Source organism: Salvia splendens, chromosome 1 (assembly GCF_004379255.2).
Source record: "Salvia splendens isolate huo1 chromosome 1, SspV2, whole genome shotgun sequence".
Taxonomy (NCBI): Eukaryota; Viridiplantae; Streptophyta; class Magnoliopsida; order Lamiales; family Lamiaceae; genus Salvia; species Salvia splendens.
The window spans coordinates 29,506,262-29,650,440 of NC_056032.1; the positions used below are offsets into that span (position 1 = coordinate 29,506,262).

The 144,179-nt window shown below is 39.4% G+C and overlaps 8 protein-coding genes across 10 annotated transcripts in view; 3 read left to right on the plus strand and 5 right to left on the minus strand.

Annotated features, from left to right (window-relative positions):
* Positions 1-7,448: 7,448 nt before the first annotated feature.
* On the plus strand, positions 7,449-9,440 carry LOC121766337. The gene has a single exon (XM_042162640.1). It carries the CDS (start codon positions 7,449-7,451, stop codon positions 9,438-9,440), a length of 1,992 nt encoding a protein of 663 aa, XP_042018574.1.
* A 14,073-nt stretch (positions 9,441-23,513) lies between these two features.
* On the minus strand, positions 23,514-24,486 carry LOC121797856 (transcription repressor OFP1-like). Its single transcript, XM_042196615.1, has one exon. It carries the CDS (start codon positions 24,459-24,461, stop codon positions 23,721-23,723), a length of 741 nt encoding a protein of 246 aa, XP_042052549.1. The 5' UTR covers positions 24,462-24,486; the 3' UTR covers positions 23,514-23,720.
* A 28,777-nt stretch (positions 24,487-53,263) lies between these two features.
* Positions 53,264-55,831, minus strand: LOC121746802 (CBL-interacting protein kinase 2-like). 2 transcript variants are annotated; one of them, XM_042140743.1, is made up of 2 exons: positions 55,587-55,831; positions 53,264-55,112 (listed from the first exon to the last, which is right to left on the minus strand). In XM_042140743.1, exon 2 carries the CDS (start codon positions 54,837-54,839, stop codon positions 53,532-53,534), a length of 1,308 nt encoding a protein of 435 aa, XP_041996677.1. In that variant the 5' UTR covers positions 54,840-55,112; positions 55,587-55,831; the 3' UTR covers positions 53,264-53,531. The 2 variants fall into 2 exon arrangements, with proteins under 2 accessions (XP_041996677.1, XP_041996669.1); XM_042140735.1 differs by having other exon boundaries at positions 53,264-55,179.
* Positions 55,832-55,922: 91 nt separating this feature from the next.
* Positions 55,923-59,377, minus strand: LOC121746817 (prosaposin-like). Of its 2 annotated transcripts, none has more exons than XM_042140755.1 (6): positions 59,228-59,377; positions 58,397-58,470; positions 57,618-57,805; positions 57,052-57,249; positions 56,439-56,498; positions 55,923-56,260 (listed from the first exon to the last, which is right to left on the minus strand). In XM_042140755.1, exons 2-6 carry the CDS (start codon positions 58,467-58,469, stop codon positions 56,096-56,098), a joined length of 684 nt encoding a protein of 227 aa, XP_041996689.1. In that variant the 5' UTR covers position 58,470; positions 59,228-59,377; the 3' UTR covers positions 55,923-56,095. The 2 variants fall into 2 exon arrangements, with proteins under 2 accessions (XP_041996689.1, XP_041996697.1); XM_042140763.1 differs by having other exon boundaries at positions 59,286-59,367.
* Positions 59,378-74,341: 14,964 nt separating this feature from the next.
* LOC121797866 (WEB family protein At2g38370-like) lies at positions 74,342-84,511 on the minus strand. The gene is made up of 2 exons (XM_042196624.1): positions 84,239-84,511; positions 74,342-75,974 (listed from the first exon to the last, which is right to left on the minus strand). The coding sequence occupies exons 1-2, from the start codon at positions 84,368-84,370 to the stop codon at positions 74,574-74,576; spliced, it is 1,533 nt and encodes a 510-aa protein (XP_042052558.1). The 5' UTR covers positions 84,371-84,511; the 3' UTR covers positions 74,342-74,573.
* Positions 84,512-127,468: 42,957 nt separating this feature from the next.
* LOC121766423 lies at positions 127,469-128,056 on the plus strand. The gene has a single exon (XM_042162739.1). The coding sequence runs from the start codon at positions 127,469-127,471 to the stop codon at positions 128,054-128,056; it is 588 nt and encodes a 195-aa protein (XP_042018673.1).
* Positions 128,057-138,694: 10,638 nt separating this feature from the next.
* On the minus strand, positions 138,695-139,270 carry LOC121766527. Its single transcript, XM_042162818.1, has one exon. The coding sequence runs from the start codon at positions 139,268-139,270 to the stop codon at positions 138,695-138,697; it is 576 nt and encodes a 191-aa protein (XP_042018752.1).
* Positions 139,271-143,725: 4,455 nt separating this feature from the next.
* The window catches only part of LOC121766614 (probable E3 ubiquitin-protein ligase RNF217), a 1,141-nt gene continuing 687 nt past the window's right edge, over positions 143,726-144,179 (plus strand). The window contains exons 1-2 of the mRNA XM_042162919.1: positions 143,726-143,947; positions 144,143-144,179. The exon at positions 144,143-144,179 is cut by the window's right edge and continues 412 nt beyond it. Of these exons, the coding sequence (XP_042018853.1) occupies positions 143,780-143,947; positions 144,143-144,179 (205 nt within the window). The 5' untranslated portion in view covers positions 143,726-143,779. The remainder of the gene's footprint in view (positions 143,948-144,142) is intronic.

Consider the following 144,179-nt stretch of genomic DNA (forward strand, 5'->3'; position numbering starts at 1 on the left):
GCATATTATAGTGATTGAATTAATTGGTGGTTATAGAGTTTCGATCAATCAAATCTTTTCTTTCGGTAAATCCGTTAAACAAACAATTTTAACTAGACATACTTGTTGATTTAAGTGGGCATAAATTAATTGAGAAATTTGGTGAATGAACATAATTAGACAAATACACAACTACTACAAAACAACCTAATCAGTAATACAGGCTAGTTGGCTGCTTTTATTTTCCTATATGCAAATTAGCTAATTATTATTATGATCCTCATTAAAACGTCATGTATAAAATCCCACGTGCACGTTAATGGCAAAATCCAACATGAGGAATAGCGGCATGACCATCAATATAATTTCATATATTTGTGATCGTGTACACTTGTTTTTCTATGAGAGAAAAAAACACATGCTCAAGCCTGTAACTGCGTCGAGCTATTGTTCGACAACCAAAACGCCCAACAAAAAAATAATAATACACCAATTATAAAATCTAAACCAAATACGTTACCGCTAAAATCATACCTCCTCTGTCCATGAATAAAAACACGTTTTTTACTATACCCGAACGAACTTTAAGAAGTTGTTTAACTATATAAATAAATGACTGAAAAAGTTAGTGGATATTAATTTTATAATTATAAATGTATCTTTTATTGACGGAAGTCCAAAATCCATCTTTTATTTGCAAATGAAGGGAGTGTAGTTCTGTTATCTGAATGGAACCGTGACAAAAATAATGGATATTCAGTCTCATACGTGCGAAAGTGTTCTAATGTATAATGTTACACTGCATTTAGTGATTTGATGTGAATATTATCACAACCACCAAATATTTTGTAAAATAAAAGCCATGGATTTACTTGGATTTGGATTTGGATTTGGATTGACTTTATATCTTGATGGTGGTTGTAGGTCCCCTTGTTTATTTCTAAATTGATAAAAAAATGTTCTGTGGTGAGGCGATAAAACATTTTAATTAGTTGAGTTGTCGTGATCAACAACCCCACAAAAATCTATTGACACAGCCTACAAGATCTACTCACTTTCTCAACCTTGCCTTTATTTATTACTCTCTCCGTCCAATAATAGATATCACACTTTCCTTTTTAGTCTGTCCTACAAAAGATGTCCTATTTTTTTTTTTGGAAAAAGTTCTCTCTCACATCAATTACAAAATTATATTTTCTCTCACCACTTAACCCATAAAATAACATCTCATAAAATCTCGTGTCATCTCCTAAGTATGACGTCTACCATGGGACGGATGGAGTATACAGTACTACTATATATATAAAGAAATACTCCCTCCGTCCCGCACTACTTGCACTTATTTCCTTTATGGGCGTCCCAAGTTATTTACACTCTTTCTATTTTTAGTAACAATTTATACCTACAGCCGTAATTGTTGACTTTGTCTATCACTCATTCCTTAATCTCCGTGCCCAAAAGGAAAGGTGCGAGTAGTGCGGGACGGAGGGAGTATCAATTTTGAGACATAGAATATAGGCAGGCAAAGGATCAAATAAAAATCTATTTAATCTACATTAATTGAATGCAATTTTATTCTTGATGAATGTAAACCTAGATTCGATCTTACACAGTGCAAAATTTTTATTATTTTAAGTGCAGTTAATTTTCACATCATGTCTAACTTATAGTAACGCAGAAGAAATTTTTGCCTAGCCATATAAAATAACCCAGTTGTGCATATTTTGATTGTTTATTATGTGGACTAAGTACTTACTACTACTATGATTATAGTACTTGCTTCATTATATAGTAGTAGAAAAAAAAATTATTTGGCGTTCTATAATAGTAGAGTCATTTTTTAAGTAAAAAGTACTCTCTCTGTCCTGCTTAAGATGACAGGTTTTCCTTTTTAGTTTGTCCCAACTAAGTTGACACATTTCCATTTTTGGAAACTTTCTCTCTCCAATTAATACATCCAACCACTTTTCTGACTTCTATTAAAATATTCATCTTTCTTTTTTCTCTCTATTTTAATACTTACACCCACATTTTCTCTCCCCAATTAAACACTTAATCAATAACTCCTAAAATCTCATGCCGGCAAAGAAATGTGTCATCTTAGCCGGGACGGAGGGAGTAAGATATTTTCTCACTCTTACTTTTCTTTCTCTCTTATTTTATTAACTCTATTGTTTCTTCTCTTCTACTTTATTATTTTTTATTTGAACATTACACACATTTTTCTTAATCCCCGTGCCGAAAAAAAATATTTTCACTACTATGGAACGGAGGGACTAGCATTTCTATAGTGCAGATGTAGGAACCAGGATGTTGTATACCCCCTCAATTCCACAATAAGAGTCTTATTTTGTCATTTTCATTCGTCTCATAATAAGAGTCATATTTCGCTTTTACCATAAATGGTAAGTAAGTCTCACATTCTACCAACTTATTCCTTTCACATTTTTTTTATAAAACTAATATGTATAAGTGAGATCCACATTCTACTAACTTATACAATCCAATTTTTTTTTTACATTTCTTAAAATTTGCGCCAAAACCAAACAAAATTCAAATTATAGGACGAAATGCGTATATCATAGTATGAGCAATTTTATTAGAACAAGACAAGGGAAGGAAAAGGAGCAGACAAAGTAATTATACTTCCTCCGTCCCATGTTACTCACACTTTTCATTTTAAGCCGTAAATTTGAGATTGATTTTTTAGTGTAATTAAATTAGAATTTTAAGTATAATGAGACATCACTTAATAAATGGACTCTTAACTTAATCTAGTATATTAATTAAATGCATTAATTCTAACTTAAACTATAAATAGTGTAAGGAGTTTGTGACGAGCTGAAAAACAATGGTGCAAGTAACATGTGACGGATGGAGTATTTAATTAAGAGTAAACCAGAATCTACGCATTGTGTCGTGTCTGAAAAAGAAAAATCTTTAGTTTGACTACTTATAAGGTATTTTCCCTGTGACGAAACACCTTGCTCTCGCCGAAGCAAACAATATACCCATATACTTCATTTCCACCGCAACGGTTTTAATTTAATTAATTCAATCGGTAATACTCTCCCCGTCACTACTATTGACGTGGAATTCACTCTCCATTAACACACAACCCTTTATTTTTTTACCCCTTCTATTTTACTAATTAGGTGAATTATATATTAAAACTCATGTCGAACTAAATGTAAACGATTATTTTTCAAATTTATTTTTTAATATAACTATCATAGCAATATCAATCTTTGGAATCGACTACTTTCTCGACAAAATACCAAATACACGCTCCTGAAATCTTAATTGATGAAATTTCCAAATTATTCTACGTATAAAAATGAAACCAACAGACGAATCAATACTCGGATGATAGAAGTAAACTAAGCAATCAAAACCTGGAGGAACTATATAACGACCACAACCACGACGTGAAACACTATTGTTAGTCTGAAGCACTATTTATTAATTAGCACTAAACCTTCAAGTAGACCATGTGATAATATAGCTAATAACCATTATCGGAATATTGAATCACAGGGAATAACAATGCAACCTAGCAATCATACACAAGTGTCATATACTAGTTGGAAACACTGGGTTTTGGTTTAGTTTTATTAAACTAGACAAGAAAATAATTTAAATAACAATGGTTTCAATGGTTTGAATTCTAGCGAACGAAAGAAATCCCAAAAATATGATTTCACTCCTTCAGTTTATAAAATGATAACAATTGAAATATACAATCCATGACAACAAGGATACTAGATTGAATCACACAATTATTCTCAATTAATGGAGAAAGTAGATTGCATAGCTCAATATTTTCATCAAAAGCATGCAACTCCAAACCGTTCATCCAACCCTTAAAAATCCTCACTCTTATGTTTACCAATTTGAGAATATTGATTATTGTTGAATTATTTGTGGACTAATTGGTTTGGGTTGTTATATTTAATTGAGTTGGGTTATTCCAATTATATTAGATGTGAGGCCCGACCATTCTGTGTAGGCAGCTCAATTGCTTACCTCGGCCCATAACTTACCTGTCTCACCGATGGCCGCCACGTGCCCCTTCTCACTCGGATCACATACCACAATCGTTGATCTGTGGTTGTGTTTGTTGTGTGAGATATTAGAGGAGTCGTCTCCTCATCTCTCATTCATTCTATTCTAACTCTCTCTCACTCTCAGTAGAACGTTTTCTCTCTTTCTTCTCTCTACTTTCTCTCACTACTCCCATGGCAGTTACAGCCGGTCTTCTCCTCCGATCTTCAGTTTTCTTCCGATGAATCTAAGTCTTTGTGGATTCTATCGGTGAAGCTTTGGAGTTAGGTCACCCTCTCGGTTTCCTTTAGAGTTTGGTGTTGGATCTAACCTAGGGTTTGAGATCCTTCTCGTTTGGGTGTTCGGTGCGAGAGTTCTTGTGTAGAACATGGAAGATCTGTGAGTTTGGTGATGCTTGAGAGCCGTGGTTGTGAACTGGTGGTAGTCGGTGAGACTTGTGTTTCTGGCTCCTGTGTTCTATGGTTTCTCACCTTGTGACTTGTGGTTGAAGCGTGTGGGGAGGTCCTTGGCCCGGTGTAGTCGCTGTTGCGACCCGAGCCATCTTCCGTTGCTTGTGACCTTGTTTTTTCCAGTTATGTTCTGTTTTAGATCCTTAGGGATCTTGTCTCTATTACTAATTGTTTACTCAATGTGCAGGTAATCGGAAGAGATGGAATCTCAAGTCCAGTTGTATACTTGAGATTAGTCTAGGGTTTTCGATTGTAAATCTTGTACTTAGTAATCTTGTAATCTTGTTTCTCTCTTTTGTATTTGGCTTGTTCCTCTGAGATTAGTCATCTCTGATTGTTGTATATAAAAAGAGGTCCCGGTAAATAGTGAATCAATGATGGTCTGATCCCTACAATTATAATATGTGGTTCATCTCCCAATACCCCTACTAACCTTTAAATTATACACAATCACAATCACAATCATTATCACACATAATTAAACAATATAAATGATGTATTTGGATATCAATATTGAAATTTATATACACATGAAGAACTACTCTCTGTCCCCAGATTTCATACTCCCTCCGTCCACAAATAAGTGTCTCAAGTTTCTTTTTTCGCCTGTCCATAATTAAATGTCTCATTTACTTTTTTACTACTTTTGACAATGACCCTACATTCAATTAACTCATCTTACTCGTCCAGAGCCTTTGTCCTAGCGGCAAGGAGCTTAGACATTATTGTATGAGGTGTCGAGTTCGAGTCCTCTTGACATCAGTTGTAATTTTCTCCTTGCTATAGGGGTTTATTTGTAATTTCCTCCTTCATATAGGATAAATGAAGTTAATTTTAAAAAAAAACTAACTTATCTCACTCACATTTTATTTTTAAATTAATATATAAAAGTAGGACCCACACTCTACTAACTTTTTCTACTCACTTTCTATTACATTTCTTAAAACCATGCCAAGTCAACTTAGAACACTTAATCGTGGACGGAGGGAATATAATTTAGCTACTCATACACAAAGTAGTGTTGGGGTTTGCACAACATAAACTGCAAATTAAGTAAATTCATAAAAGAATCTATTTAGGTGATTATGTGGATCGATTCAATTCGTACTTATAACACATATGAATATGTAGATTACACATTTAATTCACATAATATATTAAAATTCTAAAATTAAATCCTACTTAGATGGTTATCCAACGAATCGAAGTGACTTGCTACTTCTCCACGTGTCATATCTGAATGTTAGACAACAGATCTTCAAACCTGCATCCCATACTCTAAATCAAACTTTCTTGTGGATGAAACTTGTTAGAATTGAAGAGATATCTTGAAGGAGAACACCAAAGATCTGTTAGAAATAATGTTAGAAATAAGGCAAGATTTGATTAGAGGCAATTATTGTGATTAAGGAATGAGTGAATGATAAACTCGTGGTTTAGCAAGTATTTTGGATGTTTAACGTGAACATTTCAGTGTTTTTGTAGCATACTACTTGAGTTTACATCCATTATCCACTACATAAGTGTTTTGACGAGTTTGTCGAGAGTTTGGAGCTAAAACAGGTGAAAATGACTTGAAAACGAGCTTGAAGGAAGAATCGCCTGACCGGGCGCGCTTCAATGCGCGACTTTCGTATAATAGCCATAACTCTCTCATCCGGACTCCGATGGGGGCGTGCAAGATACTCACGCGAAGCCCTTTCGAAGATGAAGACAATGCTTTTAGAGGATTCACGAGAAAACGCCCGACCGGGCGATTTTTAACGAGAAAACGTCCGACCGGGCGTTTTGGTCGCGAACTCCATAAAGTTCGCCCGACCGGGCGTTTTGGCGACTTAAAATCGCCCGGTCGGGCGATGTGTTCTGCGAGATTAAAATTGCTATTATTTCCGCCCCGGGTATAAAAGGAGACCTAGGTTTTCGACCTCAACACACCATACACGCCCCATAGCAGCTTTTGAAGGTTTGGAGAGTGGAATTGAGAGGAAAGGCGTCCCAATCCTCAACAAGATTGAAGACGAAGACGAATTTCCGTTCAATCCACCCTTGGGAGTATTTTCATTGGTTTTCATGTTTTATTCAATGACTATGGTTTATTCTTATGTTTTTGAGTTGAATATGAGTAGCTAAATCATTTGTAGAGTTTTGGTGAAGACTACAATGAATACTTGTGATTGATTCAATAGCTTTTGATTACCTATGCTCTTGTGATTATTTTGTTTCATTCTTGTGCCTTTCAATTCAATTGCCTAGCTACCAATTGGATATATTGACCTAGTTTTGAGTAATCGAGAGGTACCTAATTAGGATTGATAAAAGAATGAACAACACCTAGATAATTTGCATTCGAGAGAAGGAATTCTAGAGTGAGGACTTGAATCTTTTGAGTATAGAAGTTAATTGTGAAGTATAGAAGGAGACTTCAATATTAATAGTTAATCAACGGGTTGAGTGCACTCGAGAGGGGGCTTAGCCTAGAATAGCGATTGTCCTTCTAATCCTAGAGACTTCAACGGGTAATCAAAGTTGTTGAGTTGTTTACATTGTGGGTATTGTAGTCGGATCCAAAGCTCTACCTCGTTCTCTTATTTGAAACCTATCCTTTGTTGCGTGCTTTTTACTTGTTTATGTTTAATTGTTTTTCCAAGAATCAACCAAACCTTTGAATCGTCTAGATAGTAGTTAAAATCGGTCCGTGGTACTTGAGTTTATTCATTTTGTCTCTGTGGGATACGATACTCTTGCTTGCTTTGTGCTACACTAGCCCCGTACACTTGCGGGATTTTCTTGTGTTGAAATAAGTTGAGTCAAGTTTTTGGCACCGTTGCCGGGGACAATTTGTGTTAATTTAGCTCAATATCGTGGTAAAGATAGAGATTACTAGTTTAGACTTTATTGCTTTAATTTTTGTTTTATTTTTGAGCTCTCACATTGAGTTTTCTTGTTTCAGGTTGTATGCACACACGCTCTAGGGGTCTACCTTTAGAGCCTATCGATCTTGAGATCGAAGCATCCAACAGAAGGAGAAACGCTTTGAGAAGGCTAAATCAAAGGATCCGAGTCTCTTCTCCGGTCCAAAGACGATCACCTTCACCAGTTCAAGAATCACCGTCACCTACTCCGTCACCAGTTCACTCCCCTATTCAGTTTGAGCCACATTCTCCTATTCTGATGGAGAATGGAGACGGGAATGATGTTCCACCACCTCCTCCAACGAATGCCCAGCTTCAACAACAACTCGAAGACTTGCAGAGGCGGCTATATCAAAGGCAGAATGTGATACCTGTCCAAAACATGTATGCCTATCATGGGGTGGCAAACCCACCCGTTGGCAACAATGTTCATGCCAACACATTTGAACTCAGGAGAGGATTAATTCAGATGGCTGAAAACAATGCTTTTAGAGGCCGACCCACCGAGGATCCTAACAAGCATCTCACTAAATTCATCCAGATCTGCAACACGACGAAGATAAATGGAGTCATAGATGAACAGATCAGATTAAGGGTATTCCTTTTTTCTCTGGAGGATGATGCCAAGGATTGGTTGTACAGTATGGAGCCCGACTCCATTCGCACGTGGGAGGCCATGGTTGAGAAGTTCTTAGAAAAATACTACCCACCGAGTGAGGCATTGAAGAGGCAGTCAGAAATCATTTCGTTTGAGATGACTCCCCAAGAGAGTATCCGAGGAGCTTGGGAAAGATTCAAGGGGCTGATGAAGAGGTGCTCCAATCATGGGCTGAATCCGACACATCAAGTCCTAGCATTCTATAGGGGGTGTCTGCCTGAAGCGAAGCGCGAATTGAACTTGAGCGCAGGGGGGTCATTGCTAAAGAAGGGAGAAGCAGAGGCCATGGAGGTGATTGAGAGAGTGACCTCTAATGATGAAGGCTGGAACAACGAGAGGAGCAACATACACAGAGTAGCCTCTGCCACAGAGAGCAGCCATATGGACAGCATGTATAAGCAGATGGAGCTCCTCCATAAGAAGTTAGATCTCATGGGGATGGGACCGGCTTTGCAGGAGCAGCAAGAGGGTGTAGAGGATGTCAACTACATACACCAAGGGGGCAATAGATACTATAACAACTCCCGCCCCAATCAAGGGGGTGGAGGTTACAATCATTTTGGGAACAAGACGCATCCTAACCTATCATATGGGAACCCCAACAATGCCCTTCAACCACCACCGGGGTTCACAGTTTCTCAAGGAATGATCACTGAGCCGCAGAACAAAAGTTCAGAGGACATATTGAATGCATTCATGATTCAGTCACACAAGAACATGGAGCATATCAATCAAAGGCTAGAGAAAGTTGAGAATAATATGCATGGCATGGCAGGACATATGAAGAGCCTGGAGACGCAGATGAGTCAGATTGCCCAAGCCGTGGGACAATTACATCAATCGGGGCAATTCCCAAGCACTACAGTTCCAAATCCAAAAGACTGCAAGGCAATCTACTTAAGGAGTGGGACAAGCTATGAGAGTCCTCCTATGCCCGAGGTGGAAGCTAAAGAAGTGCCCGAAGAGAAAGAAGAAGAGGAGATTGAGGTGGAAACACCTCTTATGCAACCCGAGGTTCAACCCGAGGCAATTGTTTCCCCCACGCCGAAAGAGGTTAAAATTCCTTTTCCTCAAGTGGTGCAAAAGAAGAAGTTGGACGAGAAGCTTGTTAAGTTCCTTGAAATCTTCAAGAGAGTGCACCTCAATATTCCTCTTATTGAGGCTCTCCAACAAATGCCCGGCTACCTCAAGTTTTTGAAAGAGATTGTGTCCAAGAAGAAGAGGTTGGTTGATTATGAAACCGTAAACTTGACCGAGAATTGTAGTGCAATCATCCAAGAAAAGATGCCGGCAAAGATGAAAGATCCGGGGAGCTTTAACATTTCTTGTGTGATCGGGAATGATAGGCAAACTAAGGCCATGCCTTGTGTGACTTAGGGGCAAGCATAAATCTCATGCCTTTAAGCTTCTTCCGAAAGTTGAAATTTGGTGTCTTGAAGCCAACTACATTTACCCTTCAAATGGCGGATAAATCCGTCAAATACCCGAATGGACTCCTTGAGAATGTATTAGTAAGGGTGAATGATTTTATCTTCCCCGTGGATTTTGTTGTTTTGGACATGAAGGAGGATCCAAATGTCCCTCTCATCCTTGGAAGACCATTCCTAGCAACTGGAAAAGCTCTAATTGACGTCTCTAAGGGAGAACTCACCCTTAGGCATGGAAACAAGACGGTCATTCTCTCCTTGTTGGACAAAATGAAACGTCATGAAGTGGAAGAGTCCAAGAGAGTGGAAGAGGTGCCCTTAAAAGTTGAAGAGTGCAAGATGATACAAGCGGCACATGTGAGGGCTAGGGATGATGAGGTTGAGAATCCTTTGGAGGAAATATTTATGCATGAATGGATGTTTGAAGATGAACATGGATTTGGGGTAAAAAGCTGAAGGTTGCCAGAGTGGAAATTGGAATACCTAAAGAAGGTGTTGTTGGGGCCGATGTGAAGCCCACTTGGTGGAAGAAGCGTCTACACAAGCTCTACTTGGCCGCTAAAGCAAAGAAGGGCCCCGATGACATTATCCGAGTGAGATTGGATCATTAAGTGAAAGCTTGAAGACCGTCGGGCAAACGACGTTAAACAGTTGCGCTATGGGGGATGCAACCCCTAGTAGGTAATTTTTTTTATTTTGGTGTGTTTTTGTATGTTTTGAGTGGAACAGGAAAATAGGCGTCGATGGGCGAAAAACGGACAAAAATTGAAGAAACGGCGAAATGGACACATTGTCCAGAAAGTTCGCCCGACCGGGCGTTTTGCAAATTGCGAATCGCCCGACCGGGCGTTTGATGAAAGCGGGATTGTCCAGAAAGTTCGCCCGACCGGGCGTTTTGCAAATTGCAAATCGCCCGACCGGGCGATTTCTTCGCGTGGTTTAAAAAACGCAATCGAGGTCAGTTTTTATACTTTCAAACCCTAGCCACAATTCTCTCTCGTTCCTCTCTACTCTCTCTCGCCCCTCCACCCTCAACTCTTCCACATACACTGATTTCACACACACACCATCCTCCTAATCCATCTAATTCAAGGGTTGAACCGATTAATCGGTCGATTTACTCAAGAACAAGCAAAAAAAGGGAGAAATCCGTTTTCTATCACTCTAAGCCCGAAAGGTATGATTTTTCATTCTTCTCTTGCTTATGCTCGGTGTTTAGATGATTATTGGTGAATCGATGGTTAGAACTAGCATGTTTTTCGTTTATTTGGAGATATCTTGACTAATTGCTAGTTAGAGTATGAATTTGGTTTGAATGGTTGCCTTGAGCATGAATTGTGCAATGTCCTTCATGGGTTTGTGGTTATTGAGTTTGGGGAACTAACATGCTTTGATTTGTGATGTCTACATTGATGCAATGTTAGATAAGTGATGCATGTTGGTGGAATGTTTGAGTTAAGCTTGATTGAGGTTTATTGTTGGGGAAGAGACATTGTGTGACACAATGGGGGGTTGATCCTCGTCTTGATAAATGTACGAATGAGAAGTTCTTTTAGTATAGAGTATGTTTGGGGGAGAGTGCCTTCATTAATGCACCTTGTTGGGTTATTGTCGAATTGATCTAATACTTTCAATTTTTAGGTAGTGAACGATGGCACCCAGCCACTCTGGAGTTAATTTGAATGCCGCAGAGAAGAAGAAATGGGCCGTACTCTCACAACTACCCTACCGGGTAGCTAGATATCCATGCCCTATCACAATCCGACGGTTGGGCATTGAGCAGTGCTTCAATGAGCTATGTGAAGAAGGGCAACTAAATGGGCTCTTCATGGCACAGAAGAACCCCGCCTATCAGAGGCTTACACTGGAGTTCTTATCTACCCTTGAGGTAGTCATGAACAGGAGGGAGATAGTGTCCATCAAGTTTCGTATGAGGAATGCTGAGTACACAGTGACGATGGCACAATTCAAGGAAATCTTTGGATTTTTAGGGGAGGTGTATAGAGAGCCGTTTAGCTTCAGTCACAATGCGAATGACTTCTGAAAGGCCATCACTACCGTTGATGACAACTTCGCCGCCAACAGGGCAAAGGGTTCTCTCATTAGGAACCCAGCCTTGCGCTTACTCCAGAAGGCGTGTGTATGCTACCCCTTCGCGCGTCATGAGCATGGGAGCGTGCAGAGGGACGAGCTCTTCCTGTTATGGACTATTCTGCACAAGGAGCCTCCCTTGAATTTGGGCCACTTCATGATCAAACATCTTGAGAGGGCCTCGAAGAAGAAAACCGGCACACTCTGTGTCGGTGCGGTTGTGTCAGCTATTGCACTCCATATGGGAGTGTCGACGAGGGGCTTGGTCGCCGACATTGTTGATAACTTGATGGACTTCAGCTTTTTGAGAAGAACAAGGCTGGTCGGAGTGGACCAACGAGGGCAGATATATTTGATACAGAGGGCAGCAGATCATTACCCCCTCCCGGACACCGTCAACACCTATGTGAACGGTCCTTTCCGCAAAGAAAACTGGAAGATGAAGGCTGCGGTCCACGAACAAGCCACGGCGGCGAATCCGCGGAACTTGCAATTTAGGGATGTAAGCCCGAGATCGAGATGGGGGTCGAGCAAAATGAAGAAGAAAATGAGGAGGAAGGTGAGGAACAACCGACCCACCAAGGGGGAGATGAAGCCGGGACAAGCACTCAGAGGACACGAAGCCGACAAGAGCGAGAAGAGGAGGACTACGGCTCGATCAATGAGAGGTTGACACGGATGGAGCTGCGTCAGCAGGAATATTGGGTCCAGAATGAAGCGCGATGGAACCAGTTCGACACCAACTGGACCCAATTCACTGATTTCAACAACGCACAATGGGCCAACATCAATGCCCGATTCGATGAATTCCGTGGCCAGTGGCAGCATCCACCTCCTCCTCCGCAGTGAAGGTCCATGGGAGATCCACTCTCTTTCAAACTTATCCTAGTTTTGCTTGGAATAAGTTTGGGGGGGTGTCTAGTGGATTCCCTCTTTTATCTCTCTCTCTTTATTTGATGATACCCCGGCCTGTACCCCTATTCTTTTGATGATATTTGATGATGATATGTGGGCATGTAAATTTGAAATTTGACTTGTGATGTTTTGTTGATCTTGGATGTTGGAGTAGGTGGCCTTGTTTCCTTGTTCCACTTGTTTTTGTGCCTTTGTTTTCTTTTTAGGTTTGTTGTTCTTGTTTCCTTTGGTGTTGAATAATCTCCCTTGGGTAGGATGATAGATTTGGGAAGAAAGTTGGTGAAATTGAATGGGGAGTTGGAGACATTTGGAGATGAATTAAGTAGGTGTGTTGGATGAGTTGCCTATGATGAGAACTGACGTAAAATGTTTGTGAAAACTTGTTGATTTAGCCAAGTAACTTGTATCTCCTTCTTGTAATTTGTCTAAAGTGAATTGCTCGTTGCTTTGCCTTTTGCCGAAAAATACCATGTGAGAATTGAGCCAATATCTTTTTCTAAAAATGTGTGATTTTTCATCAACTATGTTATATGTTTCTAGAACTTGCTCGCGGTCTTCTTGAGTCTACATAGTGATTATAGGAATAGGAGAAGACATTAGGCCATCCTTCTTATCCACTTTATATATCCAAATTTATAACCTTATTCAAAATATTTTTCCCTAGCTAGCCACTTTGAGCCTTTAAAGCCTTTTCCTTTGGAGCTAAATAAAAGGGAATGTCCATACACTCTCGGTGAAATTTAGTTTATATTCTGTGAAAAGAGTTGGAGAGACAAGGTAGAAAGAAAAGTAGCGTGTTTACTAGTGAAAAGTGCATAGACATCTTTGGTTAGAATGCGACAATTGGTTGGGCAAGAAAAAAGAAAAAAAGGGGATGTACAAAAGAAAGAATTAGAAAAAATGAAGAAAAAAGAGGAAAAAAAAATCAAAGGAATCTGGGAAGTGAGAAGAAATCTTGACGAAGTCTAGAATTTACTGAGATTCGAATGGTTGGTAGGGTACTAAGTTTGATGTAGTGAATTTGATTACTTTTGCTATGATTGGGTTTAGTCACTTTTTAGCCAAATATTTTCTCACCTTACCAAAGAGCCTTACACTACAACCTTTGAAAAGACCTTTCGGATCCTAAATCTGTAGTCACAACACAGTAGAGGAGAGTCTAGACTTCGAGCAAGCTTATGGTAAGCTATACATTTTTGATTGATTTGAGAGGTCCATTTTATACACATACACTTTGAGAGTGAGAGAAAGAAGAAAAAATTTTATCACACTATATACTTCCGGTGAGGCCAAATGGACAAAGTGGAATACGTGCCAGTAGCTTGAAGCAATGTTCATTTTAGTGTACTAGTTTGCGAAGTTATTGATACATGATGATTCTGTTTTCTTTTACTGAGGCAGTGATGACAATCCAACATGCTTGCACGAGTTCACATTCTATGTTTTCTACTTCTTATTTGAGGACAAATAAGTGTTTAAGTTTGGGGGAGTTGATAAACTCGTGGTTTAGCAAGTATTTTGGATGTTTAATGTGAACATTTAAGTGTTTTTGTAGCATACTACTTGAGTTTACATCCATTATCCACTACATAAGTGTTTTGACGAGTTTGTCGAGTGTTTGGAGCTAAAACAGGTGAAAATGACTTGAAAACGAGCTTGAAGGAAGAATCGTCTGACCGGGCGCGCTTCAATGCGCGACTTTCGTATAATAGCCATAACTCTCTCATCCGGACTCCGATAGGGGCGTGCAAGATACTCACGCGAAGCCCTTTCGAAGATGAAGACAATGCTTTTAGAGGATTCCAGAGAAAACGCCCGACCGGGCGATGTTTAAGGGGAAAACGCCCGACCGGGCGTTTTGGTCACGAACTCCAGAAAGTTCGCCCGACCGGGCGTTTTGGCGACTTAAAATCGCCCGGTCGGGCGATGTGTTCTGCGAGATTGAAATTGCTATTATTTCCGCCCCGGGTATAAAAGGAGACCTAGGTTTTCGACCTCAACACACCATACACGCCCCATAGCAGCTTTTGAAGGTTTGGAGAGTGGAATTGAGAAGAAATGCGTCCCAATCCCCAACAAGATTGAAGACGAAGACGAATTTCCGTTCAATCCACCCTTGGGAGTATTTTCATTGGTTTTCATGTTTTATTCAATGACTATGGTTTATTCTTATGTTTTTGAGTTGAATATGAGTAGCTAAATCATTTGTAGAGTTTTGGTGAAGACTACAATGAATACTTGTGATTGATTCAATAGCTTTTGATTACCTATGCTCTTGTGATTATTTTGTTTCATTCTTGTGCCTTTCAATTCAATTGCCTAGCTACCAATTGGATATATTGACCTAGTTTTGAGTAATCGAGAGATACCTAATTAGGATTGATAAAAGAATGAACAACAACTAGATAATTTGCATTCGAGAGAAGGAATTCTAGAGTGAGGACTTGAATCTTTTGAGTATAGGAGTTAATTGTGAAGTATAGAAGGAGACTTCAATATTAATAGTTAATCAACGGGTTGAGTGCACTCGAGAGGGGGCTTAGCCTAGAATAGCGATTGTCCTTCTAATCCTAGAGACTTCAACGGGTAATCAAAGTTGTTGAGTTGTTTACATTGTGGGTATTGTAGTCGGATCCAAAGTTCTACCTCGTTCTCTTATTTGAAACCTATCCTTTGTTGCGTGCTTTTAACTTGTTTATGTTTAATTATTTTTTCAAGAATCAACCAAACCTTTGAATCGTCTAGATAGTAGTTAAAATCGGTCCGTGGTACTTGAGATTATACATTTTGTCTCTGTGGGATACGATACTCATGCTTGCTTTGTGCTACACTAGCCCCGTACACTTGCGGGATTTTCTTGTGTTAAAATAAGTTGAGTCAGTGAATATTTTGTATTTATTAGGAGATTTGATTATTCCTTATAGGAATAAATCATACCATGTACATTATACCCTACACCCTATTTAAAGGGAGTAATACTCAATGAAAACCTCACTCAATTCCATACAAACTTATTCATCTCCTATGCTTTCTCTCTTACTATGTTGCCTGAACCATTTAACATGGTATCAAGAGCAGGTTAGGACTCAGAATAGGTATCATCATAGTCTGTGATACTTTTCTCGGCCCTCTTGTTCTTTTCCTTTTTCGTTTCCGCACCTTGAACCTGCGCAAGTAGCGCCAATGTCAGAAGAAAATATTTTAACCGAAACCACAAATTCAGCCATGGCAGACGAGTTTGCCAGACAATTTGCCAACTTCATGCGCAATAGTTTTGCCATGAATCAACCACCAAATAACCCACCAGAAACACCCACACCATACAAAATTGATACACATGCTCTCCACATCGGAGGAAACAAATTGAATGGGGAGAATTATCTCGTGTGGGTTGTATTGGTCCTAACATCGATTAACGGCCGGTGAATGGTTTCTCACTTAACCGGAGTGCCGCCTTCCCCGCCACGAACCGACCCAGCCTTCCCGCAGTGGCAACAAGCAGATCATTGCGTGTTCACTTGGCTCATACAAAACATTGAACCACGGCTGGTCAGCCGAGTTTCAAAGCAGCCGACGGCGAAAAATATTTGGGATGCGTTGGCCGTAACATACGGGAGTGGAGGAGACAAACTTCAAATATACGACCTGCAAATAAAGGTGAATATGGTGAAACAGGGTAATCAATCACTGTAGGAAACATGGAGCACTGTACAAGATCTGTGGATGTCAATTGATGAAAAACGACCAAACCTAATGAAGTATCCGGAAGACATGGAAATTCATGATAATTTCATCCAAGAACAGAGACTTTTTCAATTTCTAATTGCAATCGACAGTAAGTATGAAACAACCAAAAGGGAAATCGTTAAGATGGAATCACTTAATTGCAATCGACAGTAAGTATGAAACAGTAAGTATGAAACAACCTCGGTTGACCATGCTTACAACCTGGTAAAGCGAGAGGAAATATGGAATCAGGTCCTCCATCCAGAAACTGGAGTCACTGCAGCCGGCATCGGAGCTAGGCTCGACGTCCGAGGAAGGCCGAACCAACCCAGCAGCAGCGGCGGCAGCTTTCGGGGCGGCGGCAATCACGGCGGTGGTGGCTGGAACCGAAGGAACGACGAAGAAGATAAGTCAAAATTGGTTTGTTCACATTGTAAGAGAAAGAGACACACCAAGGAATCTTGCATCGAATTGTTCGGATATCCAGATTGGTGGGAAGAAAAACACGGCAAAACGCCATCTACTGCACCACTGGCGGCTCACACGCCCTGGAACCGCGGCGGCCGCGCTGCTGCAGCCGTCGGAGGACAATCAGGCGAAGGGGGAAATCATCCCGCCACCACCGAGGGCAACCGAGAGGTCGCATTGACTCGAGGCGGCGATAGAGGGACAGGACATGGATCTACTCAGCCGGCGAATCTAGCCGGAGTAGCCAACTTTGTCGGAGGAACCGTCATCCATAATTGGGCAGGAGACTTGTGTGTGGAGGAAGAAGCGGCGGACACTAGGGCAAGAGGTAATTTAGGGTTTTGGGGCTTTTTTAAGGAACCCCAAACTCTTCCTAAATCATAAAATACACCCCATGCCCTAAATAAATTGCATACTAGCCCATATTATTCTGCTCAGTTAAAATTGACCCCTGAAACTCCAAATAAATCCGTAAATAGCCAAATTTTGTGCAAAAACCAATTTTAGCCATTGGAAAAACATGGTACTACATGCCATATGTCTGGGGATATAGGGAAAATGATAAATGGATATTTGACTGTGGGTTCCGATACAATAACCTATGACGCTTCATATCATACAGAAATGCAAAAGCCCTAGAAATCCCACATTCAGACTGCTAATGGAAAATTTACTGTTGTAGAGGGGGCTGGAACTGTGAAAATATCATCTGCTCTGCAATTATCAAACTGTCTCTATATCCCGTCTATGTCTCATAAATTGTTATCGATCAGCCATGTCACAAAGGAATTGAACAGTACATTACTAATGCAACCACACTTTTGTTTGTTGCAGGATATCCGAACTGGAGAGATTATTGGGAGTGGCACTGAACGTGATGGACTTTACTACGTGGATGAGATAGCTCAAAAAGGAACTGCCATGCTAACTCACGGGTCTGCTGATCGGAAAGCTTGGCTTTGGCATCGACGTCTAGGGCATCCTTCCTCGGGTTATTTAAAAATGTTGTTTCCTGATATTGTTCCTAAGCATGACATGTATTGCGAAACCTATTTCTTAGCTAAAAGTCATCGAACCTCTTATCCTTTGAATAATACTCGTGTTGAGACTTTATTTTCCTTAGTACATTCTGACGTATGGGGGCCCGCACCAATTAGTGGGGCGCAAGGATTTAGACACTACTTAGTATTTGTCGATGACTGTACACGCATGACTTGGGTATATTTTATGAAACAAAAATCTGAAATCTTTACACATTTCTCCTCCTTCTATAACCTTATACAAACCCAGTTCCAGAAAGCCATAAAAATCTTTAGGTTAGATAATGGGGGGAGAGTTCGTTAATTCTAGCATGAAACAATTCTTCCAAGAAAAAGGCCTCATACACCAAACTACATGTGCTTATACTCCTGAACAAAATGGCGTAACCGAAAGGAAAAATTGAACTCTTCTAGAAATGACCTGATCAATGCTCATCGAATCAAAAGCCCCAAAACATTTCTGGCATGAAGTTATTGCCACATCAGCCTATCTTTTAAACCGTTTACCAACCACTATCCTCAAATACCAAACCCCATTACAAGTTCTATCCACTCTAACAAAAATCCCTCCTTCCTTGACCCTAGAACCTCGTGTCTTCGGATGCTTTATTTTTGTTCATATCCCAAAATACGAGAGAACCAAATTGTCTCCATGTGTCATTAAATTGTGTGTTTGTTGGTTACGGAGTTAATCAGAAGGGGTATAGATGCTTTGACCGTAAATCCAATCGCATGTTTACCACAATGAACTGCAACTTCCTTGAAACTGAGTATTCTTTATCCACCTTAGTAGTCAGGGGGAGAGTTGTAACCAGCATGATAATACTACAGACTCACTAGGCTGGATATCAATGCCAAGCAGTCATGTGGTGGACCTAACAGAGAAGGCAGTACGCAGTACCGCTGAGCAGGTCTCTGATGTAGTGGAATCCATCGTGGAAAGTGACAATGCTTCAACTATCTCTCAGATACGGATATCCAATGTAAGTACTCATATCCCTATAGATACAGATGTTATTTCTACTGATATTGTGGTTCTAGAAGAAGCTGATAGTAGGGAAGGAGGAAGTAAGGAAGGTGATGCATCCTTAGAAGTGGAAGGAATAGATCCAGATACAGGAGCATACGTACTTCCGCCTAGATCAAACAGAGGAGCCCCACCAAAGAGATATACACCAGAGAGGATTAACAGAAGGGCACGGTATTTAGTGGCGAATCTAGTAAAAGGGCATTTATCAGAGATGACTCAAGCATTTGAGGATGCTTTGTACGAGGGAGATGAAATCCCACAATCATGGGAGGAAGCAATAAGACATAAGCACTGGAGGGAGGCTATGAAGAAGGAAATAGATGCATTGATTTGAAATGCAACATGGGAGAAATGTGTCGTACCAAGAGGAAAACAACCAGTGGGGTGTCGCTAGGTGTTTACTATCAAGAGAAGACCTGATGGCTCGATAGAGAGATATAAAGTTCACTCGCAGCAAAGAGGTATACTCAAACATATGAAGTGGATTACTCAGAAAACTTTTCTCCAGTTGCTAAGATGGATACCGTTCGCGTGCTATTATCAGTAGCAGCAAACAAAGACTGGCCTCTACATTAGTTTTGATGTCACAAATGCCTTCCTTCATGGCGAGTTAAAGAAAGAAGAAGAAGTTTACATGGAAGCACCTCCAAGATTTGCTACAGACTTCAAGATAGTAGAAGGGTGTCGCTTGAGGTAAACACTGTACGAGCTCAAACAATCCCTAAGAGTATGGTTTGGAAGATTTGCTGGAGCAATGAAAGGCTATGGGTATAAGCAGAGCAATTCGGATCATACACTGTTCCTGAATATGCGAGGAGATAAGACCACTTGTTTAATTATATACGTGGATGATATGATTATTACTGGTGATGACTCAGAGGAGATTGAAAGTCTGAAGAAAAATCTATTCCAAGAGTTTGAGATGAAAGACTTGGGAGATCTAAAATACTTTCTAGGCATTGAGGTTCTCAGATCACCAAAGAGAATTTTCCTAAGACAGAGAATATACATTCTGGACATACTGGCAGAAACAGGTCTACTAGAGTGTAAACCAGCTGACACGCCTATGGCAGTAAACCATGGATTGCAGATCAAGGATGAAGCTGAGCTGGTTGACCGAAGTCGATATCAACGGTTAGTTGGAAAACTCATTTATCTCTCACATACTAGGCCTGATATTGCGTATGCAGTTGGAATTGTGAGTCAATTTATGCTCAAGCCACAGGCAGACCATATGGAGGCAGCACTCAGGATTTGTCGGTACTTAAAGGGAACTACTGGGCATGGAGTGTTGTTCATGAAGAATGGACATCTTGAGGTTCATGGCTACACAGATGTTGATTGGGCAGGAAATCTCAATTACTGGAAGTCTACAACAGGTTATTTCACCTTTGTTGGTGGGAAATTAGTGGCTTGGAAGAGTAAAAAGCAAAAGGTGGTGGCATTATCAAGTGCAGAGGCAGAGTTTCGTGGGATTGAGAGTGGTTTGACTGAAATATTGTGGTTGAGAAGATTGATGGGAGAAATCAACTTTCCTCCCAACAAATGTCAATTGTATTGTGACAACAAAGCTGCTATAAGTATCTCAGATAATCCAGTTCAACGTGACGGGACTAAGAATGTGGAGGTAGATAGACACTTTATAAAAGAGAACATTGAAAATGGCATTGTGGAGTTTCCGTTTGTCAGGGCTGAAGATCAGCTTGCTGATATACTGACCAAAGCAGTCAATGCTAGAAGTTTTGAAGAAGTACTGTGCAAATTGAGTGTTGGAGATCCCACCATTCAATTTGAGGGAGGGTGTTAGAAATAAGGCAAAATTTGATTAGAGACAATTACTGTAATTAAGGAATGAGTGAATACTTTGTATTAATTAGGAGATTTGATTATTCCTTATAGGAATAAATCATATCATGTACATCATACCCTACACCCTATTTAAAGGGAGTAATACTTAATGAAAAACTCACTCAATTCCATACGAATTTATTCATCTCCTAAGCTTTCTCTCTTAATATGTTGCCTGAACCATTTAACAAGACCAATTACACAAGATAGTATTCTGAACAACACATTTGTAATATGTGCTACAAGCATCTCCGCGACAGAATGTCTTGTACGAACCAAAACTGACCATGATTTTCTTCATGATTAAAGCAACTGAAAAGCCCTAGTAAATTAAATACTATCTGAGAAATTAAATGTTGTAACAAGTTTGTATTTAGAAATTTCAGTAAGAAAAGTCTCCAGTCATAAACTAGTACATTTATGTATGATAACATATCGACATAGAAAGTCGGCCTTGGAAATGTGGTGAGGGCCAATTTTGCTCGAGACTGCAATACTCAATAAATAAAAAAATAATATAAAATTGATTATCACGTTTTTATAATGTGTTTGACTGACTTTAAATGGTTAAATTACTAGCGAGTAAATTTATTTGAGTTAGTATGAAAAACAATGTGGCATTCATTTTTGAAATCAATGTTTTTAATTATTCATCATTGTTACTCATTTTAACATTTTATAAAACTCAATTATTGTTACTAACTATATTAAATTTGATTAGAACATCAGCTAGAATTGTTGTTGAAAAGTAGTACTCATCGACAAAAAAATTGTTATATAACATACATTGAATGAAGAATACATTTTCAGTGGAGATAGTGACTTAGCTCATTTAAATTTGTGGGGACATAATCAATTGTAAAGTACTTGGAGAATGTATTCCGTCCAAAGATAATCTTTGGTCTAATCCTTTGTCAGAAAACTTTCTTTGTGGATTATTGTTATTATCATAACACTTTGAATAAAATTAAAAATTTTGTTATGTCTAAAAGATTTTATTTATGCAAATTTTGTGGAGTATTATATTATTATATGTAGAGAGAGAGTTAAGATTAATGTTAAAGCAAATTCTAATGCATAAATACGGATCAATTATTATCCCTAATTAGACGAAAAAATATATGAATCAAATTTTACCATAAATACATGAACTGTATGTCATTGTAGTGAAGTCTTGGTTGTACGTATCATGCTCTAAATAAACGTTTGTAATGATTCTTTCTTTATTTTAAAAAAAAACAATTACTATAAGTTTTTAAAATAAATGGTGTATGCATATTTTGGAAAGGAAAATAAAATCCATAAAAGCGCAAATTTTATCGCTTTTAGTTAATTGTTGATCATTGAATGGCCAATTTATTTGAATAAATTATACATTTTGTAAATGAAAAGCTTATGCTTAGTAATGGAATATCGTATGTACATAACTTAACCCAAACAGTTAACTTTAACGACCATTTATTTTCAAATTAAAATACATGCTATTAAAATAAGTAGTGTATGTATCGTGACCTAAATTTATTTATAATGAATCAATTATGACAAATATTTAAATAATGACTAGTCTTTGAATAATAACAAAGGTTAAATCACAATCATTAGATTTAGTGATCTAATGAATTGAAATAATGTACTTCCTATATAATTTAATTTATTGACGAACCTTTGGTAAAACACCGACAAGTTCAGTTATTTATATTTCGAATCTAACTTTTTGTGTACAAATAAACTCTCATCAACTTTATACAAAGTTGTACAATAAAGTCCAAAAAGCTTATTTAAGCAAATAATGAGTAGTTGAGCACGACAATTATTGACATTCTCGTGCTAATATTTCAACTAAAATATTGAATTTTCCACATATTATAATGGCTTTTCTCGCACTTATAAAAATTTTAGCTTTATGTGCCATAATGCTTTTTACCAAATTTAAAAGTTCAAACTAGACTTTCACTGGCTGCCCTTTTGTAGAGGTCGATGCGATGATATAAATATTAATCACAAATATATAAAAATTAAACATATTATCATGCTCAGTAATTAATAATTAAATATACAATAATTAGGAATTTTTTTATAGAATTTAAAATATAGCCTTTTATTTAAAGGATATGGTCCATTAATCCATTTTTACTTTCACTGGCTTCATCGATAATGTTTTACTAACATTTAATGTTTGCACGCGTTCTTTACTTCAAAAAATATTGATTTTATAGTTCAAAATTTAATCATATAGTTGCATAATAATTGCCGCGGAATTGCAATCCTTCACTTTCCGTTTGATAGACGTTGCTAGGGGATATTTTTCGATCGATATTTTTGAATTTGGATTACAAAGATATGTTAAAAAGTTATAATCGATCAAAATCTTATTTATGAAATAGAAATACGAAATGCCAATAATGTATTGCACAATACAAAAGTCATTTTTCCGCCTTTTGAATGGAGCAAAAACATCTTACTAATTAAACTGTATTTTATCGTAAGACAAATTCATATCCCTAGTGTATAAAATGAACCAACAAACAATGTAATTGGTCATTTCTCCTTGTTTTTTTTCCTAATAATTAATAAATTTGTTGTATAAAGGGATTTCCTAAAATGGTTGAATAAGTCTACATAAAATATTATCTGCAGTAACTAGACATGACAAAACGGGTGCCCGCATCCGATTGCAACGATTTTGGTAATAACCGATATATACCCATCCCGCCAGCCACTCGGGTAGACTAGATACCCTAGTCAGTTACTTGCACCCGGTAAGATCAGCAGGTGGTGGCGTCCGTGCGATGCGGACTCTCGACCGGAGAGGCCGATACCAAATGCTGGGGAAGGGATGTTAATTTCAACGATGTGGGAATGGAACAGGAACGGCCGAAAAAGGAACGATGTAGAATTTGATAAATTAAAAACCAAAAACCTTAAAAATTTTAACCATAGTATAACCGCATCAGGTAATTTATCTCAAACCTTCAAAATTATTTATGAATCTCAACTGTGAATATTTAGACACTGTTTAAATATTTCATTAACCTCAATTATTAATAATAATAGTTGCATAAATATGCACATAATTGAAATATGTATAATAAAATATAGAAACGGAAATAGTTTAATAAAGGCGACGATGAAGAAAGTCAAACCAAATCTGTTTGAAGACGGTGATAATAAGATGATGATATTCATCGGAATTGAGAGAGAGATAGCAAGCAAGCAATTCTTCTAAATCACTCGACGCCCTTATGTTGTTCTCCAAAATCATCTCCACCATTGATTCTTTGAAATCTCGCCGCGGATCCTTCGACACCTTCACCACCGCCAAGCTCTCCGATATGCTCGAATTCGACGACGACACGCTCCGCCGCCTCTGAGCCGCCCTGATCCGCGGCGAATTCACACGGAGCTTCATCCCCTGCGGCAGCCTCCTCGCCGGGCTGTCCTCTTTATCCGCCGCCGCCGCCGCCTCATTCTTCTTCGTGATGATTGGCGGGAGGCTGGAGCGAAGATACTGATCATCGCCCCTGCAACTGCTAAGTATGTCCGAGCCGTACTCTGTGAGGACAGAGTCTAGCTCGGACGAGGCAGAGTTTGAGCCCTGAGTCGTTGACTCAGAGGCGGAGATATGGCGGGAAGGGAGTGGCGGTGGGCGGCGGTTCCGCTTCATGCTCCGCCGCCGCCGTTGCAAATTGGGGAGTGGGGTGAGGTCTCTAGTGAAGTAGTAAGAATTTCGGTGGTCGGAATTGGTGAAATCCGGCGGTGATGATAGGTGTTTCTTGTTGGGGTTGGGTGTGCGCTTGTTGTTGAACCAGGCCTTGGGGATCATGTCCAACAATCTCAATTTGTAATTACCCATTTTTGTGATCAATTTGGGTGTGGGGAATGGGAGGGACATGTTTGCAAATAAGTTGCTAGATAAATAGAAAACCTTGTGGGTTCCACCTACAAACAAATTCAACCAAAAACCAAAAGGATCATTCTCCCTAAACTTTTATTTATTTTTGCTTCAACTACAAAATTAAATATTCTATTTGTCGATCATTAAATCTCCCATAGTAGATCAACTTAGAGTTTTTAAAAAATTATTTAACTTTATAATGAAAAAGTGAATAGTAAAAGTTAATCCATTATGAGTCCTATTTTTATACTCTCTCTGTCCCTAATAATTTGACACCATTTGAGCCGACAGAGGTTTTAAAAAATGTAATAGAAAGTGGGTTGAAAAAGTTAGTGGCATGTGAGTCCTATTTTTATATATTAGTTTTAAAATAAAATGTGAGTGAGAAAAAGTTAGTGGAATGTGGGGTTCTACTACCAAAGATGGTTAAAGCGAAAGGTGACAAATTTTTAGGGACGAACGAAAAAGGAAATAAGTGACAAATTTTCAGGGACGGAGGGAGTATATTAATTTATTCGTCTATCATTTAAATAATCATTTTGCCATTTTGGGTTATCAACGATTTTAAAAACCATTAATTTTTTTCACTTTTGGTACGCGGATATCATATTCCATTAACTTTTTTACACTCACAATCTGTTATAAAACTAATACTAAAAATAATCTTACATTCCACTTACTTTTTTAATTTACTTTTCTTTACAAAGTCAAACAATTTCTTAAAACTCCTGTTGAGTTAAAATGACATCTTAAATGGTAGACAAAGAATTATGAGTAAGTAGAATGTGATGTCCATTTACAAAAATAGTAAAAACATAAAACTAGAATATTTATTGGCGGACGAATGAAAATAGAAATATGACATTTAATGGCGGATGAAGAGAGTAGTTTCTAAACAATTAAGTTTTTACTTTTTTCTATTCTTAATAAATTCTACCTATCTAGATTCGCTAATTGAGACACAAATAATCTCGGACCCTATGACCTGTGTCAAGCCTGTCTCGACAAAGACATCACTAATGTTCATGTCCAACAATTCATTACACTACTTATCCTACAATCAATCTACCTCACACCTCTCTTTTATGTCTCACTTTCCTCTCTCTCTCTCCCTTGCGTTCGCCGCCGGTGAGAGAAGTCTTTCATCCTTTACCAATGGTATAGTTGATTTTCTACAATTTTATTGGAAATAATGGTTGGTTTTGGATATAGCAGTTGTTGATGATATTGCTTTTTCGTTGAATTTAGTAAATTAGTGATCAATTTGAGTAGAGTGGAGCTGATTCGACGAGTTTATTGAATCGACAGATTTGGAGAGGTTGGGAATATTTCTTTAATTAACTAAGTAAACATACACACAAAATTAATTAAATTAAATTAAATTAAGAAAATTTCCAAAAAAGTCATAACTTTTCATAAAAATATTGTACTCCATTTCCCACGAACATTTTCTGAGATGTTACAAAATCAAATTTTCGTATAGACAAAATCAAAGATATAATAGTAATTAGTTAATAAGTCGAGTGAACAAACATCAAACCTATGTATAGGTTTGTCACGGTCTCTAGTTTTAATTTCACAATGGACTCGGATCGAACATCTTTTATACTATCTTCATTCTTTAAAAATAGAATTTATTTCTATTTTGATTTGCCCATTAAAAATTACTCATATTAAAGTTAAACTCACAATCTACTAACACTACTTACATTACTTTTTCTCAGGTTTGGATCTTCTGTTCTGGCTCCAAGCACAGCAGAGGCTGCTGCTGCCCACAACATTTTTTTAAATAATAATATTATTATTAAAGTATTATATAAAATATTAATTTTTTAAATTTAAAATACTTACTGTGTGTAACAGCAGCCCTTATTGTGCTTGGAGCCACAACAGGGGATCCAAATCCCTTTTTCTCTTCTTCTTTTTTACTTTACCTAATTTTCTATTCATATCTCTTACTTTATCTATTTTGTATTAAAATTCGTTCCATTTTAAAAGTTTCTGTTTTTAAAGGACGGAGTTAGCAAACAATCATTTGCATTTATTATTTGAAAATGAAAATTGCGAGTAAATCCCGTTTTCTTTAGCCAATTAATGTTATTAAAATATTTACTTTTTCGGCTATTATTATATCATTCTTACTATTTCACTCCTAAAGTAAATAGAGGAATAATATAATTGGAGAATATTTTAATAGGGCCAACTAGTGCAAATAAATACCAACTAGTGCTTCGAATAATATAAGTGGCAAATATTCTAGAACTCCTCCTAGAAAAAGAATAACGCAGTATAAATTTACCACTCAATTTGTAACACTAAGCCGCGACTCATATTATGGCTATACAATGATATTAGGAAATGATTGAAATAGGAAGACATTTTTCGTTCCATTAATGATTCGAGTCATTTATATACTCCCTCCTCGTGAAGGAGTTGGCAGCGGAAGCGTACGTTCTAACGGATCACATAAAACTGATCTATTTAGCAGATTATTTAGATAAATTCTATTCGTGAAATTATCACATGTATCATGCTCATAACTTGAATTCTAAACACGTTTTAGTACAAATAATCCCTAAAACATGCGTACTACGGAGTTAGCCAATTTACCTCATTGATTCACTTAAGAATCGAAGATGGCTTGCATCTTCTCCACGTGAAGATCTTGAGAACTCGACCTCGGATCTTCTGACTGGTGTCTCGGACTGTAGACTGATATTTGTGTGGGCAAATCTCACCAGTGTACTAAGACTTAAATAATGAAGACAAAAATCTGCTCACAGAAGGAGAGCAATTTTCGATCCTCTCTCTATATGGAGGGGGACGTAAATTTGTGATGTGGAAAAAAAGTGTTAATTTTGTCTCATTTATTCTCCTATTTATATTAAATCACATATTGGGCTCAGTCAGGAATCTAAGAAAGAATTTGGACATGGCCTCACCAAATTAGTTTTCAATAATTAAATTGAACTCACAATTTAATACAAGCTTATATTGAAATATTACAAGCAGCCACTACAGAAGTAATATTGCACTGACTTTCCAAATCCGAAATTACAAGTATTCCGGGTTTCCTTTAGTGTGTTACATTCATTTTCCGCGCTTAAGATAGAAATATCCATTAATTAATCAATGACTGCTATGGACTTAATTAATTAACATATGTTAATCTCCAAGAGTGGACTTAGCAAGAAACTCTTATTTATTATTCAAAGAGTAATCAAACTCCAACTAGCTAGGTTCCGAATAATAAAACCCTGTTTCGAGCTCCTCTTGTGGATGTTATCAAACGAGACTCTCCTCGCGCACGATTCAACATAATAGCAATCCTAGCACCGCTAGATAATGATCACCACTACCCAATATACCTGGATCGTTGGGTGACGAAAAACCCGCACCTTTGGTAAATCAAAGTAGTAGATACTCAATATCGTGTCCTCAATGCTAACGTACATTGATTAAGAAATTAATTATCAAGACCTCGTCTTTCAGTAGATAGCATAAAGACTCTTCTTGCCGTTTAGATCCAATTCAGTGCTATACCACACCAACGTCATCTTATTTCAATAAGACTTAGAAATAATCAGACTGACATTGTAACCTTTCACGATAGGTAGTCTAGGTCTATCTAGGTTGTGAAATTCTTATTTTTCTTTGTTCAGAACTGACCGTGTTACCTTAAATTGGACGCGGTCCACAACCGGTCTACTAAAACAAAGACTTAGACTTTGTTACCTTCGCTTATACATTTAAATATGCAATAAACATCCATTAAATGTAAAACATAACAACATTACGACAAAAATAAACTGTTGCATTTACTTGGAAAAAAATAATTAGAGTTTTACAGTATTCAATCACTCGAAGGGTGATTTCTAGTATACAAACCTTAATAATCTCCCACTTATACTCAAAACAGCTTTCGAGTATACAAAACAGTAGTGCACACGTCTAAATTTCTCCCACTTATACTGAAAGTGAGTTGAGGCCTTGAATGAGTCGAACTCTCATCCCTTCAACGTGGTCCTCAAACGGTTTCACTGCCAATGCCTTTGTAAAAGGATCTGCCAGGTTGTTCTCTGACGCAATCTTGACCACTTGCATGTCTCCTCTCTGCACTATATCTCTGATAGTATGATACTTCCTCTCTATGTGTTTGCTCGCTTTGTGAGCTCTTGGTTCTTTCAAGTTTGCTACAGCACCAGAATTGTCACAATAAATGGTGATGCTCTTGGGCAGATTCGTAACCACACCTAAATCCATAAGGAAGTTCTTGAACCATACTGCCTCTTTTGCAGCCTCCGAAGCGGCCACATACTCGGCTTCCATGGTCGAGTCCACGATGCATTTCTGCTTCACACTCTTCCAAATTACGGCTCCACGTCCTAAGGTGAACACATATCCTGAAGTAGATTTTCTCGAGTACTGATCAGCTTGAAAGTCTGAGTCAGTATATCCTAAAGGACAAAGCTCGGCTGCTTTGTAAACTAGAGCATAGTCCTTAGGCCGTTTAAGGTACTTGAGTATGTTTTTTACGGCAGTCCAATGTCCTTGGCTCGGATTAGACTGATATGTTGCCACCATGCCAACAACAAAGCAAATATCAGGTCTCGTACAAAGCATAGCATACATGAGACTTCCAACTGCCGAAGCATATGGAATCCTTCTCATTTCTTGTATCTCAGACGGCGTTTTGGGGCACATCTCTTGAGATAAATGGATGTTGTGTCTAAAAGGTAAGAAACCTTTCTTGGCGTCCTGCATGCTAAAACGGCTAAGTACTGTGTTGATGTAAGGTTCTTGAGATAAGCACAACATCTTCTTTTCTCAATTTCGAAGAACCTTGATCCCGAGGATGTGTCCCGCGTCTCCCATATCCTTCATCTCGAACTGGTTTGACAACCAAGTTCTTACTGATGACAACATCTTTTTATTGTTTCTAATTAGAAGAATGTCATCTACATATAAACCTAAGAACACTACATTCCCTTTTTCAACCTTCTTGTACACGCAACTTTCATTTGGGTACTTTTTGAATCCAAACTTCCGAACAATTTGATCGAAACACTGGTTCCACGATCTAGATGCTTGCTTAAGGCCATAAATAGCCTTCTTAAGCTTCCAAACCATGTGTTCCTTGCCCTTTACTTTATGTCCCTCGGGTTGTTCCATGTGGATGGTCTCTTCAAGACCGCCGTTTAGAAACGCAGTCTTAACGTCCATCTGCCATACATCCCAATCCATATAAGCTATTATAGACAATAGTATCCGGATTGATTTTAGCATGGCCACTGGGGAGAAAGTCTTGTCGTAATCGACACCTTCCTTTTGGGTATACCCCTTGGCCATTAGTCTTGCCTTGAAGACTTTAACTCGTCCATCAGGTTCACGTTTACGTTTATATATCCACTTGCTCCCAATAGCAGTACAGCCGTCGGGTAAGACGGACAAATCGTAGACGTCTTTGTCTATCATAGATTGTAGTTTCGAATCCATTTCATTCACCCATTCGCAATGATCGACATCTGACAACGCCTCTGCAAATTTCCAGAGATCTAATACATTGTTGTCCGAGGAGTGATCCATGGATTCCCCCAAACCAATGTATCTTTCGGGCTCATGCGAGACCCTCCCACTGCGGCGCGGCACTACAATACTTGGAGTAGAAGTTGAAGTTTCGAGAACTGTTTGTACACTTGGTACTTGTTCTTGGTTAATGGAACTTGTGACAGAAGTTAGCTCATCAAGAGCCATTTCACTACTGGGTTTATAATTCATTACATAGTGTTCCTCTAAGAATGTCACGTAAGTGCTCACAATAACTTTATTATCTCTGAGACTATAGAATTCATAAGCTTTCATCCCTCTAGGGTACCCTATAAATAAACATACCTCCGTTCTTGATCTTAGCTTAGTTGGATCGTTTTCCAATACATGAGTCGGCAACCCCAAATCTTGAGATGTGCTAGATTGGGCTTGCGCCCAGTCCACAACTCATAAGGAGTAGTAGGTACGGATTTTGACGGTAAATTGTCTAATATATGGCTTGCAGAACGTAAGACATGTCCCCAAAACGAAGTAGGTAACCATGCATAACTCATCATCGATCGGACCATGTTTAACAAGGTCCTGTTCCTTCTTTCAGCCACGCCGTTCTGCTGGGGCGTGCCCGGCGCAGTCAGTTAGGATTCAATTTCCGACTCCGATAAGTAGTCCAAAAACTCGGCACTGAGGTATTCGCCTCCACGATCATATCGCAGGCATTTGATACTCTTTCCATGATACTTCTCCACCTGAGCCTTAAAGTCCTTGAATTTGTCAAGAGACTCTGACTTGTGGGTCATCAAATAGACATATCCAATTTTCGAGAAGTCATCAATGAATATGATGAAGTATCGAAAACCACCTCTTGCTTCAGTAGACATTGGTCCACATACATCGGAATGAATGAGCTCAAGTACTTCCTTGGCCCTATTGCCCTTAGCCTGAAAAGGCCTCTTGGTCATCTTGCCTTCTAAGCATGACTCACACTTATGAAAGGGTTCCTCCTCTAGACCTTTAATAAGATCTTGTTGAACAAGAGAATGGATCCTCCTTTCATTGGCATGACCAAATCTAAGGAGACACAAGTACGTTTCGTTCATTGAACTTGAAGGTTCCTTTCATTTCTTTGAAATTTTCGATGTTGTATTGAGTTCTGATTTGCGATTATTAAAATGTGTAGATGTGATTGTGTACAGATCATTTTTCATGATACCACGACAGATATAAGAACCATCTTTCTTAATAACGCAGTTGTCATTAAAAGAAATCGAATATCCATCAAAAACAAATTTAGAAACTGAAATTAAATTTCGTCTAAAATAAGGTATCAATAAAACATTCTTCAAAATAAAAAATCTATCACTACTAAAGCGCAAATAAACGTCTCCCACTGCAACGGCCACCACTTTCGTAGCGTCGCCCAGCTGGACTTCGATCTCACAATCATGTAGCCGTCTTGTCACCTGCATTAAGTCAGGATCAAAACAAATATGATCAGTGGCTCTTGTGTCAATAACCCAAGTGCAAGTAGACGTCGATGCCAAACATGACTCGACTACTAAAGCTTGGTGCATACCTGTAGCCTTGCCCTTTTTAAGACAGTCTGGCATCCAATGCCCCTTTTCCCCACACTTCAAACACTTCCATGTGGGCTTCTTATTTGCCCTCCTCTTCTACTTTCCTTTAGCCATCTTGGCCGCTTCTGAGTTCGGTGCCTGCCTTTTTCCTTTGCTAGGCTTAAAGCCAGAGGAACGAGGCGTCAAAGTCATCATGGCCGCCTTAGCCTGGACCATAAGGTCCTCCACCGACTGAAGCTCAGTCAATAGCTCTGCCAAGGTGTAATTCCTTTTGTTCATCTCGAAATTGAGCTTCAACTGCTGGAAGCTAGGGGGAAGACTTTGAAGGATAATAGTCACTTGGGACTGGGATCGATCGTCCCTCCCAAGACCTCAATCTGGTTGAAGTGGCCCATCATCTTGAGGAAATGGTCCCTCACTGACGTGCCTTCCTTCATTGCCTTCGACATGATACTCCGAAAGGCTTGAGACTTAGCCGTTCGATTCTAAGTACCAAACAGATTCTTGAGATTTTGCATGATCTCAGCGGCTGTTTCCATGGCAGAATACTGATGCTTGAGTACTGAAGACATAGAAGCCAACATGTAGCACTTAGCCATCTCATTCTCCTTATGCCACCGTCTGTGTGCATCTCTGACTCCTACCGCGGCATTAGCCACCGACACTGGAGGTCGCGGGGTTGTGAGTACAAAGATGTACTCATCTGCTGTAAGAATGATGTCCAAGTTTTGTTTCCATTCTATGTAATTTTGGCCCTCGAGTTTGTTTTCTTTAAGAATTGCAGAAAGAGGATTGAACGACATCTTGACGATTTGATTTGCACTGTGAAACATAGTATTTACTATTTGTCATAAACTTATGTAAGGTGTTTGATTAGATTAACCATAAAACTTTTTAAAATCTTACAACTGTAAAATTAAAATTTTGTACCCTCCAGAGGAAATCAATACGCATTAAAATCTTACAATTTTACTGGTCACAACATCGACGAATAGTCTAGAGACCACAGAGTGGCATGGCCGCCTAATGTTGCCTAAGCTAGACCACCTAATTTAGCATTACAGAGTCTCATTTCTACAACACACTCCCATAACAATGCTCGTGTGCTGCTAACAAGATCAAGCTATCTCATAAATCCTGTGCGAACTTCTGAATCTCGCAGTTTCTTAGGATTATTGTCCCCATAGAGCAGGTAGCGATAATATTGGAAACCACATTCTAGTTTATACTATTTATTTTTGAGAAGTCCGCCCTCATGAACTCGCTATTTCTTAGGATTATTATCCCCACAGAGCAAGTGTCGATAATATTAGAAAAAAGCTTCTTGAATTGCAGACCAATTGATGGAGATCATATACAAACGTTGAGTTCGTAATTATAGCTTAGATATTTTAGGTTGTGGTTTTTCTTTAATTATCCTTAGCCTTGAGGCAGTTTAAGGCTTAATTAAATTTTGTTGGTATTTAATATGCTGGATAATTAAATCTTTTAATCATCATTGGTGTATTCCGTTAGGAAAGTACTGTTCTAGAATTTAATTCTTATTCATGTCTACTATAAAATATATCTAAAATAATTAGGTTATTTACTTCTTAATAAGACATGAAAAATTAAATTCAAATTATTTCCATGTTCAAGATTAGGAAGAGAAGTTTGATTATTTAATTTATTTATACATATCTATCCTAATCAGGATTCTAGAAACATAAATTTTAGGAAACTATTAAATTATTCTTGTCCATATTGATAAGGCTAATTTCATGCATCGGTCTAGGGGTTCATTTCATGAAATTACTGGGTCTAACGCATTGAATTAAGTCAGGTATGTGAAGTTTTTCGCCAGATCCAGGAAAAGAAGATGACGCTTGCATGGTCCTAGGAAACTGGCGAAAGGGTGCACAATTGGAAGAAAATTGCTAGACGGAGGAAGCCTCGGAGTTGAAGGGTAGAATAGGGATTCTACGAAAACTCTAGAAGGCTATGTCCGCATCTATAAAAGGGAGAAGCATGCAGGCTGGAGGAACCTCTCGGGTGGAGGCCTCACTAACATCCCCTTGCTCGATTCACCTTTCCACACACTTGACTCCAAATTCGCGAGAGATTCCAGTTAGCACTTGGCTGGGGTTCACGTTTTAGCTTTCCAAGAGTGGTTCGAGGGTTGTAACACCGTCCTAGTTCAAGGGCGAAGAAACAATTTACATTTCCGTTGCTATTTACACTGATTCCGCCGAGCTTCGCTGTTCGAAGCTCAGTTTTCTTTTGTTAACCAATATTTCCTGTTTTATTCCGGATTTTTACTTTCGCTTATGTCTATTGTGTTCATTTCTGGTTTGCTGGTTGAGTTCGCTTGATGTCGAGTTGGATTGTCGGAGTTGTTTATTTTTTTGGCAGTTGGTTTCTGATTATTTGCTAATATTTTTCGTTTGGATCTGAAGAATGGTTCTGTTTTTGGATGAATCGGAGGTTGGGTTTTGCTGGAGTTTGTGATTTGTTTGCAGATTGTTCTTGATTGATTGAATTTGGCGGTGATCGGAGCAGATCTGTTAGAATCGGAGTTATGGAGTTGAGTTAGTTGATTGTTGAGTTTGGATTGCTTGGATCCGGAGTGGATTAAGCGTCCGACGTGATTCTGAGCAGGAGTGTTTAAATTTCATGCCTAGCTTACGTGTTTTCATTTCATTCCGCCTAGTTTACGTAGATCTGGTTTATTTCCGATTCGTAGCAAGTTTCCGGCATCTCAATTTCTATATTCTGATCGAATCTGGGAGTATGCTCTGTTTTCTGCATTTGCGTTTCTGAATCTTTTAGGAACTTTGCATGCGAAGCTAGCTGGAGCTGATCTGTTATCTGCAGCTTTTTACCGTACTTGCTATATTTGGAATCATGTTCCCCGCTGTTTTATTCTTTCTGCCTAGTCTCAATCAGTTAGTTATTTACTCGGTCAAGGAAGTGATTGTGTCTTTCGGATTTGATGTCTGATTCCAGTAAGTTTTTTGTGTCCTAGGTCTAGCGTTACATTTCTTGCCTAGATCTAGTGGTAGTTAAAATCTCAACCCCTTTGCGTGGCAGCAGCCGTTTGTTTCCATAGTCTCTTAGCACTACCCTGCGAATCCATCTCTGTGGGATCGACCCCACTTCCCTATACTAATTCATAGTATTCGGGTTGAGGGATTTATTTTTGAAGGGGAGTCGAGTGTGTCCAACGACAAAAACACTGTAGTTCTCTTGAGTTCCTGGACCCAATGATCCAGTGGATTTAAGGAGCGTTGTGTCTGGACCGAGCCTTGCATTAATTCTCATATGTGCACACTTGCTTACTCCTGATTCTAGTCATTCGACATTAGAGTCGAGAGGCAGGCCCAACAGGAACTTCAAATGGCGCCGTTCCCGGGGATGGATGGCGTGCTTAGTGTTAGTGTTCAGAGTCTGTGGTGTAAATAGTTTTGATTTGTTTTCTTTCTCTTTTGTTTGCAGTTTATGAGCAGAGGCTCAAGGTCTACCTACTGGAGCAACTCATCTGGGTGGAAACACGGTCAGTTTGATTGGCAAGTTAAGGATACAGTCTCTACTGTGACCACCAGATCAGGGTTCACCACGGGAGGCCCGTTTCCGAGTGAATTTACTAGCGACGAATCTTGGACGTCATCAGGACGCGAAGATCCAGAATCACCACCCGAATCAGAAACAGAGTCAGAAACAGGGGAAGAAGAGGAAGTAGTCATGGCGCAGGTGGTAGACCCAGATCCAGAAATCGGCTCTCTCACTGCCCATTTAGATGGAGAACCAGCTCAAGCTATAGTGATGAATCCACGCCAGAGGACTATCGAGATCAAGACAAACGTACTCGGCATCTTGCCGACGTTCTCTGGGCGTAGAAATGAGTGCCCGTATGAGTTCTTAAATGAATTCAGTAAGTTATGTGGTATTCAGAAGAGGCCGAATGATGCAACAGAGGAGGATTATCGCCTACGAGCGATTCCGTTTACCTTGAAGGGGGAAGCTAATACGTGGCTATTGAGGTTGCCTCCGGATTCTATCCGCACGTGGAGGGACTTCAAGTTAGAATTCTTAGATTATTTCTTCCCTTCCAACAAGACGAATGCACTTAAGAAAGAAATACTAGAGTGTAAGCAAGATTACGATGAATCGTTGAGTCAGTATTGGTCGAGATTTAAGGGGTTGTTGGATGCATGCCCGAATCACCGAATGATAGAGGCAGAGACCTACTCTCTGTTTTACGAAGGAGCAACTCCCGAGTCAAAGGACTTAATGAACTCCTCGAGTGGGGGAAATTTCACAAGAAAAAGGGGAAGTGAGGCAAGAGAGATCCTAGGGAAGTTGATTGACGCTAAGAAGGCGTACGATAACCCTAGGAATGCAGTGAAAAGAGGATCGGTGCATGCTGTGAGAGAACAAGAAGATGACAAAGTCGAAGCAAGGATTGATAGGCTCGAGAAGGCTCTTTTGAACGCGATTGAAAAGACGATTCCACTGGCTTCACAAGGGAAGGAGAAATCTCCTGGTCCAGGAGATAATCAAATGCAACAATATTACGGGACCCAGGAAGGAGATTATCAGGCCCAGGTCAATGCAATGGGAAGTTGGAATCCCGATGGGAGCTGGAATCCAGGAAGACAGAGAGATGCGCCTTGGAGAAACCATCCAAATTTCAGATGGACTGACAATGAACAGAATCAGCTGGCACCACAACAAAGTCAGCAGTTTGCACCTCAGCCCGAAAGACAAGGTAACTGGTCAGGAAGGAATCAAGAAGGGCAGGGCAACTGGATCAATCGTAACCAAGGAGACCACCCAAACTGGGGAAACAGAAATCAGAGCAATCAGGGGAACTCTTATGTACCACCACACCAAAGGAATTTTCAGAACAATTACCAGGGCCAAGGAAATCAATACAATAACTCTTCAGGCGGTCAAGGAAACGCTCGTCAGAATCAAGTGAGTGGACCAACTCTGAGTATAGGGCCAGGGCCCAGTCAGCCCCCGAAACCACCAAAAAGTATCGATGATATGGTGCACGACCTCGTCAGTTCTCAGCAACATATGCAAAACAACCTGCAATCGAACAATGACGTAGTGCACAAGCTTCAAGACGCTCAGCAAGAACAGAAAGCAGCCATGGATATGTTGGCTAAGCAACTGTCCCAAATAGCCACTTCTTTGAGTGACATGCGGGGAAACGAAGGAAAAATTCCGGCCTCAGTAAGGCCACCTGATAGAGCTAATATAAGTCAGATTACCTTGAGGTCCGGGAAAGGATATGAGGGACCGGTGGTGAGAACAAAGGAGGGGACTGATCCTAAGGAAGGCAAGAAGAAAGAGGATACAACTCCCAGACCCAGACACTTGGAGGGAGGAAGTCCCTTGGTCAAGGATGATCTTGAGGAAAAAGATTTGGAGAAACAATTGCCTAGACCGACCGAACCATTCTTCCTCGACCCAGAGCCGGAGTTGGAAGATGAGGTAGTGGGAAAAGAAACTGGAGAGTTATCAGCTGAAAGTTCTACCGGAGCAGGGAAGCGACTGAAACCTTTTCCAAGTCGGGGGGAAGCCAAGAAACAGAAGGAAGAACCGGTAGACTTCATGGACATTTTTGGGAAGTTGGAAATCAATCTGCCATTTTTACAGGCCCTGAAGATGCCAGTCTTTAGCAAGTTCATCAAGGAATTTATAGCTGGGAAGGCTAGGCCCAGTTGGAAAATTCTGATAGGCGAGAATGTCTCCGCAGTAATTCAGAAGAGGAAGATGTCTTCAAAATGCAATGACCCAGGTATGTTCACCTTACCCATCTCTATTGGTGACGTGAAAATCGAGCATGCTATGTGTGATTTAGGTGCGTCGATAAACGTGTTACCACTTTTCATATACAAGAAGTTAGTTGGGGTAGGCATGGTAGATACGAAAGTTGTGATTCAATTGGCGGATAGGTCATGCATCTGTCCTGAAGGGGTGCTTGAGAATGTGATAGTCAGAGTACATGACTTCTTGTACCCTGCTGATTTCCATGTGATTAAGATGAGTGATAATGAGTCTGCTGAGTCGGGCGGAGTACTTTTAGGGAGACCTTTCCTACGTACCGCTAAAACTATCATTGATGTTTTTGATGGAACAATTTGCCTTGATTATAATGGGGAGAAATATACATTCAGTATAGATGAGGCAATGAAGAAACCTCTTGACGTTGAAAACCTGCATGCTATAGATGTTATTAACCCTTTGGTCCAGGAATACCTTGAGACGGAATTAATGCAGGAACAGATTGAGAACTCCGAGATGAGTCATGCCATTGATAGAGAGGTAGCCAGTTGGTGTCAAGCAATGAACACAAGTGAGTTATCTGATGAGGAGTTAGCTGAAGCAATTCTGGAATTCTGTGCAAATCCGGAACTAGTTAGGTCAAGAAAGACACCGTATGTGGCGAGTGTGGAAGGTTCTGCTGGGTCGAGGAAGGGAATGACTACGGAAAAAACAGAGAAAAATCCCTTGCCCCAGGAAAAAGATGTTCCCAAGAAAGAGCTGAAAACACTTCCACCAGGCCTAAAGTATGCTTATATAGAGGAGAACGAAACTTTCCCTGTTATTATCAACAGCAGCTTGACCGAAGGACAAGAAGAGGAACTGCTGAAGGTAATCCGAAGAAACAAGAAGGCTATTGGGTGGACACTCTCTGACCTGGTAGGAATTAGTCCAGATTTGTGCATGCATCACATCCGTTTGGAGGAAGGAGCAAAAGCCTGCAGAGATCCTCAACGCAAATTGAATCCTAACATGAGGGAGGAAGTGCTGAAGGAAGTATTGAAACTACTCTCCCTAGGAATCATTTATTCCATACCAGACAGTGAATGGGTGAGTCCAGTCCATATGGTACCCAAGAAGTCAGGAATACAGGTGGTCAAGAACGACAAGAATGAATTGGTGCCCACCAGACTAGTCACTGGGTGGAGGATGTGCATCGATTATAGGAAGTTAAATGAAGCGACCAAGAAAGACCATTTCCCTCTACCTTTCATTGACCAGATGCTGGAAAGGCTGGCGGGCAAGCAATATTTCTGTTTCCTAGACGGGTATAGTGGGTATTTTCAAATCTATGTGGATCCCGAGGACCAGGAGAAGACAACTTTCACGTGTCCTTTCGGCACGTATGCTTACAGGAGGATGCCGTTTGGCCTGTGCAATGCGCCAGGCACTTTTCAGCGGTGTATGATGAGTATCTTCTCGGATCTTTTGGAGGACTGCATCGAGATTTTTATGGACGACTTCACTGTGTACGGGAATTCATTTGACTCATGTTTGGCTAGTTTGGATAGAGTATTGAGAAGGTGCCAGGAAAAACATTTGGTTTTGAACTTCGAGAAATGCCACTTTATGGTCCCTGAGGGAATTGTCCTAGGGCACGTAGTCTCGGAAAAAGGTATACAGGTAGACCAGGCAAAGAGTGAGGTGATATCAAAACTGCCTTACCCGACGAACCAGAAGGAGGTAAGAGGATTCCTAGGGCACGCAGGATTTTATAGAAGATTCATAAAGGATTTTGCGAAGATTGCTCAGCCACTCACTCATTTGCTGCACAATGATGTTGAGTTTGTTTTCAATGAGGAGTGCATAAAGGCTTTTCAACTACTGAAAGATAGACTAGTATCGGCTCCCATTATCCGAGCACCCGATTGGAGTTTGCCATTTGAAATAATGTGCGACGCGAGTGACTATGCAGTAGGGGCGGTGCTAGGTCAAAGAGTTGACGGAAAAAGTTACGTAATTTTCTATGCATCAAAAACGCTCAACCAGGCCCAGAAAAACTATGACACCACGGAGAAGGAAATGTTGGCAGTCGTGTACTCTTTTGAAAAATTCCGACCATATTTGCTTGGGTCGAGGGTGATAGTCTTCACTGATCACGCTGCAATAAAGTACTTGCTGGCGAAGAAAGAATCCAAGCCGAGATTAATCCGTTGGGTGTTGCTTTTGCAAGAATTCGATTGGGAAGTTAGAGATAAAAAGGGAACTGAAAATAAGTAGCCGATCATCTGAGCAGGATATTTCAAGGGGAGACCGAGGAAGCAATACCGGACGCATTCCCTGAGGAACATTTGTACTACGTGAAAAAAAATCCTCGACCTATCAGCTGGGAGGAGGTTATGGAGTTAACAGGTCCAGGGGATGTCGAAAAAGGGAAATGCCATCAAAACGCTGAGCCATGGTTCGCAGACCTGGCGAATTACTTAGTCACTGGAGAAGTGCCCAGTTCGCAAGTAATCTCCCGGGCCCAGAAGATGAAATTGAAGAGCGAAGCCAAGTACTATTTCTGGGATGACCCGTACTTGTGGCGAATGGGAGCCGACCAAGTAATCCGGAGGTGTATCCCGGAGTGGGACGCACTTCCGCAATGGGACGCACTTCCGCAACCGGACTATTGAAGCTCTGATGAGAAAATATGGTGTCCACCACAGACTGTCTATACCTTATCATCCTCAATCCAACGGCCAGGCGAAAATATCCAACAGAGAAATAAAGGCGATACTGGAAAAGACGGTTAATCCGTCCAGGAAAGACTGGAGTAAGAGGCTTGGAGACGCACTATGGGCTTACCGGATGGCATACAAGACGCCTATTGGGATGTCACCATATAGGCTTGTGTTCGGCAATATGTGTCACTTGCCCGTGGGAGTAGAACACCGAGCATATTGGGCGGTCAAGGAGATAAACATGAGACCCGAATCCTGCGAGGAAGAGAGGAAATTGCAGCTGCAGGAGTTGGAGGAGCTAAGGCTGGAGTCATATGAATCGGCGATGTGGTACAAAGAGAAAACGAGACTCTGGCATGACAAGAACCTCCGGGTCAAGGAATTGCAAGTCGGGCAGAAGGTTCTTCTATTCCAATCCCGGCTCAAGCTAATGCCTGGTAAGTTAAAGTCCAAATGGATTGGGCCATACACTGTTGTGAGTCTGCGTGCAAATGGAGCTGTAGAAATCCAGGGAAGTTCTTCAAACTCTACTCCTTTTCTTGTTAACGGTCATAGGGTAAAGGTATTTAGGGATAGCTCGGAGATGTGTGTAGTGGATGAAATGCCACTACGCGCACTCCATGATATCGCCTAATAGATCTGGGAAGTGAGTGTTCTTAGAAATTTCCTAGGTCCAGCATCCAAGAAGTTTTAGCATGACCTGACCTAGGGAATCTTGGGAACACTTGAACATAAATTGTAAATATTCAATCGCCTTCTTTAAATCAAGAAAAACCCAAACAAATCAGAAAAAAATAATCTTCCAAAAATATTTTCGAAATACCAGACTCCTTAAGGAATGTTTTTGATACTGTCATACCCTAGACCCGGGGAGTCTGGCGTTTCAATTTTTAGTTTAATGTTTTTCTCTAAGTGTGATTTTGCAGAAGGAATTCACAAGGGTAAGGAGTTGTGGAGTAAAAATTTTGGAGGGAGTTGGCACCGGTTCGGATTTCAAAAGGCACTTTATGGGGAGGCGTACGGTCGCAAGCGTCATCACCTGCAACCGCCTGCCAAAACGTCCTCTCTCATGCCTACACTATAATCGTTTTGCCTTTTTATTTCTCGTTTACCTATTCTCTCTCCAATATTCACTAACACAAAAATCCCCAATTTCCTCTCCCCTTTTACTCTCTCTAACCCTAATTTGCTAATTCCGCCCCAAATTCTTTACAAAAATTCCCCAAAACAACATCTATGGAAAACAAACAAGGAACCGGAAGCACCTCAGGGTCCGCCGACTCTGGGGCGGCGGCGTTTATGGCCGAGCTATTCTAGAAATTTGGGGGTGCGGAGAAGGCGATGGAGGCATTCGCCATGTTTGCAACCGCAATGGGTAAATCCGTACAAGCTGCTCCGTCTTCTAGTGTACCACAACCGGAGACCATCTCAGAACCCGTCGCCGAACCTGAAACCGTTCAAGAAGCCATCGCCATTCCGGAACCCACTGCCGTACCAGAGGAGACAGTTGCTTCGGAGACCACCACACAACCGGAGGACATTCAAGAATCCACGACCCCTAGCCCGGAACCAACCACCGCAGGGAATCGTGAAGACGACTCAGATTTGGTCACAGGGTTGGAATTGTTGGCTATGTGCGAACCAAGATTAGACTCTGCAACTGAGGGGGAAACCCCTGTTTTGGAAGAATCTGTGGGGGGGGGAAGCCCCTATAGTTGGTGAAGGTGGGGGCGACGAGGCCCTAAATTCTGAACAAAATGTGGATGGGGATACCCCTGAGAAACCGGTGGGTGCTGAGGCCCACGTCGGAGAAGGATTTGAGGGGGTAGAGACCCCTGTTTACATCTCGGGGGCAACCCCATTGTTGTCCAAGGAGGGAGAAGCCCTCGATTCTGAAATTAGCCAGGAACCCGCTGACGCCGGGGTGAAGTTGATTGTGGATCTGACCGAGATCCCAGAGGAGACCGACTCGCCGGTCAACCCCAGAGATGCTAGGAGGCGGGCTCGCCGGAGCCTCATTGATGAGATTGATGAAACTGTGGAGCCGACGGAGGAAGAATTGCTGGGTCCAGAGACCGCAGCTTCTGAACAGGTGAACTCTCCCAGACCTGGCAGGGGGGAGAGTTATGAGGAGAAACGTCGCCAAGCGGCTGAGAAGAAAAGGAAGGGGAAACAAATTGCTCCTTCCTCGACCAAGAAGGCGAGAGGGAACTCTACTGAATCCACACTTCCGCCGGCAGCTAAGGTGCCATATGCCGCAGAAACCGAGAGCCCTTCTGAGTCCAGCAACTCGGAAGAGGAACAAGAAGAGGAATTCAACTTTGAGCCAACCGAAGTGTGGATAACAAACAGCTTGCTAGATGAAATGAGGACGTTTGACGACCCAAAGCGCACGGCCATTTATAAGGAGAAGAGTACTGAGGGGAAGGTCGCTAAGTCCGGAAAGATGTGTAGCTCATCGGAGCTCAAAACGATTGCTTGCAACGATGAATTCCGGACTTATATCGACGCAATAGGCTTCGATTGGTTGCTCAAGCACAGTACTACCGAGGTTCCGATTGACCTGGCCCGAGAATTCTTTTCCACCTTCCGATTTAAGTCCACTACCGATTTGGATGCCGACTCCATTCATTTCAGACTTTTCAGTGAGGAACATATGATGAGCATCCGGGAATGGACCTTGCGGATGGGTTTGCAGACGCGAACGGAGGACGATGAAGGCCTGTGGAGCGAGAGGATGATTGGTCCCCCGAAAATGACGCCGGGATTCAAAGCGCAAAGCGCATGGGAGTTCTTGACTCACCCGAGGGTGGGTCAGTTTAAAACAAGCTTTTCGAAGGCACACCACATCGAAAATAGGGTCCTGAGGTTTGCCCAGACTTTTATTAGTTACAATTTAATGGGCACAGCCAACAACGCTCTGACTACCGCCGATCTGTACTTCACATGGTGCATGGCTACGGGGGTAAGAGTTCACTTGGGCTACTGGATAGCCCAAGCCTGCCATCAAGTGACTGCAAATCCTTCCCGGCACCTATACACGTGCCACTTGCTCGGAGCTTATCTGCAGAGGAATGTGATCATGAAGATCCATAAGGCATGCCGAGAGGTAAAGACGTGTTCGCCCCCTGAGGTTTTTAACATGGATTATTTTTTCAATAAAGGGTTGCTGATCGCACGCGGAAGGGAAGTATCCTTTTACGAGGTTGGGCAGTCAGAGACTCAGGTGAAACAGGAATCCGATGTGGTGGGAGTGAAGAATACTACTGGTTTGGAAGCAGGAGCCAGGATAGAAGTAGAGGAAGTGCGAAAGGAGGTTGGTTGGATGAGGTCAGAAATGAAGATGGTTCGGAATGAAATTGTGTCCCTGCGGGGTAAAGGGAAGGATAGTAGTGAGGCTGAGAAAGTGAGGAAGGAAGTCGCCGGAGTACGAACGGAGATGGAAGAAATAAGAGTAGAAGTTCGGAAGGTTAGGGAGGAAATGGTGACCCTCAAGGGGCGCATGTCTGATCTTGTGGCGACATCAACCAGATGTACTGAAAAGATGACGGAAGGTGTTGAGTTGATGATGGCAATGACAAAGTGGCTTAGAGCAAGGTTCCCAGAGACACCGAAGGAACTTCCGAAGCCTAGCGGCGATTCTACAACGCCAGGTCAAGGAAGTCTGACTGCGCAGAAGCCACCGCATGCCCCGAGGCCCCAGACTACTCCATCTCCCTCTCGGCCCGTGATATTGAAGACAGTCGTACCCCGCCCGACAGAAGAACGACAAGAGTACCGGAGTTGCCAGCCAGAAAGAAAGCTAAGGTGACCCACCAGACAGCGCCACCAAAGTCTGGCCCTCGCGGGGGCCAGACCCCGAATTGAACCCCCCACGGAGCCAAGTAACCCTTATTTTTTTTTTTCCGTTTTGTTTGTGTTCTTATATGCCAGCATGCTCTGTAATTGTACATATGTGTTGCCTTTCTTACACTTAGCCCAACTTTTGGTCTAAGTGTGAGAAGGGGGTGTTTTGTTTTTTTTTGCATGCCTTAGTTTGTTTATTGCGCATTCTCCCACTTAGCTCGATGCTCGGTCTAAGTGTGAGAAGTTTTGCTCTGTATTTGTGTTAGTACTTCCCTTTTCCCCCCTTCACTACGATGGCTTGGGGACAAGCTTGAGTGAAGCGGGAGGGGGGGAGTAAGTATCGTTTTTGTGTCTTAGGATGTGTGCTTCGCATGAGCTAGCTAGATAATAAGGCAAGATCCCCTTAGTAAGAGTGATTGAAGAGAGAAAGCAGATCAACTTTGACACTTTCTTCCTTAATAAGCCGAATGCGATCTGAATGAAGTTAGGACGATGGAAAACGCCTTAGATAACCTAGCTGTACAGCCCTACTATAAAGAGAGTTATAAGCCTAAACACTTTTAGAGCTAACATGAAACAATGGGCTATCACTTGATGCTTAGGGAGTAGAGTATGAAGGAGAAAAAAAATCGGTTAAGGAGGAATAAGCTGGACGAAGTCCAGGGAAAAAAAAAGGAGGAATAAGCTGGACGAAGTCCAGGGGAAAGGGGTTGTAATACAGAAAAAAAAATCGTAGCCTGGCCCAGGGAAATTCATAGGAAAGGAGGAAGAATAGGGAGAAAACTCTCATAACCCGACGCATCAGTGGTATAACTCTAACTTTGGAGCGTTTTTGATCCTAACATCCCTGGTGAGGAATGAGTGATCGAGCGAACCTAACATATGGGAAATCAATAGGCTATCTTGACTAACTGACAGACCGTTTAGGCAGACGAAGGAAGGGGGAAGATTTGAAGACTGTAATCGATCAGATTGAACTTAAACTTGTGGGGATAGTAGCTTAAAAATTCGAAACTAGTTCATGCTTGTTTGTTTTGTTGTGTTTCTGTTCTTTGTGTTATTTTCTTTTCTAAGTCCGTAGTTTCTTAGGTCTAGGAGTTTGTTTTGTTTTCATTTTTTAAAAAGTTTTACTTGGTAACCATGCATTGAAATTCGCCTTATTCCTATTTTCTTGTCTTTCATACTTGAGGACAAGCATGGTTTAAGTGTGAGCAGTTTGATAAGGCTAATTTCATGCATCGGTCTAGGGGTTCATTTCATGAAATTACTGGGTCTAACGCATTGAATTAAGTCAGGTATGTGAAGTTTTTCGCCAGATCCAGGAAAAGAAGAGGACGCTTGCATGGTCCTAGGAAACTGGCGAAAGGGTGAACAATTGGAAGAAAATTGCTAGACGGAGGAAGCCTCGGAGTTGAAGGGTAGAATAGGGATTTCTACGAAAACTCTAGAAGGCTATGTCCGCATCTATAAAAGGGAGAAGCATGCAGGCTGGAGGAACCTCTCGGGTGGAGGCCTCACTAACAGCCCCTTGCTCGATTCACCTTTCCACACACTTGACTTCAAATTCGCGAGAGATTCCAGTTAGCACTTGGCTGGGGTTCACGTTTTAGCTTTCCAAGAGTGGTTCGAGGGTTGTAACACCGTCCTAGTTCAAGGGCGAAGAAACAATTTACATTTCCGTTGCTATTTACACTGATTCTGCCGAGCTTCGCTGTTCGAAGCTCGGTTTTCTTTTGTTAACCAATATTTCCTGTTTTATTCCGGATTTTTACTTTCGCTTATGTCTATTGTGTTCATTTCTAGTTTGCTGGTTGAGTTCGCTTGATGTCGAGTTGGATTGTCGGAGTTGTTTATTTTTTTGGCAGTTGGTTTCTGATTATTTGCTGATATTTTTCGTTTGGATCTGAAGAATGGTTCTGTTTTTGGATGAATCGGAGGTTGGGTTTTGCTGGAGTTTGTGATTTGTTTGTAGATTGTTCTTGATTGATTGAATTGGCGGTGATCGGAGCAGATCTGTTAGAATCGGAGTTATAGAGTTGAGTTAGTTGATTGTTGAGTTTGGATTGCTTGGATCCGGAGTGGATTAAGCGTCCGACGTGATTCTGAGCAGGAGTGTTTAAATTTCATGCCTAGCTTACGTGTTTTCATTTCATTCCGCCTAGTTTACGTAGATCTGGTTTATTTCCAATTCGTAGCAAGTTTCCGGCATCTCAATTTCTATATTCTGATCGAATCTGGGAGTATGCTCTGTTTTCTGCATTTGCGTTTCTGAATCTGTTAGGAACTTTGCATGCGAAGCTAGCTGGAGCTGATCTGTTATCTGCAGCTTTTTACCGTAATTGCTATATTTGGAATCATGTTCCCCGCTGTTTTATTCTTTCTGCCTAGTCTCAATCAGTTAGTTATTTACTCGGTCAAGGAAGTGATTGTGTCTTTCGGATTTGATGTCTGATTCCAGTAAGTTTTCTGTGTCCTAGGTCTAGCGTTACATTTCTTGCCTAGATCTAGTGGTAGTTAAAATCTCAACCCCTTTGCGTGGCAGCAGCCGTTTGTTTCCATAGTCTCTTAGCACTACCCTGCGAATCCATCTCTGTGGGATCGACCCCACTTCCCTATACTAATTCATAGTATTCGGGTTGAGGGATTTATTTTTGAAGGAGAGTTGAGTGTGTCCAACGACAAAAACACTGTAGTTCTCTTGAGTTCCTGGACCCAGTGATCCAGTGGATTTAAGGAGCGTTGTGTCTGGACCGAGCCTTGCATTAATTCTCATATGAGCACACTTGCTTACTCCTGAGTCTAGTCATTCGACATTAGAGTCGAGAGGCAGGCCCAACAGGAACTTCACATATCATCTAGGAATAAAATAATATTATTTATTTCTATAGATATAGATAATAATAAAAATATTCCTAAAATCTAGGTAAATCTTCCCAAAAGATTTTATTTCCATTAAATAATAATATTTTAATGATATCTTTTAATTAAAAAATTAAATAATCATTAAAATAATCTTTCATTGTTATCTCATCGCTCGAGGTTCGCACGAACGATGAATGACGAAAATCCGAGGAGTTCGTCGCCGAATCACGACGCGTCGACCATGACCACGTCTCGACCAGCCGCACGCGCACACGGCGCTGCTGCTCTTGGTCACGCAATCTCGACGGGTGGCGTGTCTGTTCGGCCAGCCCGTCGCCTCCGTCTCGTCGTCTCGGCACGTCCGGTGACGCGGTTTCTCGGCCAACGGCTTGCACGTCGGTGTTGCTGCTCTCGGCCAATGATCGTTGCCCGTCTCGGCATACCGAGACCCGAAGCTCCCACTGTCTCGGCCAACTGAGCGCACAAAGGTGCGTCGCTCTCAGCCACCGCCTGGAGCCTTGTCTCGGCTGTCCTTCCTCTTATGGTTTGGGGTGGTGTCTCGCGATGTCTCGGTGGTTCTCGGACGAACCACCACGCCGCGCCATCCCGTCGCGTCGATCCTGGTCCAGGCGCCACCTAGGGTTTGGTCTCGGTTGGCGGCGCGCACGAGCCCTTGATTGTCTGCGTGTCGCCCCGTGACCATGAACCCTTGGCTCCCACTCAATCGACAACCCTATTCCCGATTGCGCGTGGCGCGATCCGTCTCAGTGCGAACGCCGACGGATCGCACGTCTCGTACGATATAAAATTCAAGTTATTTGATTCGATTGTTCTTAAGTTCATCATGCATAATATTAAACAAAAACCAACAAGAACATGCTCGTAATCAAATAACACATGCATACATGAATTTCGCGAAATTTAAATCCAAATAATTAGTGCCCAAACCTGGCTCTGATACCAATTGAAGGGGTTGGCAGCGGAAGCGTGCGTTCTAACGGATCACATAAAACTGATCTATTTAGCAGATTATTTATATAAATTTTATTCGCGCAATTATCACATGTATCATGCTCATAACTTGAATTCTAAACACGTTTTAGTACAAATAATCCCTAAAACATGCGTACTACGGAGTTAGCCAATTTACCTGGTTGATTCACTTAAGAATCGAAGATGGCTTGCGTCTTCTCCACGTGAAGATCTTGAGAACTCGACCTCGGATCTTCTGACTGGTGTCCCGGACTGTAGACTGATATTTGTGTGGGCAAATCTCACCAGTGTACTAGGACTTAAATAATGAAGACAGAAATCTGCTCACGGAAGGAGAGCAATTTTCGATCCTCTCTCTATATGGAGGGGGACGAAAATTTGTGATGTGGAAAAAAAAGTGTTAATTATGTCTCCTTTATTCTCCTATTTATATGAAGTCACATATTGGGCTCAGTCAGGGATTTAAGGAAGAATTTGGACATGGCCTCACCAATTAGCTTTTCACTAATTAAATTGAACCCACAATTTAATAAAGCTTATGTTGGAATATTACAAGCAGCCACTACAGAAGTAATATTGCACTGCCTTTCCAAATCCAAAATTACAAGTATTCTGGGTTTCCTTTTAGTGTGTTACATTCATTTCCCGCGCTTAAGATAGAAACATCCATTAATTAATCAATGTCTGCTATGGACTTAATTAATTAACATATTTTAATCTCCAAGAGTGGACTTAGCAAGAAACTCTTATTTATTATTCATAGAGTAATCAAACTCCAACTAGCTAGGTTCCGAATAATAAAACCCTGTTTCGAGCTCCTCTTGTGGATGTTATCAAACGAGACTCTCCTCGCGCACGATTCAACATAATAGCAATCCTAGCACCGCTAGATAATGATCACCACTACACAATATATCTGGATCGTTGTGTGACGAAAAAACCGCACCTTTGGTAAGTCAAAGTAGTAGATACTCAATATCGTATGCTCAATGCTAACATACATTGATTAAGAAATTAATTATCAAGACCTCATCTTTCAGTAGATAGCATAAAGACTCGTCTTGCCGTTTAGATCAAATTCAGTGCTATATCACACCAACGTCATCTTATTTCAATAAGGCTTAGAAATAATCGGACTGACATTGCAACCTTTCACGATAGGTAGTCTAGACCTATCTAGGTTGTGAAATTCTTATTTTTCTTTATTCAGAACTGACTGTGTTACCTTAAATTGGACGCGGTCCACAACCGGTCTACTAAAACAAAGACTTAGACTTAGTTACGTTCGCTTATACATTTAAATATGCAATAAACATCCATTAAATGTAAAACATAACAATATTATGGCAAAAAATAATCTGTTGCATTTACTTGGAAAATAATAATTAGAGTTTTATAGTATTTAATCACTCGAAAGGTGATTTCTAGTATACAAACCCTAACACCTGGAACATATAAATAGTTTCATTTTATCATTTTTAAATATTCATAAAAAATAGTTTCATTTCTAAAAATAAAAAATTTTCCTCTCATATTTTACCCATTTTGTCTTCTCTCTTTCATCCATAAAAAATAGTCTCATTTTGCAACTTTTACATGTCCATAAAAAATAGTCTCATTTCTAAAAATGAAAAAATTTCCTCTCATATTTTACCCACTTTTTCTTCTCTCTCTTACTTTGTCTATTTTTTCTCCTTCTTTCTCAATTTACCAATATCTCATAAAAACCTGTGTCGTTCACAAATGAGACTATTTTTTGGGGATGAGAGGAGTATGTGTGATAATATAAGTATATAAATATAACTTAATTGGGAAAACGTTTGTCCTTCAACCTATACCAATTGAAAATTTTATATGATGTCTATGATTGTGTGCGTATTGTAATTAAGAAAATCAATTATTGGAGAATATTTCTTATAACACTTTGAAATAATAAGTCTAAACCTAACCAAAATCATGCAAAAAAAAAGCGAGGGTTATTTTCATCTAAAAAAATGATGGAATGAAAGATGGCAGGCATAACAAAAGCATGTAAAATCAGGGTGTGTCCATTTGCTGAATAATGGAAATATATGGGCACAGACATACACGCAAATTGGTTGTCGAATTAATTATTCCCTTCGAAAAAACCTCTTTTAGGAAAGACAATTTATTGCGACATTTTTCATCTGCAAAAACATAATATTGCATGGCCTTGCTTTTCATGGCAAGCTAGTTCTGAAACTAGCTAGGTGGCTTTATTAATTTTCATAGCATTTTTTGCGTCAGCTTTTCGACTACTTTACCAAATGGATCTAAGAATTTTTCCTTTTCTTAGCTATGTTTTATCAATGATTTTTTTTTCAGTGGTCCTGAAAATCGTGTCGTTAGTGTATGTTGGATATGGCGTAAGAAAAGAGGATGGCAACCAAATTGATTACCAAATTATTGTTATTGTAATTAAGTTCATATTCCACTTGTTATGGAATAATGTAAAGGGGATTAATGGGAATTAGTGTTCGTCTTGCTTGCCAATTACAGTTATTTTTTGAGCAACGCCAATATGTTTGTGTTCTAATTAGGGTAAATAATCTACTCCCTCCGTCCACGATTACAAGTCGACATCAGATACGACACGGATTTTAATAAATGTAGTAGAAATTGGATGGAAAAACGTCAGTTGACAAACACAGATTTTGCATGCTTTTAAGACCTAGATTTGGTTCGTTTTAAATGTCAATCATGCAAATTATGTTCTTATATTGCATGTTACATTTTTACACACAAAAATGTACAAAGGCCAAGGTGCAGCAGCCTCAATTCAAGCCGGTTTTTCCGGCATTGTTGAAGTCCATTCAGTAATTAATTGTTATCATTCTCTTCATCCCCGAAAGAGCTTCGCGTGGATACCTTGAAAGTCTTAGTCGGTGTTCTGTGGAGAAAGTTATAATCATTCTATGAACATTGTGCAGTGTAGTCAAAGATGACGGGAATGAATTTAGGCGGAAATTCAAGGAAAGAGATTATTGCATTGTGAAGCCAAATCTCTCCTATTATTTGGAGGACTCGAAAATAATATCTTTCCTAATACTTGGAGAACAATTTTTACCATGTCTAAACATTTTTCTAGGCTATGAATACCCATAACCTAATTCATTATAACATCTATCCCAAAGCCTCCAATCCTTTTCCCGCTACACCTTCTTCCATTTCGTATTCTACACATAATTCATCCATCTTCAATTGGAGCTGAGCTCTGCAGATCCATGCAAGAAAAGACTGAAGATTGAAGATTCAAGCTTGGGTTTTATCAATTTCTTTCATGTCTCGTACTTTTATTTATTATTTTTACTACTTGCCTATGAGTAGCTAAACATATTTTGTGGAATTTTTGGTGAAGATGTTCAATTGATTTTCCTTGTTGGCTCTTGTAGTTATTTGATTTATCTTTGCACCTTCTATATTCAATTAATTAGCTATCTCTTGAATACATGTTAGAGTTGATTAGAGTACTCGGGAGACGAAATAATTGACTTGGAAAAGGGATAATTTACACTTTAATTCAATAGAACTCGGAGAGTTGAGGTTTCACGTGAGGTCCACATTAGAATGAAGTGTATTATTGAATTGTATGGTCCACATTTAGAATGAAGTGCATAGTTAGTATTGGTTTAAAAGTTTCCATAATTGGTCTAATATTAGTAGAGGATCCAAAAGGGTAAAATTAATCTATTTTTTTATGGAGGTAATATTAATTTTATAATGAAATGAAATGAGAGTGGGATAAAGTTAGTGGAATGTGTGGTCCATTACCAAAATTAGTAGTAAAAACAAATGAGACATTTATTGGTGTACGAACGAAAATAGCAAAATGGAATGTTTATTGATAAATGATGGGAGTAGTATTTATTAAAAATTTGTCGACATTGTATTATTGATGAATGATGGGGGGAAGAAGTGGAAATAGTATTATTGAATTGTATGGTCCACATTTAGAATAAAGTGCATAGTTAGTATTGGTTTAAAAGTTTTTATAATTGGTCTAATATTAGTAGAAGATCCAAAAGGGTAAAATTAATCTATTTTTTTTGGATGGAGGTAGTATTAATTTTATAATGAAATGAAATGTGAGTGGGATAAAGTTAGTGGAATGTGTGGTCCATTACCAAAATTAGTACTAGTAAAAAAGAAATGAGACATTTATTGGTGTACGGATGAAAATAGCAAAATGGAACGTTTATTAATGAATGATGGGAGTAGTATTTATTCAAAATTTGTCGATTTTTCCAAATATATCTCAACTTTTCTCATATCAATTTATTCCAACACGTTTCCACCATTGTAACAATGGAAGAGCGTTTGAAATCTAAAATGATTGTGAAGCTCATTATGGGCGTATAGGATAACCCAAATATAGAGTTTCAAAAGTTTTTCTCTTTCGCTTTGAATGATTGAATTGATATACATTGAAAAGGTTCAAAAATAAATAGTCATCGATTTTAAATTTTAATAATTCTTATATTTTTGGGAAAAAGGCATCAAAGAGTGGGATATGTAGTATTTATGATCAATATATAATTGTGTATTGTTGATGACATGTAGTGTATGGTTGCATTTGCATATTGTGATAGACTACAATGAGTATCTTGGTATGGAAATGGCCTCAAAAGGAATGATTGCACTAACATTCATACATTGATTTGGAACTCCATTTAATAAAACAACACAGCTCTTCCCATCTCTTTTCGCATTAATGTCTCCCCACAAAAATAAATAATTAACTTCATCACAAATACCTTGATTCATGAGAAAAACAAAATAAGAGTACGAATGAATTTGTAATAGACGATCACTAATCTGCCCTAAAAAATCGGACAAAATTTTATGAAATTAAGATTTGTCCTTGACCTTAAGAGCATTCAGAAGAGGAGAGAGAGGGGGGAATTAGTCTTGTGTTATATATTGTCTCATATTCCAATTTTGCACTATTTATTGTTTTATTGTAAAATTGAATAGTATGAGACAATATATAACACACGATTGCTTCATTAAATTTTTTAGTAGACAATTCTTTTTTTGGTTTCCTATAATATGTCTAAGATAATTTTACTAAAATTTTAAATCGATAAGATTAAATTTACATTGATAAGATTATTCAAATATGATAGTTATTAGACTTTATCTCACCATTTACCTCTCCCCTCCAAGTGATAGAGGTAAATTGAGAAAAATTGATTTCTTCAAAAAGGTAAATATATCTTTTTAAAAAGTAATGGATTCTAAGGGAAGAAGGTTAATTGAAAAGATATACGAAAATAACTAGGAAGTTTGTGTGAAGAAGAGATAAAGATCTCTTTTAAATTTAAAAAGGTATAATACCTTGTTGGAGAAACTCTTAGGAGATAACAATGAGACATCAAACCGGGATATTTATTTCGAAAAGTTGAATATAACAATTAAGAGGACTCATAGCCTAAGGTTTGAAAGATGTAAATAAGTAAGCGAAATAATTAACTAACTTGTACATAATAATACATCCTGTTGTGAAGAGTGAAATTACCATTGTACATATTTTCCTTCTTTTCTAAACAAGGGAGATTTTAATTTTAGCTCCATTGTGAGATAAGAAGTAGTACTGATATAATAAGAAAATTAACATAAAGGCAAACGCCTAACAAAATTCAAATCTTGCCAAGAAAATAGAGCACATAATAATATCTAAATTACAATCCATAAAATCTAATTTATCATGTCAGAAACTGAGTTTCCTCTGTCTGTTGCTCCCCTTGCAATGTCCAAACAATATCCTTCAAACATGGCCTTATCACCTTCTTCACCAGCTTCTCATACTCCAACGTATCTCCGTTCGCCTTCTTCATCTCGACTAAATGGAAATCCGGGCCGACCTCAAAGATCCCCGCATCGATGGACACCACCCCTTTTCTCCCCTCCCTTAATCCATCGAATCTAAGACGCCCTCCATCCTTCTTCGTCACCTTCATCTTCACGCGCGTGGCCACTTCCTCTAGCTTCGAGATGATGGCTTTGGCGGTCTTGTTGGACGTGAACTTGATTTCCTTTTTCGGCTCACTGCCCTTGAACAAGCCAGAGAGGTCAAAGCCAGCTGAGAGGGAGATTATCTCGAACGCATTCAGATTCGTTGGCTTTGATGGCTCAGCCTTCGTGTCTGTATCAAGAATCGGTTCTCTCGTGCTGATGCATCCGCTTCTTGAGAATTTTGATTTGAGACCTCTACGAAACCAAGAATTCTCCATAATCTTGGATATGGAGATCCTAGTGTTCGGATTCGGATCCAAGATCTTGCAAATCAGATTGCGCGCATCGGGTGTCACCCAGTTCGGACACTTGAACACCGCCTTGCCTATTTTCCGGTACATTTCCATCAAGTTCGAGTCATGGAACGGAAGGTGACCCGATAACAACACATACAAGATCACACCACAAGACCAGATGTCTGCCTTTGCCCCATCATATCTTCGTCCGCTGATCACCTCAGGCGAAACATAGGCAGGCGTTCCACACGTTGTGTGAAGCAATCCGTCTTGCTGCTTCGATTCTGCTATTGCACTCAATCCAAAGTCAGAGATTTTCAAGTTACCCTGCTCATCCAGCAGTAGGTTCTCGGGTTTGAGATCCCGGTGGTAAACGCCCCTGCTATGGCAGAAATCAACAGCCGTGATCAGCTGCTGGAAGACGTTCCTCGCAGCATCCTCCCTCATCTTCCCCTTCGCCACCTTATGGAAAAGCTCACCTCCTCTAGCAAACTCCATCACGAAATAGATCTTCGCCTTGGTGGCCATAACCTCGTAAAGCTGCACCATATTCGGATGCCTAACGCGTTTCATCACAGAAATCTCTCGCTCGATCTGTTCCATCATCCCAACCTTCACAGACTTCTCCTTGTCAATCACTTTAATCGCCACACTCTCTTCGTTCTTGATATCTCTCGCGTGGTAGACCTTCGCAAAGGTACCTTGCCCGAGCAACTTCCCAAACTCGTACCTTTGCATCAATACACCCCCTTTACTATCCATTCTTATAACACTAGCTTACCAACTAACTCAGCCGTACGAACGAAACTTCAAGAAAGCAAAAACTCCACCGTCTTCACGAACATCATCATACGAGCCAGTCTGCTTCCACGAATACCTAACCAGTGTCGTCTTCTCACTGGTGGAACGAGGACTTAACTGTCCAATCTCATCGAAGACAAAGACGGGCAGCTCGGATCGAGCTTCGACCTGATCAAAGTTGGATAGAGACCTTATAGCCAGAAAGCACATCTTTCTGCATTCCCTGGTCTCTGTCTTGAACAACACAATACAAATTTCAAGGTTTCAAAACCCTAGATACGAATTAATTTGGGCGTTTAACCTGAAAACAAACCCAAAATTTATGAAAAAATTGATCTTTCCATCAAAATTGGAGATTCTAGATCAAAACTCCCAGTTGAGGTTTACAATTGGTGAAAAACATAAAAACCATTTCGTGGAATTATGATTAATTTTCACCAAGCTATAAAAGATTCAACAAGATCAAATTTTTTTCACAAATTGCATACAATCTAACAAAATCATCTACATTTCAACAAATAAAAGCTTTTACCCCTAAAAAAGGCTCTAATTGCATCCAATTCTCGGCTAACAATAATGCAAGGTTCCTAAATTACATCAAACATACAAAAAGGGAAATCACAAACAATGATTGGATCTGATTAACAGTACTAAAAAATAGGAGGCATGCATATAACAGAAATGGAATGAATCTGCATATTTAGGTACCTTTTTCAATTGGAAAATCAGTCTGAAAAGAGACGTAGGGCTATCGAATTCAAGAAAGAGGTTTGTTGTTTGGTTTTGAGTGTGTGCGTGTGCTTTTCTGAAGCTGGGATTAATATAGTAAGTGCAAAATTGCTAATCATCAATGAGCTGTTAATTAAAGGAAAATAATCTATCCTACGAAATTAGAGGGGAGTCATTACTCATTAATGGTTGGAATATTTTTAATCATACATGGGAATAAATTTAACGAATTTGTTTTTGAAACATCTTTATTTTTATACTCTCCATTCCTTAGATAACATGAATTTTAATATATAAAGCAATTATCTCCAGAAGTGCCAAAGCAATTATACTTTTATAAATTGTGAGAGAAAATACAGTTTGAAGATGACAGAATGTGTGATATGATTTACAACATAGCAGAGTTCCGTTTAGTATGCACAATATAAACGGACGATTTTCTTACAGCATTGAAACAGATTTTTGCAAACTGGCGAAAACCGGGTAATCTAAGATGATGCGTGCGTGGATGCCTCCGTACCCAGTGATACTTCCTCAGTGACCACTGCAGCTGAATCACAGGCATGTAGTATGGTGCATAGATCACTCGTTTCCAGGAACTGCTCGGCATTGATGAGGATAACAGGCGCATACTCGAAAACTAACTTCTTGCACTGCAAAAAATGCACATGACCAAATCCATAAAATTTTGGGTAAGGTAATATTCGGTCCACATAATGCCAAATGGCAAGGCATTTTGCACGAGCTACTTGTGAACGGTGTTTGCTTGAGATTATTTAACATCTTAGATCATGACTATGTGGTATTTTACAGATGAGTAGTAAGTAGTACCTTTTTGGCATTTTTCCCGATAGAGTCACACGCCTTCAGAAGCATCTCAAGTATTTCCAACTGAAAGAAATAAACATAATCAGCTCATATAATTAAGGAAGGTCGTCGCGGGACAAATAGAGCCAAGTATGGCAGCGTGGGGAGTAGAAATAACTAGTTAGATGCATGTACTGTCTAATATTCAATTGCAAGAAGTCGGGAGCTTACCCTTGGGGTCCAGCGGTAGTTTGGCATGTTGATGAATATGTTTTTCATTTGAATGCAGATCATGAAAGGAGAAATATATCATTTTTCTTCTACTAATAGAAATTGTTCAAGTGAAACATATAATAAGTGGTAGTATTTGAGATTTATCTTGATCGATAGGAAGCAATCTCGTCACAACTAAGGAAACTATAAAAAAGAATGCAAAGAACGATTTCAACCTAACAAATTCCAATAGTATCTGCGCTTTCAAGAAATTGGACCTCAATCCAAGTAGACAACTAGCATATGGAACCAAAACGTGAAGGAAATATATTTTGGATTACATGCATGCAAGCACCGGTGATCAGCAGTATAGAAGTGAGTTATATTCCGTGTAAGATATGTTGGTGCAATTTCCAAAATCTACCTCAGTGTCTGGATCTTTCAACTTCAGTAAAGCCTCTGCAACAACAGTATGGCATAGATCACATTTATCTTTAGGGAGTTCTTGAGACTTGGAAATGCGGTCTTCACAAAGATTAACCTTTCGGCAGAAATCTTTGGCGTTTAAAGAGGAAACCTCTAAGAAAAACAGAGGTGCGTAATAGTCCACCAAAACAATGCACTGCAAGAATGACCACACATACTGTGATTATATAGATATACAAGAAAAAACAATAATATATATTATGCTCAAGAACTAGCTGCTGCAGAAACTTAATTATAAGACAAAGAGAGGTCCTAATATTTTTGAAGTAGCCATCCCATAATATTAATCTAATGGGCCTTAATTTGCAGACAAACACTATTAGAACAGTCTACTATCCATTTTCATTACCACAATGCTAATTTATTTGATGTTTCCAATAGCTGGATAAAGAAACTCGTGCATAGCACTACATTAGATAGGTTATTGAGAGGGTAGAAAATTCAACAAAATAGTCACAACTTTCTATTTCAGCAGGCAGCCATGCTTAACATATTTTCCAGTACCTGCTGCTTGAAGGAAGGTATCTTTGAGCAGGATTTGTGAAGAATAGTGATAATCTCTGCTTGGGTTTTATTTTGTGTAAGGTAATTAAGAGCATCAGAAGCAAATTCTTCACACAATTCACAAAAATCTTCATTCTTGGTAACTTCTTGCACATAGAGAGCATCTGTCCTGTCATTTGATTGTAGAACTGCCAACAGAGGACCAGCATTATTATTTGCCAGAATCTATTTCTAAAAATCCTAAAAAATATGACACCTTATCTTCAGAAAATTACTAACAGAGTAGAAATTAAATGAATCAGGCATTGAATGGGAAACAGATGTTCTCCGTACATAAACTTTATCAATAAGGAAACTTGTTTTGGGAGAATGATTCTAGCAGCCAACAACTTTCCAAGGTCAAACCTTGCTAGTGTGGTTTACAACAATAAAGGCATTGAATCATTGAATGTCAAGACAAATTTTATCACAAGCCCTCTTGAAAGACCAGGAGGACGTCTCACATGTCCAAAAGATGGGAGAAAAACACAACCTCTTTTCGATAGTTTTAGAGTTTCTACAAGGTGGAGCTTACTTTTTTAGTTTTTAGGTGCGCCAAAGATTCAAAGTAAGATGGGGAAGCATAAAAAACTAAAAATTAAATCTACTTGTCTCATTAAATTGAGCTCACAAATACAATACGGCAAGACCATCTCTTCAATTTACACCAGCTGCTAAATAAACCAAGTACTTGATATAACCAAGTTTAACAATATCAATGTTCTCACCAACTTAATTACCTGTCAGGTCTCTAGCATTACAGCACCAGCAGCTGCTGAGCACGGCTAGAAGTAATAGTACCCTTCTGTCCATACTGCAAAAACAATAATTGTTCACCCAAATTATGAAAGACAAATGGAAAAAAGGGATACAATATCATAACTAGCACTAAATTGCCAGCATAATATTGGAGGAAAATCAAGACAAGTAAAACTTATGACTGAGAATTCATCAAAGGATCGAATTAAACAAAATTTGGGAATCTTTAGTTTCTAGACAACAATCTCTTAAGATGTTTCCTTCACTAAAACCAATCTTTTCTGCAAAACTTGGATTAATCCCAAAAGCACTAATTTTTTAGGTAGTGGTTAGCAACTGACATTAGAAGTATTGCTTTAGCTACTAATCTCTTGGTCCAAATAGTTTTGAAATTTCGTTACATTTGAAGTCAATCTAAAAATCAGCTTTGACCTTATGAACTGAACTGACACAACATATGCTCCAAAATCAGCGTTGACCTTCAATAATTCGTCTCAAATCGTGATAACAAATAAATTGACCAATAATTGTTCAATCAGCAGCAGTAACAAACACAGCAGATTTTATGTTTTTCACTAATTTCAAAATTTTGGCATTGACCTAGAGACACAAAGACAATTCGCAGGTGATTCAAGCTGAGGCTAGTTCGATCAGCTCGGTCGAAGCAAAATCGCCAACCAGATCAGAAAAGGTATCGGAAATCATATTCAACGTGAATCACATAATCCAGTCGTACTACACCAAAACAATTCAAAATTCACTTGCACAAAACGAAATTAATCGGAAACAGAATCACGAAATATCAGCCATACCTTATATGCGAATTACAAGGGATGCTACGCAAAGTCAGAGAGAGAGAGAGAGCTGCACCTGAATCTGAATGTATCTCTTCAAGCAACGGATTTTAAATACAGAATTTTTAGATTGAATTAAACCCTTCACTTTCCGTCTACCCCAAACCGCAATTATGCTCTCTACCGGTTTTGACGAATCATATTCCGCCACGTATGCATTGATTTAATTGGTTCTTGATAATATATGAAATATAATATGAAGATATAATGATTTTTATTGGTAAAATATCGGGAAAATGAACAATATTAGTGGCGTGTATGACCGGTACAATCATACTACGTGTTCGTGAACAAATTTTTGCCTTTATCCAAACTCCAAAAATGGAATTATTTGAATGCGTTGCATTTTTTTTGTATTTTACGAAACAAAGATTGACTACATAATGTTGTTTTCCAAACTTTCTGTAGAAATCATGGTGTACAATATACCCGATCAATAGATTTTGACCAAATAATAAAAATGATGAGACATTTAATTTTGTGAAATTAAATGATATAGCGTCGATCTACATTTTACGTAGATAAATGTGGTATATTCACTTTCTCAAATCCGATTTCCGGTGAGTGAGAAATAGTGGATTAAAGTTGGGCATAATTAGCTTTTAATTAAAGCTTGGAGTTTGAGCTTAAGAAATAATTAACTAGTGTTAATTATCCCACATAGGAGAAGTGACACATCTTTTAATGTGTTTAAATTAAGTGACTTTATGTTACTTAATAATTATAGTGGACCAAGATGGGTGAAAGAGCTCACACGCGCGCGCCGCCGCCGCCGCCCGCGGGCCCAGGCCCGATCCCGATCTCGATCTTGGCAATTGGTCTTTGGGTGGTCTTTGGGGGTCTGTACCCATAGTAATCTTTTTAGACCACCGCTGAGTCAGCAATCCAAGTGTCTTGACACCTCGTCAAGCGTGGCACAGTCAGAGCTGCCACGTGAGAAATCCACACGCTCCACACGCGAAAGGCACACTCCTGCCACACGCTTGTAACCGCCGACGGTTACGAATCTGCCATGATAAGCCGTCATGGCTTGGTTGACCCTGCATGGTGGCTTGGCCTATAAATAGGCTAGTCATTCCACTGCATTTCACACACTGAAAATCACAAGCATACTTCCTCTCTCTGCATAGTTTTCGAAGCTATGCCCTCTTCCTCTTCCAGTTCGCCGGAGCTCGTTCCAACTGCGGTGTTGCAACGAATGAGACGTAGCCGTTTCATCTTTCGGGATGACACGCCAAAACCGAGAACACTACCGGGGCGTATCTCGGCTTGCGGAAAGAGGCATTCCTCGACTCGGCTAAGTTCTTCTTTACAGTTTCGAATTCCCATTGTAATTTTCGTTTCTGTTTTTCTTTTCTCTTCTCTCGGGTTGTATTACGCCCGGTTAGTGTTGTTTTTTATAGATATATCTCCAACAATCGCAAGACGAGATATACACTACAGAAGACCTTAGACTTTCAGAAAATGAATTAAAAACTTTCGAAACTTAAACCTCTGCTGGAAATGTCGACCAACGTCAACAGCACCTCTGCCACCACTCCGGCCACTGCCGCATCTCGCAATGCATCCACCATCTCCATGATGCCGACCCCTGGCTTCCCAGCCGCCTCATCAACTGTCCCATGGGTTTGGGACAACCCTTTTGGGGCGTCTACTGGTTCCACCTTTTGTGGTTCGGTTGGTTCCACTTTTAGTGATTCCTTCGGATCCTTTAATGGATCGAGTGTTGGTGCCTTCGGGCTCAATACTAGTGTTGGATCTTTCGGGATCAACACGAATGTGGGGGGCACTATGCCCAACACCAATGTGGGGGCACTATGCCCAACACGAACTTGGGGGGTTCTATGCCCAACCCAACTGTTCGCTCCTACGGGGGCAACGGGATAGGCTCCTTCCATGGGGTCAATCCGGCACCAATGGCACCAAGAATGATGCCACCCACCGAGAAGCCGCCAAAGTTTGGAGGTTCGGACTTCAAGAGGTGGCACCAAAAGATGTTGTTCTACTTGACAACATTGGGCGTCGTGAACTTCCTCACAGAAGAAGAGCCGCCCGCGCCAAGTGACCAAGAGACGAACATCGAGGTCATGGCCCACTATGATTCATGGCACAGAGGAGATTACCTTTGTAAAAACTTTATTCTAAATGCTTTAGATGATAGTTTATACAATGTATACTTAGTTGTAAACACCTCTAGGCAAGTGTGGGAAAACCTAGAGAGAAAGTACCGTAGTGATAATGCGGGAAACAAAAAGTTTGTAATAGCTAAGTTCCTTGACTACAAAATGATCGATACAAGACCAGTCATGGAACAAGTTCAGGAGTTCCAAATGATTATCCATGAACTTGCTGTCGAAGGAATGGCGTTGCCCGACAACTTTACAACGGGCACGACCATTGAGAAGCTTCCACCTAGCTGGATGGCGGGATCGGAAACGCGCGGATTAAGATTGGATCAAGTTATATGGAGGATAACTGAATCGGTTGGACCAGTTAGCAAATTGTCGTTGCTACTTAATCGAATCAATCCTCGAACCGAAACGCGCCAAAGATAATATTTATAACTCCCGATTTCGCACTATTTTAACAGTAAAGCGGCAAGTTCGGGGTCGATCCCACAGAGAAGTTGGTGTGTCTAGTGTGTGAGTAGTGAACAGGGGGTTGGCTGCTGCCACGCTTTAACTTGGGAGTTTTAACTACGGTTTTTATCTAGGCAGAATTCAAACTAGCTAGCTTGATCAACGGAAATTTAAACACTGGGTCAAGTAAATTGCAGGTAATAACAGAAAAGTGAATGCGCGATTCAAAAGAGAGAATAACTTCGATTAAACTAAGATACGATTACAGCGTGAAAATAAACTAAGCTAACACTTCGAAAATAAAGAAAGCGGAAACTGAGAAGAATCTCAGCGGGAAACTTAAGTTATGCCGACAGAAATGGTTATTCTGCAGCGCTCCCTTCGGTCGCCCTTTTAACTACGCTATCTAAGCTAAACTAGAGATCTGAACTAAACTAAGCTAAGAGAGCCGAACTAAGCTAAACTAAGCTAGAGAGCTGAACTAAGCTAAACTAGGCGGAAAGTAAAGTCTTGGATACTTTCTTGTGTTGGCGCAGCCTCTATTTATAAGCTCGATTCGGCCTCCAGCTGGATAACGATCTTGACAGGGAATATTCACTCATGCAGAGGATGAGCGACTCATTGATTGCTACGTGCTCTTTCTTCTAGAATAACAACGCTTTTGGATAACAAATTTCTGATCGGTTCGTCCTGGCGTCTTCATAAGCTAGCATGTGTCCCCTTCTAGAACGTCGTCCTGGGTAACAGAATGGTGCGCCACATCCAGCTCATTTCCTCACGTTTTCCTTCTAGAAACCAGCGGTCCCCACTTTAACTGCTTGACCTCGCCCCTTGATCAACTCCCCCGATTTTTGGCCTTTTTCGCCTTTTGTACGTGCTTGATCAGTTCGGCCTTGCTGCCTTGGACAAGTAGCATTTCTGCACATTTTAACACTTGTTTGCGCGATAAACCGATCAAGTAGTATATGTTTTACCCCCAAAACCGATGCATGAAATGAGCCTTATCAAACTGCTCACACTTAAAACATACTTGTCCTCAAGTATAAAGAGAATGAAAAAGAAAAAGAAAAAGATAAGGCAAATTTCAGGCATGGTTTACTTATTTCACAAGCAAAAGAAAGAAGAACAAGAACTAAAAACACGTATTCACATGTATGCATTGGACCGAATAATTTTCCAACAATCATACCTGAGGTCGAGGTCATACCATTAACCAGTAGCTTATGTTTTTTGCTTTTACGCTTCTGCTTGATCAAGGAGTCAGCTTGTCAAGATTGCTCAATTTAAAAACCACTGTTGGATTCACTCAGTCACTCATTTCTCACCAGAGATGTTAGGACTGTTCACTCGGTGTTGCTACAAATTTAATACTTTGAATCGGACTGCACAAGATAGTTCCTTAAGGTCTTTGTTTCGGGTTGTAACAGGGCTCAGGGGTAGTAACTTGTTATGGTAGGGTCCTAGGGGTTCTAAGTTTAAAAGAAAAAATCACATAAGTCAAAAAGCCAAAGATTTGACTAAACTTGCTGGATCAAATTTGGGGTGTTTATTTCTTCTTCCACTTGATGCTCCTTCTCGGTCAATGTTGACCCTTAGCCTTATAACTTTCGGCTTTATTTTATTTTTTTCCTGGGTCAGGTTGCAACTATTTCCTGCCCCTTTCTTTTCTTAAACCTTTTCTCAATTTTTTAATATGATCAACCTGATTGTCTAACTTGATCGATCCGGCTACCTTTTAATTTTTTTTATTCTATTGCTACCCCCTTTTGTTCCCCTTGATAAATTTCATCTCCTTGACCCTCTTCCCTCATGTGATACGAAAATTTTTGGTTTTAAGGTTTCAAAGAATGGGTAAGAGTGTATGGGCACAAAGTGGCTAACTAAGGGGTGCCTTTAGTAATGAGGCAGGTTCGTGGAACGAAGGAAGAAAAACGGCTCAACTGGTTAAATCCTAATTTCCTCCAGTCTCATGGTTAGTCCTCACTACTTGTGCAATTTTCATCTCAATATTAAAAGTTAGCCTCTCGTAATTTTTCTTTTGTAAAGAGTAGTAGAAAGTGTTCTACTTTTGGCTTATAACTCACATATAGAGAGGCTTCACAGTTGGTTTAGAAATTGAGCGATTCCATCATACTTGCGTCATTCAAATTGATCAAGTTTTTGCAATTAAGTTTTACATGTGAGCGTACTGAATCCTTTCTCTAACTCTTCCACGAAGTAATCAAGTCTTTCATTTATCCGATTTCATGCATATTTACTATCTTATTGCTATCTAAAATTTGTTATTTTTGAAAAATTTTAGCATGTATGAATTTTCTGTAACTAACCCGTCCCCCATCCCCACTGCATATGAGCTCGTCCTCGAGGGACTGGATGCAGTGGAAAGAAGGGTTAGGTACAGGCAATTTGCACAAAAACAAACAAGGGAAACTTCTCACACTTAGACCAAGCATTAGGCTAAGTATGAGGCGGTGCCAATAATCAAAACATGCTAAGAAACACAAAACACTTAAGCAAAACTAAAAACAATTTTCCATAAACTTCTCACACTTAGTCTCGACTTAGAACTAAGTGTGAGAGTGGAGTCAAAACGCAATTTGCACAAAGAAACATAGTTGAGAGTGATACTGTTGCCTTTGGATGGTTGGATCAGGGGATGTTGCACGCCTTCCTTATTGCCTCCATGGTTCTTACGTTTATTGGAGCTCCTCCTCTTTGGAATTTTTATTCTTTTTCTCCTTGGGAGGGGAAGACTTACGCTGGCGGCGTTAGTGGACTTTCACACCTTGATTGGTATGGTGGTCCTTCTTCGGAGGAGGAAGAACACTTCCTTCCTCTGCTTTAATTTGGCTGCCTCCCACAGTCTTGCTTGCTTCTGCGGCTGGCATGGTCCCTCGGTCTACTTGTCTCTTCTCATCCACCTGCTGCCTTGAACCCTTAGCTTCAAGAAGGAGTTGGTTCAGAGTCTGGTGATGCGTTCTTTTCGGGATGGAGTAAACCTCTATAGTCAAAGAAAGGTTACATTTTGTCTCCTTCCGTTGCCATAGGGGATTACTAGGAAGAGGCACCCCTTTGTGAAGGTGCATAAGGTCCTTGCCACTGGGTAGTGACTTGGTGTTCTGAGCAAGCATACCCTCCGTCGGTGGCGGCGTCAAACGAATAAGTTGCTAAAGGGAATGGGTTTGAAATCCACAAATTAAAGAATTGTCATAGTGGTAACCCAACCATGAAGACTGGAGATCCCAAGAACTTGGTTCAAAGGGACAACTAAGCTATGAGAGTTCATGAGAAACACTCAACTATATCTATTCCCTAGAGAGCAATAGAGTGTTGGAGAACTTGCCTAGTGGTAAAGGCTAAGTCTATGACTTTTAATGGTTCTTAAGGATCTCAAAGAGATGGAGTTCTCAAATAGACCAAGTATGGCAAGGTACTTGACTAAGAGCCACCTATGTAAGTGCGAAGTGTGGTTGCTTCATAATACCCACTTCTGAATCCAAAGTGGTGTCCAAGACCGCAATGGACACAAAACGTGAGAACGGATGAGGTTGAGGTGTTTAAGCGTTAACACCATTGTTTCGGTGCACGCCGTGGGGGATTAGTTCAAAGCATCGCGCTACTAAGCCGCCTGTGTATCCGATGATGTCGACTATGGAGGGTTCAAAGCCAACAACTACCTATCCTTATGCTTATATACCTCTCGAGGGTTGAGCTTGTGTCTGCATGCATATGCATTTGGCTATTTCCACTCATGTGGGGGGTTGTAGAAATCATGGTGTACAATATGCCCGGTCAATGGATTATGACCAAATAATAAAAATGAAGAGACATTTAATTTTGTGAAATTAAATGATATAGCGTCGATCTACATTTTTTGTAGATAAATGTAATATATTCACTTTCTCAAATCTGATTTCCGGTGAGTGAGAAATAGTGGATTAAAGTTAGGCATAATTAGCTTTTAATTAAAGCTTGGAGTTTGAGTTTAAGGAATAATTAACTAGTGTTAATTATCCCACATAGGAGAAGTGACACATCTTTTAATGTGTTTAAATTAAGTGACTTTATGTTACTTAATAATTATAGTGGACCAAGATGGGTGAAAGAGCCCACACGCGGGCGGGCGGCGGATGAAAGAGCCCACACGCGCACACGCGCGCGCCGCCTCCGCCGCCCTCCCGCCCGAGCCCGATCTCGATCTCGATCTTGGCAATTGTTCTTTGGGTGGTCTTTGGGCTTGGGTCTGGACCCATAGTAATCTTTTTAGACCACCGCTGAGTCAGCAATCCAAGTGGTTTGACACCTCGTCAAGCGTGGCACAGTCAGAGCTGCCACGTGAGAAAACCACACGCTCCACACGCGAAAGGCACACTCCTGCCACACGCTGTTAACCGCCGACGGTTACGAATCTGCCATGATGAGCCTTCATGGCTTGGTTGACCCTACATGGTGGCTTGGCCTATAAATAGGCTAGCCATTCCACTGCATTTTCACACACTGAAAATCACAAGCATACTTCCTCTCTCTGCATAGTTTTCGAAGCTCTGCCCTCTTCCTCTTCCAGTTCGCCGGAGCTCGTTCCAACTGCGGTGTTGCAACGAACGAGACGTAGCCGTTTCATCTTTGGGGACGACACGCCAAAACCGAGAACACTACCGGGGCGTATCTCGTCTTGCGGAAAGAGGCCTTCCTCGACTCGGCTAAGTTCTTCTTTACAGTTTCAAATTCCCATTGTAATTTTCATTTCTGTTTTTCTTTTCTCTTCTCTCGGGTTGTATTACGCCCGGTTAGTGTTGTTTTTTATAGCCATATCTCCAACAATCGCAAGACGAGATATACACTACAGAAGACCTTAGACTTTCAGAAAACGAATTAAAAACTTTCGAAACTTAAACCTTTGGTGGAAATGTTGACCAACGTCAACAGCACCTCTGCCACCACTCCGGCCACTGCCGCATCCACCGTTCCGGCCACTGTCACGACCGTCCAAACTAGAGGTACTACAAACGAGGCGATCGTGACCACGGGATAACAGTTTATATGAAAACTTAATTAGTTTAAAGGAATAATATTTTAGTTCATTAAAAGTTTAGACAATAAATTTTTAGTTTAAAGAAACTTAATGTTATAAATTTATTATTAATTAGCAATGACTTATGGCAAAGGATTTTTCAAAAGAAGCAGCGGAGAAAATAAATATTAAAATCCAATTAACTTCCAAAAGAAAACATTTGGTTTAGTTCACGAAAAACCATTTCAGAGTAACAGGGTAAACATCAGATTAACGCCTAACACAATCAAACATGCTCAAACACAGTACGAAACAGAATAAAGTCTTGAGGCATAGTTCAAAAATATAGCAGCGGAAATAAGGTTTAAAGAGAGTCAAGGATGACATCTATGTATGAAGACACAACGCATCCAAAGTTCCTAGGCCAACTCAACATCCACCGCAACATCCCGCTCAACCTGCACATAGGGAAAAACATATGCAGGGCTGAGTACTTGTTGTACTCAATGAGCTCATGTCGAAAACCGGGCCACTTTGCCAAAGACTGCCGCAGCAAGAAGAAGAAGCCGGCAGCCCACGTCGTTGAGAAGGAGTTCAAAGACTGGGATGAAAACGACCTCATTGTTGTGGTCACTGAAGAAGTTAACCTTGTTGATAACAAGGGTGGCTGGTACATCGACACCGGCGCTACTGCTCATGTCTGCTCGGATAGGAGCAAGTTTGCCTCCTACACTGCTGTTGAAGGAAGGAAGATCAACATGGGGAATCAAGCATCTTCCAAAGTCCTCGGCATTGGCAACGTGATTCTCATGATGACGTCTGGCGTCACTATCACTTTGAAGGATGTGCTGCATGTCCCGGACATCCGCAAGAACCTAGTGTCAGGATCAATACTAGTTAATAAGGGGTTTAAACTAGTATTCGAGTCTGATAGGTTTGTACTATACAAGTTTGGAAAGTCACTCGGAAAAGGTTATGTAACCGATGGACTTTTCAAACTTAGTGTGGCAACTCGCAGTGTTGCAAAGCCATTGGCTAATAATAAAGCATCCACTTCATCTTACTTGATTGAGTATTCAAACTTGTGGCATTGCAGATTGGGACATGTAAATTCAAAAGCCATTAAAAGATTAGTAAATTTAGATTTACTAAAGGCTAATGAAGTGGATACCCAAGATAAATGTGAAATTTGTATTGAAGCAAAAATGACTAAGTTGTCGTTTCACTCGGTGGAACAAAGCACAAAACCCCTTGAATTAATTCACACGGATGTATGTGATTTAAAGATGGTGCAAACTAGAGGTGGTAAAAAGTACTTTATCACTTTCATAGATGATTGCACAAGGTATTGCTACATTTATCTTTTAAGAAGTAAAGATGAAGCAATAGAAGCGTTCAAAAATTATAAGAACGAAGTTGAGAATCAACTTGGTTGTAAAATCAAAATGATTCGAAGCGATAGAGGAGGCGAATATGTAGCCCCGTTTGAGGAGTTATGCAACGCAAGTGGTATAATCCATCAAACGACTGCACCATATTCACCACAATCTAATGGTGTTGCAGAACGCAAAAATCGAACTCTAAAAGAGATGATGAATGCACTGCTTCTGACTTCAGGATTACCACATAACATGTGGGGGGAAGCTGTATTGACAGCCAACTATATCTTGAATAAAATCCCTCTCAAAGGAAAAGATGTTACTCCTTATGAGTTGTGGAATAGAAGGAAGCCATCCTACAAATACCTCAAAGTGTGGGGGTGTTTGGCTAAGGTGATGGTTCCTCCGTTCAAAGAAGTTACAATCGGACCTAAAACGGTTGATTGCATCTTCATTGGATATGCACTTAATAGTAGTGCATATCGATTTGTTGTTCACAAGTCTGAAATATCGACTATTACTGTAGGAACAACAATTGAGTCAAGGAATGTTGTATTTCTCGAAAATACATTTCCTTGCAAAGACAAGGAAAAAGTCTTAACCAATTCTGAGACAAGAATTGAAGAAGAAGCCACTAGTTCTAAACCAGTGGAGATTGAAGCCACTAGTTCTAAACCAGTGGATGAGGAACCTAAATCGCACAAGCGTGCAAGGCCCGATCCAAATGATACAGTTCTAAGACGTGGTAGTAGGGTCGGAACACAAAAAATATTTGGTCCTGACTAAATTGCTTTTATGTTAGAAGTAGAACCGACATCTATAAAAGTAGCCTTCGATGACCCAGACGGGTTACATTGGAGAGAAGCTGTTCAAAGCGAAATTGATTCAATTTTGCTAAACCACACTTGGGTGTTGGTAGATCTACCTGTTGGTGCGAAACCTCTAGGTTGCAAATGGGTACTTAAAAGGAAATTTAAGGCCGATGGAACAGTGGATAAGTATAAAGCCCGATTAGTAGTAAAGGGTTTTAAACAAAAAGAAGGACATGACTTCTTCGACACCTACTCACCTGTAACAAGGATTACATCTATCCGAGTGCTTCTCGCTATTGCTGCATTGCACAATCTTGAGATTCATCAAATGGATGTAAAGACCGCGTTTCTAAATGGTGAACTAGAAGATGAAATCTATATGGAACAACCCAAAGGGTTTGTAGTACCTGGACAAGAGAAAAAGGTATGCAAGCTCGTAAAGTCTCTATATGGATTGAAACAAGCGCCATTGCAATGGCACTTGAAGTTTGATAATGAGATGTTATCAAATGGGTTCAAGATCAACGAGTGCGACAAATGTGTCTACATCAAGAGCACTAATAACGGTCATGTTATAGTGTGTCTATACGTTGATGATATGTTAATCTTGGGTAGCAAGACTCAAGTAATTAACGATACAAAGGCCATGTTAAAGAGAAACTTTGACATGAAAGACATGGGTCTAGCCGATGTAATTCTTGGAATGAAGATTCTAAGAACGTCTGATTGGATCATCTTAACACAATCGCATTATGTTGAGAAGATATTGAATAAATTCAAAGCCTATGATGGCGCGCCGGTTAAGACTCCAATTGAACTCGACGTTCACTTGAGCAAGAACAAAGACGAGCCCGTTGCACAAGAAGAGTATGCACGGGTCATCGGATGCATTATGTACTTAACTAATTGCACTCGACCTGACATTGCTTGTGCCGTGAACAAGTTGAGTCGTTACACGAGCAATCCAAGCAAAGAGCATTGGAGAGCTCTTGTGAGGGTTTTGAGATATTTAAAACATACTCAAAATCTTAGGCTACACTTCTCGAGATACCCTCTGGTACTTGAAGGGTACTGTGATGCAAATTGGATATCCGACAATAGAGACTCACTTTCAACAAGTGGATACGTCTTTACTATTGGGGGTGGTGCGGTATCGTGGAAATCCACAAAACAGACATGTATAGCCCGATCAACCATGGAATCGGAGTTCATCGCCTTAGACAAGGCGGGTGAGGAAGCCGAGTGGCTTAAGAACTTCCTTGAAGATATTCCATGTTGGTCTAAGCTAGTGCCACCAGTGCTTATCCACTGCGATAGCCAAGCGGCTATTGGAAGGGCAAACAATGGCTTCTATAACGGTAAGTCTCGACATATTCGTCGACGACATAACACCGTTAGACATTTGATCACAACAGGGGTGATTACAATGGACTATGTAAAGTCAATAGATAATCTAGCGGATCCGCTAACCAAAGGGTTAAACCGTGATCAAATGAATAAGTTGCTAAAGGGAATAGGTTTGAAATCCACAAATTAAAGAATTGTCATAGTGGTAACCCAACCATGAAGACTGGTAAAAAAAAAAAAAAAAAAAAAAAACTCAACCATGAAGACTGGAGATCCCAAGAATTTGGTTCAAAGGGACAACTAAGCTATGAGAGTTCATGAGAAACACTCAACTATATCTATTCTCTAGAGAGCAATAGAGTGTTGGAGAACTTGCCTAGTGGTAAAGGCTAAGTCTATGACTTTTAATGGTTCTTAAGGATCTCAAAGAGATGGAGTTCTCAAAGAGACCAAGTATGGCAAGGTACTTGACAAAGAGCCACCAATGTAAGTGCGAAGTGTGGTCGCTTCATAAAACGCACTTATGAATCCAAAGTGGTGTCCAAGACCGCAATGGACACAAAACGTGAGAACGGATGAGGTTGAGGTGTTTAAGCGTTAACACCATTATTTCGGTGCACGCCGTGGGGGATTAGTTCAAAGCATCGCGCTACTAAGCTGTCTGTGTATCCGATGGTGTCGACTATGGAGGGTTCAAAGCCAACAACTACCTATCCTTATGCTTATATACCTCTCGAGGGTTGAGCTTGTGTCTGCATGCATATGCAATTGGCTATTTCCACTCATGTGGGGGGTTGTAGAAATCATGGTGTACAATATGCCCAGTCAATGGATTTTGACCAAATAATAAAAATGACGAGACATTTAATTTTTTGAAATTAAATGATATAGCGTCGATCTACATTTTACGTAGATAAATGTAGTATATTCACTTTCTCAAATCCGATTTCAGGTGAGTGAGAAATAGTGGATTAAAGTTAGGCATAATTAGCTTTTAATTAAAGCTTGGAGTTTGAGCTTAAGGAATAATTAACTAGTGTTAATTATCTCACATATGAGAAGTGACACATCTTTTAATGTGTTTAAATTAAGTGAGTTTATGTTACTTAATAATTATACTGGACCAAGATGGGTGAAAGGGCCCACACGCGCGCGCCGCCGCCGCCCACCCGCCCGAGCCCGTGGTCACGGTCGCGGGCCCTGGCCCGATCTCGATCTTGGCAATTGGTCTTTGGGTGGTCTTTGGGCTTGGGTCTGGACCCATAGTAATCTTTTTAGACCACCGCTGAGTCAGCAATCCAAGTGGCTTGACACCTCGTCAAGTGTGGCACAGTCAGAGCTGCCACATGAGAAATCCACACGCTCCACACGCGAAAGGCACACTCCTGCCACACGCTTGTAACCGCCGACGGTTACGAATCTGCTATGATGAGCCTTCATGGCTTGGTTGACCCTGCATGGTGACTTGACCTATAAATAGGCTAGCCATTCCACTGCATTTCACACACTGAAAATCACAAGCATACTTCCTCTCTCTGCATAGTTTTCGAAGCTCTGCCTTCTTCCTCTTCCAGTTCGCCGGAGCTCGTTCCAACTGCGGTGTTGCAACAAACAAGACGTAGCCGTTTCATCTTTGGGGACGACACGCCAAAACCGAGAACACTACCGGGTCGTATCTCGTCTTGTGGAAAGAGGTCTTCCTCAACTCGGCTAAGTTCTTCTTTACAGTTTCGAATTCCCATTGTGATTTTCGTTTCTGTTTTTCTTTTCTCTTCTCTCGAGTTGTATTACGCCCGGTTAGTGTTGTTTTTTATAGCTATATCTCCAACACTTTCTAAATAAGATTTCTTCGAATTAGTAAAACAAAGAACGCCATGCTAAAAAAAGTCCATTTTTGTTAATTTGATTCGTCTTACAAAATTAATTATTTTCAATATTAGAAACATTTTTATCATATATTATATTATTAATTATGTGGATCTTATTTTCAAAGGGTGGAAGGAGTATGATCGTATCATTCAAAAATGAAAAACAAAATAATAAATTAATCACCTAATACACAAATCAAAAAAATTAGGGCAATATCCGGTTGCTAGAGAGCTTCAAGGCATTTGCAATGGAGTTGCTTTTGTGGCTGTGCCCGCATTCATGCTTCCATTGCAGCGGAATTTTTGGAGTGACGACTGCATTTTCAATACCCGTCGCGACGATTTTCGACATGGATGCGACCTATAAAATCAGCAACGGTCGCATCCTATTTTTTATTTTGTATTGCACTGGTAACTGATATATTTAATTATGTTGTTAGTATAAAAATATGAAGCTATAACGTTACTAACACAAGGGCGAAGCTATGTAGGGCCTGGTCCCCCTGGGCCCCTCAACAATTTCACTCTTTACCTACCTACTGTAAGTGATACATGTTTCTTTTTAGAATATTTCACTCTAAATGACACATTTCCAAATACAGAAACACTCTCTACTTTTTCCTTCTTTCTTATTGTATTATCTTTACTTTACTCACAAAACAACACTACATAAAATGTCGTATTGAATTATAAATGTTTCACTTAAAATGAGATGGAGCGAGTATTATAGTTTTGATACAATGAATATGTTGTGTAGATAGTGGAGACGGTAATGTTATCTGGCTCATGTCCCTTGGTGTAGTCTTGTGTTCAATTCCTCTTATACTCTATATTATCTTTCTTTTTTCTCCGTTTTTATTATTGATAATAATGTTAGAATTATAAATATATCATATAATATGAATATATTTAAATAATTTTTTTTGTAGTTCTTTTTCTCTGATTCATATTTTTATCATCTATATTAAATTTTATTTTTGTTTCTTCTTCTGAATATGATAGTGTTCTATTTTTCTCCTTTTCATGTACTAATTTATCCATTTCAAACTCCACCAATTACTTTCTTTTAAAAATTCATTATTGATAATGTTAAATATGAATTATATATTACTTCCTCCGTCCCATGAGAGTGTGCTTTACCTTTTTAGTTCGTTCCATAAGTATTTTCTAATTTTGGAAACTCATTTTTCTCTAATGAGGTGTGTCTTATTCTTAACTAACAATACTTTAATTACTTTTTCTATGTATATCTTTCTTATTTTACATTTTTGCATTAAAACTTGTGTCTAACCAAAACTGCATATTCTTATGGGATTACTTTATCATTTTTGCATTAAAACTTATGTCTAACCAAAATTGCATATTCTTGTGGGACGGAGAGAGTAGTATGTAAGAATTTTCTATTGCCAATATTGTAATTTGGTGACGTTTATATCAAACATATCCTACAACATTGACATTTACTTGGACACTCCAAAGTCTGGCTTCGTCACTAGTTATGAGTATTAAACTTTTTTAACTAATATTGATGCTAAGTAGAACTGATTTGATCAGTTAATGACTCATGACATAAGCGAGATTTCTTAAATCTTGATATCCAAGAAATGATATTGTTCTCTGTTCTCATTTTAGATTTGATCCTCATTTGATCGCAATCCTATATTTATATGGAGATGTGAGTGCAGCCCGCAATATATTGGCTTTACCTGGCTAGCCCACTAAATTTAAGAGGGTTGGGATTGACAATTTCTAGACTGATAAAATCATAGCTTGATTACCCCACAACTCAAACAGGTATAGCCTGCTTAACCCACACCTGATTAGTCCGTAACTCGAAAACCCGATAAAATTTCATGGACAGAGGGATATAATTAAATGTTTTACATCCTATAAATATAACTAATTTTTCATCATTCGTATTGGATTGATCGCATGTTAATTTTATCGGCAGTAATCCAATTAGTCCGATGGGCTAGCCCAAAATCCAAACATTTAGAGTTAGAGTTAAAATTTTACAACCCGTTAAAATATAACCCGATTAGCCCGAAATCCGCTGCACTGGCTCATCCCCAGAAGTTACAAGGTAAACAAGGTAAAACATGCATATATAGAAAGAAAGGCAAACATACATACAAATCAAAGATTCCATCATACATTTCCTAGAAAGCCATTACGACACTCTCCCTCTTCTACATCTTCTCAACAAATCTAACTTCATACATAACATGAACAACTCATAACAATCAGAGCGTCTCCGTCACGCTCTGCAGCGACGCTTCGAACTCGCAGCTCCATTGCTCATCTTCTTCTAGCTCTGCTTCGCCACTAGAAGAGAAATCCGAGCAAACCCGAATTTCTTCCTCTTTGCAGGCACTTCTTTGTTTTCCTTCCCACATTTCCTGCCCGAATTCTGACCGCTACTCGGCTTGCTCAGCATTTGCCCGAGCGAAACCTTTCGTTTCCCAATGACCTTGTTGTCTGCTTCGTAGTCCTCAGTCAGCAGCAGTTTCCTGCTCAGTATCTGCCCGATCGAGAGGGTCGGCTTCAGCACCGTCTTGAGCTCCTCGCTGCTGACTAGGCTCACGCCGTTGACATCAAGAAGGCGGGAGTCCTTCCTCTGTAGTGATGGATTCTTGAACTTGGTGCAGTTGTGGACAGAACGTCGTTTGTGGCCGTGCTCGGATCTCCACACACGAAGCGCCTCTTCCACTGCCAGCTTCCCTTGATTCGCCGTCTCCACTCTGCTCAGTGCCTCTTCCAAGGCCTTCTTGCTCGTCTTCACTTCCTCCGTTGCTTCCTCGACTTTCTTTAAGATTTCTTTCTTCGACACGTGTGCCTCCTCGACCAGGAGCATTGTGCCCGCGACTCTGCCCTTGCAGGCCTCGTCTGCTTCTCGAGCTTTGGAGATCAAGGAGGAATATTCCTCGAACGTGAGGGTCACAACAGAATCGAGTTTGGAGGGGTCGGAGCAGGAGAGAGCCTTCATTTCCGCAAAGGCAACAGCTTCGGATGCTTGTGCAGCTTGCTTCATCTTCTTGGCCGCGATCAGCCTGATCTCCGCAGTCCTAATCTTCGCCTTTGTTTGCTCGATCTCAGACAATGCCCTTTCGACTTGTGTCCTTGCAGCCTCCCCAACCTTCTTGAACTGCTCCGTCTCCGAGCTCAGCTTCTGCAGTTCTCGCGTAATATTTATCAGATCGTGGGCTTGTCCATCTTTGACCTCCTCGAGCTTCTGTCGTTTCTGATTGAGCTCCTCTTCCAGACACGAGGTTCTCGTAGTGTTTGAAGATAGCCTCTGACGAGTCCTCTCAAGGGACGCCCTCTCCCTCTCGATTTTCTTGTTGTAAGCATCAACTGTGGCTCGGATCTCAGCAAGATCAGTAGTCGTTTTTGTTAGGTTCAGCTTCGCCTGCTTCAGCTCGAAGAGAATGACACCCGGAGCCTCCGAGGGGCACAAGTCCTTTTCGTGTTTTCCCTCCTCTCCCGTTGCTTGATTCTTGGCATCACTCATTGATTCAGCTTTGAGTGCTGCGTTGATCTCTGATGCTTCGTTGTGCAGCTTCAGTTTCAACTCCTCAACGATGTTTTTCGTGTTTTCGAGCTCCTTCAAGACATCGAGCGTCTCCCTCTCTTTAACTATAAGGTCTCTTTCAAGTTGTGAAGTTTGTTCCTCCAAATTGACAGCATCACCAACCACTTCTCTCTCATGCTGCCATTCACAAAACTTAAATCAATCAATATTGCAAGAACTAAAATGGATAATGTGACATGAAGATTTTCTATCACGTTCAAAAATAGCAACACAATCCATATAATTATCATAGAGCAAAAAAATAGTTATAATATTTAATCAAGATTCGAATTTTCACTATAAACCATAGATGTGGGTAGTGATAAAATGCAATCTGCATCTTTTCTACAAACTCCAAATTAATTATAATCTGGACCGTTAGATTTCAAGATTTGATGTCAACAAAATACAAACTATGATCTGTGATGGAGTACGTACTAAACAAGCCCATCAGCCTAAAGCCCAAGAAAGAGTATCAGTTCGGCATGACTAAAGAGTTCAGTTCGGCACAACCAAAGAGTTCGGCCCCAGCCTACAGCTCGGTAAAAGCCAACCAATCAAACTCTGCTCTCAGGTCGGCATCAAGCTCTACTCTCAGATCGGCAAAAGCTGCTCGGCAATAATTCAGCAGTTCGGTCTCAGTATTCGACCGAACTAGGAGATAGTGGACTCATGCAGGATTTCCACCTCCACTACACCCACGATCTATTTAGTGGTGTCAAGCAGTCATTAACTCATGCAGGATAGTGGACCCATGCAAGATCGCCACGATCTCCACGACATCCACTACTTAGTAAATGGTGCTGCATGCCACGATCTTGGTTCAATGTATAAATAGAACCTAGATCAGATAGATAAAGAAAAGTTCTGTTAAGCTCTCTAGAGATAAAAGATCAAATAGCAAGTCTGTATTGTAAGCTGTAGAAAACAGATCAAGCAATACAACTCTGCCCTCTTTTCTTCCCGTGGACGTAGATTTACCTAAGTAAATCGAACCACGTAAATTCATTGTGTCGTAGTCTTTATTCTCTACCAGCATTTACTAACATCAGAAATTCGCGGAGCCATCACTGGCGCCGTCTGTGGGAAACAGAGAACCAAATTTGTGATAAAGCGAATTTTTGACCCTTTTTCCACCCCAAAAAAAATGCATACCAGATCACATAACACCCATAATACCGTTCGTGATAACCGTGAGGAAGCTAGTCCAGCTCGCAGGTCTGAAAAACGGCCTCGGGAGACATCTACCTCCGGTTCTCACGAAGAAGGAACAAGCCACTCCAGGAGAGATCGCACCGAGTCTTCCCAGCAGCCCGATTTAAATGAAGCTGTCAAGCTGTTCTTGGCCGAGAAGCAGGATGAGTTCTTAGCCTTCCTGCAAAAGAGCCAACAGCCGAAGACGAAAACGGTGGATTCTCCCTCCTCCTCCAGACATGAAAGTCACTACCCGCAGTAGTGACGTGTCTTCCAGGAGAAAGAATCCTCAACCCCGACATGTTCCTGTTCCTCCTCGGTACCGGAACCACAGGAGAACTCCATCTCCTCCGTACCGAAGAGATGTCGGGTTCGCCATGTACGGAGCATTAAAGACTCCGTTCTCGGACGATATCACCCGAACTCCTTTGCCGCGGAACTACCGGACACCGTCAATGACTTATGACGGGCTAGTGGATCCTCATGACTTCTTGGGATGCTATCAATATAATATGGCGAACCAGGGTCTCAATGAGGTCCATATGTGCAAGCTGTTCCCCGAGCTGCTCATCGGGAACGCCAGAAGGTGGTTCGACAGCCTTCCTCAAGGCAGCATTAGATCCTACCGAGATCTAATGGATGCTTTCCACAGGAGGTTCTTTCAGAAAGCGGAAGCCCGAATTACTTCGGCTCAGCTGCTTTCTATACGTCAAGGTCGCGACGAAAAGATCAGCGACTTCCTGACGAGATTCCATAAGGAATGCCTACAAGTAGATAATCTCAATGATCTACTTGTCATTTCGGCATTCCAAAATGGAATCCTGCCCGGAGCTCTCTACAGAAAGCTCGTGGAGTGCGGTCCGCAAACAGCTCAAGAAATGTGGGACATTGCGGACCAGTTTTCCCGTGCGGATGAGGCAGACCGTCGAAAACGGTCTTTAGACAGCTCATCCCGAGAAGAGAAAAAGAAGCCCGATCAAAGCGACCAGGTGCTTCCTCGCCGAACTCCTTTTGAAAGAATTCAAAGGGCACCGGTACAAGGCAGATTGGGGCCACGTCTCAATCCTGAGAAGCCGCCCGCTCAGTTCGTACCATTAAACAAGTCAAGAGCGGAAATTTTCGAACTACATTCCGATATGTTCGAAAAACCAAAGCGGATGACGAAATCAGCCGCGCGGCGACCTCAGGATCAATATTGCTCCTTCCATCAAGCCCACGGTCACGATACCGAGGAGTGCCGAAATTTGGCTGCAGGTATTGATGTTCTTGTGAAAACAGGAACGTTAAAAAAATACCAAAGCAAGCAGCCAAAAAAGAACAAAAGGCAGAGAGGTGCGAACTGCAATCCTCAGGATCCGAAAAGGCATGAGGATCCCGAAGACGACGACGAGCCGCAATATGATGGAGTAATCCAGACTATTGATGCTCTCCCTGCCGGGAAGACTAAGTCGTCCCTAAAAGCAGAACGCAGAGGTTCCAATCAAGAGGAGCCAACACATAAAAGGCTGAAGAAAGACGAAGTGATTACATTTTCAGATGCCGATCCCGTCCCAGCCATCTCTCCTCACCAAGACGCTATTCAAGCCGGAGTGGCAAACAAACTGATCCACAGAGTATTTGTGGATACAGGAGCGTCAGTCAGCATTCTTTTTAAAGAATGTTTCGATAAAATGGAAGTAGATCCAGCTCGGCTCAGTCCGGCTCCACTTCCTCTGAAAAGTTTCGCCCAGGAGGACACCCGCCCTGAAGGTATTATCAGCCTTCCGATCACGGTGGGAAAAGCGCCTACAAGCTCCAATACGATGATCGAGTTCTTTGTGGTGAAAGCTCGGTCCCCGTACAACATCATCCTGGGGAGAGACTGGCTCAACACAGTTCGGGCCGTTTGCTCTACTTATCACCTCACCATCAAGATCCCCACTAAAGGTGGGATAGCGGTCATCCGAGGTGATCAAAAGAGAGCAAAAGAATGTCTGCAGATTGCGCTTAAAAGCGCCGAGCAATCAGTTCGGCACCATCAAGCATAGCAATCACAGCAACCGGAGTCAGAGGCAAGCGAGATGACCGAAGTCACTTCAGAGCCGAACTCAATGACCGTTCAGTTATACGAAGATGATCCATCCAGAACGGTCAAGATCGGCTTCGCAGGAACGCCTCTACTCCGGGAAAAGACCATTCAGCTCCTCAAGGAGTACAAAGATGTCTTTGCATGGTCTCCGTTGGACATGACCGGAGTACCCCCCGAGGTAATCACTCATCGGTTAAATATTGATCCTTCAATCCGGCCAGTAAAACAGAAGCAAAGACTCTTTGCGGCAGAAAGAAGCCAAGTCATCCATGACGAAGTCCGCCAATTACTAAAAGCGGATGTACTATTCGAGGTGAAATATCCTTCTTGGGTGGCCAATCCTGTGATGATCAAGAAAAAAGGAGGATGGCGGATGTGCATAGATTTTACCGATCTAAACAAGCACTTTCCTAAAGATTGCTATCCCCTTCCGAATATAGGTAAAAAAGTAGAAGCTTTGATCGGCTTCGAAATTTTCTGTTTTCTTGATTTATACAAAGGATATCACCAAGTGTTGATGGATGAGAGTGACGCTCCGAAAACAGCTTTCATTACCGATTTCGGCATTTTCGCTTATAAAAAGATGCCATTCGGTTTAAAGAATGCCGGAGCCACTTATCAAAGGATGGTAGACAAGCTTTTTCGGCACCTAATCGGAAAACAGGTTGAAGTGTATGTCGACGACATAGTTGTCAAAAGCAAAAGCACTTCGGAGTACGAAGACAACCTCAAATCCACTCTCGACGTGCTCCGAAAAGCCAACCTCAAACTCAACCCCCAAAAATGTACCTTTTTGGTAGATTCGGGAAAATTTCTGGGTTGTTGGGTTTCAAAGGACGGACTCAAGGCAAATCCCTCAAAAGTTCAAGTTATTCAGAACATGGCGATGCCGAAGTCCATACACGATGTGCAAAGACTAACTGGATGTCTAGCCGCATTGAATAGATTCCTTTCCCAAGCAGCCGAAAAGCAACTGCCGTTCTTCAAAGTGTTAAAAAAGGCACCAAAGTTTGAGTGGGGAGCCGAGCAGAAAAAGGCTTTTGACGAGCTCAAAAGTTATTTAGCCGAGCTTCCAATTCTCTCTGCTCCAACAGATGCCGAAGTGATTTTCTTATACTTAGCGGCATCCGATCAAACCATTAGCGCGGTGCTTGTACGAGAAGAAGGCCAAAAGCAGTTTCCCATCTACTTTACAAGCCGAGCATTAAGAGGTCCAGAAACAAGGTATCAACCTCTGGAAAAAATTGCTCTGGCGTTAGTAAATGCAGCAAGGAGACTGCGGCCATACTTCTATGCTCACAAAGTATGCGTCTTAACCGATCTGCCTCTTCGGCAAGTTTTGACCAAGCAAGAAGCATCAGGCAGAATCGCCAAATGGGCCATAGAGCTGGGAGAACACTCAATCGAGTACCTACCTCGGAAAGCCATCAAGGGACAAGCCTTGGCAGATTTTCTTGCAGAGGCCAAGTTCGATCAAGCAATCCCTGTCATTGCCGAACAGAAAAATTCTGCCAATGCCGAACTAACACAGCCCTTGGAATCCGAAGAAGAGCCGCCGGACTGCTGGAGCGGATTCGTAGATGGAGCTTCGAATAAAACGGGAAGTGGAGCTGGTATTCTGCTTATCGCTCCCGATGGACACGAGGTAACCTATTCACTTCGGTTCTCATTCCCAACCACTAATAACGAAGCCGAATACGAAGCCCTCCTTGCCGGACTCCAGCTAGCGCAAAGTCTATGTATCAAGTCTCTCAAAATCCATTGTGATTCACAAGTCATAGTGAATCACATGTTGGGTACAAGTGAAGCCCGTGATGAGAGGATGAGGAAATATTTAGACAAAGCGCAAAGCATTAGCCGAAGTTTCTCTTATTTTCGGATAATCCGCATTCCCAGAGCAGAAAACAGCCGAGCAGATACTTTAAGTAGGTTAGCCGCATGTCCAAGCTCAAAGGTGGAGGAATTGATGCATCGAAGCATTGATGAAGCTGAGGTACATTCAGTAACCAGCTCGCCGAACTGGATGACGCCGATCTTACAGTATCTAGATCAAGGACAACTGCCCGAGGATAAGAGAGAAGCTCGGAAAATCACATGCCGAGCACTTCGGTACGAACTTCATGGAGAAGTCTTATACAGAAAGTCCTACCTTCAGCCGTTATTACGATGTATAGGGCCAGAAGAGACGGACTACATCCTCAGAGAAGTTCATGAAGGATCATGCGGCAGCCACATCGGAGCTAGAGCTTTAGCTAAAAAAGTTCTAAGATGGGGATATTATTGGCCAACCTTGGTACAAGAAGCAGTGCAGCTCGTCAAGACATGCCCGAAGTGCCAAATCCATGCAAATATCCCAAGGATGCCGCAGACCGATCTATCCACTATGCAAAGCCCTTGGCCTTTTATGCAATGGGGTATAGACATAGTAGGACCACTACCACAAGCTCCTCGGCAAATAAAATTCCTAATCGTTGCCGTGGACTACTTTACGAAGTGGGTGGAAGCTGAACCATTAGCTACGATAACGAGCTCGAAGGCATTGGATTTCGTCTGGAAGAACATAGTGTGCCGATTTGGCATACCCCACATCCTCATCTCGGATAACGGGACTCAGTTCACCGACAAGACGTTCAAGAATTGGTGCCAAGAGCTGAATATTCAACAGCGGTTCACTTCGGTCTCTCATCCACAAGCAAACGGACAAACGGAGGTAACAAATCGTATCCTGGTGAAAGGGTTAAAAGCTCGGTTAGAACAAGCCAAAGGACAATGGGTAGAAAATCTCCCTCAAGTCCTATGGTCCTACCGAACTACACCCACAACCTCCAACGGTGAAACTCCGTACAGTCTTGTGTACGGCACTGAAGCCGTGATTCCGGTGGAGATCGGCATACCCAGTCCCCGAACTCTAAATTTCTCAGCAGAAATGAATGACGACGGACTGAGAGCCGAGCTAGATCTTGCCGAAGAAAGAAGAGAATTGGCATGCATAAAAGCAGCCAAGTACAAGGAGCAAGTAGCCCGGTATTATAACCAAAGGGTGAAGAAGCTGCAATTTCAAGTGGGAGATCTCGTCTTGAGAAACAACGAAGTAAGCCGAGCAGAAAAGCTGGGCAAGCTCGAACCCACATGGGAAGGTCCGTATCGGGTGTCAGAAGTCCTCGGCAAAGGGTCTTACAAATTGGCTCACATGTCAGGAGAACAGGTACCCCGAACATGGCACATTTCCAACCTCAAGAAGTTCCATTTGTAAGAGACAGTCCGGTCAGTCAGTCTTGAGTCCTGTTCGGTCAATGTGCTTTCTTTGGTTTGCTTGGTCTTTGTTTGTCTCTGTGCGTTTTGTCTGTGTGTTTTGTCTCTCTCTGTGCGTGTAGTCTCTTACAAATGTTACTGAGGTATCTTGTTCTTCGAAGGCTGATCCCCTTCTTAGAACATATACAAGCCAACGATTGTGAGTCAAAGCTTCTAAAGAGGATACAAGACCACAATTCAGCTTAAACAAGCAGTTCGTCTGAAACGAACTGCAATAAGCCAACGATTGTGAAGTCCAAGCTTCTAAAGAGGATACAAGACCACAATTCAGCTTAAGAATCAAGCACTTCGTCTGAAACGAACTGCAACAAAAGTCCGATTCACGCGATAAAACTTGCCTGAATTAGGACAAGGGAAAGTCCGATCCACGCGATAAAACTCGCCGAATTAGGACAAGGGAAAGTCCGATCCCCAAATTAGGACAACGGAAAGTCCGATCCGAGCGATAAAACTCGCCAAATTAGGACACAAACCAAGTCCGGTCAAAGAAGAGTTCACTTCATAAGACCGAGGACAAACATCAACTTACCCCGTACCTTTATCCAGAATGCCGAAGTGATTCACTTCGCTTTTCGGGGGGGGTAGTGATGGAGTACGTACTAAACAAGCCCATCAGCCTAAAGCCCAAGAAAGAGTATCAGTTCGGCATGACTAAAGAGTTCAGTTCGGCACAACCAAAGAGTTCGGCCCCAGCCTACAGCTCGGTAAAAGCCAACCAATCAAACTCTGCTCTCAGGTCGGCATCAAGCTCTACTCTCAGATCGGCAAAAGCTGCTCGGCAATAATTCAGCAGTTCGGTCTCAGTATTCGACCGAACTAGGAGATAGTGGACTCATGCAGGATTTCCACCTCCACTACACCCACGATCTATTTAGTGGTGTCAAGCAGTCATTAACTCATGCAGGATAGTGGACCCATGCAAGATCGCCACGATCTCCACGACATCCACTACCTAGTAAATGGTGCTGCATGCCACGATCTTGGTTCAATGTATAAATAGAACCTAGATCAGATAGATAAAGAAAAGTTCTGTTAAGCTCTCTAGAGATAAAAGATCAAATAGCAAGTCTGTATTGTAAGCTGTAGAAAACAGATCAAGCAATACAACTCTGCCCTCTTTTCTTCCCGTGGACGTAGATTTACCTCAGTAAATCGAACCACGTAAATTCATTGTGTCGTAGTCTTTATTCTCTACCAGCATTTACTAACATCAGAAATTCGCGGAGCCATCAATCTGGATCCTTAAATTTTAAGATTTGATGTCAATCAGTAAGAAAATGTCAACACAACGTCTTGTGTTGGCATTTTCTGTTGACGTTATTTGTCATCTGTTGACATCAAATTTTGAAGTCTAACTATCCAAATCATTTAATTAATAGTTTGGAATTTGTAAGAGTTTGCATTTGATTAAGATACCATTTTCCCCATCATTTGATTTGCAAGAAACTGCAGAAACTTTATTGCATTATAGTATTAGAAAAGTAAGGTGATTGTTTGTCCCCACAACAATTAAAGTGGCAATAACAAAGCACGTTCTGCAGTTGGAGTTGGTGATGCAAATTAATCCTACTTTGAAAACGGAAAAAAGTGGAAAAAGGAGAAATGTGAATATTGACAAAAACATGGATGCATTCAATTTCTTGTATTTGTATTACATCGATGCAATGCAAACTATGAATCAAGACAAGATCTGTCATCAAAATTTGGACATACTCCAAATCTTGAATCTGAGTTTCTTCAATAAGCACAGTTAAGTAAAAAAAATCAAATCTTTGAGTTGCATTCGTGATTTCAATTATGAATAGATGAAATGTGAAATCGAGAGAACCTGGTGAGAAATGGGTTTCCAAAAAGCCATTCCGCCGAAGCGATTCACGGCCTCCTTGACGGACTCGAACGGCGCCGAAGTGTCGATTTCGGCCCGGCCCGAATCAAGAATTGGGGGATTTTCGGTGGCCATTTTGGTGAAGAGGAAAATGGGAAAGAGTTGAGTGAGTGTTGTATTGTATGTGTTCAAAGAGGAGTACGAACGACTGAGAAAGAGAATAACGTTAGAAATGCGTTGGGTTTGGTGATGGATGATGTCCTAACAATACATTATTATAATTATCTTAACGTTTGGATTCTTGTATCAAAATCTAAATTAGTTTAAAATTTTGGAGTTGGATCACAAAGCTACGAAAAGATATGACACTTTGATTAAATGCGGCTAAACATTTGATTTCCACTGTGTATATTGTGCATATTTTGTGCTATTAATTCAAAAATTTTCTTTTTGTTGTTCAATCTTTTATAATAAATTGTTTATAAAAAAGAAAACGGAAATTGGTAATGAATTGCTTGAATGAAATTTTATTAGCTATCATCGAATTCTTCATACAAATTTGAAATTTGGTTGTCCTTAAAGATATGAATAATATAAAATGTGTTGTTGAATTCGGCCCAAAAAGTGAAGAGCAGAGCATCATTGTTGGACCATTACCCCCAAAATTATGATCTGCGTAATAGCCGTTGGCCCAAAAACTTTTGTTCAAATAACAAAAGTACTACCAGCCTTCTTTTGTTATTTTCTTTTCTGAAAAAAATTCTACGAGCAGAGCTAATAGTAATTATTTTGCCTCTCATGCTAGGATCTGGATAACAATTAACAGCCATTTGAGGTTAAAAAATTTGTAGGATTGCGATTATAATGCGTTATGAAATAGTATGAATGGACTATAGAAAACTAAAAGTTTTATTTATAATTTTACATTAAAAATACATATTGCTATATATTTGAATTTTGAAGGACATTCACAAACATAATTAGTTTAACCACTTTTTTTAATATATTCCTTAAACTTAACCAAGTTTTTAATAAAATTGATACGAGTTTTTGGATTGGATACCCGTTTTAAGAAATGTAAAGAAAAGTGAGTTCAGTAATGTTAGTCTATAATAAAATGTGAGAGGAATAAGTGGGTGGAATGCGGTACCTACTTTTTATTTATGGTAAAAATGAAATAGAACTCTTATTGTGGGACATACGGAAATGACAAGATAGGACTCTTAGAGCATCCACAATAGCGCCTAGCGCACCGCCTAGCCGAGCGCCGGCGCTAGGAGGTCTATTGCAGCCGCCCAGCGATTTTCGCGAAAAAAAACCGCCTAGCGCTCGGCGGTTCCGTGGCGCTAGGCGATCCGCTAGGCGCTATTGCAGCGTCCGGATCGCCTAGCGCACCGCCTAGCGCGAATTTTTAAATTTTTTTTTTGTTTCCGAAACACTATATATACGCGACTTGCCCGACATGCGCCAAACGGATGCTCATATTCGACTCCAAAATGATTTAATTGAAGAGTTATGGGCGCGGAGGACTGCATGCAGTAGTTTTTTTTGTTAATTATGTAATTTATTTTAATTAATGTACTTTTTAAATTTTAATAATATTATTGAATTTTCTCGTATATGTATCGTAAATTAAATTGCGTATTTTTTGTGATTGTTAATTATTTGTTTTATATAATTTTGAGTGATGTGGCTATTGATGTGGCTGGGCTATTTATGATGTGGCTAGGCTATGGCTGGGCTATTTATGATGTGGCAGGAGGATTTTTAGTGTTGATGATGTGGCAGGAGGAGTTTGTGGCTAGGCTATGGCTGGGCTATTGCTGGGCTATTCCTATTGTGGATGGCCTTAATGTGGGACGGAGGGAGTAAGTATTACTTTTGGCAAAAATAAAAATATTTCAATTATCTTGGAACTTTTTAAAATGAAAAAAAAATTATTCAATTTATTTGGAACCGAAGTAGTATAATACCTCACTCGTTCCATAGTAGTAGAGTCATTTTTCATTTTGAGTCTTCCACAGTAGTAAAATCATTTCATTTTTTGTAAAAAGTACTCTGTCCGTCCCAAGGAAGATGACCCCTTCCTTAGCGGCACAGGATTTTATGCAACTTTATTTTGTATGTTAAGTGGAGAGAGAAAAGTAAGAGAGAGGGAATAAAGTAGAGATAAAGGTGTTTTCATTTTTGGTAATGAGTCATCTTGGTTGGGACAAACCTAAAAGAAAAATGAGTCATTTTCAATGTGTTTTTATTTAATATATTACCTTTTTCTTAATTTTTATGCCGAAAAAAAATTGTCTCAATTACTACGGTTGAACAAAAGGAATAATTAAATTATATTAGTACTATCAAAATAAAAACACTTTTATAAGTATTTTTGTATTGGATATATCATGTCATTGATATGAAAGGGGGACAAGCTTTCGGTTGCGTGTTCAAAATTTTGCATCTAGAGTTTCATAGCAATGCTATTCATATTGACTATCATACAGTTCATTTGCTATTGTAAAAGTATATATATTCCCTCCATTCCAAGGAAGATGACTCAATTCTTGAATGATACAGAATTTTAAGCGGTTTTATTTTATGTGTCAGATTGAGAGAATAAAGTAAGAGAGAGTAAATAAAATAAAGAGGTTTCTATTTTTAGTAATGAGTCATCTTGGATGAGACAAAATAAAAGGAAAGTGAGTCATTTTCAGTGGGACGGAGAGAGTATTTAACAATAAAATCGACCACTGTAAAAAAAAATATTTCAAGTTCTCATAAGTTTCAAATACTATAATACTCCCTCCGTCCCACGCTACTCGCACTTATTTCCTTTTTGGGCGTCCCAAGTTACTTGCACTCTTTCTATTTTTAGTAAAAATTTTCACCTACAGCCGTCATTTTTTACTTTCCTATACACTCATTTCTTAATCTCCGTGCCGAAAAGGAAAGGAGCGAGTAGCCCGGGACGGAGGGAGTATTATCCCACTTGATCATCTAAAAGTATGTAACTAAAATCATGGCTTTTTAAAAGAGAGGCTTATATTTACATATTATTCTCAATCCTTATTCATTAAAAAATATTACTATATTTTAAGTTTTGAATAAAATCGTCAAAATGAATTTTGCATTTTCTAAAGTATTTTTACCTTTTTTCACTTTTTTTATTCAGTACATTTTTGTACTTTTGCTACTATTAAATTGACCAGTGTTTGCTGTACTTTTGTGCTTGTTTTAAAACACTATTGTATGTATGTGGCGATTGCATCAAGACATGTATGAGAAGCATTGTACGTATGTTTCAATAGTATTTTTAATTGCTAAACATTTGGATCCAAAATAAAAATTGTTTGATGTTAACTGTATTTTAGAATTGTATTAGGCCATCCGCAACGTTGTCTCTTATCCGTCTCTTAACCGTCTCATCTCTTAATTATTCATGGGCCCCACTGTACTTTTCACTCCATCTTTTAACAAAGAGACATCACCTGCAACTTAACAAAGAGACATCACTTGCAACCCTTCATCTCTTATCTGTATTTTAACCATCTCGTCCATTAACTATTCATTCAATTTCATTTTTTATTTTTATTTCCAACAAATTCAATTAATAAAAACACACTTCATTAAATAAAATAAAATAAAATTACAACTTCAAATTCTAAAAAAATTTAAAAATCAGATAATTAAAATCCTAAAATAATATTAAAAATACATAATTTAATTTCTTCCGCGCACTCTACTGGTTGCCAAAGTTTGCCCAAGTGTGCTCCATTAGATCATCTTGGAGTTAGGCGTGGGCGGTAGAATCACGTGCCCTTGCCCGAATAGACAACCGATCTTGTATAGACGGATGCACTCCACTGCGAGGCGGACTATTGCGGTAGAGCTTCCCAGGGTTTCAGGGTCGAACCAATTTCCCACCTCAGGTCCTTCGTTGGCGACAATCACGTTGTGCAAGTTTATGCGCGTATACATGATGTCGACCATATTCTCCATAAACCACGTATGAGCCGGGGCTTTGATAATGTTGAAGCGCGCTTGGAGAACCCCGAACGCCCTCTCCACATCCTTGCGAGCAGCCTCTTGCTTCTGCGCAAAAAGAGCCTGTTTTTCGTTCACCAACCTGTTGAACGTCGGGTAGATGCCGTCGGCAAGATAGTACCCCATTTTATACCGTCGGTTGTTAGCGATGAAGTTGATGGTCGGCGCTTTACCATCTTAAACTTCGGCGAAGAGGTCAGATATGTTGAGCACGTTGACGTCGTTGTTCGATCCGGGGACCCCGAAGTATTCATGCCAAATCCATAGCCGGTAGTCGGCAACGGCCTCGAGTATAACGGTGGGGTGGGTGCCTTTGTGGCCGCTCGTGTATGACCCCCTCCACACCATAGGGTAATTCTTCCATTGCCAATGCATGCAATCGACGCTGCCAAGCATCCCGGGGAATCCGTGCACTTCTTCGTGAAAGTGGAGGAGAAACTGACAATCTGCCGTGCTTGGCTTCCGGAGAAATTCATCGGTGAAGGCTGCCCGGACGCCTTTGCAGAAGTTCATCAAGCACATTCTCTCAGTGCTTTCTCCAATGTGGAGGTATTCACCGAACAAATCCGCTGTTTGTCCTAGTAGCAAGCTGACGGATTGCTGCAGTACATTTCTGCAGGGTCGTGTGGCTGGGACGGCCAACGGCGTCGAACCCTTCTTGGAAGAACACTTCCCGGGCTGCCAATGTATTTGCGATATGCAGAAATAGCGGTTTCCGCAAGCGGAAATGGCGACGGAAGTAGGTCTCTCCCCATACCGGGTTATCACAGAAGTAGTCGCGTACTAACCTTGCGGCGGCTTCCTCCCGGTTACGATGGATGTAAGTCCGGGATCGTCGTTGGGGCAGCGCGGCTTCCTCCGCTTCCCTACTTCGATCTTTTTCAAGTGATTCTTCCATTATTCGACGCATTTGCTCAAATGGATCCATGAATGGATTAAATTTGGGAGAAGAATAAAAGAGATGATTTGAGATGAAAATTGGAGAGGAAAGAGAGATGATTTGAGAAGAATAGATGTGTGTTTGTGTGTGTGAAAGAGGAGTATTTATAGAATAAAAAAAGAAAAAAAAATGTTTTAAAATGACCGTTGAACGATCATGTTACCATTTTTTAATTTTTAATTTTTTTTATTAAATTTGAATTTTAAAAAAATGATTTATTGCGTCAGTGTGACGAAGCCCACTCGCGGACCGGCTAGTGGGCGTCACGCGTGGCGCCAGCATGCGCCACGTCGCGCGGGCGCGTGGCGAGCTGGCTTGCCAGCCGTCTCGGTGAGACGAGCGTCTCAGCGAGACAGGGACGAGATGGGACACTGCAACGCGTCTCGCGTCCGTCTCGTCTCGGAGGGACGAGATAAGAGACACCCGCGGGACGCGTTGCGGGTGCTCTTATACTTCCTTCGTTCTATAGTGGTAGAGGCATTTTTTTCCGGCACGCGATTTAAGAAAAATTGTGTTAAGTGAGTTAAGTAAATGAAAGAATAAAGTAGAAAATGTAAAAGGTATAGAGATGAAGAGAAAATAAAGTAAGAGATGGTAAAGTAAGTGAGACGAAATGTGTTGAATTTTATTAAAAAAAGAAATGATTCCATTACTATGGAACTTACTAAAATAGCAAAATGACTCCACTACTATGAAACAGAGTGAGTAGTAATTTGAACGATAGTGAAGTAAGTTCAGCTAGAGATTTAGTTTTGCAAATTGACACTTTGTTTGATATAACTCCTAAAGTTACTCCCTACGTCCACCATTATAAGGCCACATTTGACTGGGCACGGGTTTTAAGAAATGTAATAGAAAGTGAATGAGAAAATATTAGTGGAAGGTGGGTTCTACTTTTATATAGTACTAGTTTTATAATAAAATGTGAGTGGGATAAAGTTAGTGGAATGTGGGGTCCAGGTAGTGATAAAATGCAAACTCTATATATTGTACAAATCCAAACTATGATCTGGACCGTTAGAAAATGTCAACAGATGAAAAAATAATAGCAACAAAAAATGTCAATACAATATCAACACAGCATCAACCGTTGACACTGTGTTGACATTTTTTTACTATTATTTTGCCATCTATTGATATTTTTTAACGGTTCAGATCAATCCATTATAAATATGATAAAGATAAATGAGATTTGTATTTGTGGACGCATGAAAATGACAAAATAAGATATTTACTGGTGAATGGATGGGGTAAAAATAGGTTAGGTGACTCATTAAATGCTCGAATGAAACTTTAGTAACCAAGTACAAACTTTGAGTGTTGTTGAAACTTAATTATAACAAGCACCAAGTACTATGTGTTGGTATGATATTTTATTTAAAATAAATTATATAATGGCTTTGTGTATGTGGACATATAGCTTAACAATTACCAAATCTATGCGACGTTACTAGAATTATTAGTGAATTAGATACGTATGCATGATAAAGAGTTTTTCATACGTGCATCAATGACTAAGGAGATTTTCGTCGTTCCTGCTTCTATCGTCTCCGTTGAGTAAACTTTTTAGCATTGATGGATGCGTTTTGGACGAGAAAAAAGGAGAAAACTCTCCTCTAGAAACATGGAAATCACTATGTTATGATTGGGCAAAGGTAGACTTCAGACCTTAAGAGCTAGATCGTGAAACTTGTATAGAAAGTGACATAGAATAGTTTAGCGGGGATGAGAGAGGACATGCCCCCGCACATGAAGCACATTCATTAGAAATGCCGAATAGCCAAGTCAATTAAGAGAACTATGTGAGCGTTGATTCTTCCGTTAAATTGTGCAACGTAAACTTAAAGTTAAATTAAACTCAAGCTCTTTTTTTTTCTTTTTTCCTCCATTTCTTTTTTTTTTCAAACTACGTAATCGATAGTGTTAGTCTATAACATTATCTATGTGCTCACTTGTAAATCGTAATGTGTGCATTGTACATCTCCAATTTAATAAAATTGCCAATTTTTTCTTCTTGACTTGCTTTAAATTTGATTTACGTGTATTATCTTTTTAAAGAGTATCTTATAAGTTTCAATTGTTGATTTAGAGCCTACAAATCAATAAGAAAAAAACAACCCCGAATCGTGGCAAACCAAAATCACTATTTTCTTGTTCAAAACCGGAAGCGATAAAACCCGCGGTCACGCTTTATGGTTTTGCCTAACTGGAAACGACAGTTTTTTATAACTGTGGTCTTACAACTACTGATTATACAAAACGTGCCAATTTTGTAGGAGTTGGAGTCACGGCAATAGATGTGGAGCGCACGACTACACTTACTGTGAAACATTTTTTCCCTCCCCATCTTTCTAAACTTTTGTAATTCCGGAATATAATTGTAATTTAACTAATACTCCCTCCGTCCTACACTAACTATCACACTTGCGTTTCTACACTCGTTTTGTAAAAATGATACTCCCTCCGTATTAAAAAAATAGAAATATTTGAAATGGCACGGGTTTTAATGCATAATTGGTAAAGTAAGTGAGAAAAATTGGTAATTGATAAGACCTATTTCATGCATTGGTTTAGAGGGTAAAATGTAGGCTACTTGATCAGTTTTACGCGGAAAGCGAGTGTTAATTGTGCAGGAATGCCCCTTGGCCAAGGGCAGCAAGGCCAAACTGATCATGCTGGCGCAGAAGGCAGAAAAGGCTAAAAAGAGTGTGGGTTGATCAAGTTGATGGTCAAGCAGTTAGCCGGGGGACCACTACGAAACAGAAAGTGTAGAAATCATGGTATTAAATATGCCCGGTCAATGGATTTTGACCAAATAATAAATGTGACGAGACATTTAATTTTGTGAAATTAAATGACATAGCGTCGATCTACATTTTACGTAGATAAATGTAGTATATTCACTTTCTCAAATCCGATTTCCGGTGAGTGAGAAATAGTGGATTAAAGTTGGGCATAATTAGGTTTTATTAAAGCTTGGAGTTGGAGCTTAGGGAATAATTAACTAGTGTTAATTATCCCACATTGGAGGATTAACACATCTTTTAATGTGTATAAATTAAGTGACTTTATGTTACTTAATTAGGGCTGGCAATTTTTGACACGACACGATAACACGACACGAACCGGCACGAAAATAATGGGTTTGGGTCAGAGCTTATTGGGTTCGTGTCCTTATCGGGTCGACCCGTTAAGGACACAAAAATTTCGTGTCGTGTTCGTGTCGTGTTCGTGTCGGGTTCGTGTTATCCGTTAACAATACGTGTCCGTGTCGTGTTCGTGTCGTGTTCGTGTTATCCGTTAACAAATAATATTTTAATATTATTAATTCTTATTATTTTCATTTTTAATAGGTTTAACCGTTATCAGGTCGTGTTGTTATCGAGTCGTTATCGTGTCATCTCGTGTACGTGTTGTTATCGTGTCGTGTTGACCCGAATTGGTTCGTGTCGTTAATGGTTCGTGTCGTGTTCGTGTCGTGTTCGTGTCTGAGGGTTTCGTGTCGTGTTCGTGTTCGTGTTTGAGGTTTTCTTAACGGGTCGTGTTCGTGTTTGTTGTTATCGTGTTCGTGTCGTTATCGTGTCGACACGATAACGACCCGACACGCACGATTTGCCACCCCTATACTTAATAATTATAGTGGACCAAGATGGGTGAAAGAGCCCACACGCGCGCGCCGCCGCCTCCGCCCGCCCGCCCGAGCCCGTGCTCGTGCTCACGGTCGCGGGCCGCGGGCCTCACGCCCGGGCCCGATTCCGATCCCGATCCCGATCCCGATCTCGATCTTGATCTTGATCTTGGACTTGGACTTGGACTTGGATCTTGGCAATTCGTCTTTGGGCTTGGGGCTTGGGGCTTGGCCCAAACTATTTTTTTTGGACCACCGCCGAGTCAGCAATCCAAGTGGCTTGACACGTCGTCAAGCGAGGCACAGTCACGGCTGCCACGTGAGAAATCCACACGCTCCACATGCGAAAGGCACACGCCTGCCACACGCTCGTAACCGACGTCGGTTACGAATCTGCCATGATGAGCCTTCATGGCTCGGTTGACCCTGCATGGTGGCTTGGCCTATAAATAGGCTAGCCATACCACTGCATTAGGACACACAATTCCAAGCATTCTCTGCATCATAAGCTCTCTCCCTCTCTGCATTGTCTTTCTGTCGAAGCTCTGCCCTTTCCTCCATCCAGTTCGCCGGAGCTCTACTGATTGCGGTGCTGCATCAAAAGAGACGTAGTCGTTTTACCTTTGGGGACGAAACGCCAAACCGAAGAGCACTACCGGGGCGTATCTCGTCTTGTGGGAAGAGGCCTCCTCGACTCGGCTAAACATTCACGGTTTATTTGTTTCATTGTAATTCAGTTCAGTTTCGTTTCTTGTATTCCTTCTTTTGGGTTGTATCACGCCCGGCTTTTATCTCTTGTAATCAGTAGAACCAACAATCGCAAGACGAGATAACTTGCTTTTGAAGGGTTTTTGACCTCTAAACTGAACTTAAAATTTCGAAACTTAATACACCTTTGCTGGAGATGTCGACGGAATCCAACACCACCGCTGCCGCCACCACCGCCGCCATTCCTTCAACCATGGCGACCACTGGACCTGTCAACACGTCGTCGATTCCGACGATGATGCCCACTCCCGGGCGCTATCCTTCTTCCTCAACAACCCCTTGGGAGTTCGTTAACCCCCTTGGGCTCACTGGTGGATCCACTTCGAGTGGGTCGGTTGGTTCCACTTTGAGTGGTTCCTTCGGGTCCTTTAATGGATCGAGTGCTGGGGCTTCGGGTCTCACACGGGTGTTGGGGCCTTCGGGTCTCACACGAATGCTGGGGCCTTCGGGTCTCATGCGGGTGCTAGTCCCTTCGGGGCTGGTACGACCATGGCGGGCTCTATGCCTAACGTGAATGGTGGGGGCTCTATGCCCAACCACGTTGTTGGCTCCTTCGGGGGCAACGGAATTGGTTCCTTCCAAGGACCAACTGCGGCACCTTTGGCACCAAGAATGATGCCACCTGCCGAGAAGCCACCAAAGTTTGGAGGATCTGACTTCAAGCGGTGGTATCAAAAGATGTTGTTCTACTTGACAACATTGGGCGTCGCCAACTTCCTCACGGAGAACGAGCAGCCCGCGCCAAGCGACCAAGAGACTAGGCTCGAAGTCATGGCGGACTATGAAGCTTGGAGAAAAGGGGATTATCTATGTAAAAATTTTATTTTAAGTGCATTAGATGATAGCCTCTATAATGTATACTCCAATGTAACCACATCTAAACAAATGTGGGAAAACCTAGAAAAGAAGTATAACATAGATAATGCTGCAGGGACGGAACAAGTTGTAGCATCCAAGTTTATGGACTACAAAATGGTCGACTCTCGACCCGTCATGGAGCAAGTCCAAGAGCTCCAAATGATCATCCACTCATTAGTGGCTGAAGGGATGACCTTGCCCGATAAATTCCTAAGGTGCACGATCATTGACAAGCTCCCTCCAAGTTGGAAGGACTTCAAGAGTTATCTCAAGCACAAGCGAAAGCAGATGACCCTTGAAGACTTGATCGTGAAGTTGCGCATCGAGGCCGACGTGCGCAAAAGTGATCAAAAGGCTAAGGGATTCGCCCCAAATGAAGCCAATGCCAATCTGTTGGAGCGGGGTGGACCCTCCAACAAACGCCCTCGCCCAAACCGTCCAAATGACAAAGGGAAGGGAAAGCAGCCTTCAAATAAGTTTGAAGGCGACTGCTACAAGTGTGGCAAACCAGGCCACTTTGCTAAAGACTGCCGCAGCAAGAAGAAGAAGCCGGCTGCCCACGTCGTTGAGAAGGAGTTCAAGGACTGGGATGAGAACGACCTCATTGCTGTGGTCACTGAAGAGGTCAACCTTGTTAACAACAACAAGGGTGGCTGGTATATTGATACCGGCGCTACTGCACATGTTTGCGCAGATAGGAGTATGTTCTCCACCTACAACAACGTTGAAGGGAGAAAGATAAACATGGGGAATCAAGCCTCGTCTGAAATCCTCGGAGTTGGTGATGTAATCCTCAAGATGACGTCTGGCGTCTCAATCACCTTGAAGGATGCGCTGCACGTTCCGGACATCTTGAAGAACCTAGTTTCAGGATCAATACTAGTGAATAAGAGTTTTAAACTTGTATTTGAATCCGATAGGTTTGCATTGTATAAGTTTGGGAAGTCCCTCGGAAAAGGTTATGTAACCGACGGACTTTTCAAGCTTAGTGTAGCAACACTGCGTGTTCCAAAGCCACTGGCTAATAAGAATAAAGCATCTACTTCCTCTTATTTGATTGAGTCTTCAAATTTGTGGCATTGTAGATTGGGACATGTGAATTCAAAAGCTATTAAAAGATTAGTGAATTTAGATTTACTAAAGGCTAATGAATTGGATACCCAAGATAAATGTGAAATTTGTCTTGAAGCAAAAATGACTAAGTTGCCGTTTCACTCGGTTGAACGAAGCACAAAACCCCTTGAATTAATTCACACGGACGTATGTGATTTAAAGATGGTGCAAACAAGAGGTGGTAAAAAGTACTTTATCACTTTCATAGATGATTGCACAAGGTATTGCTACATTTATCTTTTAAGAAGTAAAGATGAAGCAATAGAAGCGTTCAAAAATTATAAGAACGAAGTTGAGAATCAACTTGGTTGTAAAATCAAAATGATTCGAAGCGATAGAGGAGGCGAATATGTAGCCCCGTTTGAGGAGTTATGCAATGCAAGTGGTATAATTCATCAAACAACTGCTCCATATTCACCACAATCTAATGGTGTTGCAGAACGCAAAAATCGAACTCTAAAAGAGATGATGAATGCACTGCTTCTAACTTCAGGATTACCACATAACATGTGGGGGGAAGCTGTTTTGACAGCCAACTATATCTTGAATAAGATCCCTCTCAAAGGAAAAGATGTCACTCCTTATGAGTTGTGGAAGGGAAGGAAGCCATCCTACAAATACCTCAAAGTGTGGGGGTGTTTGGCAAAGGTGATGGTTCCTCCGCCCAAAGAAGTTACAATCGGACCTAAGACGGTTGATTGCATCTTCATTGGATATGCACTTAACAGTAGTGCATATCGATTTGTTGTTCACAAGTCTGAAATATCGACTATCACAGTAGGAACAACAATTGAGTCGAGGAATGCTGTATTTCTCGAAAATACATTTCCTTGCAAAGACAAGGAAAAAGTCTCAACCAATTCTGAGACAAGAATTGAAGAAGCCACTAGTTCTAAACAAGTGGAAGAAGAAGCCACTAGTTCTAAATCAGCAGATGCGGAACCTGAATCGCGCAAGCGTGCAAGGCCCGATCCAAAAGATACAGTACTAAGACGTGGTAATAGAGTCAGAACACCAAAAACTTTTGGTCCTGACTACATTGCTTTCATGTTGGATGAAGAACCAACATCGATAAAAGTAGCCTTTGCTGGCCCAGACGGGCTGCATTGGAGAGAAGCTGTTCAAAGCGAAATTGATTCAATTTTGCTAAACCACACATGGGTGTTGGTTGATTTGCCTGAAGGTGCTAAACCTTTAGGATGCAAATGGGTTCTTAAAAGAAAGTTTAAGGCCGATGGAACAGTTGATAAGTATAAAGCCCGATTAGTAGTAAAGGGTTTTAAACAAAAGGAAGGACATGACTTCTTCGATACCTATTCACCTGTAACAAGGATTACATCTATACGAGTGCTTCTCGCTATTGCTGCATTGCACAATCTTGAGATTCATCAAATGGATGTAAAGACCGCGTTTCTAAATGGTGAACTAGAAGATGAAATCTATATGGAACAACCCGAAGGGTTTGTAGTACCTGGACAAGAGAAAAAGGTATGCAAGCTCGTAAAGTCCCTATATGGATTGAAACAAGCGCCATTGCAATGGCACTTGAAGTTTGATAATGTGATGTTATCAAATGGGTTTAAAATCAACGAGTGCGACAAATGTGTCTACATCAAGAGCACTAATAACGGTCATGTTATAGTGTGTCTCTACGTTGATGATATGTTAATCTTGGGTAGCAACACTCAAGTAATTAACGATACAAAGGCCATGTTAAAGAGAAACTTTGACATGAAAGACATGGGTCTAGCCGATGTAATTCTTGGAATGAAGATTCTAAGAACGAATGATGGAATCATCTTAACACAATCACATTATGTTGAGAAGATATTGAATAAATTCAAAGCCTATGATGGCACGCCGGTTAAGACTCCAATTGAACTCGACGTTCACTTGAGCAAAAACAAAGGCGAGCCCATTGCACAAGAAGAGTATGCACGGGTCATCAGGTGCATTATGTACTTGACTAATTGCACTCGACCTGACATTGCTTGTGCCGTGAACAAGTTAAGTCGTTACACGAGCAATCCAAGCAAAGAGCATTGAAGAGCTCTTGTGAGGGTTTTGAGATATTTAAAACACACTCAAAATCTTGGGCTACACTTCTCGAGATACCCCCCGGTACTTGAAGGGTACTGTGATGCCAATTGGATATCCGATAATGGAGACTCACTTTCAACAAGTGGATATGTCTTTACTATTGGGGGTGGTGTTGTATCGTGGAAATCCACAAAACAGACCTGTATAGCCCGATCAACAATGGAATCGGAGTTCATTGCCTTGGATAAGGCTGGTAAGGAAGCCGAGTGGCTTAAGAACTTCCTTGAAGACATTCCATGTTGGTCTAAGCCAGTGCCACCAGTGCTGATCCACTGCGATAGCCAAGCAGCTATTGGAAGGGCAAACAATGGCTTCTACAACGGTAAGTCTCGACATATACGTCGACGACATAACACCGTGAGACATTTGATCACAACAGGGGTGATTACAATTGACTATGTGAAGTCAATAGATAATCTAGCGGATCCGCTAACCAAATGGTTAAACCGTGATCAAATGAATAAGTTGCTAGAGGGAATGGGTTTGAAATCCACAAACTAAAGAACTATCATAGTGGTAACCCAACCATGATGACTAGAGATCCCAAGAACTTGGTTCAAAGGGACAACTAAGCTATGAGAGTTCATGAGAAACACTCAACTATATCTATTCCCTAGAGAGCAATAGAGTGTTGGAGAGCTTGCCTAGTGGTAAAGGCTAAGTCTATGACTTTTAATGGTTCTTAAGGATCTCAAAGAGATGGAATTCTCAAAGAGACCAAGTATGGCAAGGTACTTGACTAAGAATCACCTATGTAAGTGTGAAGTGTGGTCGCTTCATAAAACACACTTATGAATCCAAAGTGGTGTCCAAGACCGCAATGGACACAAAACGTGAGAACGGATGAGGTTGAGGTGTTTAAGCGTTAACACCATTGTCTCGGTGCACGCCGTGGGGGATTAGTTCAAAGCATCGCGCTACTAAACCGCCTGTGTATCCGATGGTGTCGACTATGGAGGGTTCAAAGTCAACAACTACCTATCCTTATGCTTATATACCTCTCGAGGGTTGAGCTTGTGTCTGCATGCATATGCATTCGGCTATTTCCACTCATGTGGGGGATTGTAGAAATCATGGTATTAAATATGCCCGGTCAATGGATTTTGACCAAATAATAAATGTGACGAGATATTTAATTTTGTGAAATTAAATGACATAGCGTCGATCTACATTTTACGTAGATAAATGTAGTATATTCACTTTCTCAAATCCGATTTTCGGTGAGTGAGAAATAGTGGATTAAAGTTGGGCATAATTAGCTTTTATTAAAGCTTGGAGTTGGAGCTTAGGGAATAATTAACTAGTGTTAATTATCCCACGTTGGAGGATTAACACATCTTTTAATGTGTATAAATTAAGTGACTTTATGTTACTTAATAATTATAGTGGACCAAGATGGGTGAAAAAGCCCACACGCACGCACACGCGCGCGCCGCCGCCGCCGCCCGCCCGCCTGAGCCCGAGCCCGTGCTCGTGCTTGCGCTCGCGCTCGCGGTCGCGGGCCACGGGCCTCGGGCCCGGGCCCGATCCCGATCCCGATCTCGATCTCGATCTTGATCTTGATCTTGGACTTGGACTTGGACTTGGACTTGGACTTGGATCTTGGCAATTGGTCTTTGGGTGGTCTTTGGGCTTGGGGCTTGGCCCAAACTATATTTTTTGGACCACCGCCGAGTCAGCAATCTAAGTGGCTTGACACGTCGTCAAGCGAGGCACAGTCACGGCTGCCACGTGAGAAATCCACACGCTCCACATGCGAAAGGCACACGTCTGCCACACGCTCGTAACCGATGTCGGTTACGAATCTGCCATGATGAGCCTTCATGGCTCGGTTGACCCTGCATGGTGGCTTGGCCTATAAATAGGCTAGCCATACCACTGCATTAGGACACACAATTCCAAGCATTCTCTGCATCATAAGCTCTCTCCCTCTCTGCATTGTCTTTCTGTCGAAGCTCTGCCCTCTCCTCCATCCAGTTCGCCGGAGCTCTACTGATTGCGGTGCTGCATCAAAAGAGACGTAGTCGTTTTACCTTTGGGGACGAAACGCCAAACCGAAGAGCACTACCGGGGCGTATCTCGTCTTGCGGGAAGAGGCCTCCTCGACTCGGCTAAACATTCACGGTTTATTTGTTTCATTGTAATTCAGTTCAGTTTCGTTTCTTGTATTCCTTCTTTTGGGTTGTATCACGCCCGGCTTTTATCTCTTGTAATCAGTAGAACCAACAGAAAGAAGACACGTATATCCGATGCGCTGGCAAGCGATCCTCAATCGGTTATCAAGAACCACTACATTCTAGAAGGAGGACACGTATCGACAGATGAGACGCGCAACTTCAGCAAGGGCGAAGATTCGCTGCCAAATTTGTTATCGCAGCTGGAGGTTGTTACGAAGAGCCTATAAATAGAGGGCGCATCGCCATAGCTGAAGAGTTTTTTTTGGGGTTTTTTCTTTCTTCTCCCGTCTATTTTCTTTTATCGGTAGTTTTAGTTCAGTTTTCCAGTAGAGAGTTAGAATGGTTAGATAGAGAGTAGAAGGGAGCGTGACAGAGAGATCCAGATCCGTTCGCCGCCGTTTCAGTTTCCGACCGAGGATCTCTCTGATCTATCACTTTCTTTCATTTCAGTTCTAGTTACTTAGTTAAATTTCGTGTTTGTTAAGTATTTTAAAGCAATCGTTCTTGTTTTGTTTTCTATTTTAAATCAAAGTTGTTTGTTTTCCGAAATCTTGTTGACTGTTTGAGCTTAGTTTAGTCTTAAATACCCAGATCCAAAGTTTGAGCTTGCATAAAGTTGAATGGAAAAGTGTTTCGTAGATTCGTAGCATGTTAAAGTTGCTAAGTCATTTATTTTCAGTCTGTCGCTTACCTGATCAGTTTACGGTTTTCAACATGATATGTTCCTTGATCAAGTAGATAGTTACATTCTGCCTAGTTTAATCCAGTAGTTTAAAACTCCCAACTTAAAGTGTGGCCGCAGTTAAACCCTGTTCACTAAACACACACTCAACGCACCAGTTTCTCTGTGGGATCGACCCCGTACTTGCTGCTTACCGTTAAAAGTAGGTTGCATGTTAGGGAGTTATAAATATTTTTGTGAGAGAGAGAACCGCCTTAATCAAGTCGCAACGACATTTGCAAACTGATCCACCCGGTCGGTTATTTTTCCATATAACTTGATCTGCGAATTCTTCATCCTCGTGCCGTTGCCGGGGACTACGGTGTTATCTACTTGATTTTGTTTCTATGACACTGTAAATAGCTTTTGACTTTCTTTAATTTTCTGTTTTTGATCGTTTTCTTTTGTTTAGGAAGTGCTTCTTATCCAAGGTGTTTCAAAGGTTGAAAAGACCATGACTAGAATGAAGAAGGAAAGCTCTCTAATCACATGTGGCTCAAGGAAACCTATGGGTGGAACAAGTCTAGGGAATTTTCTTGTTTTCCATTTTATGTTCATTGGTTGGATTTATATAGTATTTGGATATTTTAGAAGCTCATTTTGTAAATACTTTTAGTCAATTTTTTATTTCTTATGAATATTTTTCTATGAAAATAAAAAAATTTAAAATTTAGAAATTTACAAAAAGATTTTCGGTTTTTGTAAATACATCTTTCTAACTAAGTGTACTTCAAATTTTATTCTTAAAAAAATCCAGAAAAACTATAAAACTAAAAATAAAAAAAATAAAAAAATGTCAGGACTCTTGTTTGTATATACTTTTTTTTTTCAAAAGTTTGCTTTAGTAGGTTTTCTTTGATCCTTTATTCTGGTTTGGGCAACTGTTTGTATCTAGAATAATGTGTGCTTACAAATTGAAAATAACCATGACAGAGGAGAAGAAGAGAGGCATGGAAATCATAAGTGGCTGAAAGAAGCCTTTGGAAAGCACAAGTCCAGGAAGTTTCTCTTATCTTTCTCATTTTGTGGTTATACTTATTTTATACATTGATCTTTAGATATAAAGTCTTAAAGTTTAGTTTGTAAATATTTTCCTTGATTTTAGTTCGGTAAAAAGGACTTTCTTAGAAAATCCAAAAACATTTAACAAACATGAAAAACAACAAAAAGATTTTGAAATTTTTTGTAAATACCTTTGTCAGTTAGGTTTATTTCTTAAAAAAATATTGAAAAACTAAAAAAACAGCAAACCATGTTTGTATATATTTTGATTTAGTTTAGTTTGTTTTAGTATGTTTTCTTAAAAAGAAAAAAAAGCCAAAAATAGAATGAATGTATTTCTTGATTGTTTTGCTAGCCTATACAAGTTGAGTTTGAATCCCTCTTGAATTGAGGTTACTAAGTAAAACATGTTTAAACAAAGTAGGCTACACAAAGCATTCAAGTTTCTTGTAAATACTTTTTTCCCTTTTCTGCCTTAGTTAGTTTTGGGGTTATTGAGAAATGTGCTTAATTGTGTGAGAATTTGCAAGGAAAATAGAGTTTTTGGCAAAGACAAATTTCAGTTTTGGGCTTATTCTTTTACCAAAATTTTGTTTCCCTTTACAATTTCAGATTTTTCCCACTAACTTTAGAGTTATTTTGGTTTGCACTAATCGCTCTTCTCTTCTCTTCTCTTCTCTATGTTACAATGTTGTGGAGTGAAAATGCCAAAAGAGTAGAAGAAGGAGATTAAATGAGAGGGTTGTCTTGGATAAGAAAAATTGAGGTGCATGGGAGTAAGATGATAAAGCAGAAGTTGGAGAAGGAGAAATCTACCAAGGCTGCTGAGAGCCAGCTAAATCTAAAGAGGACCAGCAGACCGCGGCCTCAAGCCAGCTGACTCCGAACCAGCTACCTCTGAGCCAAGAGAGAGAGCCCATACCTGACCCTAGACCACACTTCCTGAGGATGGTGTGATTAAAATGGCTGCAACAGCACAGCAGGCTGCCCACTCAAGGAAAAGAGGTTGAACTGCCCAATCCATGATATGCCTAAGACGAAACGTGCAGAAGCTACCCTGCCTAACGCACCCGGTGACCCCCTTCCCTTTCTTTTATTTTATGTTTTGTCTATTGGTCAGTGTTTGGAGTTTTCTTCCACACTAAGCCCCAACTTGCTGACAAGCAAGTAAGGCCTTAGTGTGAGGAGGGCCTTTGTGTCTTTGTGTTTTTGAGTTGTTTGTTTATTTTGCGTGTATTTGCCTGGTTGTTTTAGTAGCAAGTCGAGCATGCCCTAAGTGTACTTTCCTGATTCTCCCCACTTTCGGAGATGAATAATTAATGCTTTTGTTTGGTGAGTTCAGTTTTAATTACATGATTCTGGTTAAGTGATTTAAGAACGATGGAATATTGAATTGAGTTGGATGGATGCCACATAATGTGAGATTTGAGCCTTGATGATAAACACTCTCTAATTTCTTCTGAGTGACTTTGTTTTCGTTGATTCTTTATATGGTGTGGTCAATATTTGAAAGTCATAGAGGACATTTAGGATAGCCACTTTGAGCCTTATTTTCTTTGATTATCTACCTTGGTATCTTATCCATAGTGAACCATTTTGAAGCTTGAGACCTATTCTTTCTCATGAGTCAGAAGATTTCCAACCTAAGCTTCATTTTAGACTTCATTTTGGCCTCCATCAGCATATCTTTTTGCACTTACTAGAATCCATCTTGTACACATGTTTATGGTCCAAGTTAAATGCAATGCTTCGAGCTTATGAAACAAAAGAGGGAGAATCAATGAAGGAAAATGGAAAAGGCAAGTACCAATGCAAAGAAAAAAAATGAAACTGAATGAAGAATGAAAAAAAGGAGCAGAATGAAGAAAAGAGAATGAGAAGGAAAGAATGGAGAAGAGAGAATGAGAGGAAAAGAAAGTGAAGCATGGAAGTTAAGGGCAATAGTGAATGCCTGTGCAAAGTTAGAAAAAAAAATAGAGAAACTGAACAAGAAAAGAAGTGAAACAGAAACAAGAAGAGGAAGGAAAAAGAAAAAGCATAATGAAGAAAGAAAATTATAAGAGAAGAAAAGAAAGAATGGGAGAAGGAAGAAAGGATGGAGATAGAAAATGAAGATAAGAAGCTGACACCCCTCACTTAAAGCATGCAATGCATTATTTATTTTATCTGAAACACATTGTAAGTGCTTGATGGTTTTTGGTAAGTGCAACTTCTAATTTGTCAATACATGATGTGATTTTCATTTCTTAAAGCTTAGGACCCCTAGGCCCTTACCTACATATCTATTAACCCCTGAGCCCCATTATGTCCAAAATGAAAGTCCCTATTAAGCTGCAAGGTTTGACCACATCTTATTGAGATGAAATGCTTATTCTTTTGTTGAGTGAAAATTCCAAAATGAGAGTTGTAAGTTGAGTGAACCAGAACATCCGACTCAAGTTTAATTGTCTTCACTTTTTGATAATTGGAGTCATGTGTTGAGATTGGATTGAATGACTTTTTTTTATGGGATCTTAGGATTGTGGGAGAATCTGTAGAAGAGGACCAATGGGCTGCTTGACTTGTTTCGTGTGGCTTAGTTTGTTCTCTTTATTTATTTTCTTGTGTTTTTTTTCATTGTGTGTTTGTTTTGTTAGTTAGTTGAGGGGTGGTCATGTGCAACAAATACTTGCTCTTATCCTTTTCTTTTTTCTACATGCTTGAGGACAAGCATATTTCTAGCGTGAGGAGGTTTGATCGCTCGTATTTGTTGCACTTTATTTTGGATCATTTTGAGCTTAAATTGGATTTAATATACACTTTTTGTATGTTTTGGTGTAGAAAATGAGAGAAATAGAAGTGGAGGCATGGGAGAGCAATGATAGCTAAATGTGGAGCAAAAAAGCATGAAAATAACAAATCTAGAGGCTAAATTGCAATTACTAAAAGATGGAGGGTGAGAAGAGTATATTGGAGAAAAATAATTTGACTTAGCCAAGGAATTAGCCGACACATATAAGAAGAGAGAGAGGGGATTCACCCCACACATTCACGAGGTTGCTCAATTTTCTACGACAATGGAGAGGGAATTTAGGGATAATGGTTGAAGATCACCAAATTCACTACTCTCTCGAGCTCTCTCTTTAAAGCTGGAGGAGCACGGCTTCTGTTTGAGAAAGATTTAGCTTCTACACTATTTTATTGCTTTATTTTGTTTCTTTCCATCTACGGCTGCATTGGGATTATTTTCCAAAATTCTACACTTTAATTTAGTTTCCATAGTTTTAATGCTCTAGTATTTTGGATGATTGTTGAATGTTCTGATACACTACATATATTCAATAGTGTATTTGATATGCTAGGATTTAGTTGTAGCATTTCTCTAGTCAGCTTAATAGTCTTTGGAGTCCAAAAATTGTGTTGAATTGTTCTTGATTTACATTCTCATATGCAATGCTTTCTTTTAATCAGTAGTTTGACCTCAATATTTTAGTGGCCATCTTTGGAAAAGTAGATAAGTTTTATGTAGTATTTCGTGTTCGGTTTGTTAGGTCCACGTAGGTGTTAATTTGCTTCCAAGCCCTCAAACTAATTGGCTTTTAGTTACAAATGTCTACTGCTCTAGTTTCAAAAGTAAGAGTTAGCTTTCATGTTTTAATTTAGAGCACAAAATGCAGTTTTCAATTTTACTTTAAATTCATGTCATTCAAGTGAAAGTCAAGTTTTGTTGTTGGCCATGTTTTCTCAATTGTTGTTGGAGCTTGAAGCTATAGTTCTCATGGTAGTTCTTGGCAGATGGTTAGTTATAGGTAGAACTTTAATTTCCCGAATTTAGTAGTCAAATAGTTCCAAATCTTGTCTATTTTCTATCTGCAAAAATCAGATTCTCTTTCTAGTTTAAACCAAAGACTTCTCTGCAATGTTAGCAAACTCATGTTTACAAAATGTTCTCAAGCACCTCTCGGCAGCAGGTAGTTTAGGTTAAGTTTAAGCTCATGTTTAGAGTTCAAGTTTCCCACTTTAGTATTTAGGTCCATTTTCAAGTGCTTAATGCGTGGTGGTTAACACCAACCCCGTGTCGTAGAAACGATCTCGAGTAGGTCCCTAGTCTCTGTGGTTCGACCCCGCTCTTGCCGCTCATACGTTGTAATATTAGTTGCAAAAGTGGGAAACTATAAATCTTGTTGAAGGAGGGACACGTGCACACGACACACGTGCAAAACACCTGTCTTCAGTAATGTAAGAGGGAGGAAAAGAAAAATGAGTAAAGTAAAGAGGAAGAGAAAAAGTAGTGAAAGTAGAGTTAGTGGATTGTGGGGTCCATGCCCTAAAATAAAAAGATTCTAAAGTTTCTATTTTGAAGGAACGACCCAAAATGGAAATAGTTGCTATTTTTAAAAAACGGAGGGAGTAATAAATAGTTAAAGTGGAAAAATATTAAAGTAAGAGAGAGAATAACGTAAAGAAGACTCTTCTCTACCTTATTCTCTCTCTTATTTTACTATTTCTCGACTTTAACTATTTATTATCATTTTTTACAAAACGAAACGCAAGTGTACGTTAATGCGGGACAGAGGGAGTAGTATTCATTACTAGTATTATTTTTCTCTTTTTATTATATACTCCCTCCGTCCCATAATAGATGTCACACTTTCATTTATAGTTTGTCTCACAAAAGATGTCACATTTCCATTTTTGAAAAAAGTTCTCTCTCACATAAATACAAAAATTATATTTTCTCACTCTATTTAATACACAAAACAAAACATCCTAAAATCTCATGTCATCCCACAAGTATGACATCTTTTGTGGGATGGAGGGAGTACTTTAGTTTTACTTATCCTTCTTACTATCTTTATTGGATTGTCAAGTAAGTAGTAGTAGCAGATCAAGAACCGACAAATATGGGAACGGGAAGAAATGAGAATAAGATAACGTGCACGTGAACGAGAACGAAGGTAACTTGAACATGAACAAGAACAAAGGTAACTTGAATGTGAACGAGAATGAAGACGAGAGTTGTCTTCAATACCTTCTAGTTCATATCTGACTTGATAGTAGTGTATTTCTACTTAACTATCATTCGCCAATTTGTTTGTGCTCTTCTCTTATGGTCGAGAATTTGGCCTCTAAGTTTTCACCTAAAAGTGTAGTTTGTTAACCATATAAAAATATGAACCAATTTATACAGTATTCTACAGTATATGTTACTCATAGTTTTTTATGGTTTCCTCACATTTGAATCTTCATTTTTTCGCATTTGAACTTGTATCTTATAGAAAGTCAGTTACTTCTCAACATTATTCTCTCTCCTACTTTACCATTTCTCCACTTTAACTATTTATTATCGTTTTAATAAAATGAGTGTCCAAAAGTAACTGAGACTCCTAAAGTGGGACGGAGGGACTTATTTAATTTTCAAATTATGAACTACTAGAATTTACATCCTTCGTCTAATTCAAGATGCCTCTTTTTCTTTTTAGTTTGTCCTGCTCAAGATGCCTCCCTTCTACATTTGAAAATAAATCCCTTTCTTCTCATTAAAATACTTATTCAACTACCTTTTCCATGTACCTACTTTACCTAACCAGTGGCAGATCCAACGCCTCGAAGCGGAGGGGGCGTAATTTATTAGTAGTATATAAAAATTAAATATAATATTTTAATATTTTTTAATAATAAAATTAGACTTTTCCTTCACATTAAAAATAAAACATTTTCCTTTTTGGATTATCTCATTAAAAATGAAACGTTTTCTAAATTGGAAACAACGTCATCTCTGCTTTTTCATCTCTCTTACTTTACTTTCTATTCATTAACTCGCAAAACAACACTACGTAAAATCCTGTGGTGAAATTCAAATATTTCATATTTATTGGGACGAAGGGAGTATATTAATATTCAAGTATCACTCCACGACATTAGTTTCTAGGACTATGGATAAAAATATTTTAAAATTCTTTTATAATAAATAATTGAAGATATGAAAAACTTATACTAGTATAATTCAAGAGAATTTTCCAAAATATAGTATATATAAGTGTTTAAGTAAAGTATAATTAGAAAAAAAAATGTGCATTCCATAGTCCATAATAACGAGTAATATATGTAAAAAAAAGTGTATCTTCAATTTTATAAATTACTTATACTTTACTATATTTAATAAGTAAAATATTTCCCTTTTATAGATTTCAATAAAAAAATATTAGCCCAACAAATGATCAGTTTATTAAACCCAATCTATCTTCCCCCAAATAAGTCCAATATAGTCATCTTCTTAACGCCTCCTTCCCCATTCACTGAACAAACCCCATTCTCCATTTCTGCCAGCGTCGTCTATTCAATCACCTTCTCATCTTGGAAGGTTCACCACCGTCACTCACTTCATTAGGCTTTCTTCTTCCTCAGTTTTTTTTTTTTGGCAAAGGGGTGACTATGGCTTTTTCCGATCAACCCTTTAGGAAAATTCTACGCTCTTGGCCGTCGGGAAGGGGCAACCCCCCCCCCTCCTACCTCCTGGATCCGCAGCTGCTGTACCTAACAACTTCTCCTAAAATCTCGTGTCACTCAATAATGTGGACATCTTGAGTAGCACGAAGAGAGTACTATTTTAGTTAGAATTTATATATTCATTTTCAAAGTTTTAATTAATTAGTACTAGCTAAAGGGCCTTATTTTAAACAAACAATAGCACTAAATATTGAGAGATTGTAGTAATTTTCAATGTATTGATTCATCAATAGGTATGCCTTAATATAGGCCATATTACATTTATGTAAGGTAAGGAATAATCTATTTCTAGACAATGTAATTGTGTATCATTGTACCTATTAATTGATATCAATCACCTATCAATTACATATTTCTTGCCTTCTTCTTCTATGGTAAGTCTTCTTGACACTCCCCCTCAAGTTGAGCAACGGCATCTCCGATACTTAACTTGCTTAAGACTTCACTGAACACTTTCGGATTTACCGCCTTGGTAAGAATGTCTGCGAGTTGGTCTTCCGATCTGACGAAAGGAAACTCAATAATCCCTCCTTCGATCTTTTCTTTGATAAAGTGACGATCCACTTCCACGTGTTTCGTCCTGTCGTGCTGAACTGGATTCTCAGAAATGCTGATAGCGGCCTTGTTGTCGCAGAATAATTGACTTCTTCTCTTGGGAGGAAGGCCGATCTCGGTGAGTAGCCGTCTTAGCCACATAATCTCTGTTAGACCACTCTTGATCCCTCATAATTCAGCTTCGGCACTTGACAATACTACTACCTTCTATTTCTTGCTCTTCCACGTGACCAAATTCCCTCCAACGAAGGTAAAGTATCCTCCAGTAGACTTTCGGTCTATCGGGTTGCTTGCCCAATCAGCGTCGGTGTATCCATCCACTTCAAGATCAGCATTCTTTTTTAGCAGTACTCCGTAACCCGCAGTCCCTTTCAAGTAATGCACCACCCTCAGCGCTGCATCCATGTGATTCTCCTGAGTTTTGTGCATGAACTAGCTTATGACTCCCACTGCATAGGATATGTCAGGCCTCGTATGGGCGAGATATATTAGCTTACCGACCAGACGCTGATACTCTTCTCGATTGGCGAGCTTCGCTCCATCTTCAAATTTTAAGCCGTGGTTCACCATAAGTGGTATATCTGCCGGCTTGCAGTCAAGAAGCCCGGTTTCTGCGAGGAGATCCAACACATATTTCTTCTGTCGCAGGAATATCCCTTCTCTGGATCGAAGCACCTCAATCCCCAAGAAATATTTGAGGGCCCCCAGATCTTTCATCTCAAATTCCTGAAATAAGTGTTTCTTCAAGTCCTCTATTTCTTCTTCGTCATCTCCGGTTATGATCATATCATCCACATAGATGATTAGACAGGCCATCCAGTCACCCCTTCTTTTAATGAACAAGGTGTGGTCTGATTGGCTTTGGGAGTATCCGTACTTGTTCATGGCTTGTGAGAATCTCCCAAACCATACTCTGGGTGACTGTTTCAATCCGTAGAGGGTCTTCTTTAGTCTGCATACCTGTCCTTCTCCAAATTCACTCGAGTATCCTGGTGGGGCTTCCATGTATACTTCTTCATCTTTCTTCAATTCTCCATACAGGAAGGCATTCGTCACATCAAACTGGTGTAGCTTCCAATCCTTGCAGGCAGCCACTGAAAGCAACGTTCTGACTGTATTCATCTTTGCCACAGGGGAGAATGTTTCCCCATAGTCGATCCCATAGGTTTGAGTGTACCCTTTTGCTACCAGCCGTGCCTTGTACCTCTCGATGGATCCGTCTGCCCGCCGTTTGATGGTGAACACCCATCGACATCCTACTGGTTTCTTTCCTTCTGGTAGACTGCATTTTTCCCAAGTATTGTTTCTGAGGAGTGAGTCCATCTCCTTCTTCATTGCCTCTCGCCAGTGCTGATGTTTCATTGCCTCTTCAGCCGATCGTGGGAGATCCTCTTCATACAGGGCTACTTCAAAAGCTCGAGCCATCTCAGTTAGGTGTCCGACCGAGAGGTTTGCCATAGAATACCTTGTTTTGCGTCCCTTCCAGTCGGGTGAGTATCTTTTGGGTGGTACTCCCCTCGTGCTTCTTAATTTATTTTGGCTTGTGAGCAAAAATTAAAGAAGGAAATCTTGTTAACTGATGCATGTGCCAATAGTGATTAAATAACATGTGGGTTTCCAATTGGAGTAATTTTTCGCAAATAAATATCAAGCACTAAATAAATTTAGTAATCATATTTGCCATTATTAAGATGGATCCCACCGTAAGGATCACATTTTAAATTAAGAGTAGCTCTATTTAGTTATATTATGGCCTGTGATAAATCATTCATCAATTCTAGTTAGTACACTAACTAGAATTCATTATATCACCTATTAAATTACGAATTGGCTATATTATAGAGGCTCTTAATTCCTTAGATAAGATAATACTATAAAGTATAATACTCCCTCTGTCCCGCTACAAGTGAAACGTTTCTATTTGGCGATTGTTTTGCAAAGATGATAATACATGGTTAAAGTAGAGAAAAATAAAGTAAGAGAGAGAATAGTATACAAGAGATTCGTATATACATTATTATTTTACTTATTTTACTTTATCTCTACTCTAACTTATTATTATTTTTGCAAAACAACGTCCTATTTGAAGCGCCTAACTTGAAGCGGGACGGAGGGAGTATAGGATAAGCTATAATAGAATTTGTCTATAGTTAAATACGCATAACGCATTAAAGTGAAGATAAGATGATTAATAAATAATTAAATACAATTTAATTTTAGTAAACAGACCAATATACTGACAAGCTTTTGATAAAAAGGCAAGAAAATAAAATAAAATAAAATAAAATAAATTATGATTTTTAATAACAAGTACGGTCTATAAGACTAGCAACTGAACGACCTCTACATGGAGTAATATTTTTCCTTCAGTCAAAACGGCTAACTAATTCCACTCCCCAAATTTAGTTGGCTTTTCAATTCTCTTTATATATTAGGGAATATCATACCATTTAATACAAATATTTTCAAAATATTGGGATGTTTATTATTCCATTCGAATCAAGCTACATGTACCTTCCCTTATTTATGAGTACTATGACTTGCATTTTTAGGCATTTTCAACCATTTACAATATATTTAAATTAATTTTTGATTATATGCTATATTAAAAACTAAATTAATTTACTCCAATTATTTATGTTGAACTTAATTTTTACACTATTTTTGAGTGTATATATCTCACAAAATTTTTACACTAATTAAAACACTAAAAATTAAAAAACCACTACTCGTTGCCGAATTTCGCCCACATGTGTTTGGGTAGGTCTTCTTGTAGCTCAATGTGAGTTCGGGTATCGCGCATTGTGTGTCTTGTCTCGATCCTCTGACCCACCGTCGTATGCACACCTCGGCGTGGGGGAGACCTCGCGGCTGAACTTCCGGCTTCATCCTCGTCGTAGAAGCTAGCCGCCCTCGGTCCTTCGTCGGCTATGATCATGTTGTGTAAGATAATACACGTGTACATGATGTCGGCGATATTATTCACGTACCAGAGCCGAGTCGTGGCCTTCACAGTGTTGAATTGGGCTTGAAGGACCCCAAAGGCTCTTTCGACGTCTTTCCGCGCGGACTCTTGACGCTGCGCAAAAAGAACCCGTCTCGGGTCGTGCAGGTTGCTGAGCGTCTTCACGAAAGTCGACCACCTTGGGTAGATACAATCGGCGAGATAGTAACCCATGTGGTATGTATTTCCATTGATGGTGAAGTCGATCGTCGGTGCTACACCAATCATCACATCATTGAAGAGTGGTGAAGAATAGAGCACGTTCAGGTCGTTGTTGGATCCGGCAACGCCGAAATATGCATGCCAAATCCATAAGCGGTAGTCAGCGACCGCCTCAAGGATAAGTGTTGGGCCGCCGCCTTTGTGACTGCTTAGGTGTTGCCTCCTCCAAGCAGTCGGGAAATTCTTCCACCTCCAATGCATGCAGTCAATGCTGCCAAGCATTCCGGGAAAGCCATGGACTGATTCGTGAAGACGAAGCAACCGTTGGCAATCATCGGTGGTGGGTACCCGAAGGAATTCATCACCGAAAGCTGAACGAACGCCCTCGCAAAAATTTTTTAGACAAAGGATTCTAGTGGACTCACCGATATGCAAATACTCGTAAAAGAGGTCGGCCGTTTGCCCAGTAGAGAGTTGTCGGATGGCACACGTACACTTCTGCAACAGTGTGATACTTTGCCGGCCGACTGCACCTGGACCTGTTTGGAAGAATTCAACACGTGCGGACAATGTGTTGACAATTCGCATAAACAAGCGCTTTGACATGCTAAAATGGCGCCTGAAGTAATCTGCCGGAAACCGCGGTTGGTCGGCAAAGTAGTCGGCAACGAGCCTTTCGTGGCCTCCCACCCAGTCACGATGGATGTAGCGGCGAGTTGATTTAGTTCGTTGAGGAGGAGGAGCGGGGCTATTCCCCGCGACATATGCTTCGTAAGCGGCACGTTGTTGTTCGTAGTATTCTTGTTCTTTGCGCTCCGCTTCTGCCATAACATGGGTGAATCCATTTGAGGTTTTGAGTGAGAGATGAAGGTGTAGATAGTATGTAAGAGAATTATGAATGCGAGATGAATGAGAGATGATTTGATGTGATAAATGGATGATGAATGTGTGTATTTATAGATGATTTTGGGGGAAAAAAATAAAAAAATAAAAAATGAGCTAAAAAACGGCCATATTTTTGGGATTTGTAAAATATTTTTTTTATTTTTTATCGATTTTTAAAATTTAATACCGAATTTTTTTAAAAAAAATAAAAATATTCAAAGGCAACGGCTATGTCGTTGCCCAATCGCATGCTGCCACGTCACCTGCTCGCTGGCACGGACGTGCTCGATGCATCGAGCAGCGCCGTGCCAGCGGCGCGAGCGCAGCAGCGGACGACCTCCTCCGTGCCGCTAGACGGACGGACGGACGGCGTCCGTCCACCGTTGCAGATGCTCTTAGTGCTCCCTCCGTCCCAACTAATTTGAGACATAACTTTTGGACACGCACGAAGATTAAGAAATTGTGTTGAAAAGTAGGAGAAAAGAATAAAATAGAAAAGATAAAGAGAAAGTAAAGTAGATGATGGAATAAAGTAAGAATGATTTTGAATGTTTTGTTTTTTATTAAAAAAAAAAGAATGACTCAACTTTGTTGGGACATCCCAAAAAGGAATGTGATTCAACTTAGTTGGGACGAAGGGAGTATTATTCTATAAAAAACACAATAATTCGTTTAGATTTACGGTATAACTGGAGAAAATTTCTACACAAAAAATAAGATTTTGATGTATGATCTTAAATTTATTCAGTGCATCTAGGCATGCACAACGGTTCCGAACCGCCGGTTCCGGTTCATGAACCGGCGGTTCACGGTTCATCATATGCATGAACTGGAACCGGCCCGCCAAGGGTCCCGGCGGTTTCGGTTCAAAAACCGCCGGTTCACGAGGCGGTTCAAAACCGCCGGTTTTTGGCATGAACCGGCGGTTCGCCGGTTTGAACCGGCGGTTCAACTGAAAATTTTTAAAAAAACTTTTTATTTATAAAAATTGAATTTTATACTTAAAAACAATTTTTACTAATAAATGAATACAAGAAATTCATAATAGCCCACAGATATTTGATGGGCTTGTGAATTTATGAAACCATTCTTGGTTGTTTCTTTTTTATAGAGATATCCTTGAATGTTTTATGTTTCACTTTCGATGTGGGACAAAATCATTCTTGGTTGTTTCATTTTTATAGAGACATCCTTGAATGTTTTATGTTTCACTTTCGATGTGGGACAAAATCATTCTTCGTTGTTTCTCTTTTATAGAGACATCCTTGAATGTTTTATGTTTCACTTTCGATGTGGGACAAAATATGTTGAAGTATTTTCTTTTATAACTACATGTTTAGAGCATTCATTCATCTTTTTCCAATGTGGGATACAAAACTTTCTTTTATCTTCTACTTTTCTTCATGTTTTGTATAATATATATAAACAAAATTATTATTCAAATATATTCTTGATTGATAAAAATAAAGAATTATTGAGAAATATGATTTGTATATAGAAAATATTTATTTGTATAATAATTATTGTTAGGTCTATACAATTTGTATAAGAATTATTCTTTCAATATGTATAATATTATTTATTAGTTAACATATACATAAATTTATAAACCTAAGCAAATCATTAATGATAAATAACTAATGAATAATAGTTTATGTAATAATATTTGTTGTTAAATTATAATAATAGAAGATAGAGTATTAATGTAGACGAAGAATGATGGACGATCTATAATATACTTATAAATAAAGACTTTTATCCACATTGAAATAAAGAGTAACACATCCAAAATGTGTAACTATAAAAGAGAATAATTCAATATACTATCTTCTAAATTAAATAAAATCCATATACTCTCATCCAAGTATTGGCATTTTAAAAATCAAATCCAACTTTAAGTATGGAGTTTTGTTTTTTGTCTTTTTAGTCTTTATTATGTTTAAAATGTGCTTAAATAAATTTCAAACAATAAGGTGAAAATTACAATTTTATTGATAATAAATTTGAATAAGACTAAAAATTACAACATATAATGAATATATTTTATTTACAAAAATTAATAAACACTACTTAAAGTTAAACCTTTTAATTTTTAAAATATCAATACTTAATATTGGACTTGAGCATTTAAATTGGAAGAAAGTGTATTGAATTATAGGGAAAACACTACTTGAATTATAGTGTATTGAATTATAGAGAGTGTATTTCAACTTATAATGAATATATTTTATTTACAAAAATTAATAAACACTACTTCATATTTTATTTATCATTAATGATTTGCTTATGTTTATAAATTTATGTATATGTTAACTAATAAATAATAATACAAAACATGAAGAAAAGTAGAAGACAAAAGAAAGTTTTGTATCCCACATTGGAAAAAGATGAATGAATCCTCTAAACATGTAGTTATAAAAGAAAGTAATTCAACATATTTTGTCCCACATCGAAAGTGGAACATAAAACATTCAAGGATGTCTCTATAAAAGAGAAACAACCAAGAATGATTTTGTCCCACATCGAAAGTGGAACATAAAATATTCAAGGATGTCTCTATAAAAGAGAAACAACCAAGAATGATTTTGTCTCACATCGAAAGTGGAACATAAAACATTCAAGGATGTCTCTATAAAAGAGAAACAACCAAGAATGGTTTCATAAATTCGCAAACCCATCAAATATATGGGTTATTACGAATTTTTTGTATTCATTTGTTTGTAAAAATTGATTTTAAATATAAAAATTAATTTTTATAGATATATTTTTTTTAAATTCGGTTGAACCGGCGGTTCAAACCGCCGAACCGTCGGTTCACGGTTCACGATTTCGCCGACCCTGAACCGGCGGTTTGAACCGTTGAACCGCCGGTTCACGGTTCACGCATCCTTCGACCCTGAACCGGCCCGTTGGAACTGGCAACCCGCCGGACGGTTCAAACCGCCGGTTCCGGTCCCGGTTCCGGTTCCGGTTCATGAACCGGCGGGCCCGAACTGGCGGTTAACCGCCGGACCGGTTCGGTTTGTGCACGCCTAAGTGCATCTATGCATAGATATTAGATATCCTATTACACATTCAGTTTAATGGATTTTCACGCATTCACAGCTTTTTCAAGATTTTTATTCGCAACCATTCCTTAAATGTACTCATTAAATAAAGCTATGGGAATTAGGAATTTAGGATTGGGTATTCTTTTTTATTACTTTGATATAAGAAATAGGTTATGCGCAAATTATAAATAATTATATTTTCATTTGTATTATTTTGATTTTAAAGTCATGTTATGAATTTTTCCATGTAATTAATGGTGCAGTGTTGTATGTCAGGTATTTTAGATTAAATTTCCCCATAATTTCATCAAGAGTGAACTACATAAAAAGTCTCTAACGTTCCCAGTTGTGACATTGCAGGTCTCTAACAAAAAAAATATCGCCACAAGACTCTAACCTTAAACATAATCACATATTATGTTTTTTCTGACTAAAAGACCCTTCAGCCCTAAAAGGGCATTAGGGTCATAAAAAGGAACCCACACCACCGCCATCGCCACCACCACGACGACCACTGAGACATGCCCCGGAGGTCATAGATGTGGATGAAGAAACCTGGGATTTCCGAGATCCTCGCCTGGATTTTTTCGTCCCCGAAGATGAATATAGTAAGTTATGTTTTTAATTACATCCGTACATTGGGCTTTCAGTGATAGAAAATGATTTTCAATCCTCAGTTTGTGATTTAGGGCTCCAGAAATTGATTTTTTTGTGAATTTTTTTTGATGTTTTGGTTTGATTTTTGATTGCCCGATTTTTGTTTTCCTTAACAGGGAAAAAACTTAGAAAGTTTTCAGTTGCTTTCCATCATGGAGGTTCATTCTTCTTTACCAAAGATGAGAAAAAGTATGTTGGTGGGTATTTGACATTCTTCGATTCATGTAACATAAACCAATTTGAGCTCATAGACCTCTCAAGTATGGTGTTAAAGTTGAAGTATGATAGGAAGATGATATGTGAGTTCTATTATTGTGATCCAAAGTACAGTCATGACTGCGAGGGGGTTTTAATAGGCGGCCCTTTGATGCCCATTGTTGAGGATACACATCTAAAGGATTTCCTCAAAGTGGCGGCTACTACGACAAAGTTAGTTCACATTTACGTTGTGGAGATAACCTGGGTTGCCGCAATACTGAAAAAGATGAAAGAGGAAGTGCAAGAGCTTCTCAGATTCAGGGCGTCGAAACCCCCAAGAGTCATTATTGAAGAGATTGAAGAAACCGAGCCAAATGTGGCAAAGCAAAAACCCAAAACGAAGAGGAGGCAGGGGGATCAGTTGCAAGGGCACCGGAGTAAGCCTTTGATGATTGGTTGGTATGATAGGGATGTTGAGTTCGAGCAATATCTTACAAAGAGTTTAGAAGATGCTCGTGCTCAGAGAAAGAGGGACGAGGAGGTAGCTCGTCAAAATTGTCTCGGATGTCATCTTCATAATGAGGGATATACGACTGAAGATGATGATGCTGATGAGGTCGGCCATTTTATCTCGTTGGCCAACATGTGTCGAGATGAACAGTTCTTTACCTCATACTACCAGTCGTTATGTCGGCAACAACAACCGGAATAGGAAGCGGGACAACAGTGGAGTGCGGAGCCGGAGACCGAACCACAAGGGTCTGGACAGCAGACTGGTGAAGGCAGCAGAGGGTCCAAGAAAAGGCGAAAATATTCCCCTGTTGTGGAAAAAAGGAACTCGTCGGATACAAACCCACTATACGAGCAAGAACCAGTGGATGAGCTACAAGATCTAGAGGATTTGGAGGGGTTGCGTAGAATGGGTATAAAGTAGACCCCATTCAAGCTGACCATTGATCTTCCAGTTTGGAAGCCTGGTGATATTTTTAAGGATCGAGATTTCTCCTATCAGGTCATTCGCCAATACGCGATAATGACCAGACGACGTGTACATGTATCCAAAAATGATGGCAAGAGACTTCGTGCCATTTGTAAAGGCAAGGCATGCGAATGGTATGTGTATGCAAGAAAGATCGAAACCCACAACAATACCGATTATGTGGTAATGAATATGCAGAGAGATCATGCTCACACGTGCTCGCAAGTGTTGGATCTGAGATGGCTTACGTCCAAGTGGCTAGCTGAGCGTTACATGGAGAAAATCAAAGCGAATCCTCACATTCCATTAGCAGCTATTCGGCAGTGTGTGGATGAGGAGTTCGGGCTGAAAGTTGGTAGGATGAAGGCATATCGCGCAAGAGACAGTGCATTAGAAGGTATCTTTGGCAAGGCGGGACTCCAATACCGGAGATTGTTCTACTTCAAATCTGAATTGGAACGGACACACCTTGATTCGAGTGTGCATATACACTACGAGAACTTCAGGGATCCTGAAGCTGTAGGCCCAAGATTCTTGAGGTTTTATTGTTGCCTCGGGCCTTTGAAAAATGGTTGGATGCATTTTTGCCATCCAATTATCTTCTTGGATGCTTGTTTCTTGAGAGGTATGTACAGAGGCCAACTTATGACGGCCATGGGAATTGATCCAAACAACGGTTGGTGGCCTATTGCGTGGGCGGTGACTGAGGCAGATAGCTATGATCAGTGGAAATGGTTTCTCACCTACCTATCAGAGGACCTTCACATACATGAGAATGCCCCAAGATACGTCTTCATGTCTGATCAGCAAAAGGTACGAGTAATGCGATTTTCGTAAAAAGTGTATACTGTAATTGTGATTTTTTAAATAATAATACTTTAGTTGTGATTTGACCTATAGATTAATAGTTTGATTGTGATTATAGATTTTGTGTTGTGGCTTATACATGTGCTAATGGGTATTGTGTTACATGAATTTGGTAGGGTCTTACAAAAGTCATCCTTGAGGATTTCCCATAGAGCGAGCATCGCTTCTGTGTTCAGCACATATACAACAACTTCAAGAAGAGATTCATCGGGGAGAATTTTAAGGAAATATTATGGGAGCTTGCTTCGAGTACAACCCACGAACAGTATGTGGAGCGGATGGATGCGTTGCGGATTATATATCCCCAAGCACATCAATACCTACTCGGTGTTGTTCCAAAAGAAAATTTGGTGAAGGCATATTTCTCTTCACGTGTTTGTTGTGATGTTATCCTCAACAATATATGCGAGACCTTTAATTCGAAGATAGCAATTGCTCAAGAGTTGGCCATTATCAAAGAGATTCAGATTAGATGCCAGTGGATCAAGTCATACGATCACGCACTACCGCCTGTTATCAAAGAGATTGTGGATAAGTTGTACGTGAGGGCTTCTTCCTGAAGATCAACATGGAATGGAGAGGATTCGTACCAAGTGTCGGGACAGTCAGGCCAGTATGTAGTGAACATGCGTGAATTTACTTGCTCGTGCAGATCATGGCAACTGACTGGGATCCCGTGAACTCATGCCATCGCTACAATCAACAAGAATGAGAAGGATGTATCAGACTATGTCTTCCGCTATTATTTACGGTCCACAATGTTGATTCTGTACGAGAATGTCTTGTACACAATCAATGGGATGGATAATTGGCCCAAGACTTCTGACGTTGCATTTGAACTGGCACCCCCGAGGACAAAGCGACAGCGTGGACGACCAAAGAAACTGAGGCGTGAAGAGCCCCAGGTTTGTCATCATGAGAATGTATCTAAGTCACTACGACAAACCTTTGTACTTAGATGTCGTCGGTGCGGACAAGATGGTCATAACAGGAGAACATGCACCAATGATCCCCGTGTAGATGCTCGAACCGAAGTTGGACAGAGTTCACAGCCCAGTGAGCCACCCATGAGGAATAGCGGTGACAGGGCTGAGTCGTCTAACGTGTTTCAAAATCAAGAGGTAATATTCAGTATGATTATATGAATTCCCTACCCGTTGGCCTGCATTTTAATGGTTTGTTTGTTACAGACCAATCTACCTCGTCGGGGACGACCTAGCACACGTCGGTCTATCCGGCTAAACCAAGAGGTAGTATTCGGTATCAATTTTCACTTTTCATTTCCTAACCATTGGCAGTCAATTTGACCGGTTTGTTGTTTGTTGTAGACCAATCCCACTGGTCCAAAGGCTAGCACACGTCGGACCAGGACTCAGTCGCAACGCTGTGGCCGTCGCGGGGATCAGGATTGAATAATCGCGGTGATCAAGTTTGGGAACCTGAAAAGTCTAAACAATGGTGTTGGTTTTTGTTAGTGTCTTGAAGCCTTTTTTTGTCAAACATTATGCAGATATTATATTATGACTATGTTTGTTAGGGATCATTATGGGAAGGCCCTTGTATGTAGTTAACTGCCTTTTTTGTCAAAATTATGAATATGTTTTTGTCTATGCTTTATGAGTAGGCTCTTGTATGTAGTTGTAGTTAACTGCATTTTTTGTTTTGTATTTTATGACTATACTTTTGTGTATGGTTTATGGGAATGCCCTTGTTGTTTGCTGATAACTACCTATACGTATTTTATTAATTGAGTACTGCATATTTTAACTTTGTACGTAGGGTGTTATTTCACAAAAAGTTTTGTACGTCGGGTGTTATTCAACAAAAAGTTTTGTACGTAGGGTGGTATTTCACCAAAACATGGGTACTTCATTCGTGATTATAAAACTTCAGAGTGTTAGTTTAATGTACCTATTGTATTTAAGGTACTTCATTCGTGATTATAAAACTTCATTCAAGAACTTCATTCGTGATTGTAAAACTTCATTCATGTACAATAATTAAAGTGTCACTTATTTACCCCTTATACTTACAGTGGAACTTCAAAGGTTTAGTATTAAAAAATCTCCTCTTATTGATTGAAGAAGAAAAGTGTTACCATTAGATTATGAAAATAATTACAACGCATAACAACAATATTACAATCTTCATATTTCGGGACATTTTGGTGGTTTTAACAATTTCTAAATTAAGACGTACACACTCCTCAGTCTTCATGCTCAATTTTAACTTCAGATCTTCACATTCGTCACTTTTCATGCACAATTTATCTTCAAGAACACCTTCCATAATATTCCTGCATCGGAGTTGTTCTTCAAACTTGTCTCGTTCGAGCTTGATTCTTTGAAAGTAAGTGTCTTGGCTTGGCGATAGACCCGCATCAAACCAATGAAAGAATCTGCAATCATCTTCCTTCCATATTGGACAACGATAGTAACGTCGATCAGGATTAGCAGCCGTCCTAGATATCACTAGCTCAGCCTCAAGATCATGATTACAGTTCACAATCTGTGGACGAGGCCAATCCCAATTGAAACTTGACCCGAACGATTGAGAACTAGAAGAAGACATTGCAACAAGGACCTGAATTGAAAATTAAAACCCAAAACATATTAAAAACTTATACGTCATTATTTATGAAATGAAATCCCCAAAAAATTGCACGACACAGCCTAACACACATAAACCCTAAATTGAATACAACCAAATTCAGCTGTAAAATCCACTCAAATTCAGCTACGAAATCAACCCTAAATTGAACACAGCCTAACACACATAAACCCTAAATTGAATACAACCAAATTCAGCTGCAAAATCCACCCAAATTCAGCTACAAAATCTACCCAAATCGGTCAGAGTGCAAGTTACCTAAATTGCGATCTCAAGCTCAGCTATAGAGAATGAATTGAAAACTGAGTATACGACGCTATGGAGCACACGCATTAGAAAGAAAATGGGAGGATGAATTGAAGTGAGAGAAGATAAATGAATTTCAAACCCTTAAAATATATAGGGAAGTACACAGCTTGGGAAAGATCAACTTTGATTTGACAAAAGTATCTGGCTAATGTCTGCAAGTCATGTAGGTGTGTGCAGAGTAGGTCTGCAAGTTGCGGTAATATGACTGAAATGCCCTTCAAGGCATTTGGGTATTTTGGTCTGAAAATTGGCTACAAATACAAGATATGTGATTATGTTTAAGGTTCGAGTCTTGTGGTGATATATTTTTTTGTTAGGGATCTGCAGTGTCACAAATGGAAACGTTCGAGACTTTTTATGTAGTTCACTCTTTCATCAAAATGCCATGCAAGTTTCACTGTGCTAAGCAAGTTATAAAGCTATGTAATTATCGGAATTTTAATTAGTTATAAAATCAGAATACATTGATAATTTAGTAACTTTAGGAGTGTTTTAAAGTTGATATGCAAGATAAAAATTTGACAAAAGTTAAGAAATTTATAGGCGAATACCCTTAATATAAGATACATCCAATTAACTTTCATTATTATAATATTATGTATTCAAATTTCATCAATTTCGCGTCCAAATTAAATGTAGCTGATTAATTTCGCTTCTAAATGTAGCTGACCAAGTAAAGCAGCCTAATAAATTGTACTCCCCATCGTCTCAAGCTAGTCGATAACTTGATACTGTTCTTTTTGATAAAAAAAAATTAAGTGAAGAGAGATGATAATTTTTTTGCCAAAAAAGTAAATAAAATAAATAACTTGGGATAACTTAAAATGAATATTAAGCAAATAAGTTGGGACGGAGAATATAAATAAATGGAAAATAAGTTGAATTATTGTAATTATGAGATGAATATATATGAAATAATTATCTATTCTAAACTAATGATGTCATTCCAGCTATAGGATTATAAACATTAATTTCAAAGTGAAGTTTAAACTCTAATATACGGATAGTTGGATGTCATCCCAAAAGTCAAATATTCCTAAATTAATGTAAATTTGTCGGCTTTGGCGGATGACTATGTTAAGAGTATAATAATTTCTTGCATCTACTCGTATTAAAATATTAAATATGCCTTTGGTACAATTTAAATATGTCTTGGTACAACAAATTTATAATTGTATTTTCATTAGAATTTCATAGAATTGTTAAAAGTTATAATTCATTTTTTTAATTAATTTATTTGGTAAAACTAAGTAATATTTAATAATTTTTTGTTTGATATATTAAAAAACTCAAAAATTGGCATAGATGGCAAACTCATATTTTTAGGGTTGTGATTGGTATGTTGATGTGCATAATTGTTGAGTTTTTGTGCTCAAAATGGTTATTTCCAGCCGATTAATATATGTTTTGGAGTTCACGTGTTTGTCGCGTGCTTTAGGCAAAAATAGGCGAAATTGGGAGAAAAAGGAGTCCACCCGGCCGGGTGAATAAACTGTGAATAATTGTACCTGGCCGGGTGCCATCACAAGCCTTGATGAATTCCAGAAAGTGGAGAACAAGTCCCACCCGGCCGGGTGAATTTCCAGTACAATAATTGTACCCGGCCGGGTAGTCTGCCAAAGCATGGCGAATTCCAGAAAGTTTCACCCGGCCGGGTGATTTTCCTGTGGATTAATTCCAACCGCTGGGTCCGTCAAGCTAGCGTTTTTCAAAGCTTAAACGCGGTTTTTAGAAGGGGAATAAGAAGGAAGATTTAGGTCAATTCTACTAACTCTCTATTGGCCGTCAAACACACACTCTCCCTCTCTGAAGAACTCTTGGAAGAAGATTGAAGATTCAAGCTTCAATTCCTCCGCCAATTGTAATTCGTATCATGTTTCCCATTGATTTTCTTAGTTTTTATTTGTTTTCTACCATGAACATAAATAGCTAAACGTTTCATGTAGAATTCTTGGTGAAGATGCATTGATTCATAGTTTTAATCCAATTGACTTCGTTTTTATCTTGCACTTGCAATTGTTTGAATTATTCTTGTACTTTTTCCTATCAATTGCATGATCACCAATTGAGAGTGTTAGAGTTTCTTAGAGTAATCGGGAGATGAAATATTTAATCTTGAAAGAGGAATAATTCACACCTTAATTCAATAAAACTTGGGAGAGTTGAGATTCTCAGTGGGATCTTTAATCTAATCAAACTGTTGGGAGTTAGGTTTAAGAATTAGAATGAGACTTCAATTATTACACATAATCTATAGATTTATCACATCGGGAGGGGGTTTAATCTACAATTGTGATTGATTCAACAATTCTGGAGACTTTAAATGGTAAATAGGTTTCAATTGAGTTAGGCTATGAGTTGTGCATCGGATCCTTGAATTCTGCATTTTTCTCTATCATTTTCTACAACTTGCTTAATTGTTCTTGCTTAAGTGCTTTATTTCAATCTCTGAATTTATATGGTTTTAGTAGTTGTTAGTTTCAAAACCAAAATTCTTGATCATATGGATAGTAGTTGAAATTTGTTCGTGGTACTTAGGTTTATACTTAATTGTCTCTGTGGGATACGATATACTCTTACTTGCTATTTGCTACGATAACCCCGTACACTTGCGGATATTATTTGGTTAAATGAAGTTAAGTCAATAGACATTTCATAGAATATTTGTTTACTTTTGATTACGAGTATTATATATTAGTATTATATTTCTTTTATATATTTATGTTTTTCGGACAAGTTTATGTGTTATGTGTTTGCATTGTGTGTTCTATGTTCACTACAAATATTTTATTGAATAATACTGTATCATGTACTCCGTATATTATTTTATATAATAATAAAAATAACAACAATAATTATCATTATTATTATTTTTAAATGTATTAATTATACATCTAATTAAAATATATAACCGCATGCAAGTAATAATTTTTGTTATAAAAAATTACATGTAAACTTTAGATATTATATTTGAATTAAAAAAAATACTAATTAATTTAAGTTAATTATGCCCTCAACTAATTTAGATCATCATAGGAAAAAACTTGAAAATGACATGAAATAATATTAATGATTTTCTAGAGATTTGTTCTGATATTTTTTTCAAATTCAGGGACCTAAAAACTGCAAACCTCATTTTTCAGAATTGAAATTGAAAGTTTAGTCTTTAATCTATTAGCGTTTGAAGGTGAATTAATTAGGGCCTTACTTAAGGTGGCAGCAACTTGTATGTTGAATTCAACTGATAATTAATACACACAGCTTCCAAGATATGTATTCATTGCTTAAAACTAGTTTGTGCTCGATTCAACAACAATTAAAATCTGATAACCACTTGAGATACTCTTCTTGTTTTGTTTTTGGTCTTCGTCTGTCCTACTTTTACTTTTTAGTACTATAAACTTTAGATTATTAGCCTGGATTCATTAATCCATGTTAGGGTTTATAATTTTAATTTTTATACTCCTTTAGTTTATAAATGGTTGTTTGGATGATTAGTTTTCTAATTTTTATGGTATAGCATGATTTTATAAAAAAAAACTTTGTAATAAATAATGATCATGGTCCATAATATAAAACAAAAATTTTATTTCATAATAAATGCTTCTAAGATACTAATGAAGATGGTGAAATATATGGAATACATAAACACGTGGGACAAAGGATTATAAGAGCATCCACAACCGTGCTCTTGCCAGCGAGCACGGTTGTGGGCCCAATGCCACTATTCATGCATGCTCTCTAGCAAGAGCACAACACCCACAGATGTGCTCTTCCGCAAGGACGAACACAATTCAATTAAACAAAAACATTTCCATAATAATAAAATTCATTAAAAAACCACAATAAATATTACAAATTACAAATAAAATAAAAAAGACATAATTAAAATCCTAAAAATTAAAAATTACATAATTAAAATACTAAAAATTAAAAATTACATAATTAAACTCCTAAAAATTAAAAATTACAAAATTCACGGCGGCCGGTTTTCATTGTACCGGCGAGAGACGCGCCACCAAAAGTGATCGTCGGATTGGTTCGTGCCAACCACCGCATCTTCGGAGATTTCCAAGTACGCCTTGAACAATTTATCCATCTCCGCTGGAGTGTACGGTGTGCGGACACCGCGAGTAGGAGGAGGCGGTCGGCCTAGGCTCCGGTGTCCACCCGTATCGCCCTTCGGAGGCACCTTCGTCGTCGATTGGATATGGCCGGTAGCCACCCGGAACGCCCGAATCTTGGGTTTGAGGAGGGGCCGAATATTCCGTTTCCGGACTAGGAAACGGTTGTGAACCGAACCATTCGGGGTTCCAACCGTGAGAGGGCGGGTGGTCATCGCCTTGGCCAGACATTGTTATGTTGTTGGGTATGAGAGAATGAAGATGAAAATGGATATGGGAGAATGAAGATGAGAACGGTAATAAACGGATATTTTTTTTGGCAAGTGAATTTTTTTTATTTTTAATCGGTTTTTTAATTAAAAACTAATTTTTAATTAAAAAATTCAAAGGCAACGGCTATGTCGTTGCCCAATCGCCGCGCGCCACGTGTCCTGCTCGCTGGCACGGCGCGAGCGCGGCGGCGGCCGCGGCGAGACACGTCCGTGCCACCGGCGCGGGCGGACGCGGGTTGGGCCACCACCGTTGTGGATGCTCTAAGAGCATCCGCATCGGTGCTTGTGGGGAAGGACGACGTTCGTGCCGTCGGCGCGGCATGCCCCTGTCCGCCACTGTGCTCTTGCCGACGGCACGGCATCGAGCACGTCCGTGCCGCTGAGCAGGGAGGTGTGTTTCTATTGGCCAACGGCAATGCCGTCGGCATTTCCTTTTTTTTAATCGAAAACAATACCATAAAAAAATTCGGATTCCCAAAAATATAGCCGTTTTATTATCATTTTTTTGAATTTTTTTTAAAAAAAATTTAATCCCAAAATCATCTATAAATACACACATTCATCATCCATTTTTCACATCAAATTATCTCTCATTCATATTTTTTCATACAACTCATCTACATCTTCCTCTCTCAGTCAAACACTCTAAATTCAAAAATTGATATCAACGATATCATTGCGGAAGCGGAGCGCGAAGAACAAAAATACTATGAACAATATCGTGCCGCCTATGAAGCCTATGTCGCCGCCACTACCCCCGCCCCTCCTCCTCGACTAGGCCACGAGTAGTGAATTTTTTTAATTTTATGAATTTAATTATATAGTTTTAAATTTTTAGGATTTAAATTATGTAATTTTTAGTTTTTTAGTAATTAGTAATAGTATTTTGAGTATTTTTAATGCATTTTAATATTGTGGAAATGTTTTTATTTAAATTGAATAATAGAATGGTGGGACCCTTTTGCATGTCATTGCAGAAGAGCATGGATGTGGGTGTTGTGTTCTTGCCAAAGAGCACGGAGTAAAAAATGAATAAAAGTGGGTCCGAGCCCACATCTATGCTCTTTGGCAAGAGCACGGATGTGGATATTCTAAATATCAAAAGTAAAGATTGAAAATAATGTTATTCTATAAGTTTCACTATAGTTGGGTCGTTTATCCATTTGGGTTGTTCTATCTATTATAGTTGAATCACTTTTTTTTCCTCAAAGAACAATATATTTAATCTCTCTTATTTTATTCTCTTTCATATTTCTGCTTTATTCTCTCTCATCATTCTACTCTATTCTTTCTATTTTTCTATTTAATTCACTTAATATAATTTTATTAAATGTCCAAAAGAAATGTATCTACCAATTAGAGTATAAATTTACCAATCATTGGTGATTTTCAACAACAATACCAATAATAATGATATGAGTAATTATGCTCTAATTATAATCACATTCTATCTTTCAACAGTCTTTAAATAAAAACAAACAAAAGTTCACTAAAAACCCATAGTTAACTTTATAGAATATTTACAAATTTAGATATTTGTCAATTTAAACACAGTCCGATGTTGACGCAAATCTTGATGCCCCATTCAACACAAATCCCTAATTCCCGTTTTGTATATAAGCATACATATTTTTATCAATTCCCAATTTTAAATTTTGTCGCACCCAAACATTACGTAGATCTCCATAATCATTTTTTTCTCAACACTTAAATTTCTTCTCTACTCCGAAATGCCTTCACTCAGCAGCGACGATTTCCATCAGAAATCCTTCAAAATCAAACCGGACGACGACAAATTGTTCTCGAAGCTTCTCTCGCGCGAATCCGCCAAATCCTCCTTCCGCGTCTACTACGGCGACGCTCCCCGCGCCGTCCCCTTCGTCTGGGAGACTCGCCCGGGCACGCCGAAGCATAATTCCGCCGGAAATAACCAAATTCCGCCGCTGACGCCGCCGCCGTCGTACTACACCACCGGCGGAAGCAGATCGTCCGGCGGCGGATCGAGTTCGAAGCTCCTCATCCACAGCTTTCTGCGGCGGATGAATCCGAAGCGAGCAGCGGCGGTTTCTCACTCCTCCTCCTCTCTCTCCTCGATCTCGTGGTCGTCGTCGTCGAACTCGTCCTTCTCAGATCCGCTCTCGACGCCGGCGTATGTGAGTAGGAGGCGGCGATTCAAGAGCTGTGGATCGTCGTTCGACGATATAGCGGACGACGACGGATTTCGATCGTCAAGGATGTGCTTCGGGATCGGCGGCGGAGGCGGTCGATCGGTGAAGAGAGCGTTGCTGTCGATCGTCGGCCGTGGATCTGACTACTGAGGTTAATTGCAAATTACAATTCGAATTAATTAGTTATAAATCGATGTATGGTTCATTAATTGTGTTGTGCTATAGTTAATCATTTTGGATACCAGTTCAAATAATCCAATTGAAACGTATCTTAGTTTGAAATATGTAAATTTGATATTTAATTATTTCTGTAATTTTGTACAGTTTTTCCAGATGCACTTTCACAGTTTCACCTTTCGAAATAATCGGCATCCAACTTTGAAAATAAGAGAAACTATAAAATAAAATGAAAAGATGGGCTGATGATGATTGATAGTATGACGCAGATGCACATCATTTACTGTACCATTGACATTTTTCATTTTATTGTTTGGTTTTATGGAGTAACTCAAATTATGATTTGTATGATTGTATCATCACATCTGCAAATTACATAAAAGCATGAAATATTTCATTTTTTGTTTTCCTCAATATCGAATATGAAAAATATTAACTATTCATTAGTTACATAAAGAACTAGTATATTTTTAAATCATTTCTAATGGTACTCTAAATCTAAAATAGAGTAGACAATTAACACTAATTATATTGCAAAATTTATCACATTTTAGGTTTTTTAAACAAATATACCGATTTTTGGTTTGCAATAACACAAACCCAAATTAAATTTTCAGATTTTCTGACTATGTTTTTAATTTTGAAATAATTGGAGTAAAATCTTTATCTGATGTGACATTTAAATTAAAATGTGTTTGATTTGAGTTTGGTATGATAATTTTTTTTAAACAAGATCAATAATGGTTTCTCATCTACCCGTGTTGACTCGAACCCCCAACTTAAGGGTTAGAGGGGTTGCGTCTTACTAACTGAGGTGTACTTCGTCATCTGGGTTTGAGTTCTGTGTAAAATCATTATTTGATGTTCTCAGTACCTAGACATTGCATTATTATCATCCGCGGTCATTCTTCTTTAAAAATATCATCAAACGTCCCTGGATAATCATATAATATCGCTAAAAATACTTTTAAATTTTTTGGGATCAAAATATCCTCCAAGCTATAAAGGTTAGTATATACTCCCTCCGTCCACTAAAAATATGGCACATTTGTCATTTTTGGTTGTCCACGAAAAATAGGGTACATTCAAAAAAAATGAAAGTTTTCAACAACTTCTCTCTTACTTTTTTCCCTTCTCTCTTACTAATAATGAACCTCACATTCCACTAACACTACTTCTCTCTTACTTTTTCTCTTCTCTCCTACTAATAATATGGAAACCACATTCCACTAACACTAGTTCTCTCTTAGAGCATCCGCAATGGCGGACTTCCTGCCGGACGTCAGACCGGCGTGCCGGATGTCCTAGCGGGACGTCCGCCATTAGGAGAGGCGGCCGCCGATGTCCGCCGCGGATGTGAGGTATCCGCAGCCTTCCTGCGACGTCCGTCGTGACGTCCGCCATTGCGGTGCCCCGACGGACGTCCTGATTTTTGAATTTTTTTTAACACTCTATATATACGGCTCGTTGAACTTCATTTACTTCGCACCACTTGTTTTAACGAGTTTCACTCTCTCTCTACGTTTCTATCGGTATATCCAAAATGGCTAGTGGTGGTGGTGGTGGTAGTGGTGCAGGTGGTAGTGGTGGTGATGCTGATGACGTACTCCGGTGAATTAACGAAGAGGTGCGGGCCTATACGTCCTGGGAGATAAATCGTCTGATACAAGCAGCTTTGCAGCAGCAGCAGCAGCAGCCGGCGGTACCTCGCCCCATCCATCGTCGAGCTATAGTACCCCAAGACCATATCGCTGCACACCGTCGGTTGTATGAGGACTACTTCGCTCCGGAGCCGCGGTTTGGGGATAACATATTCAGGCGACGTTTTAGGATGCATCGTTCGCTATGTATGAGTATCGTGAGCACTTTAGAGTGTCGATACGTGTATTTCAAGTTCAGGGTGGATGCGGTTGGTAAACCCGGTCACATGCCCATACAGAAGTGCACTGCCGCAATCAGGTAGCTGGCATACGAAGGTGCGACCTTCATGTTCGACGAGTACCTCCACATCGGCGAGTCGACTGCCCGTGATTGTCTGAAGTATTTCTGTGAGGGCGTTAGGGAGATATTCGGGGATATGTATCTTCGGAAGCCTATCTCCGAAGACTGTCAGGCTCTGATGGATATGTACGAGAGTCAACACGGGTTTCCGGGAATGTTGGACAGCATAGATTGTATGCATTGGGAATGGAAGAACTGCCCCGCCGCCTGGAAAAGGGGTGTACACTACCGGCTTCAAAGGGAAGAATCCCACGATGATACTCGAAGCCGTAGCTGACTATCGGCTATGGATTTGGCATGAATATTTTGGAGTAGCCGGGTCGAACAACGACATCAACGTCCTCCAGTCGACGCCCCTTTTTAACGAGCAGTGCATGGGCGTTGGTCCGACTGTTAGTTTCATCGACAACGACAACCAACACAACATTGTCGAAATGAAGGTCCAACACTGACTGATTGGGCCAATGATGATGTTGATGTTGCCTGTCCAAGCCACGGCGTGGCCACCGCCAATGTACGTATGGGGATACCCCATGGAGAGGCCGATCGGGTCAGTGCATTTGCCGACATGCGCCAACAACAAGCCCATATTCGACTCCAGAACGATATAATTGAAGAGCTATGGATGCGGAAGGTGCACGTTGATATTTATAACGTAATTTGTTTAAAAATTTGTTTTGTTGATCTGTACTTTTTTATTTTTTTATTTAATGAAATTATTTTTGCACTTTCTCCGTCCGTATTCATGTCAAAATTTTAATTCCGTAAATTATTTAATTTGGCGAATTTGTGAATTTTTATTATTGTGGATGTCCGCGGGATGTCCTTGGGGATGTCCGCTATTGTGCAGTGGGATGTCCTTATGATGTGGCAGTGCAGTGGGATGTCCTTATGACGTGGCAGGAGGTGTTTTTGGGATGTCCGGCGGGATGTCCGCCAGGACATCCACCCCATTGCGGATGCTCTTACTTTATCAATTCTAGATTATAACCCGTGCCATTCCAAAGTGCCCTATTTTTCGTGGACGGAGGGAGTATCTTTTTAATGAGAGAGAACCGTCACTTTGTTTCATTCATTTCTCTTGATGTGCTAACTATCATTGATTTGCCACATACTTTAACGACTTTTTTTAGGGGAATACAAAATAAACGAATGAATCAAGAGCAATCGAAGTTGCAAAAGTCATTCAACGATATTATATCAATATTCAGGGACATCTGATGATATTTTTAAAGAATAGGAATGGCAATGTTTAAGAATTAAAAATACACTCTCTTTTATTTATAAGCCTACACTGCACGTTAGTAGTAGAGCTTACAACTAATGTGTTGCTTATAAATTGGAACATGAAAAAAAAATATATAAATTGGAACATGAAATATGTACTAGTAAAACACATGGGGCATAGAAGATAGCCTCATAATTTGGTAGTCCACCTCATTTAAGTAGGTTACTAATGCTATGCTTTTACATTCTAAAAGATAAATACTCCTAGTAGTACAAAACAGACAATACAAGACAAGTTCAATACTATTCATTTACTTTTTTCAAACTACAGTCATTTCTTCTGCATTTACTGGACTGGGAAAACATTATCTTGATTATACTAATACCTGTACTGCAATTATTATTTTGATGCACAAAAATCATTTTCTTAAAATCTTCCACCCACACAACTAAAAAAATCCATTTAAAACTGTTGTGACAGATCATTCAATCATAAATAAAGTATCATGTAGTTAGTTGTGGAAGCGCAGACATAGGTAACTGGATCATGCACGAGCTTAGTGTTTCTTGTCTTTGTAGAGAGACTATTTAATGTGAAGAAATTAGTTGGTTGAAGGTTGCTATCAAACTTAATAATAGTATCATACATACATCTTCAATTTGGAATCTTTAGTCTCTAGTCTTTCTCACATACTGACATACTGAAGGAGGGAAGGAAGCTTCTCTAGTTCTTTAAACTAATTTATTTACAGACATCAATTATTGTCAGATTTGATACGTGCACTTCAGATTCAGTGTCTCTAGAGTTCTTGTATTTTTGTTTAATTAGGTAATTGTTAATCAGATGGGATCCTTTGTTTCACGGTTCTATTTGTAATGGTAATACTACCAATTTTATAAACACACAATAATTTTGAACTTGAATAATTTAGACTTAGGTAATCATTTGATTTTTATGTGGCATAGTCTCCACCAATTTAACTGATTTTTAAAAACTTACTGCTTGCGTATACATCCTGTTTTATGATTTCTCTCTTGGTTGAACACACTCTTCTCAACTTTGATAAGAAGATTTGGACCTCGTTGTTTTATATATGTTGTCTCTTGGTCCATTTGAAGGCTGAGAAACAAGGTGATTTTTGAAAAGGCTGAGCCAAATTGAGATGTCGAGAAGAAGCTTATCCAATGAAGAATGGGATTATGGACAAAAAGCTTGGTGTCCGGAATTTCTATTTCTACCAAGTCAAACGAGTGAGGAGCTGCCCAAAGTTAGACGATGGACATGAAAAATTGACAAACCAAATGGCCGTTGCTAAGGTGACCTCTCATTCTACTCCACCTTTTTGTTTTGCCGCTTGAGCATTAGGTGGTGGAGTCTTAGGTGTTGCGTTTGTTGGCTCTTTTAGTCCGTTCTTGTTGGTCTAGGTGTTTTTTGCTTCCTATTGGGATTGTTTTTTACTTGCTCACCCATTTTACATGTGATTTGAGCCTTTACTATATCGAAAAAAAAATATCCTCATTATTAAGATTTATAACAAAAATTTGAAATTGTAAAATATCATACACCATAATTCAGAAATATGATGAAATTTTTGTAAATGCTATCACGTTGCATTTTTTTTTAAATTTCACGAATGAGTTCGGTCTTGTTTTCAATTTATGATAATTCTAGGATCGAAAATCATAACAAAAAGTACTAGCAAATAGTTCGATCTTGTCTTCATTAAGCAATGTTCTTCTTGATTTGACTTGAGCCAAACCAGAACAAGGCGACACTAGTGAATCAACAAATAATTTTTTTAAACAAAAAATAAAAAAAAATCACACAATCATACCTTATCAACTGCTAATAAATCTATCTCTGTGTTGACAGTGACTAGACCAATGCTGTGGTGCAATAAAATGGCAATCTAAATTTTGTAATATCATCAACCAAAAAAAAAAAACAATTAATGCCCCAATTAGTGGATCAACAATACGAGCTTGGTGGCCCATCTCACAGAAACGAGCCAGGAGACGACTGTAGAGGCGACACTAACTGGAATGCGAGTGACGAGCGTTTTTGGTTGTTTATAAAAACTCCAATCATTTTTTATTTATAATTTTTTATAAAAATAAAATTTTATGCAGTAAAATTATATTAGTTAACCCAATACATTAGGAAGTTTTTATTAAAATGTTTTCCCACCATGTTTGCTACTGTATTTGATGTGAAATATACTTGAGGGATCCAATAGATCTAGAGAGGTTTTATAAGTCGTTTCGCCATCTCAATTTCTTGTGTAATCAATATGGGATGCAGACGTCACACAGGAAATTAAAGAGGGTTTGTATCATGTATGTGTGGTTAGATATATAATGTTAGGAATTTTTGTATTCATCTAATGAGCACAGCGGAAATTGCATATAAGAATAATAGATCTAGATCGGAAATTGCATATAAGAATAACAGATCTAGATTCATAATCATATTGCAAGTTGAGCATGTAAAACACAACAAAACTAAATCTTACTGATTGAATCCTGCAAGTTGAATCCACTTTTATCGAGTTCCACGTGCAATCCAATCCGATGCAGGAACTATCCCGGTACAATTGCTCCGTAGAAGAAAGCTAAGAATTCTCTCTACAAAGCTTTACGTATTTTCTCTCTAATGTTACGCTATTTCTCCTTCCCACAATGGAGAATAAATAACCATTATATAGATGAAGAGTCACTAGGGTTCCATGATTGTTGGGCTTATGGACTAATATAATTGTAGCCCAACTATAATTACTTAATCCATATTTATCTAATTCTAGCCCATTTCCTTTCAATCTCCCACTTGGACTAGCATTAGATATAATACGCAGTTCCAATTTGTACCCTTGAGTGGATCAAAATACACAAATAGTGTGACCCTTTAGGCCCTCATTATCGACAACAATCTAATCGAAGTCTGCACAAAACTCCTACACTGCGTTGGCAGCGTAGCTCGATATATGAAGGGCGTTTACGTGAATTCGGTAAACAAGCCTTTACACAAAGTTTATAGTAATATCCTTTCATTCCCGAACCACCCGATTGAGCCTAAGATTTGTCATGTGTCAACCAAATAGCTCAATCAATTTATCTCATCTTTATTAAATGACCCATTCGATCATATTTAATTACTTTAATTGAATATATCTTTGCATTGACCAATGACTTAATGGTCAAGTAATATAGAGAATTTAAGTGTTCTCTCGAAATTCTAATCGAGGAATGAATCTCATTCTTGGCTCAACTACCATTTCCATTTATCTTATGATATACCAACACAAGTCTGTGTCTCAATCCTCATTTGGGAGGCAAAGCGTTGGACAAGATCAAAGTACACCACTTAACAAATAAAATGTGTAATGACCTCAGATCCAATGACTATTACATACTTCATGTACTAATAAACTGTAGACACTTAACAAAACAGTTTAATAGTAGGGTATACCAATACTCTCCAAAAGTATACCATGTGTCCATCACGAGTATCTAATATCTCATAGTTGTGAGAACAACTACATTCTCGAAGAATGTGATGCAAACCCCATGCTAACCTATGACATATCATCAATATCTCATTCTTGATGATCATTGATTAGGGCTATTTTAGAATTATACTATATCATTAATGTCTCACACCATTAACGACAGTCATAATTCAAGGGAACAAATATTTAGAATAAATACAAATATTTTAAACAATTATTCCAATAAGTGCACAAAACCCATAAGAAATAAAATTTTCATATAATGTGATCAACTAATATTGTATTAACACAAAATGTTTCTAAGACATATAAAACTGTGACTCCCACTGATTCAAAGCCATCTACCAACATGCTTAACACCTAAGCTCTCAAAGTGCTTGTTGTGTTTTGCTATACATAACTGTTTGGTGAAAGGATCAGCCAAATTATCATCAGTGGGTACTCTTTCTAATTTTATGTAGTCTCTTTCAATTATTTCTCTAATCAGATGATATCTTCTGGGAACATGCTTGTTCCTGTTCATAGCTCTGGGTTCTTTTGCTTGCGCAACAGCACCGGTGTTGTCACAATACAAAGGTATTGCACCATTGACACTCGGAATGACACCCAGTTCTTTAATGAACTCTAACAAAGCAACAGCTTCTTTGGCAGCTTCAGATGCAGCAATATACTCGGCTTCGGTGGTGGAATCGGCAGTTGTACCTTGTTTGGAACTATTCCAACTCACTGCTCCACCATTGAGGACAAAAACATATCCAGACTGAGACTTATAGTCGTCATGGTCTGTTTGGAAACTAGCATCAGTGTACCCAGTAACTGATAACTCTGGTTGTCCACCATAGACTAAGAAATACTCTTTAGTCCTTCTAAGGTACTTAAGAATAGTCTTAACAGTTTTCCAATGTTCCTCACCGGGATTTTGCTGAAATCTGTCTGTCATGCTAAGCGCATAGGCCACATCTGGCCTAGTATAGATCATGGCATGCATAATAGATCCTATAGCCGAAGCATACATGATCCTTTTCATGTTGTCTCTTTCTTTGTCATTAGAAGGACAATCCTTCTTTGACAATACAGTGCCATGTCCCATAAGAAGAAAACCTTTCTTAGAATTCTCCATTGAGAAGCGCCTTAGCAACTTGTCTATGTAAGTGGATTGTGATAATCCTAACATCATATTTGGTCTGTCTCGATAAATCTTAATTCCAAGGATGTAGGAAGCATCACCCAGATTCGTCATCATAAAGGAACTAGACAACCATTCTTTCACGGATTGCGTCATGGAACGATCGCTTCCCATAATCAGGATGTCATCAACATATATGATAAGGAAGACAACATTACCATTCTCGCGTTTACTATAAACATATGGGTCCTCTTTGCTTCTGACAAAACTAAACGATTTGATTGTTCTGTCAAAACAAATATTCCAACTCCTCGAAGCTTGTTTAAGTCCATAGATGGACTTCTTTAGCTTGCACACTGCAATCGGCCTTTCTTTCGATACAAAACCTTCAGGCTGTGTCATATAGACATCGCCTTCTAATTCTCCATTGAGAAATGCGGTTTTGACATCCACTTGCCAAATGTCAAAATTGTAGTATGCAGCAATTGCAAGTAATATCCTAATGGACTTGATCTTAGCAACTGGCGAAAAGGTTTCATCATAGCCAATGCCTTCGCGCTGACTATAACCATTTGCCACTAACCTAGCCTTGTAGGTTAGTACTTTGCCATCTGCATCTCTCTTCTTTTTGAAAATCCATTTGCAACCTATGGGGTAAACCCCATCTGGCAATTCAACTAGTTCCCAGACTAAGTTGAAGTACATCGAGTCCATTTCAGATATCAAGGCTTCAAGCCACTTCTTTCGATCGGTGTCCAACACCGCCTCGGTACAGGTCTTAGGCTCATCATCATCTAAATCAACTTCATCATCTTGGTTCTCAACCATTAGATTCAGTCTCTCAGGTGCACGATGAATCCTTCTAGGCCTATTGAGTTAGTTTTGCTCTGGTTCAGGCTGTTCATTCCGTATGTGAGAAGATTCAGGAATATCACTATGATTTTCTTGAGGTGGAGGTGATGCAACTATTGCATCATCTTGTCTTTGATGCATCTTATTGTCTTGAGGTGGTCCTTCGAGAGTCTCTCTAAGGTCCTCTCTAAGAGTAACTTCCCCTCCCAATAGATCATCAAAAACTCCCTGTTATTGTCCAATCCAGTGGATAATACCTCATCCTCATTGTTAACTTGTGATTCTTGAATTTCTTCAAGATCTACTGTATTTTGACCTTGTTACTTGCAGACATAACTATGTTCAAGGAACGTCACATTCCTTGATGTTATCACCTTGTGATTTTCAGGACAGTTGAAATCGTACCCTTTAGTTTCTTTAGGATATCCCACAAAATAACATTTCTCACTTTTAGTTTCCAATTTATCAGTCATCATTTTCTTAACAAAAGCTGGACAACCCCAGGTCGGGATATGGTTAAGACTTGCTTTCTTGCCACACCATAACTCATATGGAGTTTTCTCGACTGATTTAGAAGGAACCCTATTTAGAATGTAAATAGTCGTTAGTAAGGCATGACCCCATAGTAATAAAGGGAGACTGGCGAAGCTCATCATGGATGGAACCATATCTAATAATGTTCGATTTCTCCTTTCAGATACTCCATTCATTTGAGGTGTACCAGGAGGTGTCCAGTCCGACTGGATTCCATGTGACTTCAAGTAATCAAGAAATTCTCGGCTCAAGTATTCCCCTCCTCGATCTGATCGAAGAGTCTTGATACTTTTCCCAAGTTGTTTCTCAACTCCACACTTAAATTCTTTAAATTTCTCGACGGCCTCAGATTTATGTTTCATAAGATACACATATCCATACCTTGATAAATCATCAGTAAAAGTTATGAAGTACGAGTAACCACCTCTTGCTTGAGTTGGAAACGGTCCACACACATATGTGTGAATCAACTCTAGAAAATCCTTAGCACGCACCCATTTCCCATAAAATGGTTTACTTGTCATTTTTCCTTTGAGACGGAATTCACAAGCTCCATAAGATTCTAAATCAAATGAAGTGAGATAGTCTAACTTTCTCAATCTTGCTATTCTTTTCTCATTAATATGACCAAGTCTGCAATGCCAAAGATAAGTTGCATTATTCGTATTACTTAGCTTAGGTCTTTTGTTTTGCACATTGAGAATATTTCGTTTGTATTCAAACATATATAATCTATTTTCAAGAGTGGCATTTCCATAAAACAATCCATTAAAAGAAAACGAGCATCTGCTGTTTGCAAAATGGAAGGAAAAACCTCCAATGTCTAACATCGGAATGGAAATAATATTCTTTGAAATAACTGGAACAAAATAACAATTATGTAAATCTAGTCTATGTCTTGAGGGAAGATCTAATCTATAAGTTCATACGCGTTCGGAAGCAACTCTTGCTTCATTTCCAACACGCAAATCAACTTCCCCAGGTCTCACTTTCCTGCAGTCACTTAGACCCTGCACATTATTACAAATGTGTGAGCCACAAGCTCTATCTAATACCCAAGATTGTGAATTATTCATAGACATATTTATCTCAATGGCAAACATACCTGAGCTCCCACTTTCTGCACCTTGTGCCTTGAATTTTGGGCAGTATCTCTTCCAGTGTCCCTTCTCATGACAGAAAAGACACCCATCCTTTGATAATTTCGACTTCTTCTTGGCCCCTCCACTCTTAGGCTTTAGAACAACATCCTTAGATGCTTTCTTCTTTTGTTGCAGCTTATTCTTCCATTTCGAAGACTTCTCAGAAGAGCTCACCATGAGCACAGATTTTACCTTAGCAGTGGAAGACTTATAAGTCTTAAGCCTACCTATTGTGCAGCTCTGGCAGCCCAACCTTCGTGTTGTTCATGTTGAAATTCACAATGAAATTCTCAAAACTACTAGGAAGAGACTGCAAAATTAGATTTGTTGAGACATTTGCGGGGAGCACCGTTCCAATCGATGCTAACCTCTCAATCAAACCAATCATTTTCAGCACATGCTCAGAAACCTTGCTTCCATCATGAAGCTTGCACTTGAAGAGATCGCGAAGTATCTCATACTCCATAGTTTGAGCTTGTGAAGCATACAAACTCTCCAAGTGCTTAAGCATTTCATATGGAAACATGTGTTCATGTTGTCTTTGCAGTTCCAAACTCATAGATGACAACATGACACACTGAGCATCACAAGCAATATCAATGTGTTTCTGATGAGCTTCAACGTCAAACGTAGCAAACTCAAGAGATTCCTTATCGGGGATGACACTGATTGGTTTGTCCTGTACATACTCAACCTTGTCATGCCTTAGCACCAAGCGCAAACAACGGAGCCAATCCGTGAAATTTGACCCAGTCAACTCGTTTGTTTCCATCAAACATTTGTAAGCCAAGTTTGACATTTTATCTGAACAGAAAATAAAATGAAAGCAAATCAGAAAAGCATATAAAGATCACATTTGTATCACTAATCAAACAAAAGGTTTATTGTATTGATTAGCTCCCACTAATTTTTAACATATATTATGTCCCCTAAACATAAAATACGAATTTATATCAAATATAAATTTTAGTGGTCCAAGATCCAAGTCTATATTATTGCAGCCCCTGCTTTGGCTGATCACTACAATAATATCACAAGGTAGGCCTCCAAGCCAATTGCAACAACTATTTTGCAATTCTTGGTTTATTAATCCAATTAATATGCATCTGTAAACTATTTAGGTCGCTTTGGCGTCACTAAACAACCTAAGCAAGTCAACCCCATCACACGATGTCAACCATGCATATATGAATAAGCCTAGGCCATGTAGATTTAGAGTAAACACTTTGGCGTAAAACTCGTGGTCGAAAAGGCTAGGTACATCAAACAATTATGATGGACGATGAGTTTGTTTCAAAACCAAGACTTATATTTTATGGGGAAAAGTGTGATACTAATTTTGTGAATATAATATCCAATAGTAAATTTCAAACAATTACTGGGCGCCACCTACCCAGACATAGTATAACACGGACTACACATACTGGGCGTCGCCTACCCAAACATAATATAACACGGTCTCTAATTACTATAGTTAAATAAAATAAGCATAAATCAAATAGCATGCTTATCACATAGGATATCAAATAATGCTCAACAAATAAAATTAAATTTTATTCTCTAATTAAGTATGGGTTTAAAATCGAGTATATTAATTCTAAATTAATATAATAAATTCATTTATTCAATCAATAAATGAATTAGTCTAAATTATAATTTATTAATCTAATTAATAAATTATTAATGTAATTGGGATACTTTTACACGTAGAAACCTTAGTGGATTGCTAATTGAAATTAATCTGCCTACATATAATATGCATCTTTTATTTTAAAATCAATTAAATGGGCAACCCAATTGATATTTAAAATGACGGCCCAAAATAAAACATAATGGCAGCCATTCATCTTCCTCATTCCCACAATTCATCCGCTGTTAACCATTAACCTATCCTTCAAATTCTTCTTTAGCCAATTTCGACGTATAACGCCGATTGACGGTAGTTCTTTTGACAACCAGCCGCCATCTCCGGTGAAGGAGAGCAAAGAAAAAGGAGAACTGCAATCGGATTTCTGTCGGGAATGAGAAATCTGACATTCGGGCAGGACGATGGCCTAGCCTCGTGCCCCTCCATTCTACACCTTCTCCGGCAGCACACCGCGACGGGGACAACCAGTAGGCGGTTTTGGGAATTTCAAAATATCATTCTTTGAAACAGTTTCAAACAAAATATTTTGATCTCAATTAAATATTAATTTTCAAAGTCTAACTTTTGGTTACTGAAAATTTGTAAAAATTTATTTTCGAAATCTAATTCCTCAAAAACGTGAAGGAATTTCTACAGAGTTTACAGATTCAAGTTCGAAACTTTTGAACCCAAAACAGTTTCTAAAATTTCGAATATTTTCCAAAAAGATTCATCCCAACTACAGTAACAAATCACAACAAAACTAAATCTTACTGATTGAATCCTGCAAGTTGAATCCACTACTATCGAGTTCCACGTGCAATCCAATCCGATGCAGGAACTATCCCGGTACAATTGCTCCCTAGAAGAAAGCTAGGAATTCTCTCTACAAAGCTTTACGTATTTTCTCTCTAATGTTACGCTATTTCTCCTTCCCACAATGGAGAATAAATAACCATTATATAGATGAAGAGTCACTAGGGTTCCATGATTGTTGGGCTTATGGACTAATATAATTGTAGCCCAACTATAATTACTTAATCCATATTAATCTAATTCTAGCCCATTTCCTTTCATATAACTATAACTAAGGAATAAGGGTTGCATGCGTTATATTGATAACTTTCTTAAGCAACTCTGCTAACTCATCAACGCAGTATATTAAAAATGTCAACACGATGATATTAAAATGTCAACACATAGTGTCAACACAATATATTGAAATGTCAACAAATTTATGACTTGACATATTATTGTCATCGTGTGGACATTTTTAATATATTGCGTTGATGAGTTAGCAGAGTTAGCAACTTAAGAAAGTTAGCAATTGATGACACCCCTATGTATTCCACAAACTTTGGTTAATATTTGGTATTTTGCCCTTACTAAAAGTGGTACAAAAAATCAAAAGCTTTACGGGTTGTGCGAATTTCCCAACCCGATCCGACTCAATTCTTTTCTTTACAATTTGAAACCAACGTGGTAAATCTAATTTTTCCCTGAACCCTAAGGACTTGTTTAGATTCATTGAGTTGGGAGGGTGAGTTTTAAAACAGGATGTGATTTGGCACTGTTTGGCCCACATATATAAAACATGACGCTGGCCATCATTTTGGGATATACAAGTTTTAATTCACAATCGTTAAGTATGAGAGGTGGAATGTAAAAGGGATTGGAATATTGTAATTGGATAATAATAAACAAGTTAACAAGTCCCATTAGTGAGAGAAAAGTTACCAAAAATAACATTATTTATTTTAAAGGGAATGGACCAAAATGAAAAAAAACATTCTATTTTTATGGGACTGTGTTTTTGTTGATAACAGGAGTATTCTTTAAGTTTAAAAACGAATAAATTGTGTAAATATTAATATGATACTCCCTCTGTTTTTTAAAAATAGCGACATCTGAAATGGCACGGGTTTTAGTGTACAATTTGGTAAAGTAAGAGAGAGGAAGAGAAAAATTGGTAAAGTAAGAGAGGTAGAGAAAAATTGGTAAAGTGAGAGAGTATGAAAAAAATAATGGAATTAATGTTAGTGGATTATGGGCCCCACTTTAAGTTGTTAATTATAGTAGTATAAGGACGTGTTCACTTTCCTTGTTAGGGAATGAAGAGAAATAAAACATGGTCTGATTTACGTGGGTATGGCCCACTGAATTGAAATTGGGCATATGTGTTCACTTTGCAAGAAATGAACGCGGCTTTAAGAGCCGCAAGAGTGTGTGTGGACAAAAAAAGCCCATATGAAAGAGAAAGGGGAATTGAAAAAGAAAGGGGTAAAAAAGTAATCCTGCACTCAATTCTTGGTTACAATAAATAACACTGATTTGAAAACCACCCTTTTTGAGAGAAATGTATCATGCGTAATTCTGATGAACAGTGCGGGCCTTAGCTTTTTTCTAGGGCCACCAAGAAATATATAATGCAAACTGAACACGGTAAAATGCATAGAATTGGTTCAATTCTGCTCATTTCTTGAATAACGAACACGTCCTAAGTGGTAAATAAATTGATGTATAGAGATGTAAAGATTTCCTAAAATAAAAAAGTTTGAAAGCTGTTATTTTTAAAAATCATACTAAAATGGAAAGAGTTGCTATTTTAAAAAAACGGAGGGAGTAAATATCTAGATTGTAGTCAATAAATCGAAATCTTTGATTAGGACTCTTTCCACCCAACGCGACTCTTTTTCTTGCTCAAAACATTTGGTGTTGAGTTCTTCGGACTTCGGAGTTCACAGTCTCTCTTCCTTTTTTTCTCAAAAAGTTTGATGAGTTTGTCATCTGGTTATTTCATCTTAGAAATTTCATTGATTTTCACTTGAACTATGGACGGTTTGATTATTAACATAGTATAATTCCTTAATCAATGATAACTATGCTAAAATTTGATAAATTCTTTTTTATATACTCTTAAATAATCAACAAATTAATTACTGATGTAATAAATAATAAAAAAAATACATTTGTAATCTTTAATTAATGATAACTATGCGAAATATACTTGATAAAATTATTCTTATATAATCCACGTATACTTACTGATTTAGTTAATAATCCAAAAATACATTGTAATCTTTAATTAAGGATATTATGTTAATTACATGATAAAATTAATATATTCTTAAACAATCAACAAATTAGTTATTGATTTAGTTAGTACTCCAAAAATAATATGTAAAAGTTTTTTCATAGTATATTATTAATAAGGATATTTTTGTAATTTCACATAAAACAATTTTGTGAACTATCCAAACAGTCAAACACCATTATAAATACACAATTTTGACGCTATATTACCTTGGGGCCGGAAGCACTATCTTCTATTAACTATCTTACTATATCCTACGTCCTTATTATATGCTTCTTTTTTCCAAATATGTGACTCTTTTATCCAGATATATACATCGATATCTCGACGCCTTAGTAAAGGTTTTGCTAATCAATTATTTTAATACATATAATACTTTGTAATGGTTTGATAACAAACCGAATTCTTACTGGAATTGGAGAGATTCTCTTTTAAAACGTATAATACTATATATATATAGATACATGGTCGTTATTAGGTCTTAATTAAAGTTTGTAAATTTGCGACGGAATACAACCAGATACAAGGAAGACAGAAGCGTCACGAGCAACGAAATACAACAAGATACAAGCGACAATACAAGCGTCATGATCTACGAAATATGGCAAGATACGAGCGGAGAAATATGGCAAGATACAAGCGTCATGAGCGACGAAATACAACAAACTTTCACGTGTGAAATCTGCATAGAACCATCAATGTTGAGCCAAAAATTCAGCCACGGTGCCAATTGTGTTCATAATATTTGTTTCATGGTACGTCGCACGATTTTTTTTCTTTTTTTATTTATTTGCTTTCAATCTATAAAACCCTACACTAAAATTAGATAATTAGGGGTTATTTCATTGTTATATTCTACGTTTCTTGAAAATCGATTAGTACATAGTTGGTGATATTAGCGACCAATTTTGATTTAATAATTAATACTATTAAACTTTGTGATTGAATAGTGCATAGGTAGCCACATCCAATCAAAGATTGATGACA

Coding starts and splice junctions, on each gene's coding strand:
- LOC121766337 (XM_042162640.1), top strand. CDS start 7,449: ATGCACACACGCTCTAGGGGTCTACCTTTAGAGCCTATCGATCTTGAG.
- LOC121797856 (XM_042196615.1), bottom strand. CDS start 24,461: ATGGGTAATTACAAATTGAGATTGTTGGACATGATCCCCAAGGCCTGG.
- LOC121746802 (XM_042140743.1), bottom strand. CDS start 54,839: ATGGATAGTAAAGGGGGTGTATTGATGCAAAGGTACGAGTTTGGGAAG.
- LOC121746817 (XM_042140755.1), bottom strand. CDS start 58,469: ATGGACAGAAGGGTACTATTACTTCTAGCCGTGCTCAGCAGCTGCTGG. Junction 56,499..57,051: donor TGAAAGATCCAGACACTGAG/GTAGATTTTGGA, acceptor TATTTCTTTCAG/TTGGAAATACTTGAGATGCT. Junction 56,261..56,438: donor TCGGGAAAAATGCCAAAAAG/GTACTACTTACT, acceptor CATTTTTTGCAG/TGCAAGAAGTTAGTTTTCGA.
- LOC121797866 (XM_042196624.1), bottom strand. CDS start 84,370: ATGGCCACCGAAAATCCCCCAATTCTTGATTCGGGCCGGGCCGAAATC. Junction 75,975..84,238: donor GGAAACCCATTTCTCACCAG/GTTCTCTCGATT, acceptor TGTGAATGGCAG/CATGAGAGAGAAGTGGTTGG.
- LOC121766423 (XM_042162739.1), top strand. CDS start 127,469: ATGCCTTCACTCAGCAGCGACGATTTCCATCAGAAATCCTTCAAAATC.
- LOC121766527 (XM_042162818.1), bottom strand. CDS start 139,270: ATGTCAAACTTGGCTTACAAATGTTTGATGGAAACAAACGAGTTGACT.